Source organism: Sardina pilchardus, chromosome 5, assembly GCF_963854185.1.
Source record: "Sardina pilchardus chromosome 5, fSarPil1.1, whole genome shotgun sequence".
NCBI classification, from domain to species: domain Eukaryota; kingdom Metazoa; phylum Chordata; class Actinopteri; order Clupeiformes; family Clupeidae; genus Sardina; species Sardina pilchardus.
The window spans coordinates 35,269,333-35,384,418 of NC_084998.1; the positions used below are offsets into that span (position 1 = coordinate 35,269,333).

Consider the following 115,086-nt stretch of genomic DNA (forward strand, 5'->3'; position numbering starts at 1 on the left):
CAAAATGTGTCAAAATGTAAAATGTAAGCATAGTAAATCAAAAACTCCACAGTGCAACAGTGCAAGATTACATTCTAGTGACCAGCAATAAATATGTACAGTACAAAATGTAAGCATAGTGATAATAATAACAGTACTAGTATAAATATATGGACACTTAAAATAGACCTAACATAGTAATAATATAAGAGTTATAGCAGCAGTGCAAGGATAGTGAGATATGGGTGCAGACATAGTCATTGGTCAAAAATATGGACAAAAGAGGGTAGACATGTAAGCCATGCCATGTAAGTGTATAAGAGGGTGGAGGTGCAGATATACTATGCATAGAAGACCAACTTTCCTTTTCCCTTCAGTGAAGCATTGTACAGTTGTATGGCCCTGGGTACAAATTACTTCCTCAGTCTGTCTGTTGTGCATGTCATGGAGCGTAGTCTCCTGCTGATCAAGCTCTTCTGCTGTATGATAGTGCTGTAGAGTGGATGACAGTCATTGTCCAGGATGCTGTGTAGCTTGTTCAGGGTCCTTTTGTCTGATACTGAAGTGATGCACTCCAGATCAGCTCCCACAACAGAGCCAGCCTTCCTTACCAGCCTGACTAGTCGCCCGATGCACGATCGAGCTTGTGATACGGCCCAATGACTGGCCTTTGGCCATAGCTACCATCCATTTAGAAGTAGTAATGGCAGTTTGTCCTGCAAGTTGAAAAAATAGTTGAAATGTGTCGGGGAAAAGTAGTTCTACAAACAAGACGGTTCTAGCGATTAAAACGTTTAAATTATAACCGGAAATAAACACAACTGAAGTAGCAACAGTGGAATAAGCGGAATAAAGGACTCCATGGCGGTCGGTTCACAGACATAAATGCACTTATGAGGTTTGCTGTGCGTCGGGCCGCATCACAACCTCGATTGTGAATTTGTATCTGTGAACCGACCACCGTGTCATCCATTATCCCTTACTTATTCCACGGCTTGGTTGAATTCCCCATTGTCCTGCGTTCTATAAGCTTTCATTGTCTATGTTCTACATTAACTGTAAAAATTGGAACTACTTCATAGGTGTGCAAATAACATACGGTTAATGACCCCCTTATAGAATGCAGAACAATGGGGAATTCAACCAAGCAGTGTAATAAATGCATTTATACAACAGTTAGGTCCGGTCGACCGATTTAGCAATATCTGATTGGACGAGACGCGTTCTATCAGTGGTGATATTAAGCAATATCACCACTGGTGACTCTTCTCAGCTAATAATCACTCCGCCAATGTATCCAGAGACGGTTGATTCTTCACTTTGATTTAACCAGAGACGACATTCCATGTTCTTTGATTTAGCAGTTGCATAGCAACCACACATGTTCTGAGCTAGGCCTACTTCGCATAGCGGAGGAACTGGGCTAAAAAAACAATGGCAAATAATAAATTATTCTTCCTAAAAATGCACTCTGGTATATTTTTTGGTTGCCAATGGAACTGTTGTATAAAGCGTTATTGCACTCGTGGTTGTGGTGTTGTAGGCCTACAGTATATCGCCACGGCTGTGGTTCGCCTTCGGCTTCGTACCTACGGCGAACCACAGCCGTGCCGATATAGGCCAACAACACCACTCCTACTCGTGTGATAATGCTTTAATAAATGATGCAGCATGGCTGACAAAGGTTATATTATACATGCTGTATTATTTGATACATAATCAAACAAACAGAAAACACAGTCACACTGAATCACATGACAATCCAGTATTTCCTATAATGCAGTGTAATAGTCTCCTTTTATAAATGTTAGTTTCAGGTGCCTCAAATAATAAACAAGAGCAACAACTTATTTAGCTTATTTTTGTTATTTAACTCTCACTCATAGGTGTGTTGGCTTGGGTGACAGTGAACTTCTTAACAGGTAAGAAATTCATGTTTAAAGTGTGTCATAGGAAGGGGTATGTAGTCTGTTTGAAAGTTTCCCTCTCCTACAACATTCAAATCCTTCAAAGCCTTACAACTGGTTGAGCACCTGGTCACATATTCCTTGCACGATACTGGTCACATCAAATTGTTTCATTACTTTTGTCCAAAGTCCCTTGTTCATTACAGATCATGACCAATCAGTCTAATTTTAAGTATCACACACAACAGCTGAGAGATGAATGGACTAGTGGACTAGTGGATCCAGGACTAGTGTATTTCTATGAAACATCACTATTTCGGTATAGCCAATTAGTCTGCAGTGGTTTGAGTGTTTGAGTGAGGATTGACTTCATTTCATAACATCTAATCCTGTTATTACATGTATATTATATGGCAGCTCCTTCCAAACAACAATGTCTTACTTGGTCACCTTTTTGACTCTCCAGGTCACTTGTATGCCAAGACCAAGAAGACAGTTGGTATCTTGGACCTAGGTGGCGGGTCTACCCAGATCACATTCCTCCCTAAGTCAAAGGTTGGTCAAAGAATAGTTATGGAGTAAAACTTGTGTCACTTCAAATCGAATCTAAATATGTCGTATTTGCATTTGAATGGCTGAAGTAGCAATTTAATTGAAAAAATAAATAAATACATTTGAATGGTAAAGGCAGCTTTGAAATTGAATTCATAAGTTTGTAACTGAATCCCATAAACTTGACACTGAATGTAATATTTTGAAATGTAATAATTTTTTCTCATAAGTAAATAATCCTCTCTGAAAATCCCTCTCTCTATGCACTTCCACATTCAATTCTCACAATTCAGTTTCAGACTGTTAAGTTCAATTTAATAGTGAGATGCAACAGCTGTTGGAAGAGGATCTATTTATATAAGCAAGTTTAAACTTTTGTTTGGGAGCAAACAAACAAAGGTTGATCGGAAAAGTTTTAAGCAACATTAGCATCAAAATGGCTTATAACCTGTTCAGAATATTTAGATTGGCTGTGTCCAAAACAGAAGGAGTCCTGCCTTCTAAAATAGCATTAGGTGGCATCAAGGCATGTCCGAAAAAATATTTGTGCCTTCTGAGATACCCTCATTTTGGCCAATTTTGAAGGCAAAATCTATGTATCCCTCATGCTGCCTTCAGCCAAACATTCTTTAGAATGTATGAAGAAAGTCAGCAGCTGTCAGGGTCATAGTAACAGCATTCTGTGTTGCTACCTTGAGCACATTTTGATTTCTACATATGTATTTACACAGAAAACTGTACAGACTGCCCCTCCTAGCTACATTGCCAGATTCAACTTATTTAACAGCACATATGAATTGTACACCCACAGGTAAGCTGTTTTGCAGCTGATCCATTATTAATTATTTCATGAGCATAATATGGAATATTAATTGAGTCTATTTTTTCTGATTAGTTACCTGGGCAATGGACTCGTTGCTGCACGATTGGCTACACTTGGGGCACTTGGAGCTGATGGTAAATTACCTGTTCTGAAACATACCTGCATAAATATACCTGTATAAAGACATCATGACATGACAATTTGATTTGATTCTTCACAGGTCTTGATTGGAAAGTCTTCACAAGCTCTTGTTTACCGAAGAAATTCAGAGAGGACTGGACCTTTGGTGGTCTCACATACAAAGTCAGTGGGATCCCAGATGGTAAGACTAAAACAATTTGACAGTACACATGTAGTATTACATAGTATAGAATATGTAAGAAAAAACATATTGTCCACCGGTAATTCTCTGAAAATAAGTCTCGATAGGACGAACATTAGCCTGGCTCCGCCTACCTACGTACTTCCGCTCTTCATACTCCGTCTGGTATAGCTTGATCCAGCTTGGTTTACTCTGGCAAGTGTATCTTGCATCTGCACTCAATTGGATAGACCAAATCAATCAGAGCAACAAAATAGCCTACCGTCCTGTAGGGAGATGCTATTGAGAGAAGAGTCAAAACATCCTTCTCGACAAATGTCTTAACCTTGTTTCTGATTGTTTTGCAACATTATTGCACTGTCAATATCTTGTACAACAGAACAGACATGATAGGGAAATCTAAATGCCATCATGAATTTATAAATCATACATGAACATGGCCACAACACAAGAGGGACATAATACTATACTATATAAGTATAAATATTTTGGATGGGGATTGTATTTTGCCTCATGATTTATATATTTTTCAGGTGTTATTGACTATAGTATTGTCATGTTCGGGGTTTGTGTCTGTGTGACAGATCTAGTGTGTTATGGTGTGAGAGCTTTTATGGAAATAAAATGTGAGTAAAATAAGTGATTTTTTTGTATTCCTTTGTTAAGGTTATGCTGGATACAAACTATGCTACTATGAGGTGATGCGTGTGGTGAAGGGTATTGTCCATCAGCCCTATGAAGTGAAGGGAAGCAGCATATTTTATGCCTTCTCTTACTACTATGACAGAGCAGTTGAGTCCGGGCTCATTGGTGAGTGACTAACCTCATTGCTGGATTATTTTCCTAAACTCGTATATAATTAAAGGGATTATCCGGAGTAAAATGCACTTTAGATCAATTTACGGATGATTGGGAGTACATACGTTGAGTTGACATCAAATCATGTCATTCGGATGTGTTTTGAGAAAGTTCGATTTTACCGTTTAGCCAAAACCCGTTAGCCTGGAAGTGAACGTGAAAGTCAATTTAATCGAGTCAGTACCTTTCCGGAAATGTTGTTGAAATGTTGCTAAAATGTTTCTCAGCTGCAGCAGCAACATTTCCCGAAAGGTACTGGCTTGATTAAATCCATTCTGGACTCTCTATCCGACCACATAAAGACCTCGGGATACTTCGATTTGGCTTTAGGGACCCTCTACTCACTACCACGTAAGTGTAATGTTGTTTGGCACAGTAGAAGAGGTATAAAAATAGCGTTTGGTAGCGGCGAAAGGACGTGCCCCGTTCACTTCCAGGCTAACGAGTTTTGGCTAAAAACGGTAAAATCGTTCTCAAAACACATCCGAATGACATGATTTGATGTCAACTCAACGTATATACTCCCAATCATCCGTAAATTGATCTAAAGTGCATCTTACTCCGGATAATCCCTTTATCACAATAAAGTAAGAGGAGTTGTGTTACATGTGATACATTACAAATAAGCAAGCCATTATTGATCTTTTGTACAACACAACATCGTACAATTTGACTCTGATGATCAAATTAATTTCTTGATTGATTTATTCATGAACATTACACAATACAGAGATAATTCACCAAGTCTAAGAACATAACATTTACTTCTTAGGCTTTATTTGGCTGGTTAAGACTTGCAAGGCAAGCTACAAATAGTCATTTGAATGGTCAGCTTATGGTAGTTTTAGAACTGGGTATGCTCTGCCAATTCACTCAACAAACATGGGCTCCTCTAAGCAACAGAACATCTGAATGAAGCCATTTCTTAGAGCTTTAGTTAAGTTTACTTTACTTTACTTTTGTGCATGGTAGATGGTCTAAAAATCTCTCAGAAAACATAAATGCAGAATTGAAAGGCTGTTTATTGTCAACATAAAGCATTTGCAAGCTGTGATATCTGTTTGTAGGACGTTTTAACTGGTAGACGGCCCAAAATGTTGGCATATGCTATTGGAAATGTTTATATATTCTTGAATTCCTGGTAACACTGCATTAAGTCCTCTTAATTTCCAGTTGAGTGTTTTTCAGTTCAGGGCAAATGTAAGAACTTTAATAAATAGATAGAAGTCTGCTGGACCCAAGCATTTCAGGGTCCTTGGAATCATCCCAATCTGTAAGGGATACAATATGTATACAATGTCTTAGATACATGTTTGTAAGAAACTGGATTACATGATTGATGCAGCTGATTTTTTCTTGTTTGCATTCAGATGGCTCTCGTGGTGGTGTAGTGGAGGTCAGGGACTTCAAAAAAAAGGCCAAAGAAGGTGAGAGATGAGGCCCTCCTGTGATTTTCTCTGCTCTTCCCCTCAATTCCATTCAGACTGTACACTTCGTGCAAACATAAACTCTCTGTGCTTATTTGCATTTGAGAGACCACTAACAATCACACAGGCTTCCCAAAACGACAGCCTCACCAGCACAAGGTCTTCTTGCAAAATACACCCTGTACTCTCACAAACACATAGGCCCAGTGTGAGATTCTCAAGTAGCTAAAATCTCACTAACCAGCTTACTTGGCTCTTTATGTACTTTACAGACTCATAACAATTTCTTACATGTGCACACATTGCAGTCCATGTATAGTTGACATAATAGAATGTGAAAAATTAGTTGTGTAGGCACTGCTTCAGATTTCGTGGTCCATGAGTTGATGTATTGTGTAAGATTTTCTGTGCCAATTGAGGAAATATGTTTGGCCAAAAGGGGGAACCTGGCAGAATATGTGCAAACCTAAACATGCATTGCACTCACATGCACACAAACACTCCCAGCCAATAAAAAGAGGGTGAAGACACACAGGGCACACCTTGTGTCTACACTTGGCAGTTTGCCCCCTGTGGGTTGGCAAAGACATCAATCATATGCAGACCCTCTGGCACAGCAAAGTGCTCCTAACACAACTCTCCTGTCCAGTCAGCTAAACCTCAGAAGAGACAAATTCAGCTCATTCGTGTTGTCATATTTGTGCTTGTGCTTTTCTTGCAGTCTGTAATAAGATGACAAAATATCGCCCTATAAGTCCTTTCTTGTGCATGGACATGACATACATCACCTGCCTTCTGAAAGAGGGGTTTGGATTCAAGGACAGCACAGTGCTGCAGGTAAGGCAGATTAAGAGTAACAGTAAAATATATTGAAATATATCTAAAGCATAGCTTATGTAGTCCTGTAAATCTTGTTTTGCTCTAATTTGTACGTACCTGTTCCAGCATAAGAAAGAATCCTCAAATGTCACATTATATTTCCTCTTTCACAGCTTGCTAAGAAGGTAAACAATGTGGAGACAAGCTGGGCACTGGGTGCCACTTTTGATCACTTTAACAACTTCAATATTCATTAAGACCATTGGATATAAGGGAACTAGTGGTATGGAGTTGATGGGTTTGGGATTCTAAGTGTTGGACAGCTAACGGACATCCAGGATTCATCAGAGATTGCTGTCCTTCATCTCCTAAGCTGTTTGCCCTGCCAGGCCCTGCCCTATGGTCACCATATCCTCCTGTTATGTTATCAACAACCATTCAGCCAACCTCTGTTCTGTGTTGACTCGTCTACTGTACATTGTAACTAGCTTAATTTGAGTTCTGTCTGGGTTTTTTTGTATGTGTTGCTATGGTTTTCTTCTTTCCATCAGGAAGGATATGTATTTATGCTTCAGTGTATGTGGGTATAGTCAGGCTATTTTGGGAGCCATTTCCTTCTGAGGAGCTACACATATATGCTACATTATAGTAGCAGACAGAGAGTGAGACAGCTCCTTATAGTTTCTCATCTGACAAATGCAACTCTTGTAAAGTTCCATGAGAAAGATATTGATTACTACATCTGGATAACCAACATACACATATTTAAATAATTTTAATATTAACATTATTTGTATAGCGCTAATATATGCATTTGGATACTGCATATAGGACCCAACTTTACTGTGGAGACTGAGTAGTTTTTCTTATTGGCGCAGAAGGAAATAGTTGCAAGTAGCAGAAAGAAGGTATTTCTTGGATTTATGATCAAATGTACAGTTTTATACAATTGTAAGGACTCCACAACTTCCGGCTTGGACATTGATCGGACAATGTTTCCAATGTTTGAAGACTCAGGTATCAATCCCAGTTTTCTCCATATTATCCACGATGATGACACATATAATGATGGTGTACAATAACATTAAACCTCAATAAAATCTAGACAGGGATGTGGCTGTTTGTTCAAAGCACTGTTGATCTTTGTGAATACTAATGTTAATGTAATGGTACTATTTTTTTTCTCCTTCCAAGCTGTCACAAGGATTATTACTGTCCTAAATTGCAGGTATACTGTAATTTTATATCTTCAATTTAAACATGATCGTGCAACATTTCTGGTATGCTTTCATGCACATTAATTCACAATGTATATAATGAAAAAAAAACATTCACCATTGTTCGGTGTCAATGTGCTCGACTTGCTTTATTTCATCATAGCTGTTGCTACAAAACACCTACTTCAATGTTTATTTGACTAATTTAAAGCTTCTGTTGCTTTTATTGAGTACAATGTGACATGAATAGAATATATCATATAAAATGATAAAATGAATTACATGATAACCAGACTATTTGCGTTCTTGGGACTATAGTATCCACTTCACTATTAGCCTGGCTAACGCCAGACCTCATCTCAATTGAATTTCAATTTCAATTTAATTTCACTTATAGAGCGCCAAAACATTACACATGTCTCATGGCGTTTTAAACATTCAGAGAGAGAGCCCATGAGTAACAGGGGCGAGGAAAACTCCCTAGAATTGGAGACACATATAGGAAGAACCGTCGGACAGATCGCCGACTCAAGTGCCCAACCCATCTGCCTAGGGTCAGTTACAGTACAGTAAGGTCATTTGTAGTGTCAGAAAGCTCAAATAGTCCAGTGTACAGAATAAATTGTCCATAGGGATTAGTAATTTTCTTAGGGAAAGTAATGGGTCGCTAGGATGCGTTGACCAGGAATCTGGGCAAGGGGGCCACAGAAGGCGATGGTGGGGCAGTCATAGGGATGGGACTTCAGGTGTGATATGGGCAAGGTACAGGTTGGGTTGGGCTTAGAGGGCAGCCCTGTCTCACTTCGCATTCCTGAGAGATATACTTAGTTATTTTGGACCCTGTTTTAATTCCAGACTTAATCCAAGAGCATTAGCTCAAAATAGAGTCAAACCCGGAACAAATTAGTAACAAGCTGAATTTTTCAGGATATGTTTAGAATACCTTTAGGAATAACATACTAATAGTCCCCGTGAATCCCCCTTGCGCTGTGAGATATTGAAGATGGTGTCCAAAATGGCCGCTATTTGGAGATTTTTCCGTATCTCAGGGTTAAAACCTAATACAAATGCAATTAAAAGGTCAAAATATATGTGTTTTAGGGTAAGTAAGTCAATTGCATCATTGGTTTATTGAATGGAGACATTTCATAATACAGTTACCTCCATAAGTATTGGAACACATGCTAAAGTTGACTATATAAAATTGTCTTTTGGAAATTGATCTTAATGCCTTAAATGGAAAAATGAGGAAATATCCAATCTTTAAGGACATACATTTTGTTTGTGAATAAGTATGTATCATAATGGTTTTATTTCAGTTAAGCTATTAGCTGGTTTCATTCTCATTGAGCTCAATGCAATTCAAACCAGCTAACTGAAATAAAACCATTGTCTTTGTCTTTGTCTTTGGCCTTAGTTTACCAATATGGTTGGGGTTAAGAGCTCCTGTTGAGTGATGTGAAAGTCAAGTGGGTTTTGATACTTCTTGATTGACAGTTCTGATTTGTCTAGTTTTTTAATGATGTTTTCTTGATCTATGTTTTGGTTGGATTCTACTATTTTAAAGAGTGTCTGGAAATGGTTAGTCCATATAATTTCATCTTGCATCACTAATTGTTAATGATTTTTTTTTTTTTTCAATTTTTCCAAAAAGTATTAGCCTTTATTGACTCTTCAATCAGTGTCAGTTGATTGTTGGTATATTGGGTTTTTTGGCTTTGAGTGTGCGTTTTTATTGTCTTTATATTTTAAATTGTTATTATTATTATATATGTGTTATGGTTTGTATAATAGTATTGTTTTGTTATAATTTGTCCATTGATAGAATTTGACATTTATTTTACTATTGTCCTGAAATTTAGCCATACCATGCCATAGTTATTATATGATTAATTGAGTGACTTATTTGATTGCTATTCTCATTTTCATTGTTTCTTTCTCATTAGGTTAGTGCTTAAAATGATTGTTTTGTAAGCAGGGGAAATATACAACAATATATTCCTGCTTTATTTACGTGTTCTGTCTTTACCCGGTGCGCCAATGAGGCTGTGTTGAACTTGTTTAATTTATTGACCATCTGACTCCATTATGGTATAAACACTGCCGATGACTGAAATATCACAATAAGTACCAAGTACTTCTAAACTTATCTCTCTACAAGGCCGATTTGATTAATCACAAGAGATCCAACCTGATATCGTTACAAATATATCTACAGTTCATTGACTATTGGCACCTGTGAAGTTTTCTCTTACCAGTTCAGGGACCACTATTCGTTTGGCTGATCAGGCCCGGCCGGCATTAGCACCCAGAGGCCCACAAAGCTTGGTGCGAACTGACTTAGCGCAGTGACTCCTAATAGTATGACTGGCCCCCAAGATACGCAGTTTAACTGAGAATTAGTTTGCTAAGATACCTGATTAAACAAATGCCTTGATTCGGACTCTAATCTCAAGAAAGGAATATTACCGATTACCAATTAACATCACATTTATTTGCAATCTTTTCTAATCAATAAAACAATCAATAAAGGTATAAAGGTACAGACAATAATAAAGTAGCAAAAGAATTAAACAATCAACCTAAAATAAAGTTCAAGATATCATACCTGATGTAGAATTAACTACTCTATTTAAGCAGAGGTTCCAATCCTAAAACCAAACTCAGAGTGGTGCTAGCCAGGCTCCTAGCTTGAACGACACACGGGTGGAGACCTTGGTAAGCAAGAATCTGAAGAGTCACCTTTGTTCTTTCTTAAATATCCATCTAGACACAGGAGGCATGTCGGCTTGGTTCCACCTTAGAAATTAACATATAGATTCTATGAGTATAGTAAAAGACCATGGCTCTCCACAGGGTATATCTTATCATTACAAAAGGGGGAATGGGAGGTTTCTTTTCGCTTATATCACCAGAAAACATATTTACACTTATTTTACAATTGTACCACTGAGACCCTCTTACTTCTCGCGTTGAGACATTAAAAATGATACCAAACATAGATACATTATCATTTGTCATGAAACAGATACATTTTGGTTTTCAGCATTAGTTTTCTAGGGGCGTGGAGGGGGAAAATGTAGGTGTGTCTGGCATGGCCTGGGAAACTTGGCCAAATGGCAGTCCACACACAATGGGGACAGTTCAAATGCAAACAGATCACCTGAACACAAAGGAGTGTCCAGCTGTGAGGTCGTCTCCCCCGTCTTGATTCACGGATGGAAATATACAGTCTTACAGTTTTAAACAGTTTTATTGATAATATTGCTATTCTCCCTATTTTGTAATTGTTCACTGTTAATTTAATTTGTATTGTTGTTTATTTGTATGTCGCTTTGGACAAAGGCGTCTGCTAAATAACCATAACCATAACCATAACCATATTGTCTTCCCTCTCACCAATGAGAAGGGACTTGGGAGGCAAGAGGCTGAATATCAGGTGAATAATTTCAATTTTGGATAGGGCCTATAAGTATAAGGATATAAAAGAAAGGCTAAAGAGGAGACCTGAATAACAAAGGGTTTTCCAGAGACTATACAGACTATGTAATTCAGTGTTGGGCAAGTTACTGAAAATGAGTAATAAGTTACAGTTAGTTACTTATTTTAAAAGTGATTGAATTACTTGACCAGTTACTGTAGAAAAGTTATTAGTTACTAGGGAAGGCAATGCAACCCAGGTGATAAATACATAAATATAATAAATAATTAAATAGGTACAGATCATAATTGTGATAAGAAAGTTCATAGGAATTAAGTTGTCATTGTTAAAAACATTATTTTGGTGAAGAGGTACTTTTACTGCCTTAAGTTGCGAGTAGGACTTTTATTTTGAAATCTTAGGCCAGTCAATCTAGCTCAAAAAAGGGCCAAAACTTAAACTAATTGCAATAGTAATGGTTCATACTTTTTATTGATCCTTAAACCCTCCTGCATCACATATTAAAAATCTACCCATTTATATTTAGTGGAACATACTTTTATTCAAGGTCAAAGGTAGCAATTTCCAATGCATTTTGCCATTGGGATTTACTACAGGTGAAATGGGTAAAAATTTAAACTATAGATATCAAATTGAAACTTTCAAAAATATTTTTTGTATTGCAAGTTTTCTGAAATGTGATGTTTAGATATGCAAATGAGACCAGTTTTACTTAAATATGCCTTAATTTGCATATATTTCTAGAAAACTAAATCTGAACAATAGGTACAGTCTGCTTCAAAATAATTGCTGCATTTTGATTCTATATTGGATACCAAAAGCCTATGCAAAGGGAATATTAGATATCACTTCATATCACCTCAGAAATGAGGAAATCAAGTCAAGTCAAAATCAATGCGTTTCAATGGAAGTACATTATAGAACAAATGATTGTCAATGATATGGTATGATGGAAGTATCTCAAGTCACATGCCAAGTCACATAAGGAAGATATTGACCTTTAGACAACATATCAAGTGAGTTGGCATGCACTGACTTCCATCATACCATATGTAAATGTAATTGCACTTGTTTCAATCATACAAATTGGTTACTAAAGTACCAGTAACTTTAACTTTGGTGTGTGTCTGCTTATTGCACTTGAACTCCCCTCCTTACGAACCTAGTGCGAAGGTGTACTTACCCAGGAGTGGGTTACAGTAACTTTTAAGTTACTTTAGTGTCTGCGTTTTCAATGTAAAAAACAGTGTGAACAGTACTGAACAGTCAAACACAATAAACATATTTTTTTAGACCTAGTGGGCTCTGACTTGACAGTTGACTGTTACGACTGTATGCGTTTCTTGTGTTGTGTGTTCCCAGTACTGTTTGTCCCTGTTCCTTTTCCGTTCCCTCTATCTCTGCTAAAGGCTGGCTTACATTGCACGATTTTGGCCTGTTTTAACAGTCGGCGACTAAATTTCCAAAATCTTTCCGGAAATTCCAGGGGTTGTACTAGAATCTCGGCGCGCTCCCGTCATCTAAATCATTTAGTGTAAGGTGCCAATCTTAGAGGTTTTAAGTCCGTCGGAGTCAGTTTTTCTCTAGTTTTGCCGTTACGACAATATCAAACATGTTTGATATTATGGGAAGTCTTTTCAGTCGTGGCTCATGCAAATAGTGACGTGAACATTAAAAACCAATAGCGAGCGAGCTCCAACACCAAACAGGAAGGGGCAAAATAGGCGACAGCTGTTGCCTATATGATTATTTGTTAATTCATTTCTTATAATTTATTAGTCGGCTATTCTACGTGACAGAACAACTCTATATCTGTTAGTAATGTCACACATGAAACAATGCTGCAGAAACGCGAAAAAATGACTTTGATGAGTAGGCTGTCATATATGAGTTCCTGTTGATGACGTGTTGCCTAGTGCACGATGGAAATAATTTGAAGGAATCTAGTAGCAGTCTTATAAATAGTGACCCACAATCTTTGCAAAATCCTAATCTGAGACTGGCCTGTGACTAGACTGTGACTAGAAACTTGATGAATTGTCTTTAGATGTGAGAGGGTCTGAGACTGTAGTCTTTCAAAAATCTTTTCCAAATCTTTGCAAAGTCTGTCAATGTAAGGTAGGCTTAAAGCCTACCTTACATTGCCAGACTTTGCAAACATAGGTTGGGTCATTTTTTCATTTTTTAAAAGGCGTTCTTGTTTACCAGGATTTGGTGGGTTATTGTTCACCCCAAAAGGGCCATTTTTATAGTGGGGTGTAACAAATGGGGGCTCGGCCGGAGATGAACCATCCATGAGGTGAGGTATAATGTCTAAGTTTGTGTAGCTGTGATGGACTGTAGTGTGCAGTAACTGGTGTTGTGTGACCTTGTGGTAACTGAACTCCACATTTGTTGGGTCACTTTTTGGTTGCAGCTTAAGTGTGAGTTGGCAACATTTGAGTGTAGCGGTTGACTACACTGTGGCCCATTTTGTGTCGTGGTTGTTTCAGTCCACTTTTGGTTAGGTCACTTGTGTGTTACTGCGTTTGTGTCCAGTCACAGCTAATGTTACCTCTTTGTGTCGGATAGTCACTCCACAGATCAGTGGATCTTTGTGCAGTGGGTGTGGCTTCCCAATTTTGTCCAGTTTGTTACTGATTCCCTGCATACATTACAGTAGCTGTGGATGTGGTTGAAGACCACATGGGGTCCATTTTGTTGTGGAAGTGGCAGGTCACTTTGTTGGGTCTTTGTGTGTTGCAGTGGCAACAATTGTAGTTGGTCTACTTCTGTTGACCTTTTTGGTTGTGACTTGCACTCCACTTTTGTTGTAGTCACTTGTTGCTGTGTATGTTGTAGGAATGCAGTGAACTTTGTTTTGTTTAGTCTCAGTCAGTTCTGTTCACCTCATGGTAGGTAGCCATTTTCTCTAGTGGGAGTGGCACCCACTGGTATGGCTACGTGTTTGGCTGCTCAATTTTGAATCTAGTGGCAGCGCACCAATTGGCCCATTTTATAAGATCTTTTTGAACCACCTTGATCCTAAGTAATGCCTTTTTGTCAGCAGCAGTCCCAAATTATTGATTCTTATTGCAAGTTCTTTGCTGGAGGTTGGTCTCCTTTGTATGGCTATTATGCCTCATGTTGAATGGCAAAATATCAGACTGTTTGTTCTCTGCATTAGTCCACTTGGCCACAAGTTGTGGTTGTTTTTTGTTTTGGTGGACTGAATTTTGGTCTGCATTTATGTAAGCATATAGCCTTGTCTAGTTTTTGCAATTGTGAAGTTCCTTGATGGAACTCGGTAGTGTATTTGTTTGTCTTTCATCCTGGTTGTGGTGGCATGTTTTCTGCACTTTTGTAGCTCAGGTTTAGTTAGTGCAGAGTTAAGAAGTGGACCCGGAAGACTCACGCTTTTTTCTTTTTCGGGAGTGAGGTAAGATACTGTATCCCTTAGTAAAGAAGTGTGAGGCTTTTCTTTTGGTTTTCCTGTCTTTAAATGTAACTGCCATGCTATGCAATTTTGATCAGTTGAGTGTCATTTTAACCATACAGTCTTGGTTAGCACCCATTATGAAATTGTGTTAAATTATTGTGAAGACTGCAATGAATAAATAGGAAGATGGTGTTTTGTCTTTTGCTTTGCATATTGCACAGAAGAGATATTTTTGGTAATTGCGCGCATGACAAATTATTTATTCATTGTTTTAAGGGTGGGGGTGTTACGACTGTATGCGTTTCTTGTGTTGTGTGTTCCCAGTACTGTTTGTCCCTGTTCCTTTTCCGTTCCCTCTATCTCTGCTCAGGTGCTCTGCTGGCAACGACCTTAATTGGCAGCACCTGACCTGCTGATTGACTGGGGGTTAAAGGCTCTAGGATCCAGTTCCTCAGGAGAGGCTTTTTGCATGGGGACTGCTGACTGTCTTGTTGCCTCTCAGACTGGGATTTTGTCTTGTCGCTTTGATTAAGTCTATTTAGTGTCTTGTAAATGTATGTCTTAATGTTAATAAATCCCACTGGTTGGGTCATTTTTAAAAGGCATTCTTGTTTACTAGGATTTGGTGGGTTATTGTTCACCCCAAAAGGGCCATTTTTATAGTGGGGTGTAACATGACAGAGGATGCATGTCATCGATAACATACAGTGTGATAGCAATCCATTTATTCAGCTCTGCCTGGCTTATCGTCCGTCTGTGCAAAGTGTGGTTGTTTGCACAGAGTGACGCTTTAAGCATTCGTAGGGCTGGGGTCTTTCGCTAGCGTTGTCAAAGCATATTTTCAACAGGTGCTTCATAAGATTCAAATTGCTACTCTTAGGCGGGGATCACACTAGCCAGCGGCAGGTTACCTATTGTTCTCTATGGTTCGGCAGTGGAACGGTGACAACGCTGGCGTAACGCTAGTGTTGAGCAAACTGGGAGTTGAACTTGGTTCAACTTTGAAGCACAACGCTCGGCTCATCACAATCAGTTGTTTAGGTATTTTGACCAATCAGATTCGTCTAAGAACGTAGCAACAAAGATTGAACTTCGGAACGAGATAGAATGATTTGGATGTATTATTATGGTCTGATCGTTGCGTTACGCTTGCCGCTGCCGCTTGCCGCTAATGGCTAATTTTTTTTTTTTTTTTTTTTTTTAAGTATATTTTTTTGGCTTTTGTGCCTTTTAATTTTGACAGGACAGTAGAGAGAGACAGGAAGCGAATGGGTGAGAGAGTCGGGGTGGGATCCGGAAAGGACCTCGGGGCGGGAATCGAACCCGGGTCGCCGGCGTGCGGTGCAGGTGCCCCAGCCAGTTGCGCCACGGCTGGGGCCTGCCACTGGCTAATGGCTAATTTAACCCCCTTAGAGAGTAACGCGAGTAACAAACTCATGTAAATTTCAGTAATTGTAATTGCATTACTTGATTTTAAAAAATACTTCGTTACTTGCTCATTACCGCTAAAAGTAGTTGATATACAGTGATGCGTTACTTTGTAATGAGTTACTCCCAACACTGGTAATGATGTATAATGAGCAAGTTAAAAATATAATTGACATTGATTTGCATTGATTTCCAAGCACGTGCTGGTGCATAACGACTGTCAATTCTTCAATGTAAATTGCCATGATTGTCAATCATTATGACCGCCGCTAGCGTAGCTAGCGAAGCGGTCATTTTTTTTTATTCTTTTTTCCCGTCATTTTTCGTCAACGATTCCCGGGACACCGTAACACCGGAGCGCATGAAACTTGGTGGGCATGTAGCCCCAGTAGAGTTCTATGGAAAATTTTCGTTTCGTCCCCGGGGGTCACTCCACCCCCGCGCTGCCCCCGCCCGAAGCCCAAAAATGACAGTTTTTCCTACATAACTACCTGAACCGTGGCACCGAGGATGACAAAATGTTTATGGTATGTTGTTCTCTAGAGCTTGCATCAACTTAGCTTATAACCAGTAATTTGTGATTTGCCCCCCCATCGTAAAAATTGAAAATGCAATGTAATATTGCTTTAATTGCCCATATCTTCAGATGAGATGTTATGAACTGCACCAAATTTCATGTGTATGATTAACCTGACACCCTCTGGGAGTAAGCCAAGTTTTGTGGAATTTCATCCATGGGGGGCTATAAAATAAATGGATTTATGTGTACATTCAGGACTGTATACCCATCGGCCAGTAGATGGTGGTATTATCTGGAGTCTAAATCCCCCCCTGGGGATTTCAAAAACTGTTCCAAACATCTCAATCTCTGCTAGTTTTTGTCCTAGAAACATATAAGTGACACCATTAGAAACCTTTAATCAACTAGTTTCCAAATATGTTTTAAAAGAGAATGGTTGCTCTGGGTGCAACAAACATGCAGGAACACACACACACACACACACACACACACACACATAAATACACACACACACACACATACCTACACACACACGCACCACTACATACACACATGTACATAAAACATTATACAAACACATGCACAAACACGCCCACACGCATGCACACATACACCCTTACACACACACACACACACACCTACACACACACACACACACACATGCACACACACATCTTTGAGTACATTTTGTGAGACCACCGGAGCTGAGAAGTGAGTGTGTGTGTGATGTACTATAGTGTGTGGGTGCGTTTCTGTGTGCCCATCTGTGTGTTTGCATGTGTGTATATGTGTGTATGTGCATGTTCTGTGTGTGTTCTCTTTCTTTCTCTCTCTCTCTCTCTCTCTCTCTCTGTGTCTGTGTTATCTGTGTGTATTCTGTGTGTGTTCTCTCTTTCTCTCTCTCTCTCTCTGGGTGTGCCTGTGTGTGTGTGTTTGTGTGTGTGTGTGTGTGTGTGTGTGTGCGAGTGTGTGTGTGTGAGTGTGTGCCTGTGTATGTGTGTTTGTGTGTGTGTGTGTGTGTGTGTGTGTGTGCACACGCGCGCATGTGAGTGTGTGTGTGTGTGTGTTATCTGATATTGGAGTGACAGTGACGGCAGAGAACACAGTGAACATATACTCAGAGACACATTAAACACACACACAAGCAGACACACACTCACACTAGACAGAGAAGCACTCATACACAAAAGCAAGCGCACACATGCACACACTCATTTACATACATAAAAGTTGCAGTAGGGATGGAGTAGGCGATGGAAACACAAGCGTGATTGATATTTGCGGAGAGAATGTGCAGGACTGAGCGGCGGTCATATTGTGTATCGCTTTGCGGTACATCTAGTTTTTTAAACTATTGTCACATGTCTTAATTTTGTTGTGGTCATTCCTTCATGTGTCCTGAAATCATTTTGCTGACCACTGCTTGTCTGGCTCATGTCTGGAATCTAGAAATCAGAAAAAGATTTGTTTCATTTTTCATTATGCATTGTACCAATCTTAATCAAATATAAGCATATTTTTATGTAATGCATAATAGTGCAGTCAGCAATTGTATGCGATTTCAAGTCATGTTTTGTCACAATCAATGACAATCCCTCAATCTCCTCAGTCCTCACGATTTGTTTTGCTGCCCGTCCAGCGAATACACTGTGAAAAATCTGGTCTCTGTAGGCAGCCCAGCCTCCGAAAACTAAAAACTGAAGAGACAACTCTTCCAAAAATACTCGCTCTCCTAACGCTTCACACACCTGATAGACACTTACCACACTCTTCCCCCTTTCCCTTCTCCCACTTCACTTCCCTCTCTTCTTCTACTACTCTTACTCTTCTACATACTTCTGTCTTAATATATAGGCAGTAGCACTCCTATCCTTGTTATCGTAACCTTATAGCCCTGTAGTTCAAAAGTTGAAATGATTAAATGTTATTTCATTGCTGTAAGTCGTCTTGGACAAAATGTAATGTGTCCGTCAAATGGATAAAAAATAGAATAGAATATATACTTTTTTGATCCCGTGAGGGAAATTCGTTTCTCTGCATTTAACCCAATTTAACCCAATTTAACCGAATGAGTGAACACACACAGCACACACACAGTGAGGTGAATCACACACTAACCCAGAGCAGTGAGCTGCCTGCCCAACCAGCGGTGCTCGGGGAGCAGTGAGGGGTTAGGTGCCTTGCTCAAGGGCACTTCAGCCGTGGTGGACTGGTCGGGGATCGAACCGGCAACCCTTCGGTTACAAGTCCGAAGCCCTAACCAGTACACCACGGCTGCTCACTTTTTTTTCTGTACATGTAATGTAAATGTAGATGATACATCATGTACATGTAAGAATGGCCGCCAAGGTGTCCTGATATATGGGATTCATGGCCGAGGCAGAGAGTTTTCTTTCGCCATCATGTAATCATATATTTCTTTTAAATAATGTAGAATCTTGTGCTACATGTACAGTGGGGAGAAAATGTATTTGATACCATGCTAAAGTTGCCTAAAAAGAGGAATATAAAATCATCATTTGACAATAAATCTTAATGTCTTCATTCAAATAATGAGTAAGAATAAAACCGCTAAGTACACCAATTTTCTTTGTGATTGAAGAATGTATCGTAACTAAATAAATGTTCTTCCTAAATGCTAGGGGGAAGGAAGTATTTGACCCCCTATGTAACCCTATGGGAATTTAACACATAGGGGCAGGCAGATTTAATTTTTTTAAGGCCAGCTTTTTCATGGATCCAGGATATTATGCATCCTGATAAAGTTTCCTCGGCTGTTGGAATTAAAATAGCCCCACATCATCACAGCTAGAGATTGGCATGGTGCTTTTTCCAGTAGGCTTATTAGCCTGTTTGATGCTCATTGAGCTCAATGCAAATCAAACCGGCTAATAGGCCTACTTGAAAAAGCACCATGCCAATCTCTAGCTATGGTGAAGGGTATGTGATGATGTGGGGCTATTTTAATTCCAATCAGGATGCATAATATCCTAACAATTTCAGAGTCAGAATTAGTTTGAGCTTGCTGAGGGTTGTAACAGAAGCTAACAGAACTGCTTACAATTTGTACACAGAGTGATTGAAATGTTTTCAAAAGTTTGTACAATAAATAGTTAGTTTCCGTTTGCCAAGTAAGAATGGTCTTATGTTCAATCTGAGTAATGACTCACCTCGTAATTATTTGCTGTGATGGAATTGCCATGATCTGTCAAGAGAAAGCTGTATTTAAAAGGAATGTTCACGTCTATTTGGTCTGGTTTGTGTGTGGATGGATATATGTTTTGGAGTGTTTTTCATAGCCTTACTCATGTCCCCATCTATATTGTATCCAGGGTTATCTCTTCCATGGGTTTCTTCTGCATTCTGATTCGGATACACAACTTTCCCTTAAGAGCAATAGAGAGAAACTGTATTGAATATGCTCATGCATGTACTTTTTTGAACGTAATATTCCATTAGTCATTATATCCCCTGTCTTTGACATGGACACATAATGATGTGAGACATAATAATTTAAAGCAAATTATATTACACAACTTGCTGGCAACTTCACTATATTTCTATAATGGTTGTGTGATTATACATTCAAGTAGGTGTATATCACACACTATCATCCCATCAACATGATCACAGGATTCATAATTTATGAAAGATTTCAATTACATTTCAATTATCTGTATCTGTTTGTATTAATAGAGGAACTCTGATAAATTGCTGTAACCTGTGTGGTGTTGAATGCAGACGCCCAGACTTGCACCTTGGATCGTGAGTCAAGCGTGCTAACAATCGAGTTAAAAGCCAAGCAGCACTTTTGAGGCATCGGGAAGTGAGGTTTACCAACGTTCCACACGCACAGCTAAGAGATGGCATCCATTACACTACCTAAGCAATAGTAAACCTTAGCCAGTGCAGTGTACTGTTTACCTAGAAAAAGGTTATTTTACCCTTTTTATTGAAGAGAATGCTTGCTTACACATCTATATAAATAAAAGTACCTTACCTTACCTTACCTTACCTTACATCAAATAACATCTTGATTAAAATGCTTCACACACAAATGATAGCCTATGTTTGGGACAAAGAGCACAAACCTTCCCATATCCTCAGCATAAGGACACATTAGAAGGCTTATGATCGGTGTAAGCCTAAGCCATGACATGCTAAACAATTCTGCTGCTAAAAAGCGCAATGTGGTGGGCCGCAAGAAGTATCCTACATTATTGTACTTATTTGTTATTACCTCCGCCAAGGAGGTGTATTCATCGGGGTTTGTTTGTCTGTCTATCTGTCTGTTTGTTTGTTTGTTTGCAAGATAACTCAGAAAGTTATGGATCGATTAAATATTCAGGGAGCGTCCGAAATGACCCAAGGTAGAAACTATTATATTTTGGGAGTGATCCGTATCACCGTCTGGATCCAGGAGGCGATTATGTTTTCGCTTGGTGGAGGTTTGCGCTCTCAATTCAAAACATCACTAGTGATATTAGGCCTTATCCTATTCATCAACCTGATGTTCACTTGATGTTGATCCGGACCATACCGTAGCCTAGGCTATTTGATGAGGTTGATGAGGCTCATTCTATACTGCTATTGCACAGCTATGCTCACCAATTGTAATGTACTTACTATTTGCATTTTTTTTTTTCCACAATAAGATGATACCAATGATGAGTAACACTATCACTGCAACCAAACTAAAGGTCACAGTTGTGGCAATCAGCACCGTTCTGTCAGGTTGCAGATTCGTCTTGTCTGGAAAAGATGGCAAATGCACAATATAAACTTCATATAACTGATAGTTAATGTGTAATATATTAATCTTTCTTAATACCTTTAAAAGTGCTTTAAGGCTAAATGTAAAGGCATAGTAATTAATTGCTGATTATTGTGCTGAACATTAATTTTATGAGACAAAATTGTATTCTTACCAACTATCAGGAAAACACTGGTAGTTTGTGGTGAGAACAAAGCAGGCACTTTGGCCAGACACTGAACTTGAGCGCTGTCAACAGCTGAAATTGACAGAGTGCTGTTGGAGTTTAGTAGGGTTCCTACAGCCTCAACAGTGGTGTTATAGTTTTCCGTATCTGCCATTTTGCCATTTATATTCCAGGATATTTGTGGTTCAGGGAACCATCCAGACGCAACACAGACAAAAGACGCTTCATCATCAGCTCTCACAGTTATGTTGCCACCTTGAATGTTAACAGTTCCACTTTCTGAAATGAAATGAAAGCATACAGTAAGACCTTTAATGTTCAGGCAATATTTGAGGTTTCTGTAAGACATTCATTCACGTGAAGATATTAAGCATAAAACAAGATGTGATTGCATATTTTGGTCATTTTCATAGAACTAAAATGGTATGTGGAATAGGAACACGAAAATCAATGTGGGAATACCTCAGTTTATAGTCACTTCATGTACACAGTGTAAATGATGTACCCTGTTTCCTTCATAGATAAATACACTTACTAGATTACATTGTATACCTATGTGTTTTCATTCTTGTCCCTGAGGTAAAATAATAAGTTATTTTGAAGTATTAAAACGCTCTACACATGTAATCTGGAATAGGTTAAGACAAAACCAATATATTAATAATAAAAGAAAGAAACTTCATTTGGTACAGTTACGTCATATCAAAACCTTAATAATTTTTCACATAAATCCTAAGTGGGTCATTCCGTGTCAAATCAGATGAGGTTGTTCCTGCACCGTCCCAGATTTTGTTCAAACCTTGTCTATATCTAGCCTGGCTTACGCCACCACATCTCAATGAGATGTGGTAACCAAACATTCATTTTCTTGTATTGAGGCATGGTTTACACTATCAAATGTGTCAGCCATTCATATCAATTAATAAAGCATTTTATTTGCAGACCAAACACTGATTGATGCCATGTGGATGCAAAACAATCCTAATCCCTAGACAATTTATTCCCTACGCTGGACTATTTGAACTTTCTGACACCAAAAATGATGTACTGTAACTGACCCTAGGCAGATGGGTTGGGCCCTTGAATTGTGGATCTGTCTGATATTTCTTCCTATGGATCTCCAATTCTAGGGAACGCTTTTGTCTTCTCCAGGCTGGACTACTATAATGGCGATGGCGGGCCCAAGCACCTGCGGTTTCGGAACCTAACAAAGCATTTTGGAATCTAACAAAGCAACACATACTTGTTGGTGGGCATGTGCATGAGCAACACACATGCCCACCAAAGTTGGTTAATTTTCATCAATGTATGTGTCAACCACAACAGACAACAGGCTAGGTGGCGCTATGGAATCCCTAAGCCACACCCTAGGCCAGAGCTCTGTCTCTGACTAGCGGCAGCAATAACACACAAGCCTACCTAATAGCCTATATGCCAACGCTAGTGTGACGTACTCCCGTTTCCAAGTAAACCACCGTTGCTATTTCCGGAACGCTACGCTACATGTCAAACTTGGTGCTGATCATGGTGCTGATGTAGAAGTAGTTCACGGAGTGTAAACAATGAAGAAAACTTTTACATATCAGCGATCGATTGGTACAACGGCTGAACATTGTTGTGTGCCTATGTGTCAGGCTTCTGCTAAATACAACAATGTACTTAGTTTTCACACTTTCCCTACGAATGATGAGTTAAGACGAAAATGGGTTATCGCCATTCGCAGGGATGACTTCGTGATAACACCTCACACTCGGGTGTGTAGCCGGCATTTTAAAGAAGAGGATCTTCGGGAACCAACATCGGACAAAGGACGAGTTTTATTTACTTGGAATAGCTTCTCCCTCCCACCTGTAAGAACAAGTGTTTGGGAGAGGAGAGAGAGACCGCTGCCGCTGCCGCTGGAGAGTGACGACCCAGGACAAGATGAAGACATGGAAGATTCCGGTCCTGATCTTGCCTCCGCAATCGCCGACGAAAATACAGCTCTACGAGAGGAGGTTCGCCTACTGAGGGAACAAGTTGAAAGCCTTACGATGAAGCAGAGGTTTGGGATCCATCGCTTTGCTGCCTCAGACAAGGACATCTGGTTTTTCACCAGGTAAGAGGATTAACGAGTTTCGAAAATGCATGGGCAGCAAACTATTTTCTCAGAGTATTAGCCTAGTTATTTTAATTGGTGATACTGAATACAGTGTTAGAAGTGTTGAATTAAAGTGATTAGGCTACTGTTTATTCTGTTGCATAGTTATTTGTGAAAATCATTTACACATATTCAATAACATATCTTTATGTTATTTCTTAAGGTTTGCCTCATACACCTTGCTGATGCGGTTCTGGGCCCTGATTGAACCTGCGGTGCCATCCATGGTTAGTGTGAGGCAGGCTCAGAGAGGAAATCACACAGAGTCCAAGCCTGCAACCCATTCCCTCCAGCCCATTGATGAGTGCTTCATGTTTTTAAACTATCTCGCCCTGGGCTCCAAACAACGGGACCTCGCTGACCGCTACAATGTCCATCAGTCCACGGTCAGTCGCATTATCTCATCATGGAGTAATTTCTTATACACGGTACTCGGTTCAGTCAGGATCTGGATACCACAGGAGCAGATAGTTGAATGTTTACCTGCGGATTTCAAGGACTACCCTGACACCACTGTAATCCTTGACTGCACCGAGCTGAAGTGTCAGTGCCCATCCTCCCCTCTCCTCCAGAGTGAGGTTTTTTCCACCTACAAATCCCATTGCACACTTAAAGGTCTTATTGGTATTGCTCCACATGGAGCAGTGACATTTGTGTCTTCTCTCTTTGCTGGCTCCATAAGCGATAAGCAGATCACAAAGGAATCTGGTATCATCAAACTCTTAAAACCTGACATGGAGGTCATGGTAGATCGTGGTTTTCTGATCGAAGACATTGTACCGTGCAAGATTTACAGGCCAGCATTCCTTGCTGGGCGGCCTCAAATGTCTGCTGCAGAAGTTAGGGAGACCCAGGCCATAGCACGTGTTAGGGTGCATGTGGAGCGACTCATTCGTCGAGTGAAAGAGCACAAATTCCGAAATCCCTCTACGGCTTTTTGGGAGTATCAATCAACTGTATACTGTTGCGTGTCTCCTCACCAATTATGAAAATGGGCCTCTTGTAAAAGCATGGGTTAAGAAGCCTGAAGCCTGATCCATGGATAGTATTTATCCTTATTTTACCAGGGAAAAGAAACATGTTGGTTGCTAAATAAATGAATTATTATTATTACTATCTAAAACTGTGTCCCTTTGTTTTTTACATGTTCTAAGAAGCAGGTTATTACAAAAATGATTTGAAGATGGTCAACTTATTTTGAGGGCTTCTTCATTACTTTAATGCACCAATTCCATGTCTTACCATTAAGTATTTGTGACCTGCAACAGTAGCAAAAATACCATCACACCAAATTATTTCAATTCTACTAGTTTTATTAGTCAGCCATTTTATTAAACTCATGTTCATGTGTTTCTTTAAATGTGGACATTAAATAAAAAAATAAAAAAACGTAACATCTCACTCTTTGCTACACAAGAAAGTGAAAACGGAAAAAAGAAAAACAGAAAAACAGAAAAAAAAGTGATCAACCCTCTCTTTGATGATGTCTGTGATTTCATTGTCACGGGGAATCCTTTCCACGAACATGTCTTCCTGTGTGTAAACAACAAAATCACACCACTCACATCCAGAAATCAGCATCTGGCCCTGTATCTGCCAGAAGTAAGGATGGGTTTTCCTCAAAGATGGTGTTCCATCAGAGAGTGCAATGTATGGACAGTCCACATAGCTTGGAACGTTTGGACACTTAACTTCAACCAGTCCAAAGACAGGCTGGCTCTTGGGGTCATAGACTATCCCATCAGGGGATGAGCCCATCCATGGGGCATCAGGATGAATAAGAAACCCGCACTGATAGTGGTTAACTTCTCTTACTCTACAGTATTCCTCTATCGCTGTACATTCCATTTCAAGCCCCCTCCTCATGTCAGCTGTCTGATGGCAAGGTCTGAGAAGTCGTTTGGCCAGATTTTCAGCAGATGTTAGTGCTTTTGTGTGAGAGACCTCTCTAAATCTGGTCGAGGTGATGCGGGGGTGTCGAAGTTGGTGCCACTCAGTACAGGTACTCTGTTTTTTAGTAGAGACTTCTATTTTGTGTGCCATCTCTAGTGATGTTTCTAGGGATGCCATGTGATGATGTTGCTGTTCAGTGTAGACAAAAGCACAGTTTGATGGCTGAAGTCTGTAATCACTGAGTGGCAGCTGTGGGGGTGAAGGAGCATCTTCATGTGGAAAGGTGCGGGGCACTACCTTTGCGGGCATCTGATATGACAGCACACTTCCCTCCTGAACTCTCCCGAACATGGAGTCAACCAGAGGTACATCCTTTGATATCGACATCGTTGTTATCATGGGAGCCAGATCAGCTGGAATGTCCTGGTACACTGCTCCGACATTAAGTGTGGCTGGTACAGGCAAAGGGGAAGTTACTCCCCTATACAGGTTGCTTCTGTGAAAAAGACAGAACAGAACAAAAGGCGAAATAGAATAGAATATATCTTTATTTTCAATGTCACAGGTACAATGAAATTTAAGTTTGTAAGCATTTCAGTAATGTAATAGCAATATAACAATGCAAAACAATACAAACCTGATTCCTTCTACAAGCCTTCTTTCTTTTGGTCGGGCTGAGAGGACCACCATCTTACTCACCAGACCAGGTTTAACACCCTGCAATGAAACCAAACACGTTTTAGTACAAGTAAACCTGATATCCATTAATGAAATTGTTAACTTAGGTTTAAAAGGTAAGTTACCATGGTTCGTGGTTTGTGCCACCTCTGCTCTGTCTCTGTGCAGCTGTGCACTGGTGGAACGGCCTTGAGCTCCAGCTGTGAATAGTGCGCTGTTTGATACATTAGAGCTGCCACGTGGTTGCACAGGGCAGTGCCAGCCACACACGTACACGAACAGCTTTCCATCGTCACAGGCTTTGAATCCTTCAGAACAATCTGTTACAGATAGATAAATATGTTAGAGATAGAAAAATTATCAGTTGCAAGAGCAATTCAACATTGCAGGTGCAGTGAGTGAAACTAATTAATTAGACTAACCCCATGTCCCCATGATTAACTTGCCTTATATTCTCTTGAATACCCCATAAAAAGGTGTTGGACAACAGCTTTTGTAAACTAATGTACTAATATACATATGCATAATTTCATCCAGTATCACTAACTGCACCTATATGACAGTCTTGAACACAGTTTGAGAACTGTTTTGAACTGTAATTAGACTAGGCTGGGAACTTAAGAAGAAATGAGAAAAGTGAGACACTATAAAAGTGCAACTTATGTGTAGTAGGCCTAGTCTACAGCCTACTTTATTATGCATAATTTAAAGAGTCCAATATATGTTAACGCTCTCTGAACTCATTTACTTAAAGAGTGAAGTAGTAGCAAAGAAAGTAAAGAAGTAAGAGAACTCTGAACAAAATCTAGTTTCTGTGAGATTTACTTCCTTTTTTTCCAATACTAGGTCAGATCATATGGAACAAGGGTGACAATACACATTATGAAAAATATAGCCTGTAGTTGTTAGGTAGCGTTGTTTAGTGTTGTTTTAGTCATCATTTAATTTAAAGCAATGCCATGACTCACAGAAACTTGATTTGAACAATTCATTTTCCATGAACCTGATCTGAACCTGCGTGATCCCTTACACTTGGACTGTGAGATTTTTTTCTCTTCTCCATACTCCTGAAGCAATCTGACTTAACCGTAACCTCTCCTGCCGGACACTTGTTTGAAACTGAGATTAATACCGGGGTTAATACATTATATTGTACACAAATAAGTCACAAAATACTGCTGCTGTTACCATTAGCCTATCGCTACTTTGCTAAGTTAATGTAAGAAAACAGATACGCTAGGCTAATAACAACATTGTAAACTTACCTTCGTAGTTGTGTATGTAGTTTGTTACATACAGTCTGAATCCTTTATTCTTCATCGCTGCTGATGTTGAGCAATGATGAGCAATGATGCGACTCACATCGCTAACGTTTATGCGGGGTAAATCCTGCAGGGACCGGGAGAAAAACACTGCCATATTGTTGGCTTTACTAGAGATTCATTAACGAACGCTAACGCACGCACCGGAAGTACAGTGGCTGGCTAATATTTAGAGCGTAGGTCGTGTCATAAAGGCTATTGTCTTGAATGTACGTGTCAACCACAACAGACAATGTGCTAGGTGACGCTATAGAGTCCCTAAGCCACACCCGAGGCCAGAGCTCTGTCTTTGACTAGCAGCAGTAATAACCCACAAGCCCACCAAATTTGGTTAATTGTCGTGAATGTTTGTGTCAACCACAACAGACAATGCACTAGGTGGCGCTATAGAGTACCTAAGCCACACCCTAGGCCAGAGCTGTCTCTGACTAGCAATAGCAATAACACACAAGCCCACCAAATTTGGTTAATTTTCGTGAATGTATGTGTCAACCACAAAAGACAATGCGCTAGGTGGCGCTATAGAGTCCCTAAGCCACACCCTAGGCTAGAGCTCTGTCTCTGACTAGCGAGAGCAATAACACACAAGCCTACCAAATTTGGTTCATTTTCGTGAATGTTTGTGTAAACCACAACAGATATTGTGCTGCTAGGTGGCGCTGTACGAGTCCCGAAGCCTTAGCCCAGAACTCTGTCTCTGACTAGCAGAAGCAATTCCACATGTAGCTGCAAAATTACATCCAATTTATAACCTTTTTTCTGCCTATAACACCAACTTCCTGTTTCTTGATAAAACGCCATAATTCAAACCTTCGCCTTTCAATATACGTCGAAAATTCTAAAATCTGGTTGCAATTCCTCTTGAGCAACCCCTCAACATCATTTTAGTGCTAATATGACATGATTTCGATGAACCGTCTAGGAGAAGTGTTTCAAAATATGTGATGTGCAAAAATCATAATCATAACTCAAATTCTTCTAAGATTCACTATATACAGATGGTACGGGTTGAGAATGCTCCTTTCTTTCCCGCACATCGGGAATCCCAAAGGTTCGGCACTTTGTAATTAAAACTGCAACCGCAAGGGGGCAACATAAGACCGCCCTAATAACATGAAGGTTCGGCTCCTGCCGGAAAACACGGAAAAACCCGAAGATACCGCGCTGGTGACAAATGGAGAAAAGAGACATGACGCTCGGCATGTCAGATTGCAGTTGCAGAGTTTTCGAATGTTTTACAGCCTACCTCACAGCTCTCTCACGCGACGTAGCCTATAACTCAGTCAGTCCAGCAGAGATGCCAGAGCAAAGTTTTGGTCAATGGAGAGGGAGAGAAATGCTCCGCATATCCGTCTCATTTAATCATTAAAATGAAGGCGATGACTGGCGAAATTAATCAAACGACGTTTCAATAAACCATTGTTGAAATTAATGAAAATTATCTTAGAAAATCGCCTATAGGCCTATCAGAAGGAAATAGCCTTCAATTCACGAAAGACTCGATAGATTAATTCATTAATTCATTACGGTTACAAGACCGCATTTCCGTGAATAGGCTATTATTGTCAAGGCGAAGACGAAAGAGATGGACAAGATGGACATTTAGGCAACATTTACATGCTAGGAATACTTAGAAATGTGTATAGGCTATTTTAAAACGGAGGCATGTTCATTTTAACCGGCGACGTGGGTAGCCTACATGTAGCCTACCCAGCACAGATTTGTATCACAGATTTTGTCCCCACCACTTTTGACAACTGAAAATAAAATGTATTTAACAGAAATCTCTTTAATACATGCCTATGCTTGTCACTTTACTTATAACCCTAGGCTACATGCATGGAGAAGATCGCGCATTTTGTAACATTGTAACAATGGATGGTCAGATATGCGATAGGGCAGTGAGGGTTATTCATTGTAACCATCGACTAGTAGGCCTAGCTCCGCAAAATAAGTTTCTAGCAACTTATGTATCGTATGCATGTTCATGTTGATTCAGAGATAGACATAGACTACCGTAGGCTGCTGTGCGTGAAGCTATATGACAGCATTTTATCATGTGGTGAATTAATAACTAACGTCAGTTTAACATGTCAGAACTTTTGATCGGAGTTTAAATGCATGCCGCGAATGGCGTAACTGGTTAAGGCCCATGCATAGTAAGCCAGCGACAGGGGTTCAAACCTCACTTTACGAATCTCTCCGAAACCTATCAAGACAAAAGCCATCGATTTATTAAAAAAATGAAAGATTTTCTCAGTTTTGCGATTTGTTTTATGTTTGCGATGTCTGCTGAAAAGAAAAGTTAATATATGAATTCGTGGTTCAGCGCACACTCACACATTTTTACATGTACATACTGTAGTGTCGGTGTCTGTCGGGAGAGAAGGGGGAGGGTAGCAGTCGTCCTCAATGTCGCATATAGGTAGGCTATAATGTAGTGAACTGGTTAGACGAGTGTGGGGGAGGGGGAATGATCGCACAAGACAGAATTGCTCTTCATGAAATGGATCTCACAGACGGCTGTCGGTTTTCTCTCTCTCTGGGTTGGGAGCGTCGCCTGGCTGTGTCAGCAGACTGCAATACAGTCGGTCTCGAGGGGTTAAATAGCGCTCGTTACTTGAATTTTAATCTGAAGAAGACCACACAGTCGAAATGTCATTCCTTTGTGCTAAAGAAAAGAAAATCAAAAAAGAAGGATTTCAAGTGTGCGAACCTTTTTCCAATTTTTATGATTTACTCTTGTTCTGCTCCTTGACCGGGGATGTGCACAAACTTTTTTACAACACTTGAATTTTAAACCAGCTCTTCTCTTACCAGTAGCCTATATCCTACATCCATACTTTAATAATCAGATGTTATGCTCATTTTTGTAGGCTACACCTCAACGGCAAGCACGCACGCAAATGCTGGTTTTGCACATCTACAATAATGGCTAATTGGCCAGGCTATAATAGGCTTAGGACTGTATTTTGCCTTCGTGCAACTTTAGTTGTGCTCAATCTAAATTATTGTCAGTAAGGATAGGTCATATTACCAAATGGCGAACCTAGAAAATTATTTAGGATATAGAGCTGTGTCCATTACGCACTACAGTTATTTTTTAGGCTATTGTTTTATTTGAGTGTTTTTGTCTACCATGGCATACCGATATTTAGCAAACACATGTATTTCCAGCTCTCAAAACCGATGCGGTCCAGATCTCAGTGGCCTCATAGCTGCCTACAGCCATGCATAGTAAGCCTAATGATAGCCTTGCCAAATAAGTCATCAGTCACACACCCCTAATCGCGGGGTTGACCTGTTCCTTTCACACTGAGCCCCGATGAAAACAACCTCCTTGGCGGAGATAATAATTAGGCCTATCAAATTAAAAGCACACGACAGGTATACTTGTGTGATCACGCAACACAAGAGAGCATTTAGCGATGGGACAGTTGTGAATGAGTGCTTAACACCCTGGAGTCTAAATACCCCCCGGGGGATTTGAAAAACTGTTCCAAACACACATCTCAATATCTGCTTTTATCATATTATAGAAACACCATTAGAAACCTTTAATCAACTCGTTTTCAAATATATAGCCTAGGCTATGTTTTAAGAGAATATGGCAATGATAATGGCACTTTGTAAAAACAATAAATTCTCATAATAACAGACACACCTAATTGTATGGCTCTATGTTCAAACACATCAAATTAGCAAGCATTTCCTCCAACGTTTCAAGCAACATTTCAAGCAACGTTTGCTTTCTTTTTCTGTCGGTCCGCGGTTGCTTGGTCAATTGCGCAGCAAATTATCAGATGAAGCACGGACCTAATTTCACTCCATGTCTCGCGGACCAGCAGCAGTCTCCACGTTCCGCGGCCCATAGTTTGAGAAACACTGCATTAAAGTGTCATTAGGTTGTAGGCTATATGTTTAGTGTTTTCTTTGTGTGTTTTTCATTGTAGTGTGTGTGCATTGAGTAGTTCCTTAAAAAACGGAACAAAGAGCGTCCCGTATCTGTTCAATACGGAAGAAGACTTTAACTATTACTTTTATATTTCTTATAACGAAACGTGAAGAAAAAATACGAGGACTGACCATCTCGTTTCCCCCAATACCATGGCGACAAAGAGAAATAAATATGATTTGACATTTAAGCTGATTGTTGACAAATTTGCCAAACACAATTCGGAAGAAGCAGCGGACAGGAGCGCCACCACAAGCAAGCACTTCTAGCCCAAATTAACATGGCAACGTTGCCTATGACTAAAGTGTCTAAGTAGGCTAATACTACTAATATTACATTTGATTGGTAGCATGTTTGTAGCGCGCCAGTTTACCCATCCCCTACATCAAAACAGCTTAGAATCAATCAAAGAATCAGCTGTGTCGGCGTTAGGCTGTAGGCAATTTTCTATAACCATTTTCATTAATTTCAACAATGGTTTATTGAAACGTCGTTTGATTCATTTCGCCAGTCATCACCTTCATTTTAATGATTAAATGAGATTAAGGAGTCGACTATTGACGGATATGCGGTCTTCATCATTAAATGCATGTGGGTTGAAACTTTCTGCCACCTGGTGGTTGTTTGGGTACATTGCCTTAGCCTCGAAAAAAATCGGCTTGACAGCCTGCGGGATCTCTTCGGGAGTCCCGCGGGAGAAGGTGCATTCTCAACCCGTACCATCTGTAGTTTAATTGTAAAACTTGTCAACCACAACAGACAACGCGCTAGGTGGCGCTATAGAGTCCTTGAGCCACACCCTAGGCCAGAGCTCTGTCGCTGAGTAGCGTTACCAATTGCACACATAGCTGCCAAATTTCAAGAGTTTTAGAGCATGCCAAGTTGATGGAAAAAGGCAAAATGTGGCCCAAGAATTTAATCTGAGCAAAAACAATAGGGCCTTGCACCGCATTGGACTCTAGAACGTACGGCAAGAGCGCCGCCATATTGCTAGGGGCAATGTCGACCGATAGATCAATGGAAGCCTATGGAGAAACAGGTGTCTCTGAGTGGAAATGATAGAACAGACCCTGTGGGCTTTGTACAAATCGTAGTGCTTTCTAAACATATGGGAATGGCCTTGTACATGTAAAATTGCACGTTTATGTTTTCTGTTGTTGTATTTGACAGTCTTATAAAGGCTTGTAGAGAACAGGTTTCAAGTTGGCTAATAGTACTGACTAGTGTGGCAAGGCTAATTTCACGTCAGTTAACTATGGTTTTGTTGTGAATTGAAGGCAAATTAATTCTGAAACGTAACGTTACTCATGTAGTCACTTTATTATAATAGTATTCATACAGTCTTAACCTGTCTAATGTTATGAAAGTAAGTTAGCCTACCTGTTAGCTCGTTGCTGCCATAGCATAATGTAACGTAAGCAGCCAGGGCAGGATAACTTCAGAAAAGTGTCAATTTCTTTGCCCAGTTGAATTGTTAAACATTACATTTTCTGGGGTCATGTAAAGGCAAACGTTTCCACTTGTCAAACGATATCCGTATGATCTGTCTCCTGTTACTGTTGTCAAATGCCGTCATTTGAATGTTGGTTGTCAGACAGCTTGCAGTAGTAGTGAAATGGTAACATTCGAAGTGGCAGAACTGACGGCATCTCCTATTTTAAACCATCAAAACGGCCAAAAGTCATAGTTTTTTTAATGAAACGATTACATGTCAAATATTTAAATAAATCCGACAATATATTTGAATGAGTTTGGGTGTGTTTTTAATTGTTCTCATCAAAATGTTTATTTTTTCTCCACGTAAATAGTGTTATTTTTTGTTTTCTTCACATAGTTTAACTACTTGTAACCATGACACATAATTTATGCCCATCGATTGAAATATTTTTATAAAGTTTTGAGGACTTTATAGTTATAGTTTATAACCCATTTACGGGGGAATGTTGCCCCTACCAATATGGCGGCCGTATTCCACATTCGTTCTAATAGACCTCAACGGACAATGCGGTATCTACGTATATATATCTATGGCCTTGCACCTATGGTGCAGCCGCTTCAGCGGCCGCACCTCTGTGCTCGGGCCCTAAGCGGCCGCACCTCGGTGCTCGGGCCCTAATAATATATTTGGCAAGGATGGCAAAATACAATGCAAAAATTCCAGAAATACATAAAGTACATATTCATAAAGACTCTATCTCTCTCACACACTCACACTCACACTCACACTCACACTCACACTCACACTCACACTCACACACACACACACACACACGGGGAAATAGAGGGAAATACCAGAAATTAATATAAATGTCATGTTATCTGGCATATCATGTTCTTACTTATGCATGTTAAATAATACAGTTTTGTCAGAATATTCAAAGTTTTCAAAAATCCAAAGTTACATTCAGCAATATGTTAAGAGAAAAAAAAAACGTTTTTAAGGCAACCAGGTACATTGCATGAAATGTTAATTCAAATACTTCATCAATCCAGGTAAGCTAAGTTTAGACACCCTATACACATTGACATAGCTACAAGAAAAAAACATGTATTTCAGTTCAAATTGATTAAAGATTAAATAGCATTAATGAAGAGTCTTTAGATGACCTTTAGCTGAGTTTGAGTAGACTCAAAATGTTATTGCAACAAACATTTTTTACAATGTACTAGAATTTCTTGTGAAGTGTGTTAATTGAGATCAGTACACTGACCTTGAATTGACAAGTGTGCTGCTACACGCTGTATATTTTGAACATCACATGTGATTACTCCTGAGTCCTTCCTTGTCACATTCATGATGGTAAATTCCCATTTGTAGACTTCATTTGTGGTGTGATTAACTGCTGTGAAACGAGGAGTGTTTTCAAGAACACCATGGTCCCTGGAAATTGTAAGCACCACACTGCCATTGAAAAGCCATGTCATAACCACCCAGGGATCCTTTAGGCTACAGTTAAAACTGGCCTCTGATCCAAGCAGTACAGCGCTATCCCTTGGCTCCAGCTGCACTTCAGCTACTACTTTTGTTGACAGTAAAATATCTGAATTAGACAAAAAGCAGGCATCAGCTGACAGTTGAGCAGTTTTGCAAAGAAAAATTGAGTAAAATTGTAGCATCAAGATGCGCTAGTCTAACTGAGATCTATCTATGCAGGCTCCATGCTTTAATTGTGGCCATCTCCAAATGCCGACTTAAGGAGGAGGAACATTTATGCAATCGTCTATTTTGAATTATATATTTTTAATTACAGTTTTTCTTAAATGCTAAAACACAAAAGCCAATCCTCTAAACCAAATGACAAGTTGTCTAAACACATTTACTAAATCTAGCCTCAATTTTTCAATACCATAAACACATTTCACAGAAGACACAATTCACAAAACACAATCCTCCGTTCTCATAAATCTAAGCACATTTTTCCTTGCTAAAACACATGTTGCAAAACATATTCTCAAATGAAAGCTCATGTGATGCTAAATGCTTGCCACAGTCAGCAATAACTGAACACAATGAACACACCTGGCGTCATTCATTACTCACAACGACTAAAAAATGAAGACACTTGTTGCTAATGCGCACAGTGACTGTGGTGTGTGTGTGTGTGTGTGTGTGTGTGTGGTGTGAATGAAGAAAATAAAAGAACTTCACACCTTGATCACGTTTTCTGTTGTGTACTGTTGTGTGCAATAGATTCTGTTTTTTAGCATTGAGTTGTGTTGCAGTAGTGTACTTGGAGAATTTTCTATACTCTTCATATGAAACTCACAACTCTAAATGAACGAAGAGCTCTTCTCCAAAGCGCTATAAATCCATTTTATAGACATTACTGTAGTCCTACTGTAACGAATCATAACTGTATTTACAGTAATTGTGTGTTTCATGTAATAAAAATGCAGTTGTTTTGTTTTTATTGAGTAGAGATAAATTACTGTCACTAAACATAACCCAATACAGTTTCACTGAGATTACTTGAAAACAAAATTTAAAAAATATATTTATGAAAATTCATTAGTAAAATGGTGGATATAGCGTTTTGGAAAAGAACTCTTCAAATGCCTAATTCTCTGCAGAGATCTAAGAAGATCCGTTACTCTAAAGTTTTTGAAGGCGTATTCACACCTGCCTTGTTTAGTTCGATTAAAACGAACTCAAGTTCGTTTCTTGCTTGGTTCGGATCTTTTTGACTGGTGTGAATACAATCACTCGAACTCCACCTTTGCAAGGCTTTAGGGATCCTTAGAAGGAAGCGATACAAGCACAGAGGGTCACGCCGCACCTTAAGGCTACGGACGGACTCAATGTTGCGCTCATGTTAAGCGCTAACATTGTCTTTTGGACTTATTGAGTGTTTTGTTGTCTATGTTTCGTTTGTTCATCTGTATGTCAAATGTTTGTGTACGGGTACGCTGGCAAATACGCCACTCCGTCCAGCATTTTGTTTTTGTTTGTCTACAGCGCTTTGGGTGTGCACTTTGTGTATACAAAAATGTGCTTTATAAATAAATGTGACTTGACTTGACTTGATTTGACTTTATATAGCATATAAACTATGTTTATAGTGTTTAGCTATCTTCCATGGACTTGACTTGTTTGTCTAATGTCTGCGTCTTGACGTCTGTGTCTACCCATATGCCTACAGGAACGCTGTGCGATTACACCGCTCTGTTTGACACCTGGTTATTTTGTGTAGGCTAATTGCCTGTATTTTGAATTTTGTTTTGTGAGGCGACCTTGGGTGTCTTAAAAGGCGCTTTAAAAAAATAAAATGTATTATTATTACAGTGCATGGAAATGCACTGTATTGATATTCCTTCGTTTTTTCTTTTTATTTTTTTTATTTTATTATTATTCTTCCAGGCCCTAATTTGACTTGAACCGCTTATCGTAGGGTTCAAACTTTGTCACGTAGCTCTTGCATCAAATTTTCAGTCTATTACTTTTCATATTTCTATGACTTTTACTTTTTGAGATATGAAATAAAAACTAAACTTAATTTTGCCATAGACTTAACATTGGCTTTGTGACATCATAATTAGCTTTTAACGAAATAGAATGGAATCAACTTTGCCAGTGTTCTCTCACTGACTTCAGCAACTTCAATGGAACTTCTTCTGTGTGTGTCTCTCCATTGAACTGTATAGCTCACTTGTCATCCACTTTCTTTCACTACTTTTTCTTCACTTCCTCTCACTTTCTCTATCACTCTCTCTATTTCTTCCAATCTCAATAACTTTTTAAAACTATATTAAAATAACACTTTTTATAGCAAAGCAACCACTATAATTACTTAGTAACAACCTAGCAACCACTTCCATAATGACACCCTGGCAACCACCTTAGCAACCAATTTGATTTCCCTAGCAACCAACGTGATTTCCCTAGCAACCAACCTAGTAACCACTTTTTATAGAATAGTAACCACTTTATTTAGCCTAGCAACACCTTAGTAATCACTTTAAGTACCCTAGCATAATCCTTGCAATGACTTTCCATGCACTGGTATTTCCTTCAGGAAATGCTTTTCTAGTTATTAGAGTGCATGAAAATGCACTCTACTGTTATCCCAAGTATTCTTATTATTTTTCTTCAACGCTTTTTGTGCGTCGAATTCAGCTTCAACCGTTTAACGTAGAAACTTCATTCAAACTGCGCTGCGTAGGTCTTACTTAGGTGACTTCAGCTATGTTTTTTTCAACTTTGTGACTTTTATACTTTTTGAACTATTAAATAAAAACTATTACAATTTCCCCATAGACTTAACATTGCGAGGATGACATCATAGAATCTCTATGCAAATGTGAACCACTCAGAGCAAATCAGAAGCCTGCGTTGTACACAGAGGCGGGAGTAACAAAAAAATCATAAAACAATGGCGGCGGCCCTGGGGGTCATAACTGGAAATATTAAATGTGAATTAAGGTTTCTTGACCACTTTTAATGGTTTATTTTTGATACGGTTTATTGTTTATATGCGACATAAATGTGTTCAGGACACACAGATCATTGTAGGTTAACGAAGCTCTCTTATGGTAGAGTTAGCTTGTTAGCTTGTTGACCCATTATAGATAAACCACTGGATATAATCTGAAGCACCAGACTGTCTCGCTAACTAGCAGGCTATGTAGGCAACAAAGCAACAAACGACTGGTCCGAGCTTGCTTCTGCTATTATTAGTCCACATCTGGCAGCACATCTGGCAAATACGCACAAAGTGCGGTTAAGGTAACAAACCAAACTATTTCCGACTAAAACAAATAGCCTAACGTTATCAAGCCAGGCAAAATTGCTAGCCTAGGCTACTTGAATTAAAATAACGCAGACCACGAGAGTCCTAGATAGTTCAGCTGTAAATAAAGCTAACTTCACTGAATCAATGTCAACTCCCGGTGTTGATCCCCGTCTTTTGGCAGGCGATTAGGCATAACTTAAATGTTTACCACCGTTAATAGCCTATTGTGAAACTCATAGTCTGCTTCATCTAAAGTTAGGCTACAGCCAGGATGAATATTGTAATACTCCAGACACTTTGTCACACTTGAGGGAAACTTCCCGTGCTTTATTTATCAACCAAGTAGCTTATATCACAACCGAGTTGCTGTCTTAGCCACAACTCACACTTTTAACAGAGCATTATTTAACAGACCTCTCTGACCAACTCCTTCACTCTCCGACTCCGACGACCTGCTCAAACAAACACACGCAAACACACGTACCTAAAACTCCACCCCTAAGTTCCCCTTAAAGGGACACAACTATTTCAGGAACTCACATAACAGAACACAAGAGGATATCACAATATGATATCAATGTAATTCGGCTACACAGCCTGCCGAAATGACCGTTGAATATTTTATCAATTTGAAAAATATAGACCTAATCATTCAGCCAATAACGTCGGCGTCGCCTAACTGTGATTTTTGTGTGCAATGCACACCCTAGCTCTTCTACAGTCACGATAATGCAATACAATTATGATGTTTAACGTAGGCAATGTGAGCCTGCATGATAGACAGTAAAAGAATGACCTCTGAAGATTTCACCATTTCTAAAAAAGTAAATTTATCCACGCATATTGTCTACTCAAATTATCTCTTGCTGTGATCTCTCGTGCTCTCATCCTAAATTGCAGAGTTTATTGTAGCAAAAAAACCCCAACCATTTGTGACTGGTAGATCAAAGGCACTACATGTCCCAAGATTGTCCACGCTCTGCCTTCACCTGGGGGGCATTACATTTAGTGTTAGTCCTGTCACCGGGACGGTGCCATTTGAAAATTGGGGTGTATGTGACGGGTAGATCAAATGCACTACATGTCCCAAGATCCTTGTCCATGCTCCGCCTTCAGCTGGCTGCGAGGCTGACCGGACATAGTGCGCTTGGGGTTGTTTTAAATTAATGAACCCGCGAAGACCACCTGTGCTGCCGTGTTGTCTTGTCTGTGGAATTGTTTGGTGGCGGCTTCCTCGTGGCTGTCTCTTTGAGAGCTCCTGCTGTGCTGTTCGTTAGGTTACAGCGAACAAGTCATTGGTATGTGTTATTTCTATCAGAGCGCTTAATATTTGCTCTTTATAGCATTCTGTTCATATATTAGTATTTAGGAATGTGTTGTCGCTTATCTCTGAGGCTACCGATTTAGCAGTGTAGCACCTTATTCCACTTTGTATTGTGTTTACAGCTCAACCGGGCATTGTGCGTGGGTTTTTCAGTAGCGCGCTTCATTGTGGTTTTGCCGGTAGCGCACCTCATCGTCGCAGCCTGTCTTATGGTGGGGATCGCTAATTTCCTGAACCTGGTAGGCATTCACTTTGAATGTGTTTCTGTGCATGTATTTCTTTGCCTAAGTCACATAAGATGTTCATTGTAATTATTGAATGGTTGTATGACCTGTGCTTGACTTGGGTTTATTCTGATTTTGGGGTTATCATGCCGTTTTCTATATAAAATGCACTTCTCTTACTGGTGGCATAAGAGATTTTTAGAAAATGCTTCTTGCACAGGCTCTTAGTGGAAATGTGTTTAATCTATGTATGTTCATGTAGTGCTTTGCTGGTTTATTTCAGGAGAGTTGCTGTTTCTCTTCTCGCGCCCTCGTATACCAGCATAGAGCGGTTAATCACTGTTTTCCCCTCGCAATTAAAGTACGTTCGTAACAGGTGCCCACAATTTGTTATTTTGTTTAGTTTGAAATTTGTATGTTTTGTTTGTTATTTTCTTGGTATAGCTCTATGGTAGCCGCGCTGCTCCCTCTGTTGCGGGCTGAGTTACTTGCCCGTGACACCCAGACCTGAACCCCTTAGCAACTTCCCCCAGCCCTTAGGCTAATCATAGTGTGTGAGTGTGCAATTGTCAGTTGTCCATTTCGGGGTGTATTGCACTATTGATTGTATTGAAGAGTTTATGATTGCCCATGTTGGGGTGTATCACACTATGTTGGTTTTTGTGTGTATTTAAAAGGTTGGGTGGTGTGTGAATTGCTTTGATATAGGCCTTCCCCTCCCCCCTGGTGCTCAGTCTGGGTGTTACGCCCTTCTGCCTTCACTAGATGGTGTATGGCCTAATACTCGCAACCATTTCTTAGCAGTAGCCATCTAGAGAGCTTTCCCCCCTCCCCCTTCCCCCCTTTTGGGTGGTGTTCCTCTAGCCTGCCACTAGGGTGGGAAATGCCCTTTTGCTATTTCGTTTGGACTAGAATGTTTATGGTGGGTGCCTGTTGCTATGTAACTTATGTAATAAAAGAGAAAAAAAAGCCTGGAACCTTGAAACCACAGTATTGGTAAATAAAATCTATTTTGGTATTTTTGTAAACTCAGCCTCTGTCTAGTCATTAAGTTGTCTACCTTATGCGGGATATTATTCACAAATTGACCACAAGGTTACAATTGGCGCTGGCGAGCAGGGTTACAGAGGCTGATTATGTCCAGTTAGTTTTTTTTCTATTCTTGAGTTTAGAACTTGATTGCAATTGGGGGGAAAACAGTGGTTAAGCCGCAGGAAGAACATCGAGTCCGGATCCAGACAGAAGACTGCCTACGAATCTACAGTCCCTGCTGCCTGCTCTCTCTAGTGAAGTGTGTGTTGAACTGTGTGACTGTTGCAGAATTCTGATTTGTATTGTTTTTTGTTTTTTGTGTGTAGTACAGTAATTCGTCATCATGAGTAATGAGGAGTTGGCAGACCAGGTGAAAACACTGATGGAGATGGTACAAAAACTGCAGTCAGATAATCTACAGCTTAGAGAGGCAGTGAAGCAGAGACCAGCTCCTGTTGTCCCAGGTCCCTCAAACGGTGATGATTCTGGAGGTGAGCCGTCAGTTCCTAACCACCCAGGTGAAGTTCCCCTTTCCCCTCCTATAGCAGGGCGTTATGTGTTTGTGCCTAGAGAGCGAAAGTGCCCCAAGTTCTCCGGCAAGGCTTCTCAGGATCCCCTTAGGGTAGAGGAGTGGATAGAGGAGGCCCGGCGCTCATTAGGAGTCCGGCCTATGTCTCGTTCAGAGAAGACATTGTTTATATTTGATTTATTAGAGGGAGAGGCCAAAGCAGAGGTCAAGTTTCGACCAATCAGTGAGAGAGATGAACCAGAAAAAATCTTTACCATTTTACTCAATGCTTATGGGTGCTCTCAGACATACATCACCTTACAACAACAATTTTTTCAGCGACGGCAATTAGAGAGTGAGTCCTTGCGTGAGTATTCACATGTACTAATGTCCTTAATGGAGATGGTTAGGCGTAAATCTCCCTCATGTTTCCCCAACCCTGATTCTGTTCTGAGAGACCAGTTCATTGAGCATGTCAAGGATAACATGTTAAGGCGAGAACTACGACGCCATATGCGTCTTCACCCTAGCTCCTCCTTTCTGGATATAAGGGAAGAGGCCTTACGCTGGGTCGATGAGGGAGAACATACCAACAAGCTAAGACCTCGGGCCTATTCATGCAGTGCACAGGGAACGATTGAGCATGAGGCAGACCTCAACATCATCTCAGCCAGATCCACCACCGAGCTGAGTGAGCTAAAAGAGTGCCTTATTCGGCAACAGGCCCAACTAGATGCCATTATGCACCGCTTGAATTCGCCTTCACCGGGGGGACGTCCTGGACCCACTACCCATGCACCTCCATCCCGCCATCAACGTTCAGATCCTTCTTTTAGGCGAGGGGGTAGTGGTGCACGCACATCAGTCTTCCAGCCTCGATTCCAGCCAGATGGCACACCCATATGCATGCGCTGTAACCAGCCTGGACATCTGGCTAGAGTTTGCCAGACGACACTTCCTCAGTTACTGCGAGGGTTGCCACCAGCAGAGGGCGTAGCCATGCCTATAACAGCACCGTCGGAAAACTAGTACCCTCTGATGCCACAGCCCAGGCATCAGAAGGGGTCATGTCGGGCAAAGACCAGCAAACATCACAGAAACTTCTCGGTAACTGTCCAGTGGTGGAAGTCTTAGTAGAGGGGCTGGCTGTAACTTGTCTTTTGGACACCGGTTCCATGGTGACCACCATCACGGAGGAATTCTTTGAGGAGTACTTACAGCCCCGCCTTCAGACACCCTTACGACCATGTAGCTGGCTCACCTTGAGGGGCGCCAATGGCTTAGAAATACCTTATCGTGGTTATGTTGAACTGGAAGTTCAAATCTTGGGCAAGGTCCTGCCAAAGATGGGTATCTTAGTTGTAACAGCCACTCCCGATTCGACTGTTCAAGCCCAGAAAAGACTTATTCCTGGCTTACTCGGCATGAATGTCATAAGTAGCTGTTACCAGGAGTTGTTTGTTCAGCATGGTCAGGCTCTTTTCCAGTCCTCCAATGTTCGCTCCGCTGGCAAGGGCTGGGTTCGTGCACTATCAGAGTATCAACACTTTGACCGCATGCTTGATACCGGCAGGGTGGGGCCGGTTAGAGTTCGATGTGGCCCAGCGGTTATGATTCCAGCAGGGTCCCTGCGTTTTGTGCCAGCAGTCTGCCATCAAGGTTTAGGTGCTACATTGTCATCTGCCCTGCTGGAGCCATTGTCCCCTGGGGGTAATCGGTTACCTGCAGACCTGCTCATCCCTTCTGCTTTCCTTCCAGTAGCCCATGGGACGGTTAATGTGCCAGTGGTAAACGTTGGTAGTCAGGATAAGTGGCTATGGCCGAAGACCATGTTGGGCGAGCTCTACATGGCCCAAACTCAGTCATCTGGGTGTCCGATACAATTCGATCTTCAAAGCCAGGATGAGGAACGAGTGGCCTTGATCCAGTCCATCAGGGTGGAGAGCACACCCCCGCCTGATTTCTCCCAACTGTCATGGCCAGCCCTATCCCCTTTGGAGAAGCAGGAGGCCCATGCTTTGCTAGTGAAGTATCAAGATGCTTTCAGTCAGGGTGAAACCGATTTGGGCTGCACCCCCCTAGTGCAACATACCATTCCACTATTGGATGATGCCCCTATTCGTCTACGATACCGCCGCTTACCTCCCTCTCAGTATGAGTTAGTGAAGTTGCATATCCAGGGACTATTAGAACAACAAGTAATTAGGCAGAGTTGTAGCCCTTACTCTGCCCCGATCGTGGTAGTCCAAAAAAAGGATGGGGGTATTCGCATGTGTGTAGACTATCGCCAACTAAATGCAAAAACACGCAAAGATGCATACCCATTGCCTAGAATTGAGGAGTCCCTAGATGCATTGGCTGGAGCAAAGTGGTTTAGCACATTAGATCTTGCGAGTGGATACAATCAAGTCCCGATGGCCGAAAAAGACAAAGACAAGACCGCATTTTGCACGCCCTTTGGGCTTTTCGAATTTAATCGGATGCCTTTTGGGCTGTGTAATGCGCCTAGTACGTTTCAACGTCTTATGGAGAGAATATTCGGAGATAAAAGCTTCCATTCTTTACTGCTGTACTTGGATGACATCGTGGTATTCTCCACCTCCTTCCATCAACATCTGGAACGACTGGAAATGGTACTTAGCAGGCTTCAACAACATCGCCTTAAACTTAAGTTAACTAAATGCCATTTTTTCCAATCTGAGGTTAAATATCTCGGCCATGTCATCTCAGCCCACGGGGTTGCTACAGACCCAGAAAAGATCTCTGCGGTGTCAGAATGGAGGAGACCCACGAATATTACAGAGCTTCGTTCGTTCCTGGGTTTTGCCTCTTACTACCGGCGATTTGTGGAGGGGTTTGCGGGATTGGCAGCTCCATTACACGCCGTAGTGGGGAAAGTACAAGGGAGCAGAAAGAAACCCGGCTCCAGAGTATTGGGCCCCTTCAGCCAACACTGGAATGAGATGTGCGAGCAGGCATTCCAGCAACTTAAGACGAGGCTGGTGAGTGCGCCAGTATTGGGGTTTGCAGATTTCACCCGGCCATTTAGACTAGAAATTGATGCCAGCCACCAAGGATTGGGAGCCATTCTCTCACAAGAGATAGATGGGAAGTGTCGGCCTATAGCTTTTGCCAGTCGGGGTCTGCGGCCAGCGGAACGGAATATGTCTAATTACAGCAGCATGAAACTGGAATTTCTAGCCCTGAAATGGGCAGTAACAGAGAAATTTAGGGAATATCTGTTGGGTACTAAATTTACAGTTTACACAGATAATAATCCCTTAAGTTATCTCCAAACTGCAAAACTAGGGGCCATCGAGCAACGGTGGGTCTCCCAACTGGCATTGTTTAACTATGAGATCCACTATCGCCCAGGTACAGCGAATCGTAATGCAGACGCACTGTCCCGCTTGCCTGTATCGCCACTCCCATCTCAGGCCCTAGCCACTTCAGGCATTGCTATTCCAGTTGTGGTCAAGCCAGTGATATGTACCGAGTCTGCTCTAGTTTCTGCTATAGATGCTGCCCCCATCCGTGCCCGTGCCGACCTGCTGACCTTGCAGACTGCTGACCCCCTGCTTAAGACTCTTGGCTGCTACTGGAAACAAGGGACTCCCCCTACAGGAAGAGAATTGGCCCAGGTACCTGAAGACATCCGTGGCCCCATGAGGAAGCTGGTCCAGCAGTGGTCTCGACTACATTCTATTGATGGTGTCCTGTATAGAAAGGTCCACTTGCCCCCACAGAGTGAGTTGGTGTTTCAGTTGCTCTTGCCAAAGTCCTTGCAGGCAGAAGTCCTCACCCTTCTACATGATAACCATGGTCATCAGGGAATTGAGCGGACGACAGACCTCATCCGTCAGCGATGCTACTGGCCTAAGATGAGGCACGACATACAGGCATGGTGTGCAAAATGTGACCGCTGCGCACTGGCTAAAGCAGCCCAACCCAAATTCCGCACTTTCATGGGCAGCCTTATGGCAACAAAGCCATTAGAAATCCTTGCCATTGACTTTACACAGCTGGAGAAAGCCAGCAACGGGCAAGAAAACCTCCTTGTAGTCACTGATGTGTTTTCGAAATTTGCGCAGGCGTACCCCACTGCTGATCAGAAGGCCAGTACAGTAGTAAAGACCCTTACAGAGAAATGGTTTTATACTTATGGGGTGCCCCAGCGCATACACTCTGATCAGGGCCGTAATTTTGAGGGAGAGTTGCTTAGGCGGTTATGTCAGCTTTATGGAATTACGAAGACTCGGACCACCCCGTACCATCCGGCTGGTAACGGACAATGCGAACGGTTCAACCGAACGCTTCACGATCTGCTGAGGACGTTACCACCAGACAAAAAAAAGAAATGGCCCTATGTCCTCCCAGAGCTTTTGTTCGCTTACAACACTACAATACACCAATCAACTCAGCACTCCCCATACGAACTCATGTTTGGACAGAAACCACGGTTACCAGTAGACTTTTTGTTGGGAAGGGAGGATGTGGCGCCAATCAACGGGGGCATAGAAGACTGGGTTAGCAGACACCAACAAGATCTGGCGGCAATTTACATCAATGCCCAGGATAAGTTGAAAGCTGCAGCTGCCTACCGCAATCGTCACCACTCTGAGGATGTCCCCTTACTACCCCCAGGCACATTAGTGTACCGGAGAAGCCACCCCCAAGGACGCTGTAAGATCCAGGATTGTTGGAACCCGACTGTCTTTGAGGTGGTCGAATGCCTGGACACTGGGGGCCGGGTCTACAAGATTAGACCACAGCAAGACCGGGAACCATGCTATAACATCCACCGCTCTGAGCTGAAGCCCATCCCGGGGAACCCAGCTATCCCAATACGTCCAGAGGTGAAGACCAACCGGCCACTGGAGACCCAGGGTGAACAGGACGGATCCAGTGAGGATGAATGCAGTATAGTAGCAGAATGGATGCCAACACTCATATATCCCATGTCCCAAATGGATTCGGAACCCTCACAGGACCACTCTACCATGAGGCCAGAGGATGTGATGGAAGAAGAGCCTTTGTTACCAACTGACTCACTTGGGGCAAACAAACTCCCCCACTTGGCAGCAGAATCGAGGTCTCCCAGTACTAGCCCAAACCATTCCCCAAGGCAGGCGGTTACAGGTCCCAGTCTAGGGTTAGAAGTAAGGCGTTCAACCCGCCCCAATGCAGGTCACCATCCCAACCCTTTTAACCTTCCACAGACAGCCATCAGTGAGATTAACCATCACAGTCCTAGTAATGGGGTTATGACCTCAATTTAAGGAAACATGTAATTTGGAATGACCACAATACACATTACATTTAGTGTAAGTCCTGTCACCGGGACGGCGCCATTTGAAAATTGGGGTGTATGTGACTGGTAGATCAAACGCACTACATGTTCCAAGATTGTCCATGCTCCGCCTTCACCTGGGGGGCATTACATTTAGTGTTAGTCCTGTCACCGGGACGGTGCCATTTGAAAATTGGGGTGTATGTGACTGGTAGATCAAAGGCACTACATGTCCCAAGATTGTCCACGCTCTGCCTTCACCTGGGGGGCATTACATTTAGTGTTAGTCCTGTCACCGGGACGGTGCCATTTGAAAATTGGGGTGTATGTGACGGGTAGATCAAATGCACTACATGTCCCAAGATCCTTGTCCATGCTCCGCCTTCAGCTGGCTGCGAGGCTGACCGGACATAGTGCGCTTGGGGTTGTTTTAAATTAATGAACCCGCGAAGACCACCTGTGCTGCCGTGTTGTCTTGTCTGTGGAATTGTTTGGTGGCGGCTTCCTCGTGGCTGTCTCTTTGAGAGCTCCTGCTGTGCTGTTCGTTAGGTTACAGCGAACAAGTCATTGGTATGTGTTATTTCTATCAGAGCGCTTAATATTTGCTCTTTATAGCATTCTGTTCATATATTAGTATTTAGGAATGTGTTGTCGCTTATCTCTGAGGCTACCGATTTAGCAGTGTAGCACCTTATTCCACTTTGTATTGTGTTTACAGCTCAACCGGGCATTGTGCGTGGGTTTTTCAGTAGCGCGCTTCATTGTGGTTTTGCCGGTAGCGCACCTCATCGTTGCAGCCTGTCTTATGGTGGGGATCGCTAATTTCCTGAACCTGGTAGGCATTCACTTTGAATGTGTTTCTGTGCATGTATTTCTTTGCCTAAGTCACATAAGATGTTCATTGTAATTATTGAATGGTTGTATGACCTGTGCTTGACTTGGGTTTATTCTGATTTTGGGGTTATCATGCCGTTTTCTATATAAAATGCACTTCTCTTACTGGTGGCATAAGAGATTTTTAGAAAATGCTTCTTGCACAGGCTCTTAGTGGAAATGTGTTTAATCTATGTATGTTCATGTAGTGCTTTGCTGGTTTATTTCAGGAGAGTTGCTGTTTCTCTTCTCGCGCCCTCGTATACCAGCATAGAGCGGTTAATCACTGTTTTCCCCTCGCAATTAAAGTACGTTCGTAACAGGTGCCCACAATTTGTTATTTTGTTTAGTTTGAAATTTGTATGTTTTGTTTGTTATTTTCTTGGTATAGCTCTATGGTAGCCGCGCTGCTCCCTCTGTTGCGGGCTGAGTTACTTGCCCGTGACACCCAGACCTGAACCCCTTAGCAACTTCCCCCAGCCCTTAGGCTAATCATAGTGTGTGAGTGTGCAATTGTCAGTTGTCCATTTCGGGGTGTATTGCACTATTGATTGTATTGAAGAGTTTATGATTGCCCATGTTGGGGTGTATCACACTATGTTGGTTTTTGTGTGTATTTAAAAGGTTGGGTGGTGTGTGAATTGCTTTGATATAGGCCTTCCCCTCCCCCCTGGTGCTCAGTCTGGGTGTTACGCCCTTCTGCCTTCACTAGATGGTGTATGGCCTAATACTCGCAACCATTTCTTAGCAGTAGCCATCTAGAGAGCTTTCCCCCCTCCCCCTTCCCCCCTTTTGGGTGGTGTTCCTCTAGCCTGCCACTAGGGTGGGAAATGCCCTTTTGCTATTTCGTTTGGACTAGAATGTTTATGGTGGGTGCCTGTTGCTATGTAACTTATGTAATAAAAGAGAAAAAAAAGCCTGGAACCTTGAAACCACAGTATTGGTAAATAAAATCTATTTTGGTATTTTTGTAAACTCAGCCTCTGTCTAGTCATTAAGTTGTCTACCTTATGCGGGATATTATTCACAAATTGACCACAAGGTTACACATTCATGGTTTAACCATAAATGCATGACTTCATTAGCCTGGCAAGCCAAACTACACAGAAATGTATAGTCTGGGGTCGGACCATTCACAGAGTTGAAGCCTGTGGGTGGGATGAACAGTGTTGTCTTTCAAACTGCCTCTGCACGTAATAGGCCAGCATTTGTGACCAATCGTAGCCGTTCGGCAAAACGGCAACAGGGCTGCCAAGTTTCAGAAAATTGCAAGCGACAATGAGATGCGTTCGTCGAACATTTGTTTGACTCTGTCACACTCAAAGCGTGACACTTGGCAGCTCCGATTAGATTCGCTTTTTCAAGTGTGAACTTACCAAGACAGACGCAAACAGATGTTATGTTACACAGCTCTGCAACAAGTAGCCTATAGGACAATGATAGACGCAGCAGCCTTAACATTAACTTGGAAACTCAAAGAGAAACAGCGAATCAACAGTGAAGAAAATCTAGCAAGCAGGAGAACGTTTTAAATCTAATTATCGGAGTCGGCGCTGTTGTGTGTGAAAGATAAGTTAGATGCCAAGACCCGCCTTTCGTTGCTTCTGATTTGTTTATTGCGTGATGCCTTCGGGCTCAAGGACTCCGCACACAGATAGAGCGTTCTGATTGGCCAGGCTGAACTCGAGCCTGGCGCAGGCTTGTCCTCAACGGTGCGACCCTAGACCATCCCGCTAGGCAAAAATATTTTTGGCCGCTAGGGTGCGTCTAGATTTCTAGGCTATGACTTCATATCACAACATAATATCGATGTTACAGTAGGTTATAAACTAAACTAAGCCTAGTTTGCCTTTGGACTGTTCAAGAGCTCCATGCTGGTGTGTTATCTATATATGATCAGTTTGGAAATTGTCCTTCTGTTTATCAACACTCATGTCTGATTCAATTACCACCTAGGAACCTCCACCTAATTTAGCAACCTACATAGCAGAGTAACCACTATGAATACCCTATGATAAACCTAACAGCTATCTCAATTACCCTTGCAACAATATAGAAGTCATTGCAATCACCCTAGTAATGTTAAAGACCACTTTCCATTCAATTCAACTTTCCATTTCCACTTTCTCTCCATCCATTTACTTCCAACTATTTATTCCTTCATTAAACTGTCCTCCTATCAACATCCATTAATCTACCTATACATCCATTAAACTATTTGTCTATCAACATTCATTAAACTATCTGTCTTATCAACATCCATTAAACTGTCTACCTCTACACAGCCCTTAAACTATGTCTATTAAACTATCTGCCTATCAACATTTATTAAACCACGTCAACCTAGCAACCATATATGTCTTACAACACCTAACAATCTCAATTAGCCTAACTATTTATAGATCAGTGGTAAATCCTCATTCGCTCAGTTTTACCCCATCTCTCTTTTTTTTTTATATTATTTGTGTTAACTACAAATTATATTGTACATTTCATTTTTGGCATTTTCATGCACTCGTAATTTCCTTGGAATTACATCTCTAGTTATTATTATTGTATGCTTAAAGCCTGAGAGAGAGAGAGCTGCAACAGGTGGCCCTGGCCACCTGGCATACCATTCTAATTGCTTAACGACCTGACTGTGATGTCATAAAGGCTAATGTTAAGTCTATGGGGAAATTTGTAATAGTTACAGTGCATGAAAATGCACTGTACTGTTCTTCCTAGGCTTCTTATTCTTCTTCTTCTAACGCACGCAATTCAGCTTCAACCGCTTAACGTAGAAACTCCATTCAAACTATGTCGCGTAGGTCTTACTTACGCGATGTGTGCTTTGTATTTTTCAACTTTGTAACTTTTATACTTTTTAAACTATTAGTTAAAAACTATTACAATTTCCCCCATAGACTTAACATTGCTCATTATGACATCACGGCAGCAATTAGAATCTTACGCCAGGTGGCCGGCCACCTGGGCACCAACTGTCAGTTTCTCTCAGGCTTTACAATCTCTCTGAAGACTACATATTCTGTTCCCCTGTATCCTCTGCGCACAACAGTATCAAAATAAGTCCTCCTAATTCCATCCAACTTTATATCCATTCATCTTCTTCAAACCATTCACTCATCCACCCATTTTAAACAGTCTGCCTATAAACATCAATTAGACGCTCTACATTCAACTTTTAAATAATCTACTCTGTCTCAGGCTGGCTCTCTTAAGACTAGCCAGTTAAATTGATTACACCTGTATTTGTATCCACTACTCTCAGTAGAGAGCTGTGTCTCTCCATTCTACAAGAATATAAGGCACATTCCATCCAACATTCTATCCATTCATCTTCTTCAGACCATTCACTCATCCACCCATTAAACTGTCTATCAACATCTATTAAACAATCTGTCTATCAACATCCATTAAACTCTCTGTCTATCAACATTAATTAGACTATCTACATTCAACTTTTAAATTATTTACTCTGTCTCAGGCTTTAAGAGTAATCTGGCTCTCTTAAGACTAGCCAGTTAAATTAATTACACCTGTGTCAACTACTCTCAGAGAGCTGTATCAGTGTCTCTCTTAACAAGAATATAAGGCACATTCCATCCAACCTTCTATCCATTCATCTTCTTCAGACCATTCACTCATCCACCCATTAAACTGTCAATCAATATCTATTAAACAATCTGCCTATCAACATCCATGAAACATTCTGTCTATCAACATTAATTAGACTATCTACATACAACTTTTAAAGTATTTACTGTGGGTGCCTCTCAAGCAGCGTTTATATGTCCTCCCTCGCTCCTCGATCCTCAATGATCTACATAAAGAAAGATAGAAGAAGGGATAGACTATCCCATTGTTGCCGCTCCATCATTCTTTATGTAGATCAGTGAGGATCGAGGAGCGAGAGAGGACGCGTAAACGCTATATGAGAGGCACCTTCTGTCTCAGGCTTTAAGCATACAATCTCATTAAGACTACAGATCCTGTTTCACTACTTCCTCTGTCCACAACTGTTTCAAAATAAAGGTCCTCACTGCAATAATACACTATTCAATCATTTAACCATTGTAACTACTCAACTATTTAACTGTTCAACCATTCCAACTGTCAGTTATCAACTATGCTTCCAGTCAACTACACGAAAACTCCATGTACCTAGCAACCAACATAGCAACCATTAAAATTAAGCGTTTATGACTGTTTCCATAGCAACCAACATGATTATACTGCAGTAACTTCTTGTTTCCTGATAGTGGCCACCATGGATACCCTAGCAACAAATGTTTCAAAATAAAAGTCCTCACTAGCAAGTTAGCATTGTTAGCAATGTTAGCATTGTTAGCATAGTTAGCATTTTTAACATTATTTCTAGAAATCATCAGTTAAGTTAGCTAATCAACCTGGTTAGCATTGTTAGTTTAAGTTAGCATTGCTACCATAGTTAGCATTTTTAGCATAACTGCTAGAAATCATTAGCTAAGTTAGCTAATCAACCTGGTTAGCACTGTGAGCATAGTTAGCATAGTTAACATTTTTACCATTACTGCATGAAATCAGTAGCTAAGTTAACCAATCAACCTGAATATCATTGTTACCACAGTTAACATTTTAACATGAATAGTAATCATTAGTTAAGTTAGAACTGGGAATGTTTCAGCTTTAAACTGTCTACCTTCACACTATCAACTCTCTGTAAACTATGCAACCACCATGTTTACCCTAGCTACACCTTAATAACCACATCTACATTATCTATCTATTTTTGCATTTCATGCACTGGTAATTCCTTGGAATTGCATTTCTAGTTTTTATTTAATAGTTCAAAAAGTATAAAAGTTACAAAGTTGAAAAATACATTGCTGAAGTCACCTAAGTAAGACCTACGCAGCACAGTTTGAATGAAGTTTCTACGTGAAACGGTTGAAGCTGAATTAGAAGCACAAAAAGCGTTAGAAGAATATCAAAACCTATAAAAACTATGCTTAAAGCCTGAGAGAGAGAGAGCTGCAACAGGTGGCCCTGGCCACCTGGCATACCATTCTAATTGCTTAACGACCTGACTGTGATGTCATAAAGGCTAATGTTAAGTCTATGGGGAAATTTGTAATAGTTTTTATTTAATAGTTCAAAAAGTATAACAGTTACAAAGTTGAAAAATACATTGCTGAAGTCACCTAAGTAAGACCTACGCAGCACAGTTTGAATGAAGTTTCTACGTGAAACGGTTGAAGCTGAATTAGAAGCACAAAAAGCGTTAGAAGAATATCAAAACCTATAAAAACTATAACTAGAAACGCAATTCCAAGGAATTACCAGTGCATGAAAATGCCAAAATAGATAGCTAATGTAAATATGGTTACTAAGGTGTAGCTAGGGTAAACATGGTGGTTGCATAGTTAACAGAGAGTTGATAGTGTGAAGGTAGACAGTTTAAAGCTGAAACATTCCAGTTCTAACTTAACTAATGATTTCTATTCATGTTAAAAAGTTGATTAGCTAACTTAGCTAATGATTTCTAACAGTTATGCTAAAATGCTAACTATGCTAGCAATGCTAACTTTACTAACAATGCTAACCAGGTTGATTAGCTAACTTAACCGATGATTTCTGGCAGTAATGCTAAAAATGCTAACTATGTTAACAATGTTAAATTTGCTAACAATGCTAACCAGGTTGATTAGCTAACTTAGTTGATGATTTTTTTGCAGTTATGCTAAAAATGCTAACTATGCTAACCATGCTAACTTGCTAGTGAGGACTTTTATTTTGAAACATTTGTTGCAAGGGTATCCATTGTGGCCACTAAACATGGTGGTTGCATAGTTTACAGAGAGTTGATAGTGTGAAGGTAGACAGTTTAAAGCTGAAACATTCCAGTTCTAACTTACCTAATGATTTCTATTCATGTTAAAATGTTAACTATGGTAACAATGATAACCAGGTTGATTGGTTAACTTAGCTACTGATTTCATGCAGCTATGGTAAAAATGTTAACTATGCTAACTATGCTCACAGTGCTAACCAGGTTGATTAGCTAACTTGGCTAATGATTTCTAGCAGTTATGCTAAAAATGCTAACTATGCTAGCAATGCTAACTATGGTAACAATGTTAAAATTGCTAACAATGCTAACCAGGTTGATTAGCTAACTTAGTTGATGATTTTTTTGCAGTTATGCTAACAATGCTAACTATGCTTAAAATGCTAGCCAGGTTGATTAGCTAACTTAGCCAATCATTTCTAGCAGTTATGCTAAAAATTCTAACTATGCTAACAATGCTAACTATGCTAACCATGCTAACTAGCTAACTTGCTAGTGAGGACTTTTATTTTTAAACATTTGTTGCAAGGGTATCCATTGTGGCCACTATCAGGAAACAAGAAGTTACTGCAGTATAATCATGTTGGTTGCTATGGAAACGGTCATAAACGCTTAATTTTAATGGTTGCTATGTTGGTTGCTAGGTACATGGAGGTTTCATGTAGTTGACTGGAGGCATAGTTGATGATAACTGATAGTTGGAATGGTTGAACAGTTAAATAGTTGAGTAGTTTCAATGGTTAAATGATTTAATAGTGTATTATTGCAGTGAGGACTTTTATTTTGAAACAGTTGTGGACAGAGGAAACAGTTAAACAGGATAATGTAGTCTTCAGAGAGATTGTATGCTTAAAGCCAGAGAAACTGACAGTTGGTGCCCAGGTGGCCGGCCACCTGGCGTAAGATTCTAATTGCTGCCGTGATGTCATAATGAGCAATGTTAAGTCTATGGGGAAATAGCTCAATGTTAAATCTATGGGGAAATCGTTTTTTAATTCATAGTTTAAAAAGTATAAAAGTTACAAAGTTGAAAAATACAAAGCACACATGGCATAAGCGAGACCTACGCAACAAAGTTTGAATGAAGTTTCTACGTTAAACGGCTCAAGCTGAATTGCGTGCGTTAGAAGAAGAACTAGAAATGCAATTCCAAGGAATTACCAGTGCATGAAAATGCAAAAATAGATAGATAATGTAGATATGGTTACTAAGGTGTAGCTAGGGTAAACATGGTGGTTGCATAGTTTACAGAGAGTTGATAGTGTGAAGGTAGACAGTTTAAAGATGAAACGTTCCAGTTCTAACTTAACTAATGATTTCTATTCACGTTAAAATGTTGATTAGCTAACTTAGCTAATGATTTCTAGCAGTTACGCTAAAAATGCTTACTATGCTAGCAATGCTAACAATGCTAACCAGGTTGATTAGCTAACTTAACCGATGATTTCTAGCAGTAATGCTAAAAATGCTAACTATGCTAACAATGCTAAATTTGCTAACAATGCTAACCAGGTTGATTAGCTAACTTAGTTGATGATTTTTTGCAGTTATGTTAAAAATGCTAACTATGCTAACAATGTTAACTATGCTAACCATGGTAACTAGCTAACTTGTTAGTGAGGACTTTTATTTTGAAACATTTGTTGCTAGGGTATCCATGGTGGCCACTATCAGGAAACAAGAAGTTACTGCAGTATAATCATGTTGGTTGCTATGGAAACGGTCATAAACACTTTTTAATGGTTGCTATGTTGGTTGCTAGGTACATGGAGGTTTCATATAGTTGACTGGAGGCATAGTGGATGATAACTGACAGTTGGAATGGTTGAACAGTTCAATAGTTGAGTACTTTCAATGGTTAAATGATTTAATAGTGTATTATTGCAGTGAGGACCTTTATTTTGAAACAGTTGTGGACAGAGGAAGTAGTGAAACAGGATCTGTAGTCTTAATGAGATTGTATGCTTAAAGCCTGAGACAGAAGGTGCTTCTCATAGCGTTTACGCGTCCTCTCTCGCTCCTCACTGATCTACATAAAGAATGATGGAGCGGCAACAATGGGATAGTCTAGCCCTTCTTCTATCTTTCTTTATGTAGATATTTGAGGATCGAGGATCGAGGGAGGACATATAAACGCTGCTTGAGAGGGACCCACAGTAAATACTTTAAAAGTTGTATGTAGATAGTCTAATTAATGTTGATAGATAGAATGTTTAATGGATGTTGATAGGCAGATTGTTTAATAGATATTGATTGACAGTTTAATGGGTGGATGAGTGAATGGTCTGAAGAAGATGAATGGATAGAAGGTTGGATGGAATGTGCCTTATATTCTTGTTAAGAGAGACACTGATACAGCTCTCTGAGAGTAGTTGACACAGGTGTAATCAATTTAACTGGCTAGTCTTAAGAGAGCCAGAGTATCTTAAAGCCTGAGACAGAGTAAATAATTTAAAAGTTGAATGTAGATAGTCTAATTAATGTTGATAGACAGAGAGTTTAATGGATGTTAGACAGATTGTTTAATAGATGTTGATAGACAGTTTAATGGGTGGATGAGTGAATGGTCTGAAGAAGATGAATGGATAGAATGTTGGATGGAATGTGCCTTATATTCTTGTAGAATGGAGAGACACAGCTCTCTACTGAGAGTAGTGGATACAGATACAGGTGTAATCAATTTAACTGGCTAGTCTTAAGAGAGCCAGCCTGAGACAGAGTAGATTGTTTAAAAGTTCAATGTAGAGCGTCTAATTGATGTTGTTGATAGGCAGACTGTTTAGAATGGGTGGATGAGTGAATGGTTTGAAGAAGATGAATGGATATAAAGTTGGATGGAATTAGGAGGACTTATTTTGATACTGTTGTGCGCAGAGGATACAGGGGAACAGAATATGTAGTCTTCAGAGAGGAGCCTGAGAGAAACTGACAGTTGGTGCCCAGGTGGCTGACCAGCTGGGGTAACATTCTAATTGCTGCCGTGATGTCATAATGAGCAATGTTAAGTCTATGGGGGAAATGGTGATAGTTTTTAACTAATAGTTTAAAAAGTATAAAAGTTACAAAGTTGAAAAATACAAAGCACATATGGCATAAGCAAGACCTACGCAACAAAGTTTGAATGAAGTTTCTACGTTAAACGGTTGAAGCTGAATTGCGAGCGTTAGAAGAAGAAGTTTAATAACTAGAAATGCAATTCCAAGGAATTACCAGTGCATGAAAATGCAAAAATAGATAGATAATGTAGATATGGTTACTAAGGTGTAGCTAGGGTAAACATGGTGGTTGCATAGTTTACAGAGAGTTGATAGTGTGAAGGTAGACAGTTTAAAGATGAAACGTTCCAGTTCTAACTTAACTAATGATTTCTATTCATGTTAAAATGTTGATTAGCTAACTTAGCTAATGATTTCTAGCAGTTACGCTAAAAATGCTTACTATGCTAGCAATGCTAACAATGCTAACCAGGTTGATTAGCTAACTTAACCGATGATTTCTAGCAGTAATGCTAAAAATGCTAACTATGCTAACAATGCTAAATTTGCTAACAATGCTAACCAGGTTGATTATCTGACTTAGTTGATGATTTTTTGCAGTTATGCTAAAAATGCCAACTATGCTAACAATGCTAACTATGCTAACCATGGTAACTAGCTAACTTGCTAGTGAGGACTTTTATTTTGAAACATTTGTTGCTAGGGTATCCATGGTGGCCACTATCAGGAAACAAGAAGTTACTGCAGTATAATCATGTTGGTTGCTATGGAAACGGTCATAAACAGGTTTTAATGGTTGCTATGTTGGTTGCTAGGTACATGGAGGTTTCATGTAGTTGACTGGAGGCATAGTGGATGATAACTGACAGTTGGAATGGTTGAACAGTTCAATAGTTGAGTAGTTTCAATGGTTAAATGATTTAATAGTGTATTATTGCAGTGAGGACCTTTATTTTGAAACAGTTGTGGACAGAGGAAGTAGTGAAACAGGATCTGTAGTCTTAATGAGATTGTATGCTTAAAGCCTGAGACAGAAGGTGCTTCTCATAGCGTTTACGCGTCCTCTCTCGCTCCTCACTGATCTACATAAAGAATGATGGAGCGGCAAATGGGATAGTCTAGCCCTTCTTCTATCTTTCTTTATGTAGATCATTGAGGATCGAGGAGCGAGGGAGGACATATAAACGCTGCTTGAGAGGGACCCACAGTAAATACTTTAAAAGTTGTATGTAGATAGTCTAATTAATGTTGATAGATAGAATGTTTAATGGATGTTGATAGGCAGATTGTTTAATAGATATTGATTGACAGTTTAATGGGTGGATGAGTGAATGGTCTGAAGAAGATGAATGGATAGAAGGTTGGATGGAATGTGCCTTATATTCTTGTTAAGAGAGACACTGATACAGCTCTCTGAGAGTAGTTGACACAGGTGTAATCAATTTAACTGGCTAGTCTTAAGAGAGCCAGAGTATCTTAAAGCCTGAGACAGAGTAAATAATTTAAAAGTTGAATGTAGATAGTCTAATTAATGTTGATAGACAGAGAGTTTAATGGATGTTGATAGACAGATTGTTTAATAGATGTTGATAGACAGTTTAATGGGTGGATGAGTGAATGGTCTGAAGAAGATGAATGGATAGAATGTTGGATGGAATGTGCCTTATATTCTTGTAGAATGGAGAGACACAGCTCTCTACTGAGAGTAGTGGATACAGATACAGGTGTAATCAATTTAACTGGCTAGTCTTAAGAGAGCCAGCCTGAGACAGAGTAGATTGTTTAAAAGTTCAATGTAGAGCGTCTAATTGATGTTGTTGATAGGCAGACTGTTTAGAATGGGTGGATGAGTGAATGGTTTGAAGAAGATGAATGGATATAAAGTTGGATGGAATTAGGAGGACTTATTTTGATACTGTTGTGCGCAGAGGATACAGGGGAACAGAATATGTAGTCTTCAGAGAGGAGCCTGAGAGAAACTGACAGTTGGTGCCCAGGTGGCTGACCAGCTGGGGTAACATTCTAATTGCTGCCGTGATGTCATAATGAGCAATGTTAAGTCTATGGGGGAAATGGTGATAGTTTTTAACTAATAGTTTAAAAAGTATAAAAGTTACAAAGTTGAAAAATACAAAGCACATATGGCATAAGCAAGACCTACGCAACAAAGTTTGAATGAAGTTTCTACGTTAAACGGTTGAAGCTGAATTGCGAGCGTTAGAAGAAGAAGTTTAAAGGTAGGGTATGGAACTAGAAATGCAATTCCAAGGAATTACCAGTGCATGAAAATGCAAAAATAGATAGATAATGTAGATATGGTTACTAAGATGTAGCTAGGGTAAATATGGTGGTTGCATAGTTTACAGAGAGTTGATAGTGTGAAGGTAGACAGTTTAAAGATGAAATGTTCCAGTTCTAACTTAACTAATGATTTCTATTCATGTTAAAATGTTGATTAGCTAACTTAGCTAATGATTTCTAGCAGTTACACTAAAAATGCTTATTATGCTAGCAATGCTAACCAGGTTGATTAGCTAACTTAACCGATGATTTCTGGCAGTAATGCTAAAAATGCTAACTATGCTAACAATGCTAACCAGGTTGATTAGCTAACTTAGTTGATGATTTTTTTGCAGTTATGCTAAAAATGCTAACTATGCTAACAATGCTAACTATGCTAACCATGCTAACTAGCTAACTCGCTAGTGAGGACTTATTTTGAAACATTTGTTGCTTGGGTATCCATGGTGGCCACAACAGGAAACAAGAAGTTACTGCAGTATAATCATGTTGGTTGCTATGGAAACGGTCATAAACACTTAATTTTAATGGTTGCTATGTTGGTTGCTAGGTACATGGAGGTTTCATGTAGTTGACTGGAGGCATAGTGGATGATAACTGACAGTTGGAATGGTTGAACAGTTCAATAGTTGAGTAGTTTCAATGGTTAAATGATTTAATAGTGTATTATTGCAGTGAGGACCTTTATTTTGAAACAGTTGTGGACAGAGGAAGTAGTGAAACAGGATCTGTAGTCTTAATGAGATTGTATGCTTAAAGCCTGAGACAGAAGGTGCCTCTCATAGCGTTTACGCGTCCTCTCTCGCTCCTCACTGATCTACATAAAGAATGATGGAGCGGCAACAATGGGATAGTCTAGCCCTTCTTCTATCTTTCTTTATGTAGATCATTGAGGATCGAGGAGCGAGGGAGGACATATAAACGCTGCTTGAGAGGGACCCACAGTAAATACTTTAAAAGTTGTATGTAGATAGTCTAATTAATGTTGATAGATAGAATGTTTAATGGATGTTGATAGGCAGATTGTTTAATAGATATTGATTGACTGTTTAATGGGTGGATGAGTGAATGGTCTGAAGAAGATGAATGGATAGAAGGTTGGATGGAATGTGCCTTATATTCTTGTTAAGAGAGACACTGATACAGCTCTCTGAGAGTAGTTGACACAGGTGTAATCAATTTAACTGGCTAGTCTTAAGAGAGCCAGAATACTCTTAAAGCCCGAGACAGAGTAAATAATTTAAAAGTTGAATGTAGATAGTCTAATTAATGTTGATAGACAGAGAGTTTAATGGATGTTGATAGACAGATTGTTTAATAGATGTTGATAGACAGTTTAATGGGTGGATGAGTGAATGGTCTGAAGAAGATGAATGGATAGAAAGTTGGATGGAATGTGCCTTATATTCTTGTAGAATGGAGAGACACAGCTCTCTACTGAGAGTAGTGGAGGATACAGATACAGGTGTAATCAATTTAACTGGCTAGTCTTAAGAGAGCCAGCCTGAGACAGAGTAGAATGTTTAAAAGTTGAATGTAGAGCGTCTAATTGATGTTGATAGGCAGACTGTTTAGAATGGGTGGATGAGTGAATGGTTTGAAGAAGATGAATGGATATAAAGTTGGATGGAATTAGGAGGACTTATTTTGATACTGTTGTGCGCAGAGGATACAGGGCAACAGAATATGTAGTCTTCAGAGAGATTGTATGCACTTGTATGAGATTGTATGCTCTAGCCTGAGAGAAACTGACAGTTGGTGCCCAGGTGGCTGACCAGCTGGAGTAAGATTCTAATTGCTGCCGTGATGTCATAATGAGCAATGTTAAGTCTATGGGGGAAATTGTAATAGTTTTTAACTAATAGTTTAAAAAGTATAAAAGTTACAAAGTTGAAAAATACAAAGCCCACATCGTGTAAGTAAGACCTACGCGACAAAATTTGAATGGTGTTTCTACGTTAAGAGGTTGAAGCTGAATTGGCTGCGTTAGAAGAAGAATAATAACTAGAAATGCAATTCCAAGGAATTACCAGTGCATGAAATGCAAAAATAGATAGATAATGTAGATATGGTTACTAAGGTGTAGCTAGGGTAAATATGGTGGTTGCATAGTTTACAGAGAGTTGATAGTGTGAAGGTAGACAGTTTAAAGCTGAAACATTTTGATTTGCTGATTTCTATTCATGTTAAAATGTTAACTATGGTAACAATGATAACCAGGTTGATTGGTTAACTTAGCTACTGATTTCATGCAGTAATGGTAAAAATGTTAACTATGCTAACTATGCTCACAGTGTTAACCAGGTTGATTAGCTAACTTAGCTAATGATTTCTAGCAGTTATGTTAAAAATGCTAACTATGGTAACAATGCTAACTTAAACTAACAATGCTAACCAGGTTGATTAGCTAACTTAACTGATGATTTCTAGCAGTTACGTTAAAAATGCTTATTATGCTAGCAATGCTAACTTTACTAACAATGCTAACCAGGTTGGTTAGCTAACTTAACCGATGATTTCTAGCAGTAATGCTAAAAATGCTAACTATGCTAAATTTGCTAACAATGCTAACCAGGTTGATTAGCTAACTTAGTTGATGATTTTTTGCAGCTATGCTAACAATGCTAACCATGCTAACTAGCTAACTTGCTAGTGAGGACTTTTATTTTGAAACATTTGTTGCTAGGGTATCCATGGTGGCCACTATCAGGAAACAAGAAGTTACTGCAGTATAATCATGTTGGTTGCTATGGAAACGGTCATAAAGACTTAATTTTAATGGTTGCTATGTTGGTTGCTAGGTACATGGAGGTTTTATGTAGTTGACTGGAGGCATAGTGGATGATAACTGACAGTTGGAATGGTTGAACAGTTCAATAGTTGAGTAGTTTCAGTGGTTAAATGATTTAATAATGTATTATTGCAGTGAGGACCTTTATTTTGAAACAGTTGTGGACAGAGGAAGTAGTGAAACAGGATCTGTAGTCTTAATGAGATTGTATGCTTAAAGCCTTAGACAGAAGGTGCCTCTCATATAGCGTTTACGCGTCCTCTCTCGCTCCTCACTGATCTACATAAAGAATGATGGAGCGGCAACAATGGGATAGTCTAGCCCTTCTTCTATCTTTCTTTATGTAGATCATTGAGGATCGAGGAGCGAGGGAGGACATATAAACGCTGCTTGAGAGGGACCCACAGTAAATACTTTAAAAGTTGTATGTAGATAGTCTAATTAATGTTGATAGACAGAATGTTTAATGGATGTTGATAGGCAGATTGTTTAATAGATATTGATTGACAGTTTAATGGGTGGATGAGTGAATGGTCTGAAGAAGATGAATGGATAGAAGGTTGGATGGAATGTGCCTTATATTCTTGTTAAGAGAGACACTGATACAGCTCTCTGAGAGTAGTTGATACAGGTGTAATCAATTTAACTGGCTAGTCTGAGACAGAGTAAATAATTTAAAAGTTGAATGTAGATAGTCTAATTAATGTTGATAGACAGAGAGTTTAATGGATGTTGATAGACAGATTGTTTAATAGATGTTGATAGACAGTTTAATGGGTGGATGAGTGAATGGTCTGAAGAAGATGAATGGATAGAAAGTTGGATGGAATGTGCCTTATATTCTTGTAGAATGGAGAGACACAGCTCTCTACTGAGAGTAGTGGATACAGATACAGGTGTAATCAATTTAACTGGCTAGTCTTAAGAGAGCCAGCCTGAGACAGAGTAGATTGTTTAAAAGTTGAATGTAGATCGTCTAATTGATGTTGATAGGCAGACTGTTTAGAATGGGTGGATGAGTGAATGGTTTGAAGAAGATGAATGGATAGAAAGTTGGATGGAATTAGGAAGACTTATGTTGATACAGGGGAACAGAAAATGTAGTCTCAAGAGAGCCAGTGTATGTTGAGAGAGAGAGAGAGAGCTGCTGCACCTGGACTGGCCACCTGGCGTAACATTCTAATTGCTGCCATGATGTCATAATGAGCAATGTTAAGTCTATGGGGAAATGTTTAATAGTTTTTAATTTACAGTTTAAAAAGTATAAAAGTTACAAAGTTTAAAAATATATTGCACAGGTCTCCTTAGTAAGACCTACGTAGTAAAGTTTGAATCAAGTTTCTACGTTAAACGGTTCAAGCTGAATTGCGAGCGTTAGAAGAAAAAGAAAAATAATAATAATAAGAAACCTAGGAAGAACAATATAGTGCATTTTCATGCACTATAATAATAAGAAGAATAGGAAGAACAGTACAGTGCATTTTCATGCACTGTAATAACTAGAAATGCAATTCCAAGGAATTACCAGTGCATGAAAATGCAAAAATAGATAGATAATGTAGATATGGTTACTAAGGTGTAGCTAGGGTAAACATGGTGGTTGCATAGTTTACAGAGAGTTGATAGTGTGAAGGTAGACAGTTTAAAGATGAAACATTCCAGCTCTAACTTAACTAATGATTTCTATTCATGTTAAAATGTTGATTAGCTAACGTAGGTAATGATTTCTAGCAGTTACGCTAAAAATGCTAATTATGCTAGCAATGCTAACTTTATTAACAATGCTAACCAGGTTGATTAGCTAACTTAACCGATGATTTCTAGCAGTAATGTTAAAAATGCTAACTATGCTAACAATGTTAAATTTGCTAATAATGCTAACCAGGTTGATTAGCTAACGTAGTTGATGATTTTTTGCAGTTATGCTAAAAATGCTACCTATGCTAACAATGCTATCCATGCTAACTAGCTTACTTGCTAGTGAGGACTTTTATTTTGAAACATTTGTTGCTAGGGTATCCATGTTGGCCACTATCAAGAAACAAGAAGTTACTGCAGTATAATCATGTTGGTTGCTATGGAAACGGCCATAAACACTTCATTTTAATGGTTGCTATATTGGTTGCTAGGTACATGGAGGTTTCATGTAGTTGACTGGAGGCATAGTGGATGATAACTGACAGTTGGAATGGTTGAACAGTTCAATAGTTGAGTAGTTTCAATGGTTAAATGATTTAATAGTGTATTATTGCATTGAGGACTTTTATTTTGAAACAGTTGTGGACAGAAGAAACAGTTAACAGGATATGTAGTCTTCTGAGAGACTGTATGCTTAAAGCCAGAGAAACTGACAGTTGGTGCCCAGGTGGCCGGCCACCTGGCGTAAGATTCTAATTGCTGCCGTGATGTCATAATGAGCAATGTTAAGTCTATGGGGGAAATTGTAATAGTTTTTAACTAATAGTTTAAAAAGTATAAAAGTTACAAAGTTGAAAAATACAAAGCCCACATCGCGTAAGTAAGACCTACGCGACAAAATTTGAATGGAGTTTCTACGTTAAGCTGTTGAAGCTGAATTGCATGCGTTAGAAGAAGAATAATAAGAAGAAGAAGACCGAGGAAGAACAGTACAGTGCATTTTCATGCACTGTAATAAGAAAAAGCCTAGGAAGAACAGTACAGTGCATTTTCATGCACTGTAATTAGCTTTGTTGGCCATTTTTGCAAAATCACTTGAAATCCTATTCCTAACCCACTTATAGCCACTAAGTTGGAAGCACTGAAATGGAAATTAAACACGTCAATCATCTGCGGAACGGGCAGGGCTCGAAAAACTCCAGCCAATAGAATTCCTCACCCCATACCATCATTTCACAGCTCGTTCGTCAATCTAACGTCTTACTCCTCTTCCTACTCCCCCTCCCCACCGCGCGCGACCCTTTCGAAAGCTGGTGACCGCGAGTCAGTGCAGAAACGAAACCAACTTCCTGCTGCTGCACGTCCATGTTCCCCTCTTGTTGTATGTGTCACTTCATTTCTATACAAACTAACTAAGGCAGCGGATACCTACGGAAACTCAATCACCCACGCAATAAATAAGCTATGTAGCAAAAATTACATTTTACCGTGACTCGAAGAATGTTGTAAACATGAAATCGAAACTTAACAGCTTGGAGCTACGGTGGAATAGGCGAACCAACGGGGCAGCACTAAACTCGGATATTTCAGGAGATAATCGCCCTGGTAAGAACAAACCAGATTCTGTTCAAATATACACACCTATGGCTACTGAACCATATGTAGGCCTACTACAACCCTTTGGAGGTGAATAAAGAATGTAATTGGGGAAGTTGATGTGAGTGATTGTATGGAGACTAGAGCTCATAGTGCTGTAGACGCCAGGATGGCATTTCATTTAGCCTGGCTCGCTCTCGCGCTGCGCATTTGAATTGTCGCTCGTGCATGGAGGGCGGGACTTGAGGTTGTATATGTTCAAACTCTGCCGTCCGTTTTGCTAATTCCGTACCCAACCTTTAATAATAACTAGAAATGCAATTCCAAGGAATTACCAGTGCATGAAAATGCAAAAATAGATAGATAATGTAGATATGGTTACTTAGGTGTAGCTAGGGTAAACATGGTGGTTGCATAGTTTACAGAGAGTTGATAGTGTGAAGGTAGACAGTTTAAAGATGAAACGTTCCAGTTCTAACTTAACTAATGATTTCTATTCATGTTAAAATGTTGATTAGCTAACTTAGCTAATGATTTCTAGCAGTTACGCTAAAAATGCTTATTATGCTAGCAATGCTAACTTTACCAACAATGCTAACCAGGTTGATTAGCTAACTTAACCGATGATTTCTAGCAGTAATGTTAAAAATGCTAAGTATGCTAACAATGCTATATTTGCTAACAATGCTAACCAGGTTGATTAGCTAACTTAGTTGATGATTTTTTGCAGTTATGGTAAAAATGCTAACAATGCTAACAATGCTAACCATGCTAACTAGCTAACTTGCTAGTGAGGACTTTTATTTTGAAACATTTGTTGCTAGGGTATCCATGGTGGCCACTATCAGGAAACAAGAAGTTACTGCAGTATAATCATGTTGGTTGCTATGGAAACGGTCATAAACACTTAATTTAAATGGTTGCGATGTTGGTTGCTAGGTGCATGGAGGTTTCATGTAGTTGACTGGAGGCATAGTGGATGATAACTGACAGTTGGGATGGTTGAACAGTTCAATAGTTGAGTAGTTTCAATGGTTAAATGATTTAATAGTGTATTATTGCAATGAGGACCTTTATTTTGAAACAGTTGTGGACAGAGGAAGTAGTGAAACAGGATCTGTAGTCTTAATGAGATTGTATGCTTAAAGCCTGAGACAGAAGGTGCCTCTCATAGCGTTTACGCGTCCTCTCTCGCTCCTCACTGATCTACATAAAGAATGATGGAGCGGCAACAATGGGATAGTCTAGCCCTTCTTCTATCTTTCTTTATGTAGATCATTGAGGATCGAGGAGCGAGGGAGGACATATAAACGCTGCTTGAGAGGGACCCACAGTAAATACTTTAAAAGTTGTATGTAGATAGTCTAATTAATGTTGATAGATAGAATGTTTAATGGATGTTGATAGGCAGATTGTTTAATAGATATTGATTGACAGTTTAATGGGTGGATGAGTGAATGGTCTGAAGAAGATGAATGGATAGAAGGTTGGATGGAATGTGCCTTATATTCTTGTTAAGAGAGACACTGATACAGCTCTCTGAGAGTAGTTGACACAGGTGTAATCAATTTAACTGGCTAGTCTTAAGAGAGCCAGAGTACTCTTAAAGCCTGAGACAGAGTAAATAATTTAAAAGTTGAATGTAGATAGTCTAATTAATGTTGATAGACAGAGAGTTTAATGGATGTTGATAGACAGATTGTTTAATAGATGTTGATAGACAGTTTAATGGGTGGATGAGTGAATGGTCTGAAGAAGATGAATGGATAGAATGTTGGATGGAATGTGCCTTATATTCTTGTAGAATGGAGAGACACAGCTCTCTACTGAGAGTAGTGGATACAGATACAGGTGTAATCAATTTAACTGGCTAGTCTTAAGAGAGCCAGCCTGAGATAGAGTAGATTGTTTAAAAGTTCAATGTAGAGCGTCTAATTGATGTTGTTGATAGGCAGACTGTTTAGAATGGGTGGATGAGTGAATGGTTTGAAGAAGATGAATGGATATAAAGTTGGATGGAATTAGGAGGACTTATTTTGATACTGTTGTGCGCAGAGGATACAGGGGAACAGAATATGTAGTCTTCAGAGAGGAGCCTGAGAGAAACTGACAGTTGGTGCCCAGGTGGCTGACCAGCTGGGGTAACATTCTAATTGCTGCCGTGATGTCATAATGAGCAATGTTAAGTCTATGGGGAAATTGTTAAAGGAGTCCTAGAATTCAAAACCACATTCACCTTGTTACTGTTGAATTTAGGCTGCGAGCAGTGTCCAAAGGACAACACCAAAGACTTTACCGCGTCCCCCGCCTGCTTTCGTATGCAAATTGGGAAATAGAAACCAGGGGGTCAGGATTTGACTGATTAGCTTTGCCGATTAGCAAAGCACTTCCTCGTCGCCATTTTCCAGAAATACATCATGTCCGGTGCCGTTTTACCTGCGTTTTACTCATGCTGATTGGTGGCTGTTCCACTCTCAGCTCATGCACGAGCTTAGTGTGGGCACGAGCTCTCCTTCTGTACCTTACGTCAATCGGTAACCTGGCACTTAATTGGCTAAGTAAAACGGCACCGGAAACAAGCCCCTTGAAACGCCATGTTGAAGCCTGAAAAAATCGTTCAATTTTGGCACATTTCACTAGCCTAGCATTCCCATTGAAATGAATGGGGGCGGGACTTGTTCACTTTCTCCAGTTCTTATAATACCTCCATGATAGAAACAGCCGTGTTGAAATGCTCCAATCTGAACAGAGCTCAGATAACACGTAATAGGCGCCCATCCCCCTTTAGATACACCCCTCGGCCCCTCTCATTTGCATACCTTCGATTAATAATTCTTGTTAAACTGCTCTTACGATGCTAGTATCTAGATATGTGGTCTATGGCAGAGACGTTGTAATGCTAGCGTTATTACAGCTAACTTTGGAGAGTTACTATACTAAGAAATGTACTGATAAAACTTACCAATCTAACACATTCATTCTGTTGGGGAATCTGCTGCACTTCATCTTCGTCAGAACCTTCTTCTGACTCGGTTTATACATGTACGGCTGTATTCCTTATTTAAATCCATTGTTGATAGCTTTATCAAAGACTTTGGCTTTATTTACCAGCAGTAAACATAGTTTCATTTTGCTCTAGCTTCAGACCGGTGGATTGAGCCAATCAACTTTCAGGACATATCGGCCAATAGACCAATCAGCGCGCATCTCATTTGAATATTCATGAACTTGCTGAGTGGGCGGGAAAAACAAACTGTTTCATTGCAAGGCTTATTTATGACCTTGTATTAGGCGATCTAGCAGTGCTCCTGGGGCGTTTTCAGCCCCACAAATTTACATATGGCATTATTTAGGCTCAAAGATCAATTTGTAATGGTCAAAAAATGCGTTCTATGACTCCTTTAATAGTTTTTATCTAATAGTTCAAAAAGTATAAAAGTGACAAAGTTGAAAAGTCATAGCACACCTGTCCTAAGTAAGACCTACGTAACAAAGTTTGAATGAAGTTTCTACGTTAAATGGTTCAAGCTCAATTGCGTGCGTTAGAAGAAGAAGTGGAATAACTAGAAATGCAATTCCAAGGAATTACCAGTGCATGAAAATGCAAAAAAAGATAGATAATGTAGATATGGTTACTAAGGTGTAGCTAGGGTAAACATGGTGGTTGCATAGTTTACAGAGAGTTGATAGTGTGAAGGTAGACAGTTTAAAGATGAAACATTCCAGTTCTAACTTAACTAATGATTTTTATTCATGTTAAAATGTTGATTAGCTAACTTAGCTAATGATTTCTAGCAGTTACGTTAAAAATGTTAATTATGCTAGCAATGCTAACTTTACTAACAATGCTAACCAGGTTGATTAGCTAGCTTAACCGATGATTTCTAGCAGTAATGCTAAAAATGCTAACTATGCTAACAATGCTAAATATGCTAACAATGCTAACCAGGTTGATTAGCTAACTTAGTTGATGATTTTTTACAGGTATGCTAAAAATGCTAACTATGCTAACTATGCTAACCATGCTAACTTGCTAGTGAGGACTTTTATTTTGAAACATTTGTTGCTAGGGTATCCATGGTGGCCACTATCAAGAAACAAGAAGTTACTGCAGTATAATCTTGTTGGTTGCTATGGAAACGGTCATAAACACTTTTAATGGTTGCTATGTTGGTTGCCAGGTACATGGAGGTTTCATGTAGTTGACTGGAGGCATAGTGGATGATAACTGACAGTTGGAATGGTTGAACAGTTCAATAGTTGAGTAGTTTCAATGGTTAAATTATTTAATAGTGTATTATTGCAGTGAGGACTTTTATTTTGAAACAGTTGTGGACAGAGGAAACAGTTTAACAGGATATGTGTAGTCTTCTGAGAGACTGTATGCTTAAAGCCAGAGAAACTGACAGTTGGTGCCCAGGTGGCCGGCCACCTGGCTTAAGATTCTAATTGCTGCCTTGATGTCATAATGAGCAATGTTAAGTCTATGGGGGAAATTGTAATAGTTTTTAACTAATAGTTTAAAAAGTATAAAAGTTACAAAGTTGAAAAATACAAAGCACACATGGCATAAGCAAGACCTACGCAACAACGTTTGAATGAAGTTTCTACGTTAAACGGTTCAAGCTGAATTGCGTGCGTTAGAAGAAGAACTAGAAATGCAATTCCAAGGAATTACCAGTGCATGAAAATGTAGAAATAGATAGATAATGTAGATATGGTTACTAAGGTGTAGCTAGGGTAAACATGGTGGTTGCATAGTTTACAGAGAGTTGATAGTGTGAAGGTAGACTGTTTAAAGTTGAGACATTCCAGTTCTAACTTAACTAATGATTTCTATTCATGTTAAAATGTTGATTAGCTAACTTAGCTAATGATTTCTAGCAGTTACGCTAAAAATGCTAATTATGCTAGCAATGCTAACTTTACTAACAATGCTAACCAGGTTGATTAGCTAACTTAACCAATGATTTCTAGCAGCAATGCTAAAAATGCTAACTATGCTAACAATGCTAAATTTGCTAACAATGCTAACCAGGTTGATTAGCTAACTTAGTTGATTATTTTTTGCAGTTATGCTAAAAATGCTAACTATGCTAACAATGCTAACCATGCTAACTAGCTAACTTGCTAGTGAGGACTTTTATTTTGAAACATTTGTTGCTAGGGCATCCATGGTGGCCACTATCAGGAAACAAGAAGTTACTGCAGTATAATCATGTTGGTTGCTATGGAAACGGTCATAAACGCTTAATTTTAATGGTTGCTATGTTGGTTGGTAGGTACATGGAGGTTTCATGTAGTTGACTGGAGGCATAGTGGATGATAACTGACAGTTGGAATGGTTGAACAGTTCAATAGTTGAGTAGTTTCAATGGTTAAATGATTTAATAGTGTATTATTGCAGTGAGGACTTTTATTTTGAAACAGTTGTGGACAGAGGAAACAGTTAACAGGATATGTAGTCTTCTGAGAGACTGTATGCTTAAAGCCAGAGAAACTGACAGTTGGTGCCCAGGTGGCCGGCCACCTGGCCTAAGATTCTAATTGCTGCCGTGATGTCATAATGAGCAATGTTAAGTCTATGGGGGAAATTGTAATAGTTTTTAAATAATAGTTTAAAAAGTATAAAAGTTACAAAGTTGAAAAATACAAACCAGGCATGGCATAAGCAAGACCTACGCAACAACGTTTGAATGAAGTTTCTACGTTAAACGGTTGAAGCTGAATTGGCTGCGTTAGAAGAAGTTTAATAACTAGAAATGCAATTCCAAGGAATTACCAGTGCATGAAAATGCAAAAATAGATAGATAATGTAGATATGGTTACTAAGGTGTAGCTAGGGTAAACATGGTGGTTGCATAGTTTACAGAGAGTTGATAGTGTGAAGGTAGACAGTTTAAAGATGAAACATTCCAGTTTTAACTTAACTAATGATTTCTATTCATGTTAAAATGTTGATTAGCTAACTTAGCTAATGATTTCTAGCAGTTACGCTAAAAATGCTTATTATGCTAGCAATGCTAACTTTATTAACAATGCTAACCAGGTTGATTAGCTAACTTAACCGATGATTTCTAGCAGTAATGCTAAAAATGCTAACTATGCTAAATTTGCTAACAATGCTAACCAGGTTGATTAGCTAACTTAGTTGATGATTTTTTGCAGTTATGCTAAAAATGCTAACTATGCTAACAATGCTAACTATGCTAACCATGCTAACTAGCTAACTTGCTAGTGAGGACTTTTATTTTGAAACATTTGTTGCTAGGGTATCCATGGTGGCCACTATCAGGAAACAAGAAGTAACGGCAGTATAATCATGTTGGTTGCTATGGAAACGGTCATAAACACTTAATTTTAATGGTTGCTATGTTGGTTGCTAGGTACATGGAGGTTTCATGTAGTTGACTGGAGGCATAGTGGATGATAACTGACAGTTGGAATGGTTGAACAGTTCAATAGTTGAGTAGTTTCAGTGGTTAAATGATTTAATAATGTATTATTGCAGTGAGGACCTTTATTTTGAAACAGTTGTGGACAGAGGAAGTAGTGAAACAGGATCTGTAGTCTTAATGAGATTGTATGCTTATAGCCTGAGACAGAAGGTGCCTCTCATATAGCGTTTACGCGTCCTCTCTCGCTCCTCACTGATCTACATAAAGAATGATGGAGCGGCAACAATGGGATAGTCTAGCCCTTCTTCTATCTTTCTTTATGTAGATCATTGAGGATCGAGGAGCGAGGGAGGACATATAAACGCTGCTTGAGAGGGACCCACAGTAAATACTTTAAAAGTTGTATGTAGATAGTCTAATTCATGTTGATAGACAGAATGTTTAATGGATGTTGATAGGCAGATTGTTTAATAGATATTGATTGACAGTTTAATGGGTGGATGAGTGAATGGTCTGAAGAAGATGAATGGATAGAAGGTTGGATGGAATGTGCCTTATATTCTTGTTAAGAGAGACACTGATACAGCTCTCTGAGAGTAGTTGATACAGGTGTAATCAATTTAACTGGCTAGTCTGAGACAGAGTAAATAATTTAAAAGTTGAATGTAGATAGTCTAATTAATGTTGATAGACAGAGAGTTTAATGGATGTTGATAGACATATTGTTTAATAGATGTTGATAGACAGTTTAATGGGTGGATGAGTGAATGGTCTGAAGAAGATGAATGGATAGAATGTTGGATGGAATGTGCCTTATATTCTTGTAGAATGGAGAGACACAGCTCTCTACTGAGAGTAGTGGATACAGATACAGGTGTAATCAATTTAACTGGCTAGTCTTAAGAGAGCCAGCCTGAGACAGAGTAGATTGTTTAAAAGTTGAATGTAGAGCGTCTTATTGATGTTGATAGGCAGACTGTTTAGAATGGGTGGATGAGTGAATGGTTTGAAGAAGATGAATGGATATAAAGTTGGATGGAATTAGGAGAACTTATTACATTGCATGTAAATGCAATGTACTGTTATCCCTGTTCTTCTTATTATCGTTATAATTATTATTCTGCTTCCGACCAAAATCAACTATCAAAGGCTCTAAAACCACTGAATCGTTTGACGTCATTCAAACACTCATACACAGGTCTTGTAACGGAGATTTGTTCTATGTATTTTTCACATTTGTGAACTTTATACTTTTTGAGATATTTACGATAAAAGAATTAAAAACTCCCATAGAGTTAACGTTGAGACCCTTTGGCGGCAAAGACTAATTGTTACGTCAGTGCTCAGCTGTCAGTAGGCTAATCAAGGATCTCTGATCCAAAGCCATGGCATCACCGCTGCGCTGAACCAGGCTAAACGTGAATGTTACCTTACGTCTACAGCTGTGAAAACATTCTACCATGCCACTGTAATCCAGGACGTTGTCGTCTTGTCTCCTGTTAGGCTACTCCTTACTTGATTTGTTTATATCGTTACAGTAGTCTAACCGGTTTGCTCTCGGTAACGTTATCAACAGCTAAAGACAATCTAACCTAACGTCAACTGTATTTAGCTAACGACAACCAAACTTGCTCCAGGCTAACGTTTAACGTCGGGGTAGGCTGCAAGGCGAACAGGGTTTAGCAAGCTACAGTAGTCGTTTCAGATATAGGGACTTGCCAGCCAGGCAATCATTTAAAGCTTTCGGTATCATTCACAAATTAAAAACCTAAGCTTATTGTACATTCCTATTAGGACAATCACGCACCTGAACACACTTCGAAGAACATACTAGCTCATCGTGTAAAATTTGTAGCCAACATAAAGTATCCTAGGCCTACTGTAAGCTAACGTTACATTTGCTAGATATGTACCTGTTGCTGCATCATCGTTGATTGGCGTTGTTTGAGATTGTATTCCGTATTGCGTGGCCCTATGGTCTACTTTTAACCTGCATTAGTCGTTTCACTGAAGGCTACTAAAGTGTCAGCTCTTGCAACTCGTCTGAAGTTGGCAACTTCATGTCAGTTTTTTAAATTCTAATAAATGAAGAGTTATTTTCCATATAAGCCTATATCCACAATTTTGATGCATTTTCATAAATCACTTTTTAAATGTGACTTTTCAGTGGAATTGTAATTGGGTTATTGTTATTTATCTATAATAGGCCTAATACAATATGTTTTACACAGTCAACAACCTTTTTGCATTTACATGCAATGGTAATTCCTTCCATGGAATTACATTTTCTAGTTTTGATACTGTTGTGCGCAGAGGATACAGGGGAACAGAATATGTAGTCTTCAGAGAGATTGTATGGTTAAAGCCAGAGAAACTGACAGTTGGTGCCCAGGTGGCCGGCCACCTGGCCTAAGATTCTAATTGCTGCCGTGATGTCACAATGAGCAATGTTAAGTCTATGGGGAAATAGCTCAATGTTAAATCTATGGGGAAATCGTTTTTTAATTCATAGTTTAAAAAGTATAAAAGTTACAAAGTTGAAAAATACAAAGCACACATGGCATGAGCAAGACCTACGCAACAACGTTTGAATGAAGTTTCTACGTTAAACGGTTGAAGCTGAATTGCGAGCGTTAGAAGAAGAAGAGGAACTAGAAATGCAATTCCAAGGAATTACCAGTGCATGAAAATGCAAAAATAGATAGATAATGTAGATATGGTTACTAAGATGTAGCTAGGGTAAACATGGTGGTTGCATAGTTTACAGAGAGTTGATAGTGTGAAGGTAGACAGTTTAAAGATGAAACGTTCCAGTTCTAACTTAACTAATGATTTCTATTCATGTTAAAATGTTGATTAGCTAACTTAGTTAATGATTTCTAGCAGTTACGCTAAAAATGCTTATTATGCTAGCAATGCTAACCAGGTTGATTAGCTAACTTAACCGATGATTTCTGGCAGTAATGCTAAAAATGCTAACTATGCTAACAATGCTAAATTTGCTAACAATGCTAACCAGGTTGATTAGCTAACTTAGTTGATGATTTTTTGCAGTTATGCTAAAAATGCTAACTATGCTAACAATGCTAACTATGCTAACCTAGCTAACTTGCTAGTGAGGACTTTTATTTTGAAACATTTGTTGCTTGGGTATCCATGGTGGCCACTATCAGGAAACAAGAAGTTACTGCAGTATAATCATGTTGGTTGCTATGGAAACGGTCATAAACACTTAATTTTAAATGGTTGCTATGTTGGTTGCTAGGTACATGGAGGTTTCATGTAGTTGACTGGAGGCATAGTGGATGATAACTGACAGTTGGAATGGTTGAACAGTTCAATAGTTGAGTAGTTTCAATGGTTAAATGATTTAATAGTGTATTATTGCAATGAGGACCTTTATTTTGAAACAGTTGTGGACAGAGGAAGTAGTGAAACAGGATCTGTAGTCTTAATGAGATTGTATGCTTAAAGCCTGAGACAGAAGGTGCCTCTCATAGCGTTTACGCGTCCTCTCTCGCTCCTCACTGATCTACTTAAAGAATGATGGAGCGGCAACAATGGGATAGTCTAGCCCTTCTTCTATCTTTCTTTATGTAGATCATTGAGGATCGAGGAGCGAGGGAGGACATATAAACGCTGCTTGAGAGGGACCCACAGTAAATACTTTAAAAGTTGTATGTAGATAGTCTAATTAATGTTGATAGATAGAATGTTTAATGGATGTTGATAGGCAGATTGTTTAATAGATATTGATTGACAGTTTAATGGGTGGATGAGTGAATGGTCTGAAGAAGATGAATGGATAGAAGGTTGGATGGAATGTGCCTTATATTCTTGTTAAGAGAGACACTGATACAGCTCTCTGAGAGTAGTTGACACAGGTGTAATCAATTTAACTGGCTAGTCTTAAGAGAGCCAGAGTACTCTTAAAGCCTGAGACAGAGTAAATAATTTAAAAGTTGAATGTAGATAGTCTAATTAATGTTGATAGACAGAGAGTTTAATGGATGTTGATAGACAGATTGTTTAATAGATGTTGATAGACAGTTTAATGGGTGGATGAGTGAATGGTCTGGAGAAGATGAATGGATAGAATGTTGGATGGAATGTGCCTTATATTCTTGTAGAATGGAGAGACACAGCTCTCTACTGAGAGTAGTGGATACAGATACAGGTGTAATCAATTTAACTGGCTAGTCTTAAGAGAGCCAGCCTGAGACAGAGTAGATTGTTTAAAAGTTCAATGTAGAGCGTCTAATTGATGTTGTTGATAGGCAGACTGTTTAGAATGGGTGGATGAGTGAATGGTTTGAAGAAGATGAATGGATATAAAGTTGGATGGAATTAGGAGGACTTATTTTGATACTGTTGTGCGCAGAGGATACAGGGGAACAGAATATGTAGTCTTCAGAGAGATTGTAAAGCCTGAGAGAAACTGACAGTTGGTGGCCAGGTGGCTGACCAGCTGGGGTAACATTCTAATTGCTGCCGTGATGTCATAATGAGCCATGTTAAGTCTATGGGGGAAATTGTAATAGTTTTTAACTAATAGTTTAAAAAGTATAAAAGTTACAAAGTTGAAAAATACAAAGCCCACATCGCGTAAGTAAGACCTACGCGTCAAAATTTGAATGGAGTTTCTACGTTAAGCGGTTGAAGCTGAATTGCGTGCGTTAGAAGAAGAACTAGAAATGCAATTCCAAGGAATTACCAGTGCATGAAAATGCAAAAATAGATAGATAATGTAGATATGGTTACTAAGGTGTAGCTAGGGTAAACATGGTGGTTGCATAGTTTACAGAGAGTTGATAGTGTGAAGGTAGACAGTTTAAAGATGAAACGTTCCAGTTCTAACTTAACTAATGATTTCTATTCATGTTAAAATGTTGATTAGCTAACTTAGCTAATGATTTCTAGCAGTTACGCTAAAAATGCTTACTATGCTAGCAATGCTAACAATGCTAACCAGGTTGATTAGCTAACTTAACCGATGATTTCTAGCAGTAATGCTAAAAATGCTAACTATGCTAACAATGCTAAATTTGCTAACAATGCTAACCAGGTTAATTAGCTAACTTAGTTGATGATTTTTTGCAGTTATGCTAAAAATGCTAACTATGCTAACAATGCTAACTATGCTAACCATGGTAACTAGCTAACTTGCTAGTGAGGACTTTTATTTTGAAACATTTGTTGCTAGGGTATCCATGGTGGCCACTATCAGGAAACAAGAAGTTACTGCAGTATAATCATGTTGGTTGCTATGGAAACGGTCATAAACACTTTTTAATGGTTGCTATGTTGGTTGCTAGGTACATGGAGGTTTCATGTAGTTGACTGGAGGCATAGTGGATGATAACTGACAGTTGGAATGGTTGAACAGTTCAATAGTTGAGTAGTTTCAATGGTTAAATTATTTAATAGTGTATTATTGCAGTGAGGACCTTTATTTTGAAACAGTTGTGGACAGAGGAAGTAGTGAAACAGGATCTGTAGTCTTAATGAGATTGTATGCTTAAAGCCTGAGACAGAAGGTGCTTCTCATAGCGTTTACGCGTCCTCTCTCGCTCCTCACTGATCTACATAAAGAATGATGGAGCGGCAACAATGGGATAGTCTAGCCCTTCTTCTATCTTTCTTTATGTAGATCATTGAGGATCGAGGATCGAGGGAGGACATATAAACGCCGCTTGAGAGGGACCCACAGTAAATACTTTAAAAGTTGTATGTAGATAGTCTAATTAATGTTGATAGATAGAATGTTTAATGGATGTTGATAGGCAGATTGTTTAATAGATATTGATTGACAGTTTAATGGGTGGATGAGTGAATGGTCTGAAGAAGATGAATGGATAGAAGGTTGGATGGAATGTGCCTTATATTCTTGTTAAGAGAGACACTGATACAGCTCTCTGAGAGTAGTTGACACAGGTGTAATCAATTTAACTGGCTAGTCTTAAGAGAGCCAGAGTATCTTAAAGCCTGAGACAGAGTAAATAATTTAAAAGTTGAATGTAGATAGTCTAATTAATGTTGATAGACAGAGAGTTTAATGGATGTTAGACAGATTGTTTAATAGATGTTGATAGACAGTTTAATGGGTGGATGAGTGAATGGTCTGAAGAAGATGAATGGATAGAATGTTGGATGGAATGTGCCTTATATTCTTGTAGAATGGAGAGACACAGCTCTCTACTGAGAGTAGTGGATACAGATACAGGTGTAATCAATTTAACTGGCTAGTCTTAAGCGAGCCAGCCTGAGACAGAGTAGATTGTTTAAAAGTTCAATGTAGAGCGTCTAATTGATGTTGTTGATAGGCAGACTGTTTAGAATGGGTGGATGAGTGAATGGTTTGAAGAAGATGAATGGATATAAAGTTGGATGGAATTAGGAGGACTTATTTTGATACTGTTGTGCGCAGAGGATACAGGGGAACAGAATATGTAGTCTTCAGAGAGGAGCCTGAGAGAAACTGACAGTTGGTGCCCAGGTGGCTGACCAGCTGGGGTAACATTCTAATTGCTGCCGTGATGTCATAATGAGCAATGTTAAGTCTATGGGGGAAATGGTGATAGTTTTTAACTAATAGTTTAAAAAGTATAAAAGTTACAAAGTTGAAAAATATAAAGCACATATGGCATAAGCAAGACCTACGCAACAAAGTTTGAATGAAGTTTCTACGTTAAACGGTTGAAGCTGAATTGCGAGCGTTAGAAGAAGAAGTTTAATAATAACTAGAAATGCAATTCCAAGGAATTACCAGTGCATGAAAATGCAAAAATAGATAGATAATGTAGATATGGTTACTAAGGTGTAGCTAGGGTAAACATGGTGGTTGCATAGTTTACAGAGAGTTGATAGTGTGAAGGTAGACGTTTTAAAGATGAAACGTTCCAGTTCTAACTTAACTAATGATTTCTATTCATGTTAAAATGTTGATTAGCTAACTTAGCTAATGATTTCTAGCAGTTACGCTAAAAATGCTTATTATGCTAGCAATGCTAACTTTACTAACAATGCTAACCAGGTTGATTAGCTAACTTAACCGATGATTTCTAGCAGTAATGTTAAAAATGCTAACTATGCTAACAATGCTAAATTTGCTAACAATGCTAACCAGGTTGATTAGCTAACTTAGTTGATGATTTTTTGCAGTTATACTAAAAATGCTAACTATGCTAACAATGCTAACTAGCTAACTTGCTAGTGAGGACTTTTATTTTGAAACATTTGTTGCTAGGGTATCCATGGTGGCCACTATCAGGAAACAAGAAGTTACTGCAGTATAATCATGTTGGTTGCTATGGAAACGGTCATAAACACTTAATTTTAATGGTTGCTATGTTGGTTGCTAGGTACATGGAGGTTTCATGTAGTTGACTGGAGGCATAGTTGATGATAACTGACATTTGTAATGGTTGAACAGTTAAATAGTTGAGTAGTTTCAATGGTTAAATGATTTAATGGTGTATTATTGCAGTGAGGACTTTTATTTTGAAACAGTTGTGGACAGAGGAAACAGTTAACAGGATATGTAGTCTTCTGAGAGACTGCATGCTTAAAGCCAGAGAAACTGACAGTTGGTGCCCAGGTGGCCGGCCACCTGGCATAAGATTCTAATTGCTGCCGTGATGTCATAATGAGCAATGTTAAGTCTATGGGGGAAATTGTAATAGTTTTTCACTAATAGTTTAAAAAGTATAAAAGTTACAAAGTTGAAAAATACAAAGCCCACATCGCGTAAGTAAGACCTACGCGACATAGTTTGAATGGAGTTTCTACGTTAAGCGGTTGAAGCTGAATTGCGTGCGTTAGAAGAAGAACTAGAAATGCAATTCCAAGGAATTACCAGTGCATGAAAATGCAAAAATAGATAGATAATGTAGATATGGTTACTAAGGTGTAGCTAGGGTAAACATGGTGGTTGCATAGTTTACAGAGAGTTGATAGTGTGAAGGTAGACAGTTTAAAGATGAAACATTCCAGTTCTAACTTAACTAATGATTTCTATTCATGTTAAAATGTTGATTAGCTAACTTAGCAAATGATTTCTAGCAGTTATGCTAAAAATGTTAATTATGCTAGCAATGCTAACTTTACTAACAATGCTAACCAGGTTGATTAGCTAACTTAACCGATGATTTCTAGCAGTAATGCTAAAAATGCTAACTATGCTAACAATGCTAAATTTGCTAAAAATGCTAACCAGGTTGATTAGCTAACTTAGTTGATGATTTTTTGCAGTTATGTTAAAAATGCTAACTATGCTAACAATGCTAACTATGCTTACCATGCTAACTAGCTAACTTGCTAGTGAGGACTTTTATTTTGAAACATTTGTTGCTAGGGTATCCATGGTGGCCACTATCAGGAAACAAGAAGTTACTGCAGTATAATCATGTTGGTTGCTATGGAAACAGTCAAAAACACTTAATTTTAATGGTTGCTATGTTGGTTGCTAGGTACATGGAGGTTTCATGTAGTTGACTGGAGGCATAGTGGATGATAACTGACAGTTGGAATGGTTGAACAGTTCAATAGTTGAGTAGTTTCAATGGTTAAATGATTTAATAGTGTATTATTGCAGTGAGGACCTTTATTTTGAAACAGTTGTGGACAGAGGAAGTAGTGAAACAGGATCTGTAGTCTTAATGAGATTGTATGCTTAAAGCCTGAGACAGAAGGTGCCTCTCAAAGCGTTTATGCGTCCTCTCTCGCTCCTCACTGATCTACATGAAGAATGATGGAGCGGCAACAATGGGATAGTCTAGCGGCCCTTCTTCTATCTTTCTTTATGTAGATCATTGAGGATCGAGGAGCGAGGGAGGACATATAAACGCTGCTTGAGAGGGACCCACAGTAAATACTTTAAAAGTTGTATGTAGATAGTCTAATTAATGTTGATAGATAGAATGTTTAATGGATGTTGATAGGCAGATTGTTTAATAGATATTGATTGACAGTTTAATGGGTGGATGAGTGAATGGTCTGAAGAAGATGAATGGATAGAAGGTTGGATGGAATGTGCCTTATATTCTTGTTAAGAGAGACACTGATACAGCTCTCTGAGAGTAGTTGACACAGGTGTAATCAATTTAACTGGCTAGTCTTAAGAGAGCCAGAATATCTTAAAGCCTGAGACAGAGTAAATAATTTAAAAGTTGAATGTAGATAGTCTAATTAATGTTGATAGACAGAGAGTTTAATGGATGTTGATAGACAGATTGTTTAATAGATGTTGATAGACAGTTTAATGGGTGGATGAGAGAATGGTCTGAAGAAGATGAATGGATAGAATGTTGGATGGAATGTGCCTTATATTCTTGTAGAATGGAGAGACACAGCTCTCTACTGAGAGTAGTGGATACAGATACAGGTGTAATCAATTTAACTGGCTAGTCTTAAGAGAGCCAGCCTGAGACAGAGTAGATTGTTTAAAAGTTCAATGTAGAGCGTCTAATTGATGTTGTTGATAGGCAGACTGTTTAGAATGGGTGGATGAGTGAATGGTTTGAAGAAGATGAATGGATATAAAGTTGGATGGAATTAGGAGGACTGTTGTGCGCAGAGGATACAGGGGAACAGAATATGTAGTCTTCAGAGAGGAGCCTGAGAGAAACTGACAGTTGGTGCCCAGGTGGCTGACCAGCTGGGGTAACATTCTAATTGCTGCCGTGATGTCATAATGAGCAATGTTAAGTCTATGGGGGAAATGGTGATAGTTTTTAACTAATAGTTTAAAAAGTATAAAAGTTACAAAGTTGAAAAATACAAAGCACATATGGCATAAGCAAGACCTACGCAACAAAGTTTGAATGAAGTTTCTACTGTAAACGGTTGAAGCTGAATTGCGAGCGTTAGAAGAAGAAGTTTAATAACTAGAAATGCAATTCCAAGGAATTACCAGTGCATGAAAATGCAAAAATAGATGGATAATGTAGATATGGTTGCTAAGGTGTAGCTAGGGTAAACATGGTGGTTGCATAGTTTACAGAGAGTTGATAGTGTGAAGGTAGACAGTTTAAAGATGAAACATTCCAGCTCTAACTTAACTAGTGATTTCTATTCATGTTAAAATGTTGATTAGCTAACTTAGGTAATGATTTCTAGCAGTTACGCTAAAAATGCTAATTATGCTAGCAATGATAACTTTACTAACAATGCTAACCAGGTTGATTAGCTAACTTAGCTAATGATTTCTAGCAGTTACGCTAAAAATGCTTATTATGCTAGCAATGCTAACTTTACTAACAATGCTAACCAGGTTGATTAGCTAACTTAACCGATGATTTCTAGCAGTTATGCTAAAAATGCTAACTATGCTAACAATGCTAACTATGCTAACTAGCTAACTTGCTAGTGAGGACTTCTATTTTGAAACATTTGTTGCTAGGGTATCCATGGTGGCCACTATCAGGAAACAAGAATTTACTGCAGTATAATCATGTTGGTTGCTATGGAAACGGTCATAAACACTTAATTTTAATGGTTGCTATGTTGGTTGCTAGGTACATGGAGGTTTCATGTAGTTGACTGGAGGCATAGTGGATGATAACTGACAGTTGGAATGGTTGAACAGTTCAATAGTTGAGTAGTTTCAATGGTTAAATGATTTAATAGTGTATTATTGCAGTGAGGACCTTTATTTTGAAACAGTTGTGGACAGAGGAAGTAGTGAAACAGGATCTGTAGTCTTAATGAGATTGTATGCTTAAAGCCTGAGACAGAAGGTGCCTCTCATAGCGTTTACGCGTCCTCTCTCGCTCCTCACTGATCTACATAAAGAATGATGGAGCGGCAACAATGGGATAGTCTAGCCCTTCTTCTATCTTTCTTTATGTAGATCATTGAGGATCGAGGAGCGAGGGAGGACATATAAACGCTGCTTGAGAGGGACCCACAGTAAATACTTTAAAAGTTGTATGTAGATAGTCTAATTAATGTTGATAGATAGAATGTTTAATGGATGTTGATAGGCAGATTGTTTTATATTGATTGACAGTGTAATGGGTGGATGAGTGAATGGTCTGAAGAAGATGAATGGATAGAAGGTTGGATGGAATGTGCCTTATATTCTTGTTAAGAGAGACACTGATACAGCTCTCTGAGAGTAGTTGACACAGGTGTAATCAATTTAACTGGCTAGTCTTAAGAGAGCCATAGTACTCTTAAAGCCTGAGACAGAGTAAATAATTTAAAAGTTGAATGTAGATAGTCTAATTAATGTTGATAGACAGAGAGTTTAATGGATGTTGATAGACAGATTGTTTAATAGATGTTGATAGACAGTTTAATGGGTGGATGAGTGAATGGTCTGAAGAAGATGAATGGATAGAATGTTGGATGGAATGTGCCTTATATTCTTGTAGAATGGAGAGACACAGCTCTCTACTGAGAGTAGTGGATACAGATACAGGTGTAATCAATTTAACTGGCTAGTCTTAAGAGAGCCAGCCTGAGACAGAGTAGATTGTTTAAAAGTTCAATGTAGAGCGTCTAATTGATGTTGTTGATAGGCAGACTGTTCAGAATGGGTGGATGAGTGAATGGTTTGAAGAAGATGAATGGATATAAAGTTGGATGGAATTAGGAGGACTTATTTTGATACTGTTGTGCACAGAGGATACAGGGGAACAGAATATGTAGTCTTCAGAGAGGAGCCTGAGAGAAACTGACAGTTGGTGCCCAGGTGGCTGACCAGCTGGGGTAACATTCTAATTGCTGCCGTGATGTCATAATGAGCAATGTTAAGTCTATGGGGGAAATGGTGATAGTTTTTAACTAATAGTTTAAAAAGTATAAAAGTTACAAAGTTGAAAAATACAAAGCACATATGGCATAAGCAAGACCTACGCAACAAAGTTTGAATGAAGTTTCTACGTTAAACGGTTGAAGCTGAATTGCGAGCGTTAGAAGAAGAAGTTTAACTAGAAATGCAATTCCAAGGAATTACCAGTGCATGAAAATGCAAAAATAGATAGATAATGTAGATATGGTTACTGAGTAGTAGCTAGGGTAAACATGGTGGTTGCATAGTTTACAGAGAGTTGATAGTGTGAAGGCAGACAGTTTAAAGATGAAACATTCCAGTTCTAACTTAACTAATGATTTCTATTCATGTTAAAATGTTGATTAGCTAACTTAGCTAATGATTTCTAGCAGTTAAGCTAAAAATGCTAATTATGCTAGCAATGCTAACTTTACTAACAATGCTAACCAGGTTGATTAGCTAACTTAACCGATGATTTCTAGCAGTAATGTTAAAAATGCTAACTATGCTAACAATGCTAAATTTGCTGACAATGCTAACCAGGTTGATTAGCTAACTTAGTTGATGATTTTTTGCAGTTATGCTAAAAATGCTAACTATGTTAACAATGTTAACTATGCTAACCATGCTAACTAGCTAACTTGCTAGTGAGGACTTTTATTTTGAAACATTTGTTGCTAGGGTATCCATGGTGGCCACTATCAGGAAACAAGAAGTTACTGCAGTATAATCATGTTGGTTGCTATGGAAACGGTTATAAACACTTAATTTTAATGGTTTCTATGTTGGTTGCTAGGTACATGGAGGTTTCATGTAGTTGACTGGAGACATAGTGGATGATAACTGACAGTTGGAATGGTTGAACAGTTCAATAGTTGAGTAGTTTCAATGGTTAAATGATTTAATAGTGTATTATTGCAGTGAGGACCTTTATTTTGAAACAGTTGTAGACAGAGGAAGTAGTGAAACAGGATCTGTAGTCTTAATGAGATTGTATGCTTAAAGCCTGAGACAGAAGGTGCCTCTCATAGCGTTTACGCGTCCTCTCTCGCTCCTCACTGATCTACATAAAGAATGATGGAGCGGCAACAATGGGATAGTCTAGCCCTTCTTCTATCTTTCTTTATGTAGATCATTGAGGATCGAGGAGCGAGGGAGGACATATAAACGCTGCTTGAGAGGGACCCACAGTAAATACTTTAAAAGTTGTATGTAGATAGTCTAATTAATGTTGATAGACAGAATGTTTAATGGATGTTGATAGGCAGATTGTTTAATAGATATTGATTGACAGTTTAATGGGTGGATGAGTGAATGGTCTGAAGAAGATGAGTGGATAGAAGGTTGGATGGAATGTGCCTTATATTCTTGTTAAGAGAGACACTGATACAGCTCTCTGAGAGTAGTTGACACAGGTGTAATCAATTTAACTGGCTAGTCTTAAGAGAGCCAGAGTAGCCTACTCTTAAAGCCTGAGACAGAGTAAATAATTTAAAAGTTGAATGTAGATAGTCTAATTAATGTTGATAGACAGAGAGTTTAATGGATGTTGATAGACAGATTGTTTAATAGATGTTGATAGACAGTTTAATGGGTGGATGAGTGAATGGTCTGAAGAAGATGAATGGATAGAATGTTGGATGGAATGTGCCTTATATTCTTGTAGAATGGAGAGACACAGCTCTCTACTGAGAGTAGTGGATACAGATACAGGTGTAATCAATTTAACTGGCTAGTCTTAAGAGAGCCAGCCTGAGACAGAGTAGATTGTTTAAAAGTTCAATGTAGAGCGTCTAATTGATGTTGTTGATAGGCAGACTGTTTAGAATGGGTGGATGAGTGAATGGTTTGAAGAAGATGAATGGATATAAAGTTGGATGGAATTATGAGGACTTATTTTGATACTGTTGTGCGCAGAGGATACAGGGGAACAGAATATGTAGTCTTCAGAGAGGAGCATGAGAGAAACTGACAGTTGGTGCCCAGGTGGCTGACCAGCTGGGGTAACATTCTAATTGCTGCCGTGATGTCATAATGAGCAATGTTAAGTCTATGGGGAAATGTTTAATAGTTTTTAATTTACAGTTTATAAAGTATAAAAGTTACAAAGTTAAAAAATATATTGCACAGGTCTCCTTAGTAAGACCTACGTAGCAAAGTTTGAATCAAGTTTCTACGTTAAACGGTTCAAGCTGAATTGCGAGCGTTAGAAGAAGAAGTGGAACTAGAAATGCAATTCCAAGGAATTACCAGTGCATGAAAATGCAAAAATAGATAGATAATGTAGATATGGTTACTAAGGTGTAGCTAGGGTAAACATGGTGGTTGCATAGTTTACAGAGAGTTGATAGTGTGAAGGTAGACAGTTTAAAGATGAAACATTCCAGTTCTAACTTAACTAATGATTTCTATTCATGTTAAAATGTTGATTAGCTAACTTAGCTAATGATTTCTAGCAGTTACGCTAAAAATGCTTATTATGCTAGCAATGCTAACTTTACTAACAATGCTAACCAGGTTGATTAGCTAACTTAACCGATGATTTCTAGTAGTTATGTTAAAAATGCTAACTATGTTAACAATGCTAACTATGCTAACTAGCTAACTTGCTAGTGAGGACTTTTATTTTGAAACATTTGTTGCTAGGGTATCCATGGTGGCCACTATCAGGAAACAAGAAGTTACTGCAGTATAATCATGTTGGTTGCTATGGAAACGGTCATAAACGCTTAATTTTAATGGTTGCTATGTTGGTTGCTAGGTACATGGAGGTTTCATGTAGTTGACTGGAGGCATAGTGGATGATAACTGACAGTTGGAATGGTTGAACAGTTCAATAGTTGAGTAGTTTCAATGGTTAAATGATTTAATAGTGTATTATTGCAGTGAGGACCTTTATTTTGAAACAGTTGTGGACAGAGGAAGTAGTGAAACAGGATCTGTAGTCTTAATGAGATTGTATGCTTAAAGCCTGAGACAGAAGGTGCCTCTCATAGCGTTTACGCGTCCTCTCTCGCTCCTCACTGATCTACATAAAGAATGATGGAGCGGCAACAATGGGATAGTCTAGCCCTTCTTCTATCTTTCTTTATGTAGATCATTGAGGATCGAGGAGCGAGGGAGGACATATAAACGCTGCTTGAGAGGGACCCACAGTAAATACTTTAAAAGTTGTATGTAGATAGTCTAATTAATGTTGATAGATAGAATGTTTAATGGATGTTGATAGGCAGATTGTTTTATATTGATTGACAGTTTAATGGGTGGATGAGTGAATGGTCTGAAGAAGATGAATGGATAGAAGGTTGGATGGAATGTGCCTTATATTCTTGTTAAGAGAGACACTGATACAGCTCTCTGAGAGTAGTTGACACAGGTGTAATCAATTTAACTGGCTAGTCTTAAGAGAGCCAGAGTACTCTTAAAGCCTGAGACAGAGTAAATAATTTAAAAGTTGAATGTAGATAGTCTAATTAATGTTGATAGACAGAGAGTTTAATGGATGTTGATAGACAGATTGTTTAATAGATGTTGATAGACAGTTTAATGGGTGGATGAGTGAATGGTCTGAAGAAGATGAATGGATAGAATGTTGGATGGAATGTGCCTTATATTCTTGTAGAATGGAGAGACACAGCTCTCTACTGAGAGTAGTGGATACAGATACAGGTGTAATCAATTTAACTGGCTAGTCTTAAGAGAGCCAGCCTGAGACAGAGTAGATTGTTTAAAAGTTCAATGTAGAGCGTCTAATTGATGTTGTTGATAGGCAGACTGTTTAGAATGGGTGGATGAGTGAATGGTTTGAAGAAGATGAATGGATATAAAGTTGGATGGAATTAGGAGGACTTATTTTGATACTGTTGTGCACAGAGGATACAGGGGAACAGAATATGTAGTCTTCAGAGAGGAGCCTGAGAGAAACTGACAGTTGGTGCCCAGGTGGCTGACCAGCTGGGGTAACATTCTAATTGCTGCCGTGATGTCATAATGAGCAATGTTAAGTCTATGGGGGAAATGGTGATAGTTTTTAACTAATAGTTTAAAAAGTATAAAAGTTACAAAGTTGAAAAATACAAAGCACATATGGCATAAGCAAGACCTACGCAACAAAGTTTGAATGAAGTTTCTACGTTAAACGGTTGAAGCTGAATTGCGAGCGTTAGAAGAAGAAGTTTAATAACTAGAAATGCAATTCCAAGGAATTACCAGTGCATGAAATGCAAAAATAGATAGATAATGTAGATATGGTTACTAAGGTGTAGCTAGGGTAAATATGGTGGTTGCATAGTTTACAGAGAGTTGATAGTGTGAAGGTAGACAGTTTAAAGCTGAAACATTTTGATTTGCTGATTTCTATTCATGTTAAAATGTTAACTATGGTAACAATGATAACCAGGTTGATTGGTTAACTTAGCTACTGATTTCATGCAGTAATGGTAAAAATGTTAACTATGCTAACTATGCTCACAGTGTTAACCAGGTTGATTAGCTAACTTAGCTAATGATTTCTAGCAGTTATGCTAAAAATGCTAACTATGCTAGCAATGCTAACTATGGTAACAATGCTAACTTAAACTAACAATGCTAACCAGGTTGATTAGCTAACTTAACTGATAATTTCTAACAATAATGCTAAAAATGCTAACTATGCTAAAATTGCTAACAATGCTAACCAGGTTGATTAGCTAACTTAGTTAGATGTTTTTTGCAGTTATGCTAAAAATGCTAACTATGCTAACAATGTTAACTATGCTAACCATGCTAACTAGCTCACTTGCTAGTGAGGACTTTTATTTTGAAACATTTGTTGCTAGGGTATCCATGGTGGCCACTATCAGGAAGCAAGAAGTTACTGCAGCATAATCATGTTGGTTGCTATGGAAACGGTCATAAACGCTTAATTTTAATGGTTGGTATGTTGATTGCTAGGTACATGGAGGTTTCGTGTAGTTGACTGGAGGCATAGTTGATAACTGACAGTTGGAATGGTTGAACAGTTAAATAGTTGAGTAGTTACAATGGTTAAATGATTTAATAGTGTATTATTGCAGTGAGGACCTTTATTTTGAAACAGTTGTGGACAGAGGAAGTAGTGAAACAGAATCTGTAGTCTAAATGAGATTGTATGCTTAAAGCCTGAGACAGAAGGTGCCTCTCATATAGCGTTTACGCGTCCTCTCTCGCTCCTCGATCCTCACTGATCTACATAAAGAATGATGGAGCGGCAACAATGGGATAGTCTAGCCCTTCTTCTATCTTTCTTTATGTAGATCATTGAGGATCAAGGAGCGAGGGAGGACATATAAACGCTGCTTGAGAGGCACCCACAGTAAATACTTTGAAAGTTGTATGTAGATAGTCTAATTAATGTTGATAGACAGAATGTTTAATGGATGTTGATAGGCAGATTGTTTAATAGATATTGATTGACAGTTTAATGGGTGGATGAGTGAATGGTCTGAAGAAGATGAATGGATAGAAGGTTGGATGGAATGTGCCTTATATTCTTGTTAAGAGAGACACTGATACAGCTCTCTGAGAGTAGTTGATACAGGTGTAATCAATTTAACTGGCTAGTCTTAAGAGAGAGTGTGCTTAAAGCCTGAGACAGAGTAAATCATTTAAAAGTTGAATGTAGATAGTCTAATAAATGTTGATAGACAGAGAGTTTAATGGATGTTGATAGGCAGATTGTTTAATAGATGTTGATAGACAGTTTAATGGGTGGATGAGTGAATGGTCTGAAGAAGATGAATGGATAGAAAGTTGGATGGAATGTGCCTTATATTCTTGTAGACTGGAGAGACACAGCTCTCTACTGAGAGTAGTGGATACAGATACAGGTGTAATCAATTTAACTGGCTAGTCTTAAGAGAGCCAGTGTATGTAGCCTGAGAGAGAGAGAGAGCTGCTGCACCTGGACTGGCCACCTGGCGTAACATTCTAATTGCTGCCGTGATGTCATAATGAGCAATGTTAAGTCTATGGGGAAATGTTTAATAGTTTTTAATTTACAGTTTAAAAAGTATAAAAGTTCCAAAGTTGAAAAATATATTGCACAGGTCTCCTTAGTAAGACCTACGTAGCAAAGTTTGAATCAAGTTTCTACGTTAAACGGTTCAAGCTGAATTGCGAGCGTTAGAAGAAAAAGAATTATAATAATAAGAAACCTAGGAAGAACAATATAGTGCATTTTCATGCACTATAATAAGAAGCCTAGGAAGAACAGTACAGTGCATTTTCATGCACTGTAATAATAATAAGAAACCTAGGAAGAACAAGATAGTGCATTTTCATGCACTATAATAATAAGAAGCCTAGGAAGAACAGTACAGTGCATTTTCATGCACTGTAATAATAATAAGAAGAATAGGAAGAACAGTACAGTGCATTTTCATGCACTGTAATAATAAGAAGTTGAAGAAGACTAGGAAGAACAGTACAGTGCATTTTCATGCACTGTAATAATAAGAAGAATAGGAAGAACAGTACAGTGCATTTTCATGCACTGTAATAATAATAAGAAGAAGACCGAGGAAGAACAGTACAGTGCATTTTCATGCACTGTAATAAGAAGCCTAGGAAGAACAGTACAGTGCATTTTCATGCACTGTAATAATAAGAAGACTTGGAATAACAGTATAGTGCATTTTCATGCACTATAATAATAAGAAGTTGCGGAAAAAGACTTGGAAGAACAGTACAGTGCATTTTCATGCACTGTAATAAGAAGAATAGGAAGAACAGTACAGTGCATTTTCATGCACTGTAATAAGAAGAATAGGAAGAACAGTACAGTGCATTTTCATGCACTGTAAATAATAATATAAGCATTATTGAAGATGTAACGATCGCCATCTCCCCAATGCCTTTACCTGACATGCAGCCCCATATCATCAATGACCTTGTTTTTTTCAGGCAGTTGTCTTCATTAATCTCATTGAAATGGCACCAAACAAAAGTTCCAGCATCATCACCTTGCCCATTGCAGAAACGCGATTCATCACTGAATATGACTTTCATCTAGTTATATCCACATTCCAATGAGATTTATGAAGACAACTGCCTGAAGAAAACATGCACATTTCCTCAGTCGTTGATGATATGGGGCTGCATGTCAGGTAAAGGCATTGGGGAGACGGCGATCGTTACATCTTCGATAATGCTCAATCCAATTGAAAATCTGTAGTAGAATTTGAAGAAAATGGTGCATCCCAAGGCTCAAACCTGCAAAACTGATCTGGCAACTGGAATCAGAGAAAGTTGGAGCCAGATTGATGAAGAGTACTGATTGTCACTCATTAAGTCCATGCCTCAGAGACTGTAAGCTGTTATAAAAGCCAGAGGTGGTGCAACAAAGTACTAGTGGTGCGTTGAAGTGTTCTTTTGTCAATTTGTTTTTCATGATTCCATATTTTTTTCCTTGGAATTGAGTGATTCCATATTTTTTTTCCCCTCTGGCTGGTCTAAAATGAGCAACTGTTACTGATTAATTATTTTTTTTCTTGATTTCCTTTAATGTTTCCTAAAGCCAGAAAGTTGCCATTTCAAATGAACTTAGTTTTGTGTCATGTCTGTGATCTGTCTTTTTTCTAAAAAATTAAACAACTGGATTAACATCCTCCAAGACTGGTGATTCCATATTTTTTGCCAGGGGTTGTAGAAGCGCCGGGCCGTTCTGACCGAATTATAAGAAGCGCCGCACCCTGGTCATTTGACCGCTTTGACGACCTACTAGAAGCGGCATGCTGGTGTGAACTACTTAAAGCGCGGTGAGGCGGTCAAATGACCGCTGAGTCCTTAGACTGGGACGCTGTCACTTACACATAATGATTGCTAGATGGCGCTTCGTGCACGAATCAAATCGTTTGGTCATAGATTCAGTTTGCACTAAGCCATTCTCATTCGTGTCAAACCGTGTAAATAGTCTGTGGTTGTTTCATTATGACATACAGCACGTTTGAGGTAGGCTATCTGTATCATTTATTTGTGTTGTTTGAGGTAAAAACTCTGGAAGAGTTCTTGAACAAACCTTAAGCAAACTTGACTTTCAACTTTTTCGTAGTAGGCCCTAGGCTATTTTTTATATATATATATTTCGTTTTTAATAAATATAGTAGGGCGGCTACCCAGCAAACAATTAACGTTCTGCTAACTTTCACTAACGTTGGCTTTTGGTTCCCCTATGGTTCGTTTTTCAGCAACCTACTAATAACGTTTAGAGAACGTTATCTCCAGGTTGTCAAAACAAATAACGTTCCCCTAACGTTTTTACAACTAAAAAAGAAACGTTATATTTTGGTTGAATCCCAGCAAGCAAATAACGTTAGCCGCTGGTTCTCCTGTGGTTATTTATCAGTAACCTTCTAATACCCTGGAGAGAACGTTAGCACCAGGTTATCAACGTTTCTCGAACGTTATTACAACTAAAGAAAAAAACGTTATATTCTGGTTGCATTTCTCTTTTCACACAACGTTGCTACTTAGTTGTTTTTTGGTATCATATTTGTACAACCATATCGGTATTCTCTGGTTATGTGCGTGGGGTTGATTATTGTTGATGAAAATCGCCCCAGAGTTTCTATGAGTTTCCAATTGAACACGGCCAGCAGCCACACTGCAAAGTCGGAATAATTTGTTGCGAAATCGACATATAGCCCTATTCTATTCTTCCCCCCTCTGTTGGATTGATATTCGGCCGACCAGAGCCAGCCCGTCAGCTAAAGGGGCCAGCGCGAGAAGAAGCTAGGTTCCATCTTGGGTCCGTGAGTTCTGGGGTGTTGGTGTTTTAGCAGACTCAACCTCGCTAACTTTAAGACATTTGGATAACACAGAGATAAAGTTACTCACGTAGGCTACTGGCTGTATGGTATCGATCACATTCTTCACATCGTTCTCCATGCACTTGTTCCATTAAGTCCAACAGGCTTTTAAAAAACACAGGGTAAACCGGGTGGAAGAGCTAGCTAGCCATAGTCCCAGGCAGGCACACAACGATTTCATGCTAACTAATCTGACGAATAGTGTTGGATTAATCCATAATCGATTAGAGTGGCACCTGAAATGCATTCATGTTTTTTAAAGCTTTATTTGTTATGAAAATATGATGACGAGGACTCCAATGAATTCTTTCTCAAACGTTGAGACTGCATCTTAAACAGCACAATGTTCCCGGGGGAGAATTGTTTTATATTAACATGTAGTCTAAGTTATAGCCTATGTTACTGTGCTGTTCACTCAGCCTATCCCACAATTCCCAGTCCCAATTTAACAAAATAAACCAAAATCCATCATAATTCTGAACCGAGGACTTTTAATGGCATACGATGCAATAAAAACAGCCAGTTTTGAATGTTGAAACAGTGTGTTAGGCTAGCGCCTGCTCTGCTTATGTTTTGATCTGACTAATCGTTTATTATAGGAAAAGACACCGTAGACAAGAAAGTATTAGACCTAACCGCATTTAAATACTTAGCTGACATATATATATTGTAACGCGCCGTGTTCGTCGCAGTTCAGCAAGCAGCTAATGGTAAGTGAATGAACATGCGTGTGGTATATTGTCATTGCCTTAATCATCAGAGACGTTCGCTCTCCTAGATTGCAGATAGGCTGTCGCCGCAGACGGCAAGTGTACAGCGGTGCCATGCCTCGATGTCACGATAATTCTACATATTTTTTCCCCCTTTACACTTTGTTGCTGGGAGGTTAGGGGAACGTTAATGCAACCAAATATAGTAAAGTTCCCTAAAGGGTAGGAGAACGTTCTGTTAACCAAAATAAACAACCAGAAAAAAACGTTGTATTTTCGTCAAGAAAACTTTCCTGGGGAACCTTGTGGCAACTTTCGCAACTTTCAGGCAACGTTTTCCTAACCAGGAAAAAAACGTTCTAAAAACGTTCTCCTAACCAGAAATTGTTAGCTGGGTAAGCGCAAAAATCGATCACTTTGTGATAAAAGCATGAAAAGGAAGGCTCACAAAGGGGGTCTGATCAGATTTAGGACCGTAGGCGCTCAAAATCTGACCCCTGGATTTTGTAATGGGAAAATGGATTAAAAGCTGGCAAAAACTTTAAATACAATAACATATTACACCATGATGCATATAAATATGAGCACACTTTCACATAGAAGGCCTTTAAACTTTAAAATATAAGATACGTTTTTTAAAAAAATGGCCACCAAATATGGCGGTTTTTTGTTTTAGTTTTTTTCTCTCTTTTCTTTGTCTTTTTAATGTAGGCCTGCATAACAAGAAACAGAACAAAGAACCAGTAGTTCAACTATTCTGCAGTTGAGCTTTGAATAGTTACATAATTTAATTCATAACATAACATATAAGATTCCATGCTGAATTCAATGACCACTTTTGTCTCGGTCAAGAAGCAAAGAAATTATTAACACAGCTTTACACTCTCTGAAAACTGTGAGAGTTTTGACCGGTAGTTTAGCCTACACAAACAATCTTGAATTGACATGAAAGAAAACAACATGCCCCAGCCAATAAGCACAACATGGAATGGCTTAAATAAAAACATGATGTTGGGATAAACACCGAGTAGCTGGCAGCCGTAGGGGAGCGCGGGGCACAAAAGGCGTGTTTCCATCACCCTGGCTCTGGGACTTTTTTGGGGGAAGGTACTTTTGACCGGGCCGCGACTGGCCTGGTCCTCTCAAGGGCCGATCACATTATAGACGGCATGCGCTGCTATCACCGCTAGGTTGCTCTTGGTTGAGATAACGTTCTACGATTTTTGTTGCTGTTACCGCTCCTATTTCTATGGTTACTTCTGGGCTCCGCGCAAAAGACCATTCACTTACAGCGCGCCGCGGTCAAAGTTCAACATATTTCAACTTTGACCGTGGTATGCGCAACAGCGGCAAAGCGGCAAAACGCCGCCGGCGCTGCGCTTTGCTGAGCACAGCGGCAGACCCGTTTTTGTGCTCTCAACCCATTGAAATTAATGGGTTTCATAGCGCATGCCGCCTGTAATGTGATTGGCCCTTCAGACGTTGTGTCTCCATTACAGTGATGGCCCTGTATGGACCTCACGACACGTCATCAAATCGCGTCCGTTTACTCGGTTCCATATAGCTGTCACTTAATAGTCATTTCTATACCAACTAAGACTGCAGATTCGTAAAGAAACGCAAGCACCCACATCATAAGTGTATCTAGATTAACTAGATACCAAACATGACATTTTACCGTGAATAGAGGAGCTGTAAACAGCTTGTAGGCTAAGGTTGCGTGTACGAAACCGAACATCAACTCCCATTACAGTGCTAAAGTTAGCTAGGCAGGTCGGTTAACAGGCTAAAAGAAATGGTTTATTGTGTCCGAAAGTGTGTCTTATTGGTATCACACACAAGCAATGAGGTTAGTTTGTAACAACATACACGTTTAACCACAGTCCTCAGCTTCCTAGCTAGCAAACTAGCCCTTGCCATTAACTTTCTATGTACTGCTATAGCTGAGCTAGCTAGCTCAGTTTACAGGCAAAGTGAAATAATATTACGTGTTGGAAAGTGAGTTTTATTGGCATCACACAAGCAACAACAATAGCGAAAAGCTCTGTTTTGACTAGGAGACTGGAAGGACTAGAAGAGTTCTTTTGAAGAGTAGAGTAAAGTAGAGTCATCTTCTGCTTCTCATGTTGTGAAAAAAATCACAGAGGTTCAAAGAGGTTGTTTGTCGCGATCTGCTGATGTCACTGCGACAACCAATCTGCGCGAGGTAGCCACTAGTATCGCCCAGCGACTCTACCGGGCCGTTTTTAGTACCTACCCTCCATCAGGTACTCCTTTAGTTCCTGTAAATGGCCCTGAAGACGGCCCTGTCGGAACGGCCCGGTCAGTGGAGACACGCGCACACGGCGAAGTCCCTGAAAAACGGCCCGATAGTTCCGATAGTGGAAACACGCCTAAAGTAACGTGGGGTTAAATGTAACACAGGTTTTTTAGATGGTTGCACAGGGTAGAACCGGATGTGTTTATGAATTTTCATAAATCATTTCTTCACATTTTTACATTTACATTTATTTACTCAATCAAAACAACAAAAGAGCAATTTAAATGATATGACCTGAAATAGCCTACACAATAAAATAACACAACGTTTTAATGTTTTTAAAAATGGATAAAGATCCATAAATTAAACTATTATAGTAAGGTTTAGTAAGGAAGGTTTAGTAAAGAAGTGTTTTATAGAGTTATAATTGGTGTTTAGCACAGTGCTATTGAATTATTTTTGTTGAATATAACTTTTTAACAAGTGTTACAACTAACCCTCTATCTGTTACAACTAACCCCGCATATGGGGCAGGTTGTAACATTCTACCTATCGCTACTCTCGGTGGAGTTGTTCAAGAACGGTAGGTCCTACAAACAAACTTCCAGTGCACATTTGTAGCAGAGATATGTACAGTTAAGCCCAAAATTATTAGCCCCCCTTATGAATTCAGACATAATCCTTTGTTTATACATGAAAATGACCATTTCCAAAAATGTGCCTAGTTTATATGATTACAGAAGCGCAAAGACAGTATGCCCACAAAGTTTGATGATCATTGTTTACTCATGCTCTGATTTGTGACAAGAAAAGCAAAAATCGACATGTTCAAAATTATTAGCCCCCAGACCATTAATAGCCAATAGTGTAGCCTTTCTTTGCTTCAACTGACAACAACTTCTTTGAATAGTCTTTTACTAGGTTGGCACATATCTCTTAAGCACTCTTTAGCTCCAGCTCATTCAAACTGCATGGTTTTCTTGTATGGACTCTTGCTTTAAGCACGTGCCACAGATTCTCAATGGGGTTGAGGTCTGGTCGGTAACACTTTACATTACGGCTCGCTAATAAGGTGGTAATTGTATGGTAATTTCTATGTAATTTCATGGTAACAATCCCTTGTTACCACTTGTTACCACTTATTAGTAATTTCTATGCAGTTTCCAGTGCAATAACTCTGCAGTTTTTAGGTAATAGCGATGCAAACAGCTTTCATTTTGAGTATAATAAAATGGTAATTATTTGAAACTTTACTTATTGTTTTTGTTTAATTACATGACAAACAAGGAGGTAATTTCCAGGAAAATACACAGCATCAGGGCCGTAAAATACATTATCACTTATTTCCACCCAATTACTTAGTTATTAGCCTACTAAGAAAGAGAAAAACCAAGTCATTGTCGTAGTAAGCTGGTAAAGAAGACATTATGTGCCTGTAACTAAACTGGAACAAGTGAAGTAATTTTATGGAAACTATATGGTATCAGAGCTGTAAAATGCACTATTGCCTCTTCCTATTTAATTACCTAGCTGTGTTGATAAACCCATCAATTATCCTTATGACATTTTTAGTGTTGTTTTTGTTTAATTACCTGAAAAACAAGGAGGTAATTACCAGGAAAATACACAGTATCAGGGCCGTAAAATACATTATCACCTATTTCCACTCAATTACTTGGTTATTACCATCTGGCTAGGTTATTTTGTAGCCTACTGACATTCAACACACAAACACATGTTGAGTACGACCTTTATTACTTTGTTCTGCAAAAAAAGAAAGTTAACATTTAACATACAACATTTAAAGTAGCCTGTAAGTCCGCCAAAAATTTAACTAAGCCATGGAAGAAGTATTTTTCGTTGATCAGCAGTAGGCTAGCCTGCAGAGCTAGCATGAGCTACAGCCCAAAATCGCTAACAGTGGCATAAAGCCATAGGCTACGCTTTCAAAATTAAACCACTAACATTGCTCAAAACAGCGCAAAACCGCGTCAGCAGCTAACTCGAGGTGTCTACACATAAAACAAAGCACCAGTTAGTCTGTAAACTTTGGAATAGTCTGTACACACTTAGAAATCGTTCGAGACTGCAACTCTATATGAAGCACAGAAATGTCACACAAGTGTTCACACGGAAGCACGCACGGGAGCTATTGCCGGAAGAGACTACGGGTAGTCCAGTGCTCAAATTACAGTGAGATCAGAGCCCGTCTTTTCTCTGGTGAGATATGCTACAGACAGAAGAAAGAGGACAAGGAAGACAGAGTGGTTCGTGTCTGTTCCTTTCCCGGCAGCGAAACAAAAATTAAAAGTTTACATTCCAGCAAGTTTTTCATCAGCTGTAATTGCGATACGGTCGGTCTCCAGTGGCTTATTGTTTTGAATGTGGACATTGACACCTCAATCGAAATGCTAAAGTAATGGATTACCGTGTCTGCTGTCATAATTTTGAGAAGGACGATTTATATTCTGAGAGGAGCTTCTGACCCAAAGAAGTCAACGAAATATTATAATATTTTCATCTGTAACAAACACGTCACCTCTGTACCTGTATGAATGTTTTGGTAGGTTTAGGGTGCACTGCAAATAAAATATTTAGCTTACTGTTTCAGAATTTGATTATGTTGTTTTATTATTGCAGAACATGTTAAATGTGTGAAAACAATGTTTTCAAAGTTAAGGTTGTGCTCAACATGTGGTTGTGTGTTGAATGTCAGTACACGGTAACCTATTTCAGATCAGAGATGGTAATAACTAAGTAACTGAGTGGAAATAAGTGATAGTGTATTTTACGGCACTGATGCTGTGTATTTTCCTGGAAATTACCTCCTTGTTTTTCAGGTAATTAAACAAAAACAATAAGTAAATCCTGGACTATCATTTCAAGAACTAGATTCATTTTAAATCATTACCATTTTATTAAACTTAAAATGAAAGCTGTTTGCATCACTATTACTTAGAAACTGCAGAGTAATTGCACTGTAAATTGCATAGAAATTACATAGTAATAAGGGGCTAAAAAATATTATTACCATGAAATTACATAAAAATACCATAGAAATTACCACCTTAATTAATGCTGTTTGCATTGCTATTACCTAGAAACTGCGGAGTAATTGCACTAGAAACTACATGGAAATTACTTGTAATAAGTGGTAACAAGGGATTGTTACCATGAAATTACATAGAAATTACCATACAATTACCACCTTATTAGCGAGCCGTAATGTAAAGTGTTACCCTCTCGTCTCTGTGTAGGCTATTCCAGCACCTTTCCAAAACTCATTTTTAGCTTTTAAATGTGCATGGGCAAAGTTCAGTCTGACTTTGAAGCGCCCCTTTTGGAGTAAGGGGTTTTTCTCAGCCGATAACCTTGGAGGCCTCCACAATAAAAATCCCTCGCTACTGTCTTCCTCAAGACTTTAACCCCAGAGGTCTCAAGGTCAGCAACTATCATTTTGGCGGATGTGCAGGGTTGCTTGCTAACATCCCTGATGATTTTTCTCTCTAAATTGAGATATTTAGCATTTTCATCCACACTTAGGTTTGTTATGCACAAACTTGGAACTCTTTGTACTTTGTAATGATGCCTTGCACGGCTGTTCTACAGACTGTGAAGCATCTAGAAATTACAGTATAGCCTTTCTCCATATTATAGGCCTCAATGATGTTCTTTCTGAGGTCCAGACAGATTTCCTTTATCTTCAGTATGCCTGTAAAGGCAGTCCCCTCTCAGACAGGTGTTCAAGTGCCTGTAGGCCTGTTCCTTGAAGTCTTTAGGTAAACAATCAATGCTGGTTGGGTGTTCAGGTGTTGTCTGGACATTAACTAACTGCAAAGGTGTGGCTTGAAAGGTGACAGGTTGGTCGTGTGCGTTTAAAAGCAAAAAAATCACATGGGGGCTATTAATTTTGACCACTGCACTTTTCATACAATTTGAGATTAAGCATTCCTAATAATATATTAACACTCCAAAATGCACCAGATTCTACATAATAACACTGGCGAATGTTTGATTTTTAAAATTTGATCAGGGATGAAAAATTTAAGGAGAATTTTAGAGTAATGTTCCAAAATTTCAGGGGGGCTAATAATTTTGGGCTTAACTGTATGTTGCTTGAATAACAATATGAGCAGTGAAACTAGAATGGGTTTAGAAATATTTAGCCAAAACCAAAAAGTGTTACTTTGTGCCCCGCGCTCCCCTACCTGCAGGTGTACGGCCGTACGCACTGTGCACATCCCTATCACCTGCTGGCTATACTCAACAACAAGAGAAACATCCCATGTGCGTGTGTGTGTATTCATACAAAATTGGCCTACCATAACTTCTCAATGCAGCACAGTATCCCATTAACTGCATGACATAGGCTACAATTTTCTGCAAAGTTAGTGAACACGTTAGGCTATCAAAGTCAGAAGTAGGTCTATAGGCTATGCACATAATTTGTTTGAGCAGCAGAAACAATAGGTTACGCACGCACGCAGGCTCGCAAGACTAGGCCTATTTGTTGTTGTTTTTTACGCGGCGATAGGCCTATTTGCTGTTTTATCGCCATACACTGTTAAGCTAATTCACTAACTCAAGACTCATCATGGATGTAAACAACGAAAACAGAAAGGATGGAGGCAGCAAAGCTAGAGGCGTTAATTCAGATGGGCAAGAACATGGTAGGGAATGGGTGTGCTTGTCAGAACGTTCATTACCTGTTTAAAGCTACGTTAGTATAGTAGTTTAGTACTCTACGGCTACTTTTTAACGGACCATGCACAAACCTAACTGTGGAAAGGACAAATATTGTCAGCGCTTTGAAAGTCTTGTTGCACACACACACGCACGCACGCACGCGCCACTACAGGTCTTCGCCCCGTCTAGAGTGAACCATTAGCTCCGCCCTGATCATTTAAACAGAATGAACGGAAGATGAAAACCAGCCAGATTTCCGATTTAAAGAATAAGGTGGATATGAAACAAAACATTTTGCCTAGCAACAACAAACATAATCCAACCTAGCAACTGCCATAGTAAAACCCTTACAGAAATTTCAGATTTCTGGCCAACAGTTGCTGCAAATTGCAGCAAGGTCAAATTTTCACATGCAAATTAGGTTTCTGGTTAACAGTTGTGGTTAACTCTTGGCAATGTTGCAGCAAATTTGTGGTGGTGAATCACTGGTGAACACATTTGCCACTAGTGGCAAAATTGTGGCAGAATTCCGGCAATACTCAATGTTGCCAGAACTTTGCTGGAAGTTTGCCTCTAGCAGCCAACATTGGTAAACTTCTAGCAATATTTTCTAGGGAACTCATTTGCTTCCCATAAATCACTCACAAGTTAGCTGAAAATCTGCTGCAAACATTAGACTTTTGTAAGGGAACATAACATGATTACCCTAGTAACCAGCATAGCAAACACTTTAATCAGCATAGCAACCACAATGACCATCCTGGCTACACCCTAGTAGCCACAGCAAATTTGGATGCACTGGTATTTACTTCAGGAAATGCTCTTTAGTTGTTATTATAATTCTAACCAAAAAGCTGCGCTCAATACAATTTACAGTACATTGCAGTAGAATTGATACAAGGCACCTTCCATCATCCATCTCTCCATCCATCTAGGCTACATCAAACATTTATTTTTTGTAAGGGTACTTACCTATGAGTGGAATGAACAGCAACATTTTGAAATTTCTCATGTTGCACAAATCCTTAACAGAAATTATTTATATTAGTCCTTTTGATATTTGATAGAGCATATAGTAGCAACCGGGTCATTGGTCTGATTGGTTGAAGGACTATCCAAGTTTACGGAGTCATATGAACTATGCCCATTGATCACGCCTCTTGTGCAGTAAAAGTAAAGCGCAGAGTCCCCAGGCTAATGTTCCATTTTAAAAGATTGAGTGCCAGACTAATAGCACTATGCAAGGCTTCATTTAATTTTGAATCTACTTTTTTCTATCCCCTGCCACACGTCATCTACCTGACTGTGGTAAACGTAAGGTCCTGAGAGCAAGGTTTATGGAAACGCAGGTAAAAATGGAACAAATTTGAATATAGGCCCGTAAATGGTTTCTGTCATGTTTTTTCATTATACCTTATATGAATTAAGAGTTAACCCATCGTCCTGTAGAAAATCTAATTTCTATGCACATTAGAAGATTGCATATGTGTGAATGCGTATTTTAGTTTCCAGTCAGGATTTCTTATTCAAATACATTAAAAAGTTGATTGGAAACCCAATGTTTCTGTTTCAGTTTGCATTGTGTACATTATGTACTTCAAGGTATGTACTTGTAGAAATAAACTTTGACATTTGATGACACTCAAGAAGCATAAACCAGACCTCATACACCGAAACATACGTAATGTGTGAATGCATCAAGTCAAATGTAGTGTTAGCTTAACATTAGATTAGCTCAAACAGCTTAGAGTACATCATCTAAGAAATGGTTCCCCACAAATGAATTTTGACAATCAAAGTAATTTTCTAATAGTAGCCTATATCAAACAAAAACTTACCGAACTCTTAAATGGAACACTTGATATCCTGTTCACACAGACCGACACCTTATTTGGCCAAACACTCTGTGTTCTTCAGCATGAGGACAAAGTCCAACACCCCACCATTCATTTTATCTAACAAGGTGTGTGAAGTAGCCTAGTGCCTCTCAGTACATCAGTATAACTTTGCATATTGTTTACGCTTGGGGGATAGGCCTGGAAAGTGTCATTCATGAGTCACATAAGGCTATTATAAGCAGATTACATTGAGAAGCTATGACTTCGTGACTCAGCCTTTCAAAATGAATTAGTCTAATCAATGAAGGAGTAGATTCTATGCGTTTCGATGTTGATTGCATCTTCGTCAGAGTCTGTTGGAAACATGGGCACAAGTACCAAATTTGTTGCTAGCGGAACATAAAACAGCGATATGAAAAAAAGAGAATTATGCTATTGCAAGACACCACATACAGGCAAATCACGGCTCTCCACTGTCACAAAGGCTGCGTTCAGACTGCAGACGAATCTGATTAATATCCGATTCCTTCTCATATCCGAGTTTTAGGCCGCGTTTAGACTACCAGTTTGAAGTTGTCAAAGATTACTCCTGAGGCGTAATACAGTTGTAGTAACTTTACTGGAACTCGTAGCAGCACCATGCGTGAATCACTTCTGGTTACGTACGTATACGTCACAGTATAAGCGCAGGCACATTTCAACTACCGTATATGACATCTCCCCTTTCAAAATGGGTTATTCCCCTTAACATCAACCAACCTTAACATAGTTGTGCTATGACATCTCCCCTTTCAAAATGGGTTACATACACTGAACACAAGTCATGTAAATCAGAGAAATAGACTTTCTGTTGTGAACATAAATCAGCATTGTCAACATAAATGCCATTTCAATACAACTTTCTCATTCACTTTTTTTCCATTTCTCATGTTTTCCCCTTTTCTTTTTTTTTACCCCGCCAAAGGCCATATATCCAATCTACAGGACAAGCCTGTTGACTGGTTTGCACACCCGTCCAGATCTGGTCACCGTCTGACCGGGTGTGGAGCTTGCAGGCGTAGCCACACTCTGACTGGTGGGAACAGTCTCTAACGTGTCTGTTCCTGTGTTCATGGGTGTCTGTTCCTGTGTTCTCGCTGGTTGCTGGTGAAGAAGATTCGGGAACTGGCTCAGGTTGAAGGTGGCGGCGGTTCTGCCGAAGTTCAGCTCCCTGCTGTGTCTTGATGATGAAAGATCTTGGAGTGATGCTTTCACTAGTGATCACCGCTGGCCTTGACCATGATCCAACTTGGACCTTACTGCATCACCTGGCTGCAGGACAGGTAAGGGTCGGGCTCCATGCCGGCGATTGTAGTAATAGGCTTGTTTAGCCTTCTCCTGCTCATCCCTTTCCTTCACCGCTGCTCTGCTGGGCCACTTTGGTTGAAGATTCTTATCCAAGGTAGGGAGGGTCGTCCTAATCTTTCTCCCCATTAACAGCTCTGCAGGGCTGTAACCGGTGGAGGAGCATGGGGTGGACCTGTAAATCATCAGGGCCATGACTGGATCTGCTTGCTTGAGGATCTTCTTGGCTGTTTGGACAGCTCTTTCTACATGCCCATTACCCTGCGGATGATGGGGGCTGGACGTGCAGTGTCTGAAGTCAAGCTGCTTTGCAAATTCCCGGAACTCAGCACTCGAAAACTGCGGCCCATTATCAGTTACCACCTCGTCTGGAATACCAAACCTGGCGAAAATGGCCTTCGACCTCTGTATAACACGTGTACTGGTTGTGGAGGACATATGCAGTATTTCTATAAATCGTGGTGCCACACGACTGTGGCACCACGATCCTGCATCCTCTGAGGACCAGACCATTGTGTTCTGACAGCTCAGCTTTGACCTGAACGTATGCTCTTATACTCACAGGCACTTTGCTGATATGTTCCGGCCATCCTGTGTGTATGAACTTAATGACTGACTGCAGATTGGCATCAGATGCAGTTGCCATTTTCATCTCGTCCAGTTTACTCTGGCTAGCAGGGATTGCCCCCACTACACTAGCAACATAGCACGCCACATCATTCTCAGTGTCCGTCTCAGCACATGTACTGGACAGCGGGCTACGAGACAGGGTGTCGGCGACGACCAGAGTCTTCCCGGGTGCATATTCTGCTACTGGGTTGAATCTCATCAGCCTCATGAGAAGATGCTGACACCGCACCGGTACGTTGTCCAGACTATGGCTATTGATGAGCGGCACTAATGGCTTGTGGTCAGTTATTAGTTTGAACTGTGCCAGACCAGTCAGATACCTATCAAACTTCTCGCACGCCCACACGCCAGCCAGACATTCCTTTTCAATCTGGGCGTAGCGTGTTTCAGCTTCGGTTAGGCGTCTGGAGCAATATGCGACAGGTTTCCATTGTTGCCCATGGAGCTGAAGGAGAACGCCCCCCAGTCCATAGCTACTGGCGTCTGCTGACAAGGCCGTAGGTTTGCCCGCGTCGTAGTAAGCAAGAACTGGCGCCGTCGTCAGTAGCTCTTTCATGTGTTCGAAAGCTGTTTGTTGTGCATGACTCCATGTTCACACGTTCTTGTTTTTCAAGAGCTCATACAGCGGCTGTCCCACAGTGGACAGGTTGGGGATATATCTTCCAAGATAATTCACCATTCCCAGAGTCCTTTTCAGTTCCTGTATATTGGTTGGTGGCTGTAGCTGCTGTATAGCTTTAACTTTGTCTGGGTCGGGTCGAATTCCATCCTTATCGATGAGATGCCCTAGGAACCGCAGCTGGCTTTGCCTAATGGAGCACTTTGCACGGTTGAGCTTCAATCCAGCCTTCTCAATGCGCTGCATGGCTTTCTCTAGGCACTGGTCGTGTTCACTCACTGTGGCGCCATAGACGAGGACGTCGTCCATAAAGATTTCTGCCCCTTCTAGCCCCTGCATTGTCTCCATCATCTTTCTCTGAAAAATCTCAGGAGCGCTAGTTATCCCAAAAGGGAGCCTCTTGAAGTGCATTCAGAGTGGCCACGCTGGCTGAGCATGTTAAAAGTTGCCCTGCCCATCCTGAAATTGGCCACCCATTCGCCATGGCCATAGCCGGCGGCAAGTTGCTCCCACCAGTCCTGCGTCCTTTCGTGGACCCAAATCTCCCTTTCTATTGAGGTGGCAGCAATAACTGCAGCGTAAGCGTATGCTGATATGATTGCCCGTTTCTTCCTTCTCTGTTTTAGAATTTTGGTAATATCAAAAGGACGTCGCAGGGTTTTGAATGCGAAGAGCAGACTTAATTCTGTTGCGTCCATTCTGGAACAGCAAGTGTTTGTTTTCAGATGCAGCCAATTAGTTAATTAGTCGACGTAGACACGCATTGTAGGTCTTGTGTGACTGAAATTGTTAACCAGTGTTGAAATAAAATGTGTGAATGTGTTAACTGGTGCACTGCCCGTAGGCTACAAATAGCCTAATGTTTTAGAAACGTTTAGCCAGTGATGGGCAGTAGCGTCGTTGTAGCGACGCCACTATAACCACATTTTTCAGTAGCTTGACGGTAACGTCGCTATTTACAAAACCAAGTAACTTTTCAGTAGCTAAGCTATATTATTGATCAAGTAGCGCAGTAGCGTCCTTGAAAGCTATTTTCTCCTGGACATTTCTGATGTTCATACATAAGTGTCTCCTGCAGCCATCAACACCACAAATTAGGAAGACACAGATAGGATGTTTATGTGTCCACGACAACACGCCGGGTACAAGCGCATGCGGTAGGGTTGCCACACGTTTTCCTGGGATTGTTCTCTTTTAAAAAAAAAATGTCCCGTTTTTTTGTTACAAATTAAGGCACTTCTATCTTTTTTAAGTAGGCCTATTACCTGATGTTCACTTCTAATACAATCTACGTTCTGCTCATGCAATCCTAGGCTACTAATGTTCCTTACAGTATCTTGCTCCAGCTGCGCGTATTTGATTGGTTAATGCAGCCATGCGAAACGAAAGTTTACCTTAACCATCACGACCGGCCATGTATGAATTGTAATGATATGCGACTATTATCACGTAGGCCTACACTATTCTCTTCCTTTGAAAATACATTTATTTGATTTACAATTTCAAAAGGCAGTAAGGCATTCTTGCATAACTAGAGGTAAAATGTGCTCTGATTTGCATCTGTTTTTTGTGTATTGGGCTAATTGTTCAATAAATCAATCTAATAATATTTTAGCCCTTATCTGACTGAAAGTTGTGTTGATCACTAAAATTGTGTCGACTTGCAGTTTTAATTAAAAGTAGCTGCTATGTATCAAGCTACTTTTGACAAAATTTTGTAACTTAGCTTGCTACATTTTTATGGGTGGTAGCTTCTGTGTAGTGAAGCTGAATTTATTGTAGAGTAGCTGGTAGCTTAACTCACTACACAAATCAAGTAGCTTGCCCATCACTGCGTTTAGCCCATGCGAATGCAGGCCATTTCAAGTGTCTGGCAAATGTAAACACACATGATCGGATTTGTGTCTCTGGTGAAAGTAGAGAAAGTAGTAAACACTAAACATGCAATCAAAAAAATCGGATATGAGCACAAAATCGGAATTGAGCATATCCGATCTGCAGTGTAAACGCAGTCGTTACAGTTGACCGTCCACACTGTTTATAGCAAGTGCCCAAATCGGATATGGCTCTGTTCAGACTGGGCCACATTACTAACTGATCTGACAGGTTGCTGTAGCAACGACAACAAACGTTTCTGCCATCAGGAGGAAATTGCCTGCTAATTCAATGCGATTATACATAGACTAGAGCCACACAACTAGGTGAGCATTCATTGAATGCATGCATGTGTGTGCACATTTGCGCGACAGAAACTGAAACTACAGATGGTACGGGTTGAGAATGCTCCTTTCTTTGCCTCACAGCTACCTCACTCAACGTAGCCTATAACTCACTCAGTCAGGCAGAGATGCCAGAGCAACGTTTTGGTCAATGGAGAGGGAGAGAAATGCTCCGCATATCCGTCTCATTTAACCATTAAAATGAAGGTGATGACTGGCGAAATTAATCAAACAGCGTTTCAATAAACCATTGTTGAAATTAATGAAAATGGTTTTAGAAAATCGCTATCGGCCTATCAGAAGGAAATAGCCTTCAATTCAACCTGAAAGACTCGATAGGCAACCTTAGATTAATTCATTAATTCATTACGATTACAAGACCGCATTTCCGTGAATAGGCTATTATTGTCAAGGCGAAGATGAAAGAGATGGACAAGATGGACATTTAGGCTACATTTATATGCTAGGAATACTTAGAAATGTATACGCTATTTTAAAACGGAGGCATGTTCATTTTAACCGGCGACGCTGGGTAGGCTACATGTACCCAGCACTTTTTATCACAGATTTTGTCCCCACCACTTTTGACAACTGAAAATAAAATGTATTTAACAGAAATCTCTTTAATACATGCCTATGCTTGTCACTTTACTTATAACCGTAGGCTACATGCATGGAGAAGATTGCGCATTTTGTAACATTGTAACAATGGATGGTCAGATATGCGATATGGCAGTGAGGGTGATTCATTGTAACCATCGACTAGTAGGCCTAGCTCTGCAAAATAAGTTTCTAGCAACTTATATGGATCTCGTTATGCATGTTCATGTTGATTCAGAGATAGACATAGACTACCGTAGGCTACTGTGCGTCAAGCTATATGACAGCATTTTATCATGTGGTGAATTAATGACTAACGTGAGTTTAACATGTCAGAACTTTTGATCGGCGTTTCAAGTGCATGCCGCGAATAAATGAACTTGACTGACTGAATCCCTTATATTTGTTGGCAAGTGTTAAAATGTATGCTAAGCGCAATGGTATTAACACTTGACCTGTGGCGCAACTGGTTGAAGCATCTATACCGCACGCCAGCGACCGGGGTTCAAAACCCTCTTCACGAATCTCTCCGGAACCCATCAAGACGATAGGCATTGTTTTATTTAAAAAAATGAAAGATTCGCAAAAGTTTTGTGATTTTTTTTATGTTTGTGATGTCTGCTGAAAAGAAAAGTTAATATGTGAATTCGTGGTTCAGCGCACACACACACACACATTTTTACATTTACATAATAGGGCTCGGGCACACGCCTTGCATTCTAGGAATATCGCGTAGCGCACCGAACGTAATATCCATTCATTCAGATGCACAAGACAAGAAGCAGAAATATAGCAGTCATTTATTCTTTTCCTCTTGCGATCGTGGGTTGCACTGTTACACCCCACTACACAGCAACATACGACCAAGAAAGCAAAAACTAAGTAACAGGAACACACTAATAGGCGGGAGTTAATCCATTGTAAACTAAGGAGTGAAGCTGCCAATATGGCTGTGCCCGCGAAGTTTTGATGTCATGACCCTGAGCCCTAGTGTCAGGCTCAAGTGTCTGTCTGTCGAGAGAGAGGGGGGAGGGAGGCAGTCGTCCTCAATGCCGCATATAGGTAGGCTATAATGTCTAGTGAACTGGTTAGACGAGTGTGGGGGAGGGGGAATGATCGCACAAGACCATTGCTCTTCATGAAATGGATAGTCTCACAGACGGCTGTCGATTTTTAAATGTAGCCTACTTGCGAAATCGGACGTGGCACATGGCCTAATTATTAGGCTACTGGATTTAATATAGCAAGTCCATAGACTTTGTTCATCCTATAGTATATGCTTTTAAAATGTAATGTGCTTTGGGGAAGTCAGTCTAAGTTGTCCTGTAACAATTTGCCTCTTATTATAATCAAGAGTATACTGCCACTACGCACATAATAGCCTATAAGGTTACGGGCGGATGCGAGCAACCCATGCAAAAGAAGGCCTTAAGTTAAGTTAAGAAGGCCTCAAGAACTCAAGAAATGAGTTTTGTGTGAAGTCATCCAGCATCAAAAATGGAATGTTCAGCACGGGCACAAAATGGTTCACACTTTTATTTTGAAGTAATCCAAAAATATTCAGATTGTTACATTATGTTTGTAATCCAATGGATTGTGCAACTGATTACACAAATTAGTGTGTAGTTTGTATTCAGCAATGGATTAATTTAAAAGTAATATGACCCAATACTGGCACTGCTGCATACATAGAAATGATTTTGACAACAGGCTTCGGTCGCAAAGTCGTGCCATTTTGCACTTTGTAACATATGGAAAATCAGGCTGTACCTTACTCAATATGCTACCCAACTCCTGGTACAGGCCATAATCTCCCTCCTGACAGGTCTCCCAGTCTGCACAGTGAAACCCCTTCAGATGATCCAAAACACGGAAGTGCACCTGGTCTTAAACCAATTTAAGAGGGCACGTTACCCCGCTGCTGACCCAGCTACATTGGCTACCTATTCATGGGTTTCATCAGGTCCCTTTCCACAGGTGTATTAATCAAGCACCATGCAGTCTGCATTCATTATCTAGGTGCTTGTATAGCCTACACCTGTAGAAAGGGACCCGATGAAACCCATGAATAGTCACCCGCATCAAAATTCAAATCCATAACGCTTGCCTAAAGTAGTCTCTGGTTCTGCTCCCACTTACTTGAATGCCCTCATACAGGCATATGTTGTACTGACCGACAATTGTTCTCCTCAGATGATAGACGTCTGGTTCTGCCACCCATACGCTCATGGCAATCCAAACTTTTCAGTTGTTGCAAGAGTCGCTTTGGTTAAAATGTGCCAGCCAAATGTAATGTAGGGGCAATTACTATACTTTGGAGTTTAACACGGTTTTAAACTTGAGCAAGAAGTCACGTGACGACTTAAGCTCCATTGCGGTGTCATATATATATATATATACATACTTGTGGTTTAATCGGCTGCTGCGTATTACCTTGATCTCAATTGCTGTGTCTTCAAGGAAATTAAAATTACCCACTATAGCGGGCACATTTAGTGCGCGTAAAGCCCTATTCGGGTGGGAGTTATTTTACAGGGGGGATGTAGAGTAATGCAGGTTTATCACATGATCTCTGTAATGTAAATGTTCAATTCAGACGGGACTAGAAATCTCTGTAATTTTATTTGACATGGGAGGAGTAACTACTTTGTCGCCGTGCATGCACGTGATACGTTCCGTCAGTTGCATGCGGCATTTTTAGATTTCAAAGACTATACAAATTGGTTAAACTAGCGAACGTTAGCTTTATGTTATGCCATAAGTAGTTTGAAATGGCTAACAACATCAAGCTATTAGGCAAACTAGCTAATGTCTTATTAGAAGCTGCACAGCATGTTATGTTTTCATTCAGACATTGGATTGGTTTTTAAATCAGGATGTGACGAAATATGACATCTTTACAGAGGGTCGCGTTCGCACAGGATTAATATTACCTACGGTAGTTTCTCCGGAACGTTTGTGTGTTATCACCCTCTTTATGCCCCATTATAAGCTCTCTGGCTCCCACCGGCGCCGACTCCTTTTTCTCATTAAAAACAGGACGGCCCTGGAGAACCTGGCAGCCCTCCGGGCCACCCATCCCACCCCCGCCATGGTGTCCACTCTGGACCTGGACATGGGGGAGGAGGCCGTGGAGGAGGCCTACATCGGCCCTGGACCGGATGAGGGGCAGGAGGGAGAGGTGGCCTCCACCAGCGCCGGCGCGGGCGCCGACGAGGTGAGGGGGCTGAAGCGGAAGCTGGCCTCCAGGGACGAGGAGGTGAGGCGCCTTCGGTCAAAACTGGCCAAGGCGTCCAAGACCATTGTTTTGATCAAACGAAAGGTGAAGGCCCTGAAGGGTGGTGGTGTGACATCCCCCAGCTGCTGTAGCAGCAGCAGCAGCGAGGAGGAGCTCGCTGGGGTCGCTGCGGCCAGCGACGTCCCGGAGGAGGAGGAGGTCTCAGACCTGCCGTCGGCCGGGGAGACCCCCGAGGCCCCCGACAGCCCCGAGGCCCCCGACAGCCCCGAGCCCGCCCCGAAGCCCGCCCCGAAGCCCGCCCCGAAGCCCACCCCGAAGCCCACCCCGAAGCCCACCCCCGAGCCCGCCCCCGAGCCCGCCCCCGAGCCCACCCCGAAGCCCGCCCCCGAAGCCCACCCCCCAGCCTGCATCGAAGGAGATGGAGGTGGCCGATTCCGCGGCCTGGCACGCCAAGCTCCTCGAGAAGAGGGGGAGATCCTCCCTTCTCAGGAGCTTGACCTTCCCCCAGTCGATGGAGGAGTTCTTAACGGAATACAAGAACTTCCAGGCGGGCCCGAACCCCCAGGGTAGGGCGGAGGAGACCGCCTTATCTAAGTTAAGCCGGGTGAAGGTGTTTCTTTTTTACATGGCAAAAGGCCAAAAGGACCTCCCGACATGGAGGTTCCTTGATGACCCGGAGCGTGTGAGGGGGTGAGCAACGTTTTGTTATGTTTTCTTATCCTTGACTTTGTATAAGTATATCCTTTATTTCCCGTGAGGGAAATTCGCTCTCTGCATTTAACCCGCCCGAACGACCAGCGACTAACACTGATCTTGTCTTTTTCAGGTACATCGCAGACCTCACGACGGTGTGCAAGGCCGTGATGACAGCCAATTTTTACCTACACAACGTCACGGCCTTCATACAGTATATGAAGGACACCAAGCCCCAGCACTCCAGGCTGAGCGGGGCGAAGCTAGTGGGTGTGGAGCGCATATTCAAGAGGGCGCTCGAGGACCTGTGGAAGAGGACCACCCTCCACCAGATGCGCCACAAAAGGGAGAAGCTGGCCCACGTCCTTTCGGTGGACAACCTAAGGAAGTGCAACCAGCTCGCCAAGGCGAGCATGGCGGGGTTGCTGGGTAGGTGTCCTTGCACTTCTGGTTTTAAACCCGCCGTCCTCTTGCGCAAACTAACCGTCATGTTTCTCTTCTATCCCGCAAACTAACCGTCATCTGTCTCTTCTCTCCCGCAGACGACCTGGAGGGGAGCCTCGATGGAGCGAAGCAGGTGAGCCGCTACCGTTTTTACGGTAACTTCGCCTGCTTCGTGGCCTCCCTGTTCGGCCACAGGCCGGGCGTAATAACCAACATGCGGCTGGAGGAGGTGGCCGCTGCCAAGCGGCTGGGCGGGCCTTCACGGGGGTACATTATCAATGTCAGGCATGAAAACGGGTCAGGGGTGAAAAAGGTGAGAAGACTCTTCGAACCCCCCCCCCCTCTCTGAAAAGGAAAAAATTAAAAAAAAAGGACAAAAATCTTCCAAAGTGTGAGGGACCCGCTTTCTTTCTTTCTCTTTCTCTCTCTCTGTGCTTGAAGTTATTACACATTTCTGATGATTTCATAGGCCTAATGGACACTTAAACAGAATAAGGATAAGTCTGACTATTTGTTGGACCAAACCAGGTAATCAATAAACTTGCTTGAGACACTCACTATTTCAAACTAATATTATTATATAAAATAGGGTAGATAGGCTTTAATTTTTTTAATTGTTTTTAAACGTTTTAACATGCATCCTAGGCTACTACAGATTGTGGTTATATTGTGCTAGTGTGCTTAACCAACCAATAAAGTTATGTGAACGGTCTTCATATTACAGGTTAACCTGTAGGCTACCTGTAGGCACAGACTAGGCTTCTGATCAGGGTCCTGCAACTCGACAATCAAATGTAAATTTACGTTACGCATGGCTTACGAACTCGTAATGATCCGGGTGTAACTGAAACTTGTCGCAAGTCACACACATAACTCAAACGGTTACGTGCGTTACGTGTGGTCTGAAGCAGTCGCAACTTTTTTTGGCTATGTTACGAATCATTTGCGAACCATTTGAGTTGTATATCTTTTGCGTAGGCTTTGCGTAACGTCTATACGCAGTGTGCAGTGTGCTTCGAGTAACAGGGCCCAGCATTAAAGACAGCATTATCATGTCAATCAACTACGTCTCATTTAATTCAACTGTCACACTAGCCTTTGATATACTTATAATGTCTGCCTGTTTGCTTCAACTATTGCCAATCTAGATGGTTCAAACTGCACGTATTCTTCATCAAAATAACTCGTTATGTCTACATGTTTGTCTAATTTCGCTAACTTTAAGAACATTAGAGGAACACATCCTGCTACGTTGCTACACTAGTCTCAGCATCTTTTTCTAATAGAAGTTGAAAGTTTCAACTAGCCCATCTGTGAAATCCCTCGGCATCTCTCCTCGCCAGGATCACTATTCCACCTGACATCTCAGACGCATCTATCTGCGCTCACAACAGGGAGGCTATACTTGGCTTGCGCGTTCTGTTCGCGTTGCGTCTATGTCAACAATTAGCTTCCACTAATGTTTATTAAACGCATAGGGCAGGGGCTACATTCATGCATCCCTTGCTGATCAGACACGTTATAAATTCCCCTTGACTGGAGCTAAGAATGGTTTGTATATCAAATCTTTCATGACCAGATTTACCCCATCCAGCAGGTCTCAGGTCAGCCCTTTGCCTCTGATGAAAAATGTAGGCAAATTGGTAAAGTTTTGTAAAAGCACTCAGTATTACAATGTAACAACTATATGTAGGTACCCACAAATACATAATGCAAGTACAATGATAGTACCTGATAGTACATGTTGTTGCACAGGTGGTACCACTGTACCTAATTAGGTAGGTGCACTGTAACAGCGACACCCCAAACTAAAGTGTTACCGCAAATACTTTAGAGAGATTCATTGTCAAATGTTGTGGAAGAAGGTGAGACTTGTCTCAGCACATATCAACACTTGGAGGTCCGGGGCCTTTTCAGGCACTTTGAGGCAGTCTGCTATACCTTGAGATTTTTAAGTTTTTCATCTAAATAAAAACACCTATGCAAAAGTGGCACATATAGGCTCCGTTCGAATCGGAAGGCAGCTGCCTACTGCCTCCCTCCCTAAATAGAGAGCTCTCTAACTAGACATGACTTTATATTAAATGTGTAATTTTAAAATGAGCTGCCTGACGTTAAACTAAATTAGCCTACATAAGCTAGCAGGCTAACGGTATAAAATAGTTTCACTGGCAGCTAATATATCAGACCAGGCGTTATTAGTGCGTACAACAATGGTATAACCAGGTAGTAAATCGTTTATTTTCAATCTACTTTTCACAAATCCAAGCTAAATAACGTCACACAAATGACATTTCAACAGATTCGGCAGTCATTTACCGATATCGGCAGCCATGTTTGTTTTGTTTTCACAGAGATTCAGATGTGGCCGCAAAGGATTCTGGGTAGAAGGCAGCTTGAAGTGTACATCGATGCTGCCTTCAAAATTGACCGTTATTCAGGAATTCTAAGATATCTTAGAAGTTTTTCCGGTTTCGAACGGCCTTCGCTGCCTTGCTCTCTAGATGGATATCTTAGGAGGCAGCAGTTTTTCCCAATTCGAACGGAGCCATGGTTTTATTCTAGAGGTCAAAGTTCAAAGGTCAAAGGTCAAAAACCCACTATAAATATATCGAGCTAAGGCTTTTGAAGTTTGTACCTTGAAAACAATGGTGTTGGCTCCATATAAGTAAAAATACAATAAAAAAATGTTATGTAGTTTTACTAAAAATGGGAAACAAGTCAGATTAAATGTGTCACTTAGTGAGTGTCTCTTTCAAATGCAAATGAAGGTGAATGGGCATTTTGAATGGGCCTACTGCAGGTGAGAGGACTGAAATCCTAGGATTTTCTTTTATTGTTTTTGCAAAGTGCCATTGATGCATTCTCTTTTAAAACAAATATATTTGGAAACTAGTTGATTAAAGGATTCTAATGGTGTCACGAATACAGTACCCAGTACAGTAAACATTTATTTCTTTATGAGATTTTCCTTTTTCTCAGAATAAATTTGCTTCCCTTGCAGGGTGTATTTTTCCTCATTGTTTTCATTGTGGGAGTACAATAAACCACCTAAAGATAATTTTTTAGACCTATTTTTAGTAAACTTTTACCAAGGGTGCCAATAATTCTGGAGGGTACTGTATGTTTCTAGTATAAAAACTCACTCAAAGATTCAGATGTGTGTTTGGAACAGTTTTTCAAATCCCCAGGGGGGATTTAGACTCCAGAGGGTTAAATCATATCTACAGGGTGTAAGATCCTAGAAAATATATAGGTTAGGCTCAGCCTAGGCTATTTCTTACTGTATTTACCCATAAGGTACAGGCCAAACTTTTGATAATTAGGCTATTGCATACATTTAAGTGTATGATGCCTCATTTACATATTTGTACATGATATTTAAAAAACTTACAATACAAAAAAGTATTGCCTTAATGTAAATAACAGGCATGAAAACGGGTCAGGGGTGAAAAAGGTGAGAAGAGTGCGCAACCCCCCCCCCCCCCCCCGAAAAAAAAAGCAACAACAAAAAAAAAAAAAAGTGAAAAAAAATTGAAAAAAATCTTCCAAAGTGTGAGAGACCCGCTTTCTTTCTTTCTCTCTCTCTCTCTCTGTCAATGAAGTTATTACACATTTCTGGTCTGAAGCAGTTGCAACTTTTTTTGGCTACGTTACTAGCGAATCATTTGAGTTACATAGGCAAAAGACAGCATTATCATGTCATTCAACTGTGTCTCTGGACAAAACGAACCTTAGAAGAAAACAACCTATGCTACGTTGCTACACTAATCTCAGCGTCTTTTTCTAATAGAAGTTGAAAGTTTCAACTAGCCCACCTGTGAAATCCCTCGGCATCTCTCCTAGGATCACTATTTCACCTGACATCTCAGACGCATCTGCGCTCACAACAGGGAGGCTATAGCCTACTTGGCGTGCGCGTTCTGTTTGTGTTGCATCTTTGTCAACAATTAGCTTCCAATGTTTATTAAACGCATAGGGGCTACATTCACGCATCCGTTGCTGATCAGACACGTTTTAAATGCGGCTCTGGAAACACCTCAAGATGTGTTAGCGTCTGCGCCTGATTTTTAAACTCAGTTGTAAATTCTATTCACCTTGACCGCCCCCCCCCCCCGCCCAAATATTTTCTCATCGGATCTGCATGAATCATGTAAGTCACCTATGTTTGATTCCAAACGACGAATTTCGCCGAAAGGTGAGGAGTTTGCATGCCTGAAATAATCATCTGAGGAATTTTTGTGGGGATATCTATTTGTTAAAATTTTTTACCCTATTCACCCCATAATATATAGGGTCCATAGACTTATAATGGAAATAAAAAGGGCGATAACACACAAACAGCAGCTTATTGACCGGGTTGTCCACCCAGGTTTCCTGGGACATCCTAGATTTTATGTTTGCATGACAACCTTTTACAGCAGCCCATGTCTGTAAAACCCCCTTTATCCCCTGGGTAAAGTGTTCCTTTAACATAGGGGTCAAATACTTCCTTCCCCTTAGCATTTAAGGAAGAACATTTATTTATTTATG

General features: G+C 39.9%; 3 protein-coding genes across 3 annotated transcripts in view; 1 reads left to right on the forward strand and 2 right to left on the reverse strand.

Moving 5' to 3' along the window:
• The window catches only part of LOC134080769 (ectonucleoside triphosphate diphosphohydrolase 5-like), a 10,734-nt gene extending 2,557 nt beyond the window's left edge, over nt 1-8,177 (forward strand). The window contains exons 5-13 of the mRNA XM_062537373.1: nt 1,866-1,901; nt 2,353-2,441; nt 3,170-3,249; nt 3,334-3,395; nt 3,482-3,583; nt 4,250-4,393; nt 5,812-5,868; nt 6,590-6,705; nt 6,861-8,177. Coding sequence (XP_062393357.1) covers nt 1,866-1,901; nt 2,353-2,441; nt 3,170-3,249; nt 3,334-3,395; nt 3,482-3,583; nt 4,250-4,393; nt 5,812-5,868; nt 6,590-6,705; nt 6,861-6,944 — 770 coding nt within the window. The 3' untranslated portion in view covers nt 6,945-8,177. The remainder of the gene's footprint in view (nt 1-1,865; nt 1,902-2,352; nt 2,442-3,169; nt 3,250-3,333; nt 3,396-3,481; nt 3,584-4,249; nt 4,394-5,811; nt 5,869-6,589; nt 6,706-6,860) is intronic.
• A 9,614-nt stretch (nt 8,178-17,791) lies between these two features.
• Nucleotides 17,792-100,804, reverse strand: igsf5a (immunoglobulin superfamily, member 5a). Its single transcript, XM_062537377.1, has 8 exons — nt 100,767-100,804; nt 99,901-99,952; nt 34,352-34,681; nt 21,641-21,931; nt 21,339-21,464; nt 20,018-20,098; nt 19,883-19,917; nt 17,792-18,157 (listed from the first exon to the last, which is right to left on the reverse strand). Exons 2-8 carry the CDS (start codon nt 99,938-99,940, stop codon nt 18,059-18,061), a joined length of 1,002 nt encoding a protein of 333 aa, XP_062393361.1. The 5' UTR covers nt 99,941-99,952; nt 100,767-100,804; the 3' UTR covers nt 17,792-18,058.
• Nucleotides 25,111-28,131, reverse strand: LOC134080770 (uncharacterized). The gene is made up of 4 exons (XM_062537374.1): nt 27,629-28,131; nt 26,489-26,683; nt 26,323-26,402; nt 25,111-26,181 (listed from the first exon to the last, which is right to left on the reverse strand). Exons 2-4 carry the CDS (start codon nt 26,651-26,653, stop codon nt 25,191-25,193), a joined length of 1,236 nt encoding a protein of 411 aa, XP_062393358.1. The 5' UTR covers nt 26,654-26,683; nt 27,629-28,131; the 3' UTR covers nt 25,111-25,190.
• Nucleotides 100,805-115,086: the final 14,282 nt, after the last annotated feature.

Excerpts from the sequence above, each read along its gene's own strand:
- LOC134080770 (XM_062537374.1), bottom strand. The coding sequence starts at position 26,653 with ATGGAAAGCTGTTCGTGTACGTGTGTGGCTGGCACTGCCCTGTGCAAC. Across the intron at positions 26,403-26,488 it reads GGCACAAACCACGAACCATG|GGTGTTAAACCTGGTCTGGT; the intron begins GTAACTTACCTT and ends GTTTCATTGCAG. Across the intron at positions 26,182-26,322 it reads AGGCTTGTAGAAGGAATCAG|AAGCAACCTGTATAGGGGAG; the intron begins GTTTGTATTGTT and ends TCTTTTTCACAG.
- igsf5a (XM_062537377.1), bottom strand. The coding sequence starts at position 99,940 with ATGAGAAATTTCAAAATGTTGCTGTTCATTCCACTCATAG. Across the intron at positions 20,099-21,338 it reads GAAAAAAAAAAATGCAAATA|GGAAAGTTGTGTATCCGAAT; the intron begins GTAAGTACATTA and ends ATTGCTCTTAAG. Across the intron at positions 19,918-20,017 it reads CAATATAGATGGGGACATGA|ATCATGGCAATTCCATCACA; the intron begins GTAAGGCTATGA and ends TTCTCTTGACAG.